This window comes from Ictidomys tridecemlineatus, chromosome 1 (assembly GCF_052094955.1).
Source record: "Ictidomys tridecemlineatus isolate mIctTri1 chromosome 1, mIctTri1.hap1, whole genome shotgun sequence".
Classification (NCBI taxonomy): domain Eukaryota; kingdom Metazoa; phylum Chordata; class Mammalia; order Rodentia; family Sciuridae; genus Ictidomys; species Ictidomys tridecemlineatus.
The window spans coordinates 94,968,715-95,112,893 of NC_135477.1; the positions used below are offsets into that span (position 1 = coordinate 94,968,715).

At 33.0% G+C, this 144,179-nt stretch overlaps 1 long non-coding RNA gene across 1 annotated transcript; it reads left to right on the plus strand.

The window, feature by feature from the left end:
- The first annotated feature begins 38,571 nt into the window (after positions 1–38,571).
- On the plus strand, positions 38,572–95,691 carry LOC144366358 (uncharacterized). The gene is made up of 3 exons (XR_013425430.1): positions 38,572–38,627; positions 62,158–62,248; positions 95,598–95,691. It is a non-coding gene; the product is annotated as an uncharacterized LOC144366358 (long non-coding RNA).
- Positions 95,692–144,179: the final 48,488 nt, after the last annotated feature.

Here is a 144,179-nt window from a genome sequence, read left to right on the forward strand (position 1 = left end):
TGAGAGAAAGCCAACTTGGTGTTGCTTCAAGTTTTGCCCAAGATGAAGGAATTCTCAAGAGGAATACTTATGTGGAGTGGCAGGCAGTGTCAGAACTTGAAGCTGAGGAGGGAGTAATACCACCAGAATATCTCAGTTCCAACTGAGGTCCTAGTGGAAAGTATGTATATGAGGGAATCAGTACAGAGGCAAATCCAGGTAAGATTATGCGTTCTTCTGTAATCATCACTTATCCAGCGACTGACCATCTCAGGAAGCTTCAGCATTTGAATTACTAAGTAGAAAAGAAATGCACAGTGGGAAACAGAAGTATAAAATTCCGTGCCACCTTCTAAGCGAGCAGCCACAGTGCAGTGTGCCTCAGACACAGAGATTTCATCTAGGGGAACTATTTGGGGAGCCTTTGTATTTACAGTTTTTAACTTTTTAGTTAAAGTTGCAATTCTGAAATTAACACATTCACAGTTTAGCCTTGTATCTAAGTGTCAACCATGGAATATGAAGGTTTTTTTTTTTTTTCAAGATTTTGTCCATGTAGGGCAACTACCACTATGGAACACATTTTAAAGCAATAGAAGGAAATAAAAATAAACCTGCGTTATGACACATCATTTTCATTGTACTTGTTCAAAGTACAAGTGTTTTTGTTCAGGGAGCTGTTGCCTTGCTTTATGAATTTGCTTTGAGTGTGAATTTTGTATTGGAAAACTCAGGGATTTGGGTATATATCTAACATCTTTATTAAGAACCCTGAGAAATAAAAATTATAAAGTCACATATTCTTTGACTCAAAAAATCAGAAACTATTGCCATTAATACCATACTGCAAAAGTAGATAAAATAGTTCTACACATGGAGTCAGTAAATTATTTGCTTTTATTATAAAGCTTCTTCCCTCACCCGGCAGTTGAATGTATTGTTGCACGCTGATTTCAGTATTTCTAAACACCAAGAGCCCTAGGGAGTTTACTCTGTAATGTTATCCAATAGTTCAACAAAGGCAATCTTGTGAGTGCTTTATTGCCTTGTGAGATATCAATTTCTGGCCTTTCTCAAAGCAGAATTTTTTCTGCTTTGAAAATCAGTAACCAATTTAACATAAATTTAGGACACCTTGCGGTTCAAGGTGTGACTTTTAGAAAATCTAGCTCAGCACATTATGCTTTTAATTTTCTGTTGTGAACAATTTTCTATAATGGAACAACATTTATAAAGGTAACAGTTGCAGCATCATGATATTAATGATAGATGAAATTAGTGAGAGATTTTAATATCATATTACAAATATGTAGATAAGACGCTGTACAAATTCTTCATAATTATCTCAAATTATTTCATTTCTTATTAAGCAATAAATGCCATTACAAAATAGACACTGAGAAGGATCATTTTATAATTCAATGTGAACCTCTGATTATGTCATTCTTATCTTTAATAATTAATGTCATAGTAATTAAATATTATTCTTAGTTCCTCCAAGAATTGATTAGTGACATATGTTAAGTTAATTTTCATTTATAATAATCTTAGCAGTTAGAATCTACACCTTTTATATTGGAACTGGGTTTAAATTTTTAGACATCTGAGATGATATTTTATGCCCTTAAGCATAAAATGGTAGTTTTACCATGTCCTTTTACCATGTATGATAGTGAAATTCTCTATTCCTTTACATATTTAAAATAGGCTTTTTTTGAGTAAGATTAAGTTTATAGAAAAATTATATGGAAAAGATAACAAGTTCTAATGCCCCCTCACTTCTCTGGTTTTCCCTATTATTAATCTTACTTTTGTGTGATGTTTCATGTAATTAATAAGTCAATATTAATACATTTTATCAACTACAATCCATATATTAGGATTCAATTTTTGTGTTGTACATTACATGGATTTTGACAAATAAATAATAGCATATATTTACCATTGCAATATCAACAAATACTTTCATTGTCCTAAAATTACCCTTCATGTGACTTAATTTTTGTTTGCTTGTTCTTTTTTAGTTATACATGACAGTAGAATCTATTTTGATATATTTATACAATCATGGAATATATATTATTAGGGTCCCAGTCTTTTACATGTATATGATGATGAAATTTACTCTAGTGTATCAATATATGTAAAGTTATGTCAGATTCATCTGACTTTATATAGTTTTGACACCCAGAATGATATATAGCTGTAATTATATACATGTTGCCTTTCCAGATTGTCTTCTTTCACTTAGCAATAGGCATTTGAGTTTCTTATCTTTTTATATGACCTAAAAACTAATTTATGTTTATCACTAAATAATATTTCATTGTATAGATGTACAACAGTTTGCATATGCATTCATCTATGCCTAAGTTGCTTTTCATTCATTAGATTCCTTTGATGGAAAAAACTATTGATACACCATCTGTCCTCTTTCTTCATATATGCATTTACTGTCATCAATTTCCTTATAAACACTATTTTCATGACAATCTGAAAAGATTTTAAATTTTTTTTCAATTTCAATCAACTTCCTTAATAAGACCCCTAGAGCACAAGAATTGACATCAAGAATCAATAAACAGGATGGATTCAAACTCAAAAATGTCTTCTCAGCAAAAGAAAATCAGTGAGGTGAACAGAGAGCCTACATTTTGGGAGCAAATTTTTACCACATGCATGTCAGATAGAGCACTAATCTATAAGATATATAAAGAACTCAATAATTTAAATGCCAAAAAAAAAAATAACCATATCAATAAATGGGCCAAGGAACTAAACAGACACTTCTCAGAAGATGATATATAATCAATCAACAAATATATGAAAAAATGTTCGACAACTTTAGCAATTAGAGAAATGCAAATCAACAATTCATTATTTAAAGAGAGAGACAGAATTTTTAATATTTATATTTTAGTTTTTGGCGGACACAACATCTTTATTTGTATGCGGTGCTGATGATCGAACCCGGGCCGCACACATGCCAGGCGAGCACGCTACCACTTGAGCCACATCCCCAGCCCATAACACTTCATTTTTTAAAAATTACTCTTGGGGATTATTTTTTTCACCCAGGTATTGTTTATAAATTGTTGTATGACCTCCAAATGTGTGGGGACTTTCCCATCTGTCTTTCTGTTATTGGTTTTTGTTTTAATTGTATTAATAAAACATTTTGTATGGGTTTGTCTTTAATTTATTAAGATGTTATTTTATAGCCCAGAATTCAGTCTATTGTGATGACCATCGCATGTGAACCTAAAGAAATGTGTATTTTTTTAAACAAATATTCTGTAAAGTCAGTAATATAAGGCTAGGTATACAGCTCAGTGGTAGAATGCTTCCCTAGCATGCATGAGACCCGGAGTTTAATCCCTAGAAAAGAAGATTTTTAAAAAGTAGATAGGTTAAAGTTTGGTACTGCTCTTCGGGTTGATTTACGGATTTTCTTCCTTAATCAGATCATTGCTAATAAAGAAAACAACTAAAATAGTTATATTAGTTCTCAAAAGGAAGTGAAGAATTGATATCTATCATTCTATCATTATGTAATACTGGCTTCGTCCATGATAATTTTTCTTGTTCTTACATGTGATTTTTATGAGTTTACCCCAGGTTTCTGACTAGTGTTGCTGTGGAATAACTTTCTCTATCATTTTACACTTTTCTAAAAAGCTTTATTCAAATGTAAGTCACTACACCTTTGTGTGTGGTGGTGGTAGCAGGGTTGGCAGCATGGGGGGAGGCTTATGTTATGTGCTGGGGATCTAACCCAAGGCCTCCCACTTGTTAGGAATGTGCTCTATGACTGAACAATATTCCACCCCTTTAAAATTTTATTTTATTTTATTTTTTATTTTTGATGCTGGGGATTAGAACACAGGGCCTTCTGCATGTAAGGCAAGTACTCTACTAACTGAACTATATCCCTAACCACCTGCCTCTTTTTTTTTTTTTTTTTTTTTTGGTGCTGGGAATTGAACCAAGGGCCTTATGCATGTGAGGCAAGCCCTTTACCAACTGAGATATATCCCCCAGCCCTTCATACTTTTAATTTTAAACCTGAATCATTATATTTAAAATAGGTTTATTTTAACAACCTAAAGGTGGGTGTTTTTTAAAATTAACTCTCCAATTCTTTAATTGGTGGACTTGAACATTCACAGTTAAGATGAGTGTTGGTTTACTTGGACTGCTATCTAAAATGTTTGTACTGGGTTCTGGTTTACTGCATTTACTATTTTATTTCTTTTTCCTCTTTTCTGTTTTTTTTTTGGGGGGGTTTGAATTGATCATTTTGTGAGTCAATTTCATTCCCTTTATCATTACATAAGCTAAATTTCCACTTTAGTTGTTTCATTTATTTTGCGCTCAATTATTCATTTTTACCTAATCTACATGCACCTTCAAATAACACTACACTACATATTTGTAATGTAGGAATTTTATAGCAGAGTGTTTCTAATTCTTCCTCCCCATTCCTCTTAGCATTACCATATATTTTTTATAGTTTATCTATATCTACAGCCACCTAAATGATTACTGAATGTTTACAGATAACATGAAAAAATGATAATAATTTACTTGATTACTTCATTAAATTAAATATTAACCTTGCATTGTACAGCAACTTAGTGGAAATACACAAAACATTTTCTGAAGTCAGGCAGTTTTGCCATATTTTATTTTTTATAGCAAAGGGTTTTAGCCTTTTTAAGTGTTTAGTTTTTTATAGGTCTTCTTGAAAACACTTAACTTGCCCTCCTGGTTTATCTTCCTGGTGTGAATTTTTCATTCTTTTTTTTTTTTTTTTTTTACCCCTTCTGCTATTTCTTTTAAATCTAATTGACTTTGCTCTTGAAGCCCTGCTGAGAAAATAAAGGAATCTTCAGGCAATGTGTTCTTGGTGCAAAGTTTAAAGGAAAAAAAAAAATCTAGTAGCTGCAATTTTCCCTATCAATTGTCAAGAAATCACTGCAAAGAAGATAGCTAAAAGTCTATCTAGGTTAAACATGGGATTTCAGAAGTTTTGCAGCTGTGTTAAATATGAGAGTTTTATGATTTCTCTGAGTCAATACACCTTTTCCAGTGGGAAAACATTTGACATCTGTGATCATATAATAGAATTCAACATGAAAATATATTTGATTCAAACTTCTATGAATTCTGTTTCTACAAAAAGTACAGTAAATTGGTGTAAACTCAAGGAAAGCTATACACCTCTGCCTTTATGTTATTAATATTTGTTGCTAGTATATTATTTATCCTACAGTGAGGTCCAAGATTACAATAAATTGAATGAATCAGGGGGAGTACTTATGTAGTGTTCAGATTTTTCAGCTCTGTTAGTAATTTTCTTCACTTTTTAATCTACTGACTTATCTTATTTGGTTGTTACAGTCACATACATAAATATATATATCTTATAAATAATTTTACACTTATATAAAGTAGAATATAAATATGTTCTGGATGTTTTTTAAAGAACTATAGTAAAAGGAATTGTAATAATAGTAAAAGTTAATATTTACTGATTGCTTACATTGTCCTCAAAACTAGCCATATTACTTAATAAATATTTTATTTAAACCCTTCCACAAATATATATTGTGGTTATCATTACAATCTCCATTTACAGTTGAGGAAAATGAGGATCAGAGAGGTTAGATAAGCTTCTGAAGAGTTCTCAGAGTTCACTTGAAGTAAATAATCTTTAATGCAGGCATCAGTATAAATCCACTTGGGTTTCTTCATTGAAAAATAACCATTTACTTTCTCATAGGAAGGTATTAGGAATTTTCCATCATAAAAATGAGAGAGAGAGAAGAGATATCAAAGAATTTGTTTTCAAGTTCAATTTGCATTGTATGAATTAAATGGGCCAGAAAAATTCTTTCTAGTCAATCTGCTGCATAATTTTATGTCTTTCTTCACATTTAAGTATGCCTTGGCAAACTAGTATAGTTTGTTTCTTTAAAAATAGTTATCAAATAATTTGTTCTAAAATAAATATTTAATTATTTTTGATTTTTCGGAAAATGTATTTTAATTATTACTAATATTTTAAAAGATATGCACATATATCCAAATGTGATGCTTCTTAAAATGTGTCTGGATTACAAATACATATTTGAAGTAAAATTATATAATAGTATTTAATAATGGCAATTTTTCACATAGTATGATGGTGCATACCTATAATCCCAGCAGCTTGGGAGGCTTTTGCAGGAGGATTACAAAATCAAGGCCAACCTCAACAGTTTAGAGATGTCTTAAGAAATTTTGTGAGACCTGATCTCAAAATTTGTATATATATAGGCTTGGGTGACCAGGCACAGTGGGGCACACCTGTTATCTCAGCAGCTCCTGAGGCTGAGACAGGAGGATCTCTAGTTCAAAGCCAGCCTCAGCAAAAAAAGCGAGGTGCTAAGCAACTCAGTGAGACCTTGTCTCTAAATAAAATACAAAACAGGGCTGGAGATGTGGCTCAGTGGTCTAGTGCCTCTAGTTTGATTCCTAGTACCCCCTACCCAAAAGAAAGTGCTTAGGTGTGGCTCATTAGTGAATTACCCATGGGATCAGACCCCATTGCAAAAAATAATAATAAGATGAAGAAGAATGATAACAATAGTAATTTTTCTTAGGCAAGCATCTAAATACATTTTCTGCAGAATATTTAATTGGAAACATGTCAGTAGTGTTCATACAATTTTTCTTTTCAAAATGAGATCAGTTAACATTTAATTGAATGATAGTTATCTTTTTACTTTAATCTTTCATTTAAAATATTCTAATGTTTGTATTATAATAGTTGTCTCGTTTTTTTGCAAAAGATATGTGGTTAAAAAAGAACTAAAAAATTAAACATCACCCCCATAGAATACATTAGGAAAATTAAGTCTGATACATAAAAATTTAGAGTACAAAGTTTTCACATGTTTTCATCTTTCTTTTTTCATATTGATTTTAAGGAATTTCTGTTCATCTGCACCGATTCTTTTCTAGGGGATTTCACAGCAGAGTTAGCAGGACCAAGCAAAGAGGATAGACTTAAAAATAAATAAATAAACAAACATCTCTCTACTTGTTCTGGTGATGTTTCCATTTGTTCTTGTGAAGTCAAAATCTCCCATGGAGGGGGGGGGGATATCCTGGTCATGTGGTCATGTGCAAGTAATTCCTAATCAACATTTGCATTTAAGTTTTCATCATGTCAATAGACATATTTAAAAATTGCATAAGAAAAGCCAATCTGGTTGCCTAACTTAATGAAATCTCCCTTCAGTTACAATCACCCCTCGGGTAAGGTTGTGCCTCTCAGATCTCCAGTGCAAGGGAGCATATTTACTAAGGATCCCAATTCCTGCATTCCTAAATCCATTGTTGTTTCACTTCCCATAGGCTGCTGCCTTTCAAGGGTTGTGTGTCCTTGGGATAGCAGGAAAGACTTCTTCCTGGGAGATGTGGGATTCCTATAGGACACATAGCTCTGAGGATTACCTGATGATGTTACTGAACTCTCCATAGAAACACACTGTAGTTTAAACACATCTAAGTAACATTCCTTCCTTTGTCCTCCTTTCTACCTTTCCTCTTTCCTTCACTCAGGAAAGACTTCCATCATAGTCTATAAGGCTGTCTTCCTGTTCCCTCCTCTTTTCATCTCTCTCTGTGATACCTCCCACAGGACCTAGAATAACATAATTCAAAACAAAACAAAAGAAACTCCTTTTGGTACTTACTCTAGTTGGTACTTATTCCATTTTCCCCATCGCAGCCAATACTTCAAATCATATGTGTTCTGGTCACTCCTTACTAACCTAACTGGTGAAGAAGGGAGAGAGCTCATACAATACTTGACACTGAACAAATGAGATTGGCAGTAGCTTATCAGTTGCATATACTCACCTGCAGAGAAGGTAGCACTACAGAGTACAGTGAACCAGTAGAGGTTCTGGGAGACAGACTGTGTAGAAAGAGGGGAAAAGATGCCCTCTGATACCCATGGAAAACATGCCTCATTTGTGGGAATAATTTTGTGGGATGTGAGAGAACTGAAACTTGTCAGGTTGAGGACCAGGTATCTGACAGGGAAAACAGCTGGAATGGGAATCTTTCCATTTGGATAGGAGAACATATGTACCAACAACAGGAGAATTTACAGTTAAGCAAGCCATTGAGACCTTATGAAGTTCCAATTTGTCAAAGCAACACTTGAAATTTTACACCTCCTAATGCAAATCAGGCTTCTTTCACTTCCCCTAATGCTTTTGAGGTTCATTTTTGCTATTTGTTCATAGTACTAGAAGAGCAATCTGTTACTTTTTAATACTTAATAGTATTCCATTTTATATATTTAATACATTTTGTTAATCTGCTTACCTGTGGGAAGATTTTTTGGTTGTTTCCACCTTTTGTTGGTAAGCCATAAAGCTATGAAAAATTCTAAGGGAGGTTCTTTTTGTTGTGCACATAAGTTTTCAATTCACTAGGGAAATATCCAGGAGTGAAATTCTTAGATCCTTGGTCAATTTTATGTTTTACTTTATAGAAACTACCAAACTGTGTTAAAAAACAGCCATATGATTCCACATTCCCACCAGCAATGTTTGAGGATTTCAATTTCTCTGCTTCCTCACCAAAGTGTTATATTGCAAATTTTTAGTATAGCCATTCTAGAGGATGTATAGTTTGTTCATTGTGGTTTTAATTTGCCTTTCCCTAATGCAATAAAAAGAATAAAATTGGAATAAGTGTATAAATGGAACAAAAACAGTTCGACAATGAAGGGTATATGTGTCTCCCTTTAACAAAAAGGGAAAATAACGTTTTTTCAAATCCTAGTCATTTATACATGGGCAAAAAAAAAAAAGTGCTGGAAACTTATGTTTCAATGGTGAAAACACAATGTGTAATATAACTTAAACATCTGAGGAAATTTTAGAGAACAATGATTTTTAGTCGAACCTTAATATCCAAAGTAAAAGAATCCTTTGGCAGATTGTTAACACTTTTGTTAGAATTGTTTACATTCTCATAATAGCATACATCTTGTTAATTTGTTTTTGGCTTTAGAATAATCCTCATAACAAAACATTTAGGACTTAGTTATAGTTATAAAACCAAGTGGAAATCTTATCAACATTATCTGTGGATGAATTGAAGCACTGTTTCTTTTATTCCAAAACAATTTGAAAGTATTTGATTGGGTATTTGATAGAAATGAAGCACAATAAAATAAAAATAAAGGAAGATGAATATTTAATACTGATTTGGATATACTTATAATTTGTAATGTTTTCATTTAATATAACAATACAATTTTCAAATTACAGCCTGTTCTTTGGCAGGGACCAACCTTTTCCTTTTCTCTGGTCTGTAGGCTCTCCCTCCCTGATGTGAGGTAAGAAGGAAGAGAATTATAATTTCCTGAGGGGTTGCCCACTATAAGGAGGCATTGTATTATAGTCTCCAAATATCTTACTTCTTTAATCCTCATAGTAAACATGATAAAAAGAGATTTATATCTATATAGTAGACCATACCAATTTTGAGATTATCAGCTATGAAACTAATCCAGGCTCTCCCTAAAGAAATTCTCAAAAAGAAAGTCATCTTTTTTCATTTAAGTATTAATATTCAGAAAAATTATTTATATCTAAATAATTTATTTTACACAGAGGACAAGACTTATTTTCCTCAGTTACCTCACTAATTTAAAGAAATACTATATAATATCCAAGTGGTCAATAATTTGCATATTAAAATAATACATTTTATTATCTGCATAAAATATGGCTTATTCAACAAAGCATTCAGTGTCTTCTGTTTCCTATATCCTCTACAAACTGCAACATCAAAATTAACACAAATGCATACAAAATTCAGTTATGTGAAAGCACACATCTTTATATTTCCCTTCATAAAATTAAATAACCAATAGACAAAAGACTGCTTTCTATGACTTGACTGTTCTCAAATTTAGGTTTATTATGTCTAATTATTATAATCAAAAAGTTCTATGCCCTAAATCAGGAATTGTCAAACTTAGGTCAGGATTGTGGCTCAAGTTTTGTTGAAATTAAGCTGTGTTCTTTTTTGCATAATATTTGTGGTTGTTTTCATGCTACAACAACGAAGTTGAGTATTTCTGACAGAATCCATTTGACCACAGACTAAAATATTTGTCATTTGGTCTTTAATTGAAAATATTTGCCAATCCCTACTATAATATACTCTTTTCTTTAATTTTTCCAAACAGAATTTTGAGTTTCACTCTTCCATGAAATCATTATGATTTAATTGCTTTCCTTTTATTTGCTGTACAATATTAGTGGCTAAGTAGGTGTCTAATCCACATATATTGTTGTATTATACAATTTCTGTGAATATATAGACTTAGTTCAGACAGGCATATATCCTGCATCAACAAATTAGCTAATGACATTTACTCATAAGGACAAAGATTATACATACTGCTCCTGCTGAATTCTTTCAAGTAAAAGCAGACATGGTAATTGACAAATACACTTGGTTCCTGAAAAAAGGTTTTAATTTGACTCAAACCAAGACCTTATGAATTTTTATTTTTATGTCAAAATAGTAAATTAAACAAAAAAGTTAAGACTACTTAATGATAGCTTTCTTTTTAAAAAAATTTTAACTTATTCTTTGTATTTCAGGTTTGGGTGGAGAAAATTAGTTCAGCAATAATGTTTGGACTCCTAGATTTATAAAACAGTCTAGAAAGAAATAATAAAGAAATTAGAATCTATCAACGTCTAAGTTTGTAATTTGCAAGAGTGCAAAGAAAATTGAGATAGGCAATATATTAGCAATTAAAGACCCATGATAGGAAACTAAATACAAAGAAAGGATGATTTACTGTGTATTTACTATAGTAGGAAAGAAGATTTCTGCCCATATAAAAGAACATCTTTTCTTTGGTTCAAATGACTTAGTGGACTTCATTCATATCCATGTCTCTCCCCATCTGTTTGCTGAAACTTTAGCTGAATTGCAAGAACATACAAATTTATAAAATGTGTATTAAACAACAAAGATAGATTTTTCTCAAAAAATTTTAACCTTACCACATTTATCTAATAAAACCCAGGGATATTCCATTTTAAAAAAGGAAAAACAATAGGAAATTTAGGAATAATTAGTAGCTTATATGTAGCTTACATATTTAATGTAAGTAGAAAAATGTTTCATTATATATACTGATACAAATTTGGCAAATTGCATATTTCTCAAGCAGAAATTGAATTGTGTCTTAATACATCCTGAACTGGCATTTATTTAATGACCCAAGAACAAGTATACTCAAGTTATTACTTAACATATAATTAATCCTTGACATCTAATTAGCTATACTTCTCTTAAGTTGTATATGTCAAAAGTTATTTAAAAAGAACACTGACAGAGCATGGTAAGATTTATTAATGAATTTAAGAGTGTATATTTTTAGAAAATATGAGTGTTTTATACTAAAAAACCATGTACTGTTTCAAGAAATATGAAGCTTAATTTTTTCAAATTCATTATTTATTTAGGAATCATGCAAAAATTAAAAAAAAAGAATGAAAATCTGTAGGATAAAACCCTTTTCAACAAACATTGTTTTTGTTGATCAACAATAATTATTTATTAAGCAAGGAAAACATGTCCTTCCTTAAAAGAAAATAAATCATACTATCTGAATATAATCAAGAATTAAGTATTAACACTGCTGTTTTCATTCTTGAATAGAATATTTTAACTTAGTTCAATTTAATGGGTAGAAAATACATCTTATATATTAATATTCCGGATTGTTTAAAGTCTTCGTAAGTGTTGATATCTCATTTTTTAGATCATTTTATATAATGGATGTAACTTAGTATTCTTGAACCTGCCTTATTTTTTGCAGAGTAGTTGGATTTGGCCACATTGCTTTGGATAGGATGTATATTTGGTAATAGTTTTGTAATTTATGTCTAGTGTTTTCTCATAGAAATAATTAGTTCCAAATATCTATTACATTTTAATATTAGTTCTAATTATTTTTATAAGGCATAACTATTTATACATTAGTTACTTATAATTATTGTCTTAGCATTTGTGTCTTCAAATTATCTCCTATTGTGTGACTAAGACTAAAATCAAGATAAAAGTAATACGACTTTCTTCTGTTCCATTGTGCCTGGGGAGAATAAATCAAGGACATTTCTTGTCAAATAATGACTTTTCAATTGTGTATTGTGCATTCATGGTATCTACAAAACACAAAAATGCACTATATTTCACCTAATTTAAGTTTGCTGGAAGGTTCTTTCACCTTTTGGTTTTTTACTTTATACTCTGTGACATTTGCTGTCATCAGGAATGTTACAAATTAAATGAAAACAAAAAACTAGGTATATGTGTCTCAAAAACATTGAGCATGAACTAAAACCAGGTTTTCTAAAATCAAACACTTGCTTGACATGGTAGAAAGGATACAGGGTAACCAAAGGAAGTGCAAATTAAATAGTCCCTTTTCCTCATCTAAGCTTTTAAAGTTCCTCTTGTGTCCCTTCTTTGTGTAGTCTAGCAAGGAGCTAAGCAAAGCAGAAATGCTTCCATCTGTGAAGAAAAGTAGGATGTGGGATGATAGGTTTAAAGTTGAAAAAAGATTGATAAGCATTCAGTCCACATCTCTGACTGATCAACTTCCATATGTTCATTTCAGCACAAACTCAAATATTTTGAAATTATCTCAAACCTAGAGAAAATTGCTAATAAAATAAAATCATTCCCCTTGAATTAATTATACACAATAACATAATAAACTCACAGCACAGTGCTCCCTAAACTCTGAATAGTTTGTAGAACATATTTTTCTACAAACAGTGTAATTCTTAGAATCAGAATATTGCCGTTAATACAGTATTGGAATTTAATTCATTTTCCATATTCAGCTTTCAAGTGTCGTCCCAAATTTGCTTTATAGCAAAAGAATACAGTTCATAAAGAATTACATGCTGCCTCTAAGTGTCCTGTGTCTCTTTCCTTCAGTTTAACATGGTTTCTGAGAATGTTTTTACTCTCGTGACCTGGATACTTTCTAGAATTTAGGAGCCATTTGTTTTTACAGAATGTTTGTCAGTTTGGCTTTGGGTTTGCTTTCCTCAGATTTTCCCATGGTTAGATTCTAATGATGCCCCTTTGGCAGTATATAACAAAGGTGCAACTGTATTCTGACTGCATCCTGTCCATGGTTTTTGATTTTGGTACATCTGGTTACTGCTGATGCTTGCTTTTGACCTCTTGGTTAAGTCTATATCTGCCACCACTTCGATGTATAGTTAACTTTTTTCCTTTGTAATTAGCAAATACTTGTGGAGAAGATACCATGAAACTATAAATTCACAATGCTCATTACACATTTTTTCTGATTATTCATATAGTATAAGCTCATGAATTTTTATCTTATTTAATGCTATAGAATCTATTATAATCATGATTTAATTTTAATGCTCAAATGCCTCAGCATTAAAACAGGTAACTGCTTTATTTTAACATGTATCCATCATTCTTTGAGAACTTCCCTAGTTTCTGACACATCAAGATATTCTGGGCCCAATTTGTAGTTTTTCTATCCATCAATGAAATGTCTAAAAAATATCAATTGAAAGTGCCAGAAATAAAACTCATGATATCAAGGAGAATAATCTCTACATTAGATTCAAGAAAATACTCAAATTAAATAGCGGGAGGAAAAGAATACAAGAATATATCTAAGCTGCAGAAAAATATCTGTCTAATATATATGTCATCAGATTCCCAGAAAGAGAAGATAGACATAAAGATAGAAAGATGTCTTTAACATTGAGGAGAAAGAAAATATTTTAGGAAGAAAAAAATTACAATCTCATTTTACTTTATAACTTTAAGATAACCTTTAGAAAAAACTACAGACAAGGTTAGCATGAGAAGGAAAAGAATCAGTGAAAAAACACAGCAAACAGATGTAAAAATTCTTAAGCAAGCCAGGCTCAGTGACACGTCTGTCTGTAGTCCCTGTCTGACTCTAGAGGCTAAGATAGGAGAATGGCAAATTCAAGACTAGATGCAGAAATTTAGTGAGACATTAAGGAATTTAGTGAAAATTTGCTCAAAATAAAAAATAAAATGAGCTGGGGGTATAGTTCAAGTGCCACTGGGTTCAATCTCCATTACCAAAAAAAAAAAAAACCCCAAAAATCAAAGCATAATTAATATAAGGAAATCAAACATATAGGATACATATAGATGCTACTAAACATCAGACTGTCTGCCTATCTTTATATTCATGTATCTAGATGTAAATATATTCCACCATGACTTATAAGAATATATCCAGAAACGAAAAATGTGTTTGACTCTAGAAAATTAAATAGTATAATTACTCATATTGCCAGACTAAAAGGAAACACTCATATGATTATATTTATAAGAAAAAAAACATTTGATAATGATTAGTATTTATTCATGATAAACTATTTTAGCAAAATATCATGTTGATATTACTTATAATTAAAAATTTGTATTAAATATATTTAAAGATGGAAGAGGACAGCTTTTCTTTTCAATGAGGAAAGATACAAAAGTAAATGATAATTATCCCCAATGTTATGCAACCTTGTAATGATTTAATTGTCCAATAGGGGAAAGTGAGATAAAACTTAAGATTTTTAAAGGAAGAAAACTAGAGCCATTGTATTCTTTAGTAAAAGAGAAAAAAATAAAAACTGAAAGAACTTAAGAGATAAATTTAGAAATACAAAAATCAATGTTTAAAATCACTTGCATTTCACATAAAAAGAGCAATCAGGAAAGCATTTTTTAAGAAAACAAAACTGGTATTAAACTATACAGTACTGAAAATGAATAGGAAACAATAAAACTTTTCTGAGATGCATAAAGAGGAGCTAAATAGAAGGGAATATATATTTTCATTAATTAAAATATGAAGTTTCTAATTCTTTTCAAGTCATACTTTAGATTATATGTATTGTAGTCTGTGTTCTTATGGTATATATGAAATTTGTTCCCTGTTCTATGCACTGACAATACTCATTACAATAATCACAATATCTCAGTGATTAATACAATGATTTGGAAACAAAGCTAGACAAATATACAGATGTACTTACTGGAAGTCTCAGAGAGACATAAGCTTATGTAAACAATTCCAACAGGTTTAACATGGCTAATAAGAGAGGAGAGGGCCATCATTTTTATTGTAGTAGGAAATTGGTTATTCCCAGGGAAAATGGGAGAGGTACTTTAAATGCATACTTACTCCTACATAAAACACAACTATAACTGGATTATCAGCAATAGGCAAAATATTAGAAAATATAGGAGAATATCTTTATAGGCTCAGTGGAAGAAAAACTTTTAAAACAAAAATTTAGACTCTAGGAACAGAGAATGTGTTAAAACTCACTAATGTAAAACATTTCTTCATGAAAGGCCTCCATGAAAAACATATAAGAGGTAATAAAGGAGAAGATGGTGATTTCTTTGTTTGTTTGGTTTTTTTTTACTTTTTTAAAATTTTTTTTATTGGGGCTGGGGATGTGGCTCAAGAGGTAGCGCGCTCGCCTGGCATGCATGCGACCCGGGTTCGATCCTCAGCACCACATACCAACAAAGATGTTGTGTCTGCCGAGAACAAGAAAATTAATATTAAAAATTCTCTCTCTCTCTCTCTCCTCTCTCACTCTCTCTTTAAAAAAAAAAATTTATTGTTGGTCGTTCAAAACATTACATAGTTCTTAATATATCGTATTTCACAGTTTGATTAAAGTGGGTTATGAACTCCCATTTTTACCCCGTATACAGATTGCTGTATCACATCAGTTACACTTCCATTGATTTACATATTGCCATTCTAGTGTCTGATGTATTCTGCTGTCTATCCTATTCTCTACTGTCCTCCCTCCCCTCCCCTCCCCTTTCCTCCCCTCCCCTCCCCTCTTCTCTCTCTACCCCTTCTACTGTGAATCATTTAGAAGATGGTGATTTTAGTACATTTATCAAAGAAAAAAAAGGTTCAGTCCAAAATACTTCATGAAAATTTCAGCTAATTTAGAGTTAGAAAATATTCTGGAATATAGCAATATTCTAAAAGAGATGTTTCACAGAGAGAAAATACAGTTGACAAGTACACATTTATCTTGTCATAATCCAAACACATGATATACTTGGTACTATAATATTTCATCAAAGATGTAGAGTAAATTGACCTCTCAAATAGTGCTGCCAGTTGGTAGGAATAAATAATTATATTGTACAATTGTTTGTATTTTCCCAGAAGAGTTGAAGATATGCAGTTCATAGGACATCATGAATCTATTTCTAGAATTCTACAGAAAACTATGATTGTTTTTCCTACCAGAAGACATGTTCAAAAATGTTTATAGAAATACTCTTCCTAAATGCCAGCATAAGAGGCAATTCAAATATTCATAAATAATAAGGAGTAGTAAATCGTATTATATTCATAAAATAAAATTTTTTTTCACAGAAATCCAACACTATCCTCATATTGCTTTAATCTCAAAAACATAAAATGTACACTATATTAGAACATATAGTATGTCATTCCATTTATTCATAAATAGACCACATAAAAAATAACGTTTTTGGCAGTATATTTAAGCGACAAAATTTTAAATCAAAACAACTGTTTGATGCAAAATTCAGGGCGCCACTACTTCTAGCAAGGGCCTGAGGCTTTCCTTTACAAAGGAAAAATGGTACATATGGGTATTAACTTTCTAGTTTTTGATCTGCATGTTTGCTTACAACTGTTACTCAAACAATATGCAAATATTTTTTGCTGTTTTGTGAATGTGTTACATTTCACAAGTAAGATGAAATATACAGATCTTAATTTCCATTTCAACCCATGAAGACATGATAAAGTGGGATTCAATGATCACTACTTATTTTTAAATATTGCAGAAGTTTTAAATTAATAATTTGCATTCATTTTTTCCCTCCAACTAGTTCTTGATGTATTCAAATTATTTTTAGGAGCAGAATATCTATTTCAAAGATGCAAGAAAGGTATTGGTGAGTCATTAAAACTGACTTGGTGTCATACACACATTGCTATTTTTTAAAGTATTCTCTGACTTTATAGTCCTAAGAGAGGAAAAATGTTTCAAAAATAGATGCAACTTACTTCGGTAGTGATATGTTTTATATGTGACTATATTTTTCATATTGATTAGGTGGTTAGGTATTTGTCACTGTTTCAAAACTCCAAGAAATACTCTGAATACAGCAATGTAGTTTATTTTTTTCTAAATAGACTATTTGTTCCTTAACTTTTTTATTGGTTACTACATATTTTATTTATATTATAGAATGCTGTTGATAAATTGGTAATAAAAAGCACATCCATGGCTTCTCAAAGTGTTTAAAATTTAGATTACTGAATTGAAAAGTATAGAATTTTTAGTCAATGGTACTTTCAGATATAATAGTAGTGAAAGTTTTATACTCAAATGATAGGTTCAGGTATATGAGTCAATGAATCATAGTTAAATTATCATTGAAAGTTTTATATACAAATGATAGGTTAAGGTATATGAACCAATGAATCATGGTTAAATTATAATTAATATAAAATAATGTAAAATCAAATCTCACTGTGGTTGAGATTATGGAATGTTTTTAAAAAATATTTAGAAAAATACAGTCAAGTTGATACCATGTGAAAGTGTTGTTTAACGTTTTCAAGAAAGTATGGAAGAGGTCTGTAGATGTCTATTGTGTGTATTCACGTTGCACTATTTTTTTTTAAATTAAAAGCAACATACTGCAAGATAGCTAGAAAGCACAATTTAATGTAATATTGTAATAATGATGGCCATCCTAAAACATGACATTTTTATTTATGCATAAAATTTGTTATTAAGAGTCCTAAAATGTGATAATATGTTTCATTAAACATAAGGTATCTCTGAAGGAGATAATTTGACAGAGATTTGTTACACCAGATTTTGGGGGAGAATATCTATCTACACAGAGTAGATGATTCATCAATACTGTTGAATGGATTACTTAATAGCAGGTAGGTTCAATTTTATTGCAAAATATATTAATTATTCATTTGTTAAAAAGACTTGTGTCCTTTCATATATTAACATTAAATATTAAGTGATCAACTGGTGGTCAAAGGTTAGCATACACAATATACTGCTAGTAATAATAGACTAACTACATATCATTCTAAAATTCACTTTTTGTACTCCTACCCCTCCATTTTAGTCCTTCATATTCATTCCAAAACCCTAAGTTGTCTTCTACATATAAAGAGAAAATTTGTACTTAAGTTTTTTCAAACTTATCAAATAGGATTCTTTCTGTTAAAGATACTTGAAATCATGGCTGAATGCAACAATTATGAGAATTTTAAGAAATAAATAAATTCCTTAATCTTAGGCAGGTGCCTTGCGAGTTTTATCACCTTAAAAGCCAATGCCTATAGGCTCAATACCATTCTATTTCATTTCAATTACATATTTGTAAAAACAAAATTTTAGAAGTGGACAAAATATCAATTTCCAGGAATCACAGGTGGGTCCCAGTGAGTCCCAGGTGGCAGGTGAAGTTGAAGGTCCATGGAAATTTTTTGTGTTTCTGAAAGGGGATATGAGGGATCCATGTGGTATTGCAGTTGTTCACTATCTTACTTGCAATGATGAATATGAGATTATACAGAATATAAGTAAAACTTGGACTCTGAATAAGGTTGTCAGATTATATCCGCATCAGTACTACTCACCTAAGCACTTGGCATATATATACATATACATATATAAATATATATACAGAGAGAGAGAGAGAGAGAGAGAGAGAGAGAGAGAGAGAGAGAGAAAGAGAGAGAGAAAGAGAGAGAGAGAAAGAGTTTTAAAATGTATGTACCTTCTTCCTTCATATTGCTTTATCTGTAGGTGTAACCACATATCTGTGGGGAAAAAAGGCCATGCAGTAAGATTTCACAACACGTATCATCAATGGGTAAGAATGTAGTGAACTTTCATTTCTCTATATTTGCTGTACTACTTTATTTATCTAAATAGCTATGAATTATTTCTATAAAATAATAAAATATATCAAGGATTTGATTCATCTGTAATGAGGGTGGATCTGTTTTCCCTTTTTAGCAATTAAATTTCTTCAGTTGCATTCAACAGATGGCTATAATTCTTGAATATGTACAGACTAAAAACAAAAAAAAATTGGTTCTATGAACTTATCCTAATTATAAATTTAGAAAATAATTAGATCTTAAAAAAGAGCAAAAAGGATATATGTTCATCAGGGGCTTCATACATACTGTAGATTTGCTAAGGCGTGTCCAAGGCATTATCCCAACCTGACATATTGGCAGCTGGATATTTTGTTCCATGGCTTGATTGTTAGAAGTTACTTTCCTGATTTCTTCAGACTTATTCAATAGAAAGTCTCAAAATTTCCTTTCTGCAGTCAAGAAATATCTAATTGTGCCTAGACTGTTGCATTATAGCATCACCAGTGTACCAGATACAAACTGCAAAGCTTCTGAATCAAGTGTCCCAAAGGAAACCCTTTAGCAGTAAAAACCTGTTTCATTAATTTCTTCCACAGAATAAGTTCCATAGCAGGAAGTGGAGAGAAGGGCAGATTTCATCCCCCTTAACTTTCACAGACATAGATAATATTCTTTATCTTTAATTTACTAAAATAGAATTTGGAAAGATTTGGAAAATGAAGATCCAAACAATACAATGTTTTGGTTTTTAGGACCCCAAAAATAAAATAAAATAAAGAATATTTTCTCATTTAAAGGTTTGAGGTTGAGCACTGTGACACATATCTGTAATCCTGGTGATTTGGGAGACTGAGACAGGAGGATCATAAATTTGAGGCCAGCTAGACAGCTTAGTAAGAAGTCATTTCAAAATTAAAAGTAGAAAGGGTTGGGGATATTTCTCAGTGGCAGACCATGCCTGGTTTATGTGTATCTAGTACTACAAAAATAATTAAATGCATACATATATGCAAACATAAAAAGTAAATTTTGAGTATATAGCCATTATTTTACTAGAATAAGCATCAGAAATTTTTACTTGGGCATGTGATAAGAAAGATACGATTAAATTAGCAGTTAGAAATTAGTAATGCATGCCTGGAAAAACTATGAAGCAACTAACACAAATTAATAATACACAGTGCAAAATTTTGTGTGAAAGAATGACCTACTCTAACATTAATAACAATTTTTATATGGAAGAATAATCCTGCAATGATTACGTGGAATAAATGAATCACGTGATTTTACATTTGTTATATTAACTTTACCTGTACATGTGTTTTACGCTATCTCAGTGCTGGCTGTGCTATGAACAAATCCTGATTCTATCTGCCTTCATCATGCTTCAGGTCAATCTTCTCCCTTGTAAGGTGCCCTGTCATCTGTAGATTCTTCCCAAAGACCATTCCTTCTTCCATTTCCCTTCAATATTACCTTCTGTAAAAAGTTTCCTGATTTTTTGAAACCCCTCCGCACATCAGAAATAATTTATTCTTCCTCTGTACATCATTGCAGTGTATATTACTACACTCTTTACTGATTATAATATTTTAATATCTTATTTATTTATTTATTACTTGTACTAAATTGTTAAATTTTGGGGGGCAAGAACTATGTCCACCTAGCATTAAACAGAAAACATTACACACATAAGTTTCATAAATGAATTAACTAAAATGCATTTCATCGAAGGAAGAATACTATAAAGATACACAATGTACTTTTTTTTCTAGTATTGACTGTCCTTTTAATGTTTGAACAGTGCACTTAGACTAAATTTTTGGCTGTCCAACTTAATTTGAATACTCTTAATACGTTTATTTAATTTTCTAAAACAGGAGTCAGAATCTCCCCCTCCTAATGTTTATGTTATGTTTAATTATAGAATACTTGAAGGGCAATGTCTCATCTTGAGAATCACAAATTAGCAGAAGTGGGACAGTATTCATAACTATAGTAAGTATTTTTGTTCAGTAAATGGAACTCTTCAGTCTGCTATTTGAAATGATATATCAGCTTTCAATTTTACTCTAATTTTCAGTCTTTGAAAACTTGGATTCTGCTGTGACAATGTGGTGACTAATTGTATCACTACTATCTCCGGCCTGGTACTAAAATTCAGTTATGTGAGATGATGAGACACATCTTAAGGCACAGCAGAAATAAATTTGACTTTTCAATAGAATGGGAATTGTATACGTTCATATCCAAGTCATAATATTTATATTCAAAGAAATAATGAAAATGTATATTGAAAATATTCAGAAAACAATCATAATTTACCACTGCTTATCTGTTCACAAAGTATTCAAATGTAAAAATCAGTCACAGAATAAATTTAGTGCAGATAAAAGTTATATTTATTATTTTTTTCTGAAAGCCTTGAAATTATATTGTCCTCAGAGTTTTATGAAAATGGTAACAGATTCTTGATACTAGTAGTGAATAAAATATAAATACATAATAAATATAAAACTAGGGGCTGGGACTGTGGTTCAGTGGTAGAGCGCTTGCCTGGCACATGTGAGGTGCTGGGTTGGATCCTCAGCACAAGAAAGAAAGGAAGGAAGGAAGGAAGGAAGGAAGGAAGGAAGGAAGGAAGGAAGGAAGGAAGGAAGGAAGGAAGGAAGGAAGGAAAAAATTTAAAAAATATAAAACTAAATCATAAATAAGAATTGTGTTATGTACTACACATTAAGTGGGTATTTGTTTTTCCAATGCAATAATTCCAGCAAGTGTTAGTTAACTTGGAAGTCATATAGATTCTTTACTCTTTACTCTTCCATAATGTCAAATATTTGAAGAAAATAGCAAAAAAAAAAAAAGAGTGATGTGATAATTCAATAATTCAGTGCAAGTCTATTTAAGAACCAAAGAAGCCAAAAAAAAATAACTAATCAAACTGGAACCTCAAATAGTATCATGCGGATGATAATGATTAATATACTAAGACATTAAAGCAGTAAAATTATATATTAATATTTATGAAAGCTTTTTTAGTTTAAATACTCTAAAATATAAATTTAGAGTATTATCCACAAATTGGACACACTGTATTACTTTCAAAGTTCCTGTATATAATAACTTATTTATTGGATTTATATACAAGTTAAACAAAACTTATATTTGTAGGAGTTTTTTTCTGTCTCAGCCTCTCTGTGTGGCTAAACATAGAAATTGTCAAACAAATTTTCTATTCAATAGCTTCACAAGTGACACGAATCCATATGAATAAATATTCTCTAGTAGAGAACAATAAGCAGAAATATGTCTTTATTTATCTGTATTAATGTTTCTTAAAGTTTGTTTTAACAATAATTCATGTAATTATGTTACTAAGATGAATGAACAGATTCTGGGGCCAGAAATAGGTATATTTGAAGACTTTGTAACCAGTTATTACACAAAATATGTCCTAAGAATGGAGTAATATTATGGATAGCATTTGTACACAAATAGCTGGGCCAGATATTTTAGTAAAATTCAGCAGAGACTTCAGGATAAATAGGTGTGATGCTAATGATCAATTATCATTTCAGTGGTAAAATTATTGCTTTTATCCCCCTTATAAAATAGAGATTATGTTCCCAAAATGTAAAAAAAAAGAGATCCACTAAAAATTGAGATATCTATATTTTATCCCACAGACAAATTGCTACAGAAAAAATAGAACTATATAGTAAATGAAAATATACCTATAAATAAAATTTAACAAGTAAAAATGGAATGAATACAAAATATCTATGGCATTGTAAAAGTTAAAAGGAGAGTTTTTACATATGAATTTTCAGAGTAGATATTTAAAATAATGTGTTTTTATTTGTTTTGTTTTGTTTGTACCCGGGATGGAACTCAGGGGCACTTAGCCACTGAGCCATATCCCTAGCCCTATTTTGTATTTTATTTAGAGACAGGGTCTCACTGAGTAGCCAAGCACCTCGCCATTGCTGACACTGTCCTTAAACTCGCCATCCTCCTGTTCTCAGCTTCTGAAGCTGCTGGTATTACAGGCCTGTGCCACCCCTCCTCGCCTAAAATAATGTTTTAGTTGGTTACATATTTGATACAAGTAACTGAACCACTCAACCTCCTGTGGCTTCAATCTTCATCTTTAAAATCAGGCTAGGGATTTTCTGAGACTGTATCTAAAACTATTCTGTGAAAGAACAAATCCTTAGATTTTTCTCCTCTCTTCCCAAAAATCTCTATCAACAAACTAGAAATTTCCTATCGGGGTGGTCAGCTAACCCTAGGGTAATTTTTCCTGCTCATGAGGGGATAAGCCATCTGAGAAAATAAAATTCTGAAATGGTGAAGAATAAAGAGTCAGACCTAGAAAATAATTTTAAAAGGGAAATGGAGCACCCGATAGTTTCTTCTGGTCCACATAGGAGCTGGAACAGAGCAAACTAGAAAATGTCTCTGGTCCTTTATTTCAGGGAGTACAACAAAGGCGGGTGTAAGATTTCAGAAGTCTTGCTTCTTGGTGTGGCAGGGGACTTGTCACAAACAGTTTGATTGGCAACTTGGCAGGCCACACCCATCTTTGAGAGGCTGTGTGTCTGGCTCAGGAGGTCACCTCAACTCCAGTGCAGTGAGGAACCTGGCCAAGCTAGGTAGGAATTTTACATATAGTGGAGGATCTCACCAGCAGGAACGCCACTGTGAGTTCCCAAATGTCAGACTTCCCCACCTAATGGCTTCCATGCTTATTTTAGTTCATGCAAAGTTCATGGGTGGCTTTCAACAATTTCCCTGCTTTGAGTAGCTAGTTTTTTTTTTGTTGTTTGTTTGTTTTTGTTTTTTTTTTTTAGCTTTTCATATTAAGGGGAGCATTTGATTTGGTATCACTGCCATCTCTCCTCCCTTAGAAATGTTCAGACAACGCTTGGAGATGGCCAATGCTCTTGACCCCTCTATAGACTGCATACATTTATGGTAACACAGATGAAAATGTGTCAATAATTTTATATATATATAAATTTAAGTCCAGACATTTAATCAGTCATTTTTCATTCTAGGATATTATTTATATCTATTGCCTATGTTAGGGCATAAGACTTCAAAAAGCATGCTTTAAAACTAAAGGGAAACCTTAGGATTTAGAAATTTTTTAAAAAATCCTTATTTTTAACAACAGTACTTTTTTTGTGCTTGTGATTGATTATTCTTCTTTTCCTTCAGAGGCCAAATGGTAGTTTTAGTATTTTGTTAAAGGCATCTTCCAAAATTTTTACTCAAGGGAATTCACACTGTTTAGAAATGCCCATTTGGAAAATATCTAAGACCATGCCCCAAGAGAAAGCCAAGGAACTTGACAGTCCAAATGAGGCTTGGGGAATAAAATAAGCACAGCAACAAGTCCACTTAGATATAGAATTATCATTTTTCTTCTAAAAGTTTTAACCAATTCCACCAGAACTTGAATACTTACCAGATTTTTGCATTTTATAAGTTGTACAGACAGACTAATTAGTTGTCAAAACAAGTATAATTAAGGACACATTTTATAAATGATATGTACATTTGAGTAATAAATAGTCTTAAAACCAATCTAGGCTATTGTTTTTTTTTTTAAAAAAAAGATAAACTAAGTTTATATGAAATCTGACATGTGAAATTATAGAAACTACACAAAGTGTAAATAAATATAAATGTAGGCTCAATAACATGCAAGTGTGTATAGGACCTATCATTGCCATTTGCATTATAATCCATCTATATTGTATATCAATGTGTAGCTAAAAGTATTTTTGACACCTAAACAGGGAATTGCATTTTTATAAGAAATGGGTTTGAATTGCAATGGTATTTGATTTTCTGAATTTTCATATGGAAACATTGTACATAAGATAATGCATAAAAATGTGATATGTTGGATAACTTCACAGCCTAGCAACGAGACAATAGAAAATGATTAAAATATTGCAAAGATATCTGAACTCATTAGCTGCTTATGATCCTCTAATACCCACAGAGAGTTGTTAGCCTGGGAAGTAGATTTGAGCAAATGCATTTCACAAACTGTCTTACTAGTACAAAATTTTCCTTATAGATCATTTTTAGGTTTTTATTTGATATTATCTGAGCTGGCATGATATTGTTTTTCTTTGTATGTTATTTAACTTTTTTTTTTGAGGCAGGGTCTAATTTGCTAAGACTGGCCTTAAACTTGCAATTCTCCTAGACTTCCCAAGTCTCTTAGATTATAGGCAAGCTCCACTGCTACAGGCCACCACTTGCCTATTAGCAATATAAAACCAATTATATTGATCAATAAAAATAGAGAAGTGTAAGTATTTTCCTTGATCATCAAATTAATATGATTCTACATTTCCAGGTAAAGACAAGAACCAGCTGGGGTTTTAGTTCAGGGGTAGAGCACTTGCACCTAGTATGCATGAAGCCTGAGGTTCAATCCCTAGTACTACAAATGAAACAAACAAACAAAACAACAAAAAAGCAAGAATGAAAAGTGTTCTAAAGTCAGAGGAAAAATTCCAGGAGAACTTTGTTTCTGGGAGTCCTTTGGATGGCAGTCAGTAGTTGAGTACAAAGTATCAGATAACATCAAAAAGTAGTAGAATTTTGTGCTAGGGTTGTGGCTAAGAGGTAGAGCACTCACTTAGTATGTGTGAGGCACTGGGCTCAATCCTCAGCACCACATAAAAATGAAATAAAGATACTGTGTTCACCTATAACTAAAAATTAAATATTTTTTAAAGTAGTAGAATTTCAAAATCTCTTGTTAAATCCCTAAGTCCCTAACATTATTGTAAGAATAAAGATTTAAAATAATAAAAATTAGAAATTTCCATGTGTAGACAAATTACCGTGCATTACTACAGATATGTCTTCCTAGTACAAGTCTTTTTCCCTATGGCCAAAAGTGGTCCCTCTTAAGTACAGGTATTCATTTATTAAGTCTTTTCTATATTCACTCATAAAATATATGTGCTAATGTAATATATGTATTGACATTATATGTAGATATACCTATCATATGTAGATATATTTTAAATATAAATGACATTGTTTCCTCTGTATCATTATATAACTTATTTTTTTTGTTCTTGTTAAAATATGTAGATGATGTGTTAAGCAAATGTTGTGTGTAGATTATAAAGAAAACAAAGATTTACTTTTTAGCTCATTATTTCCTTAAACTTAATTTTGTGCAGTAAATCTCCTACAACTCTTGAAGATCTAAAAAAGCCAAATGACAGGATATAGTCACTCACAGTTAGTGAAATTTACTTTGTTCAATTTTAATCATTAAAAAAAAAACCTCAAATTTGAATTTAACATACCCAAACCTGTAGGTTAATAAAATGTTGCAATGTTTAGCCTTTAAGTCATTTTAACTAAACCATTTGATATTGATCCAAGGTGAAGTTACAGGGAAAAGAGAGCAGGGATGTTTTTAATTCCTTAATATAAATTGAAGATGTCCTAGCTCATTACCTTCCCCAATGGCCAGCTGCACATTTAGCCAGAGTCATTCATCAAATATTATAGAAAGGGAGAAGAAATGAAATTCAACAGTTCTTACTTGGTTCTGTAGTTTGAGCTCTCTGAGACTGACAAACATTAAATGTGACCTGCTTTCTGAAGGCACTTTCAAGTCTCCCAGCTGGATCCCTGTCTTTCAGTTCCCTTGACTAATATGAGGCATCTTCTCTTTGAGTCATTTATTTTAGTTTTCCCTTACTCCTGGGCATTTAATTGTCTTTTTCAATCTCTGTTTACTGAAGTCACTACTCAGGCAGTGCTGTTAGACAAGATTCAAGATGAAGCTGTATCAGTGCTCTATTACACACATCTTAGAGGGACTCTGAAGACAAAATTCAAAGTGAAGCCTGCACCAAAATGCACCCCTGTGATCAGCCCATATGATGGCAAAAGGGCACAAGAGCAATGCCAGAACCCCACAAATAGGAAGCCAGGGGACAGAGGCCACAGTGACAGTATGTTGGATGGTCATATGCATGGTTATCATTTCTTTAATCTGGCAAAAAATTTGGAAAAATCTATTTTTTTTAAATCAAGAGATTATATGAGACTAGCAAAAGAGTTTCTTAACTATGGTGAATTTGGGATGGGAATATGTGAGTTGGAATGCTCATACAGAATATATGCTTAACAGGTGGATGTTTCTCACTTAACTGATGCTTAAAAAATATTTTCTTCAAATTTGCATGCTGACTGACAATATGAAGACAAGGCCTGTATGCTTTCCTTGTGTGCAATTAGATTAAGAAATAATAATAAGAACATACTATAAACAAAGACAATTTAAGGATTATGTGTCCATTTCCCTTAAAAGTAGTTTAAATACAGCATCTATAATCTTCATTCATTTCCTAAACTCCATTTACTGATTGATATTGAATGTCCTTACTTCATATATTATTCTTTCAAATATATTTAAAAAGTACACCATACATATATTACAAGCATATGGATTGACAAAAGAAATAAATCAAGGAAACTCTCAAATCTAATCTGGGAATATAATATTGCTTTATATCATTAAAAACATTCAAAGGCCAAAAATAATATTATTGTACTCCCAGTGAATTCCATACTGTCTAAGCGGATTAAACTCTGTATAATAGGTTGAAAGTAAAACAGTCATTCATTAAATCTTTCTGAACTACTTGAATTCACTTTGCATTGCAAGGCTATCACCATACATAGAAGTGCTATTTTATTTTCTTAGCACAATAGTTGAGATCTGTTTTACCAGAGGAAAGAAAAAACCATTTTGATTACTTTTCACAGTACAAATTTGATAGAGGAAAAGTGATGTGTAGCTTTTAAAAGTTGCCCAGGTATTTATGTGCTTCGATAACCACAAAAGTACTTTTGTTTAAGATCTCCTACATGAAATGCAAATGGTCTTTATAACCAATGCTTGATTTGCCTTATTTTAAATTAAATTCCTATGACTTTTTTTCAGTCTATTGAGTAGGAACATGAAGTCTGACATATTGAATCAGTCCATTGCTCCATCAAGTAGACTATTTTGCTTCCAATAATAGTCTATGAAATGGGACTTTGGAGAAAAATAAAGTATATTGCACACTTCACAGTGTGTGAAGGATCTTACCTAATGTTCCTGGTTCAGTCCCTTGTAGACATTTTACTGTGAACTGTAAGGTCAGAGAAATACCAAATTTTCACATTTCCTTTACTGTGGTAGTAATTTATGTACACTTCTTTTTTCCAATAGCAGTTTATATGGTAGTTAAAGATTTTGTGGGTGTGTGTGTGGGTGTGTGTGCAAAAGCGCTTGCTCGCTATTGGATTGTATTTTTATTGTAAGTTTTTAAATGGAATCATTTTCCCCTATTGAATTTATGTATTCTGTAAAAGCTTACTTTCAATTGTTTTATTGTAACTATTTTCTGGAAGTGTCTTTATTGCTCTTGGTAGCATCGAATAATCTAAATTTCAAAAGGTTAGCTGTTACTTCAACATAATCAAAGAACATATACCTATCTTAGTTAAATGAAAACCTTATAATGAATGTGGAGAACTACGAAATATATGTTTAGAACAAATGAGTGTTGGAAACACTAAATGTCAGGCTCAGCACAGTGCTTGATACTGGGTTGTTATTGTGAATCAATATAGTTACTGTGAATCGGTGAATGAAAAGTACTGAGACAGTGGGTGTGGGAAAAGGAAAGAAGTAACATGATACTTTGATAGATGCAGTTATTTGTCTGTTTATTGACTAGGTGGGGGGAAATCTCTTAAATATTCTATTAAAACAGATTTCTTCTTTTTCTCAGACAAGTACAGGGCAGCAATTTAAGGGAAGTAAGTCGCTTGTGCTAGTCACATTCCCTTGAATTGACTGTCCAAAATTCCACACTACCATGCTAATGGTGATGGTGCTGGAGTGAATGTGAAGCATCTTTAAATCTGTGTGGTCTCATATTGAAGGTATGTTGTCAAATAGTTGCATACATGTTAATTTTTGCCTTCTATTTTTCTGATTCCCTTATCCACTTACTAAGTACTATGTATCCAAATGAAGTAGAGAAGGGAGAATGATTTTCTGAAGACACTCAACACAACATTTAGAAGCTGAATTGCAATGTGACTTTCCACAATACTGCTGTTAAAGATTGAGATATTTGTTAAATGGCATTTAATTTTCAAATAATAAATTACTGTTGTAAAGGAAATAACAGAAAAAAAGAAGCTTTGAAATCTTCATTTAAAAATTGTAACAGTTGCTCTGAAAGCAAACATCAGAGAAGCAATTAACTGTGTTGGAAGAAACCTACAGAAATAATGTACTGTTCCTACATATAAAATAAGAAAATTAAAATAAATTATAATAACTTCATGGTCCTAGAAAGCTGGTTAAATTTTATTTTGAAATAAATGCACTGTATCTACTTCTAAATAATTTTCTATGATTAGAAGTTATTTTTTAAAAAACTTAGAAAAATTTAAGACCATTGTTAGATGTTGTATATTGCATAGCAGCTACTGAACTAGTCATACCGTATATGATTGTTTTCAAGATTTTAATAGATAAAGATTTTTAACAGACTACCAGTGAGGATAGAAAGTAGAATTATCTTCTAAGAATGTTCCAGATATTAAACTATTTTTTTGCCAACTCAACATATAAATAGAAATAAACTTAGACAAAAATATTCATGAACTGCTTTAAATCCTTAGAGCAGGACAGGAATGGATAGCTATGAAGCACATTTCCTATTGACTAGCTACTTAAGAAAGTACAGTCCTGTTTTGTTTGTACACTCAGGACAAACTTTGAAAGTTGAAACTGCTTACCATAAAGTATGACTAAAAAATCCTCCAGCAGAACATCATGAAACAAATCTCATGGCAAAGATCTCTTGTAAATAAGTGTTTCACATTGGATAGTGTTCCCTGGACAGCCAAAATTGACTTGACTTTTCATTATTATTATTCAGTAGGGAAGAAAATGGTCATATGACCATTTTGAAAGATTCAGAAAAAGCATTTGACAAACTTCAAAGCACATTAACACTGTTGCTAGTGCTAGTGCCCCTATAGCCACTGAAGCTACTAGTAATAATAATATAACTTTCCAGGAAAGTGGAAACAGGAAGAAAAACAATTTCTCAATTTTATAAGGTACATTTATCCACTCAAAAAACTAACTAAAGCACACAATGCAGAAACATCCAATTATTTTCACCTAAAATTGTAGGCAAGGTACCTAATTCTCTACATAAGTACTCTAAAAAGACTCTACATAAGAATGCTACAATAAGACTTTTAAGATCATAATAAAGCAGATTTACAATTTAAATATATCTGAATCAATAGAGAAATATGCCACTGGGAAAAATCAACATTGCTAAATTGTCTATTATTCCTAATGACTATATACTTAACACAATCCCAATGAAATTATAAGTACTTATTTTATGACAAGATAATTTTATGATTCTTATGACAATGTGAAGGGGTGGGTGGTGGGGAGAGAACTTTAACAAGAAGAATAAACATGATGGAAATAATTTAATTCACTTAAGGCTTCCTGCCAAGGTTACCAGCACCCCGTAGAGCAAATTCCTATTTGGAAGTGTGAACCAGCTGAAAAATAAAAAGTCTGAAAATAATCAAAAAGGAACAGAGACAATAGACAGAAAATAGTTCAAAAAATGTGGCACCTGGTGGATCTTCGAGCCCTGATAGGAACTGGAACTGAACAAGAGAAAAAGAACCAAATCCTTTATTTAAGGGGAAATATATCAAAAGGTTTCAGTGTGGAGGCTTCTTAGGAAAACAGGATAAGAATGGAGGAAACAAGTTGTTTGGACTTTGACAGGTTAAGCCTATCTCCTGATGGCTGCATTTGAACCTAGGGTTGTGAGCTAAGGTAGGGTGCCAGCATAACTGGCTTTTTCCAATGGGGAGTTTCACCAAAGAGTTCCTAGAGAACTAGCCTCCCTGCCTTATGATAGCTCAAACAAACCCATAATTTAAAAACAGCTTCCAATAGCTTACTACAAGTCTCCAGAAATCAAAAAGTGGTCTTGACAAAAGAAAAGGTAAATGGAACAAGGGAGAGGTCAAGTCTAGAAAGATAAGTGCATAGATGGATATTAAATTATGTCATGTTGCCCAGTCAACTTAGTGAAGAAATTAAACCAATTAAATTGATGAAATATCATATGCATATATGAATGTTTCAGTGAAACATACTATACTTTGTAATTATTTTACACCACAACAACCAATAGTGAAAAGGAAGGTAGAAGGGATGAGAATAGGAAAGACAGTAGAATAAATAAGACTTTACTTTCCTATGTTCATATATGAGTACATGACCAGTGAAACTCTGCATCATGTAGAACTGCAAGAATGGGATCTAGTTAGGATAAATCGTACTCCATGGGTGTATAATATGCCAAAATATACTCTTTCATGTATATCTACAAAGAACAAATAAAATAATAATGAGAGAAAATTTTGATATTTATAAAGAGAGAAAAAAAAAACACTTAAGTCCTTACACCACAATGTTAATTGGATCGTAGATCTAAATATATAAGGTAAAATTATAATGATTCTAGAAGAAAAAACAAAACATTTATAATCTTTGAATTGTCAAAGATTTCATTTATCAGACTCATAATTGCTGTTATCAATAAAGAAAATGATATAAATTGATTCATCAAAATTAATAATATCAAATCACCACAAAATTAATAGGTAAACTCTCAATATATCCATGTAGACGATTTATTTTTTTAAATTACAGATTATTTAAAAAGCCACAGTTGAAGAAAAGGAGAAAATTTCTGAAGAAATACTTCATAAATGAAATATATGGATGGACATTAAACACATCAAAAGTTACTTTCATAATATCATGTAACAAATGTAAATGAGAAACAAATATCATACCCACTAGTGTTGATAAAAATCAAAAAGACTGGCAAAATCAGTTATTGAGGAGGATAAAGAAGTACTGAAATTCTGATAAATTTATGACAGTATAAAGTGATAAACTTATTTTTGGAAAAAATATTTGACAATATATTTTAAAGTTAAGTATTTGCTTATTTTATGAATAAACTATTTTATTACTGGGTATTTCCTGAAGATAAACACAAACTTATGTCCTCAACAGATGTTTATAAAATGTTTCATGGAAAATTTAAAATACAAATCTGGAAAAAACACAAATGTCCATTAGGGGGAGAGAGAATAAATAATTTCTTGTTTGTCTATACAATGGAATACTACTCAACTTACTAATGAAAACGGAACCGGTGCCTCAAAACAGATGCCTGGCTTGAATCATGTTAATTGACAGAAGTGCAAGCCAGAAGATTGTATGCCATGGGATGCCATTTATACAGAGTTAAAGAACAGAAACAACTTGCATATTGTATTAGAAAGTGGTTACCAGGTTAGCAAGGAATTGAACAGAAAGATTGTTTTATACATTCTATGCAATGTTTCATGGCATTTTACAATGATCAGTACTCTTCACATTTACCATTTAATTATGAATAAATTATATACCCACCCTAAAGCATAATAAATGTACAGAATTTATCCGAATTTCTATGAAGAAACTATAATGAAAAATGGAAGAAAATGTTATTTTATATACACTATTTTATGTAATAAGTGTTGAAATAATTTATTTATACATATTTACTTATATTTAATAAAGCAATCTGGAGGATTATAAAAAAACAATTAAAAGTGGCTACATTTGGAAGGATAGATGAGTTGGGTGATAACACAAATGGGGGAAAAATACTGACAATAATGTTTATTTTAAAATATTTACTGTACCAAATTTTCATTGTCATGTCTTTGAAGCCATGTGAATGTATCATGTAATCAAAAAAGAGGGAATAATTCAATAAAATTTTGGGAGATATTTCTTCACATTAATTTTTTTAAAATTTATTTTGTATTTTCTTGGTTCTATTACTCTGATATTGCTCAAGGAAGTATGTTTCATAAAAGAATGTAAGAATAGAAAGATCACATTATCACCTTAAGAAAATGCAGATTCATTTATCTGTAAGAGGCAAGATATATGATAAAAAAGGACTGATATTCAGTAATAAGCCTGCAAACTTTGGATAAATATGAATAAAACATGGCATTTTTCAGTCTCCATTTTTTTCATTTTACTTTAATCAATAGTATGTGAGCAGATTGTTTATATTTCAGCATTCTAATTAGTATTCTGTGGAATGTTGGAGAAAAAAATTCTAATACTACAGAAACTAATTTACACTGATTATAGTTTCAAGAAGATATCATAAAAGAAAAAAAAATTATTCAAAAGCATTTGAAAGTTCTCCTACTATTATCCTTTTATCATCATTAAGCAATAAAGCACAAACAATGGAAAAATTGACATCTGTATTGGTAGCAGCAATTCAATTAGATCATGAATATTTGTCACATAATTGTGAAAATACTTTTATTTTTTCACCATTTCTATATATCTCTATGTTTTATTAAAGTTTGACAGAGTATATTTAATATTTAATCAAAGTTTTGTGCTGTGAAATCTGTGAGCAGGATTCAATTAAAATATATTTTTAATATATAATTAAAATATATTGTAAATCACATTTCCAATATACAGCCACAAAAGAATTTTACCACTATTCTATATTAGTTTGACTACACTGTCGTTCCTCACATTAGTCAATTATGTTATTCAGTCTTTCATCTTGTCATATTACTTTGAAAAAGTTTATGTGGGATTGTCTTCTGTTCTTTGTAAGTAATTCATCACAAAACATACTAGCCACATCTTTAGGCCACGTTTGTCAATATAATTTTGAGAGAAATTAAGATTTGTTCTTATTTAATATTTTCTATATATACAAAATAATGTTCAGTCATCTAAAAGTTTTTAACCTCCTAAACCTTTGCCTTTTTTTTTTTTTTTTTTTTTTTTGGTACCAAGGATTGATCCCAGGGGTGCTTAACCACTGAGCCACATCCCCTTTTTATGTTTTATTTAAAGACAGGATCTCTCTGAGTTGCTAAATGCCTTGCTAAATTTCTGAAGCTGGCTTTGAACTCACAATACTCCTGTCTCAGCCTCCAGAGCCCCTGGGATCACAGGCAATGTGCCACTGTGCCCAACTATCTTTGCCAATTTTTGAAAATATTTGAAAGTCATTCAGTCTTGGTAGTCAGCTTGTTTTCCATTTCAAGTTCTTACTTTCCATGTTGTACCCTCTTTCAGCTTTTAGTCTTCTTTTAACTGTTTGTTGTTGTATTTAATTTTTCCCATTTTATCAAATTTCATAAGTAGGAAAGTACTAAGGTAAATTTTCCAGGGTTTAAGTTTAGAGAAGTCTAATATAAATAGTAATCAATACTTTTTATATACTTCTTCTTATATATCCTTTCTTAGTACTGATTTCATCTCTTTCTTTTTAATAATTATTTTTTTTAGTTGTAGTTGGACACAATACCTTTATTTTGCTTATTTATTTATTTATTTTATGTGATGCTGAGTATCAAACCTAGGGTCTCACATTCGAGGCGAGCCCTCTACTGCTGAACCACAACCCCAGCCCTTGGTTTTACTTCTTTATGTTGAAAAAGCAATGAATTAAGACTCTTTTTATATTTTATTATTCATTATGATCCTTCCTATTCATTATTCATCATAATCTTATTTTTTGTTTGTTTAGGTAAACATGATTATCTCTTTTTCAATACATAGTTTTCTCATTGTGTCTTTACCTCCCTGTCTCCTCCTTTACCTTCTGTCTCCTCCTTATCTTCATCTTCTCAATGATGAAAAACTGTACCTAGATTAGACAGAAAATATGGCCTTAAGAATTTGCATGAAACTACAGGAAAAGCTTAATTCTTTTAGAGATTGTTATATTAGTAAGACAAGCTTAAAACCACTGGTTTTCCTGAAATAATTTCTACATGAGAACAAAACACAATTAAATCCAACTCAGATGAAAAGCTGTGTGCATGTGTGTGTGTGTGTGTGTGTGTGTGTGTGTGTGTACACACACCTACACATATTTTTACTCAGGTTGTAAGGAACAAGAAAGTTTAAGAAAAATAGCCTAATACACACTACTTTATGATACACAATAGCTCTAAAACTTGAACACTGTGTCCTGATCCCATTCTCTAGTTTCACCCTGTAATTTGTGCACACTTTTAATCAGAGGGAAAGGCATTAATTTTTGTATTGATTTGGGTTTCATTCTCTTTAATGAATTATGGTTCTTCTGATTCTACCTGAGTTAGAAATCTAGAATGTCCATTTAATTATTAATTTAGGATTATTATGATAGATGTAATTTTTGCTATGTGTTTGCTTAAATGTCTATATCAACACTTAATGACCTCAGTAATTGTTGGGTAAAGTTTCAATGTTGTTTTTATATACTAAGCTTATTTAGTTAGGTTCTTACTTTAGGGATTCAGTTTTTTTCTGCTGTGTCTCCTGAAATATTTATAAGTCCCTATATTTTTTTCATTCCAGAGAGATAAGGGAGATATTAAAACATTTTACCACCCCCATTTAACATCCCCAGACACTCCTTCTCATTCATGCAGTACTGGAAATTATTCTAAATATTGTAATCAAATATCCCCCACTGGATAATTTAGGTCTGGATCTTCTTTGGACAAAATTTACTTAATCTGTCTATACCAAAACCAATGACAGCTTGCAGTATCAACATACAGAATATTGAATGATCTAGGATAACTGGATTCCTTCTTCCTTGCATCTGTGAATTCACTGGCAAGAGACAGAGTCTCATTTACTCTGTAATGATTTGTCCAAGTGTGAGGACTTAATTAATTATCCAAGAAAAAAATAAGACCCTGTTAATGTGAAATTATTAAATGTGATACTGATGAGATGATAGTTTTCATTTCTATTTACTTAGGCTTTCCCTCAAAGGAAGAGAACCAAAATTTGAAGAGAATCGGACAAAATTCTAGAGGATGAGCAAGGAGCTGGAACAGTTCTAAGGCATTCATTTCTCCTGAAGTCAGCAGGATGTAGTTGAAACAAAGATGACAATAAATGAGAGCTATTGTGTAATGCCTTATGTACAAATGAAATAAAGGTCAGCTTTAAAATATTAGGTCTCAAGGATGAGGTTCAGAGAATGGATGGACATGTTGATGAGACAAGGGGAAATGGTAACCTTTGTCAGAATAGTTGGTAGACCAAAACTCCACATGGCATTGTACAAACCTCATCCTTAGCAAGCTCACGACTACTCAGGCTTTGCCAGTAGGTCCTTGCTTTGTCATTCCTCCAGTCATCAAGAGTACCAGTGTAGAATGATGGTCCTCTCTTTGATGTAACCTAGAATTTCCTATTTGCATATATTATTTATATGTGTACTTTTCTTCTCTATTTGTTAGAGTTCATTTTTAATAATTCATTGAAATATGTCTTTAATTTCATCCTTTCATTCTTCTCTCTTCAGTTTTAGCACTATTTCATTAAAATATCATTCTATGTTTTGTGCATTTTATCACATCACCAAGTAAAATACTGGAACTACACAAGAATATAAGGATGAGTCACATATACAACTCAACATTTTAAAGTGTTTATTTCAATGCTTTTTTGGTATAATCACTTGTGTGGGTCACTGTCAATATGATCTAATTTCAGAACATTTTTCTTCTCACAAAATTCCACATCATACCCAATAGCACAAACTCCCTGTACTATTATGCCATCCTAGTAGGCATGAACTGAAGTCTCAGTGCAATTTTGAATTGCATTTCCCTGAAATCTAATATTGACCATATTTTCATGTAGTTATTAGGCATTTCTTATTTTTAAAAAATTTCTGTTTAAGTCCTTTGCCAAGGCCAATGTCTCGGCTTGGCACCAGAATCAGGAGCCACCACACACACCTTTGTAGGTTCAAACAGCAATTTTTTATTCCAGCTCTCACACCGCCTCCACACAGGTCCAGGGGCAAACGCGTTCTGCCATCTCCCGCACAATTCACCTACTCCACGAGGCTATCTCCAAATCCCATTTTAATCTCACGAGAACTCAACGGGAACAAGCAGCAGGAACACCCTAATCCCAGCAGTAATCTTCAACCTCTAACTTCCCTAAAACCCATTATCTTAAACTGGCAACGCCTTAAACTCAAGGAGCTGGTTACTTCCTCAAACCTGATCAGCTCTAAACCCGGATCCCCCTTGGTCCTTGAGCAAGGTCACCTTATTAAAGCATGCATGCAATGTCCCATCGAATGTCCTCTAAGCAGCATGGGGTACGCTTGGCAAGGAAATTTCGATGCGTCATTCCTACTTGGTAATGGCCCTCAGCAGTCCTTGCCGTATTTTAAATTGAATAGTGTTTTATTATTAAATTATAAGAGATATTTATACATTCTTATCTATCAGAACCCTGCTAGATATATTAGCAAATGTTTTATACTCTTTTGTGTATTCTTTTTATTTTCTTGATAATGTCCTTTGAAGCACAAAACTTTAAGATTTTGAATATACAAATTTATCTGGTTTACTCTGGTTGCTTGTGATTTGGATGAAATTACCAAAAAACTAATGTAAAGAAACAGACTTAATACTTTTTTTTAAGTTTTAGAGTCATATTTTATGGTTAGATATCTGATTTATTTAGAACTTACGTTTTAACATGGTGTGACATAATAACCAAACCTCATTCTTTTTTGAGTGGATATTTAGTATTCTCAACATATTTGTTGAAGAAACCCTTTTCCTGTTGAATAGTTATGGTATCCTTGTTGCAAATTCATTGTCCATGAATCTATGGAAGTGTTTCTGTGTTGAAAATTGTGTTCCCTTGATCTACATGTCTATCTTTTTGATAGTACCATAATATCTTGTTTATTGTAGCTAAGTATGAGGTTTGGAATTCAGGAAATGTGAGTTGTCCAAATTGTTCTTTATTTTTCAAAACGGTTTTGCCTATTTTGTGTTCCTTGAAATGCCAGTAAATTTTAGGATGAGCTTGTCTATCTGTATAAAAATATTTAAAAGGAAGTTGAAATTTTGATCAGGATTTCATTTAATCTACATATAAATTTGTAGAGTATTGTCAATTTAACTATTGGAACCTTTCCAATATATGAATATAAGATGTCTTTTATTCAGATCCTTTAAAATTTCTTTCAGCAGTGTTTTCTAGTTTGAGAGTACAAACAGCAATGATGGTGAAATTCATTTCTAAGCATTTTGTTATTTTCATAATTTTTAAGTGAAATTATTTTCTTAATTTTATTTTTGAGTTGTTTATTTCTAGACCATAGAAAGACCTTGCTGGATCTGTCTACTATCTCTTTTATTCTTTTGTGTGTGTGAGAGTGGCACGCACTGGTCATCCTCACCCCTCCCCCCCGCCCTCTCTCTCTCTCTCTCTCTCTGTATGTGTGTCTCTTATATAAGGATTCTGACCTCTCTCTGTCTCTTATGTAAGGATTCTGACCATGGAAATATACAGGAAAACATTCCGCTGGTGAGCAAACTCCTGGTGAGTAAGAGGTATCCTGTTTCCCATGCTTAGAATGTTCTGCAGTTTCTCCTAGGAACTAGTAAGATAACTAATACATGTGCACTGTCTTGCTGCAGTGGCAATGAGGAGGCTCTGTGCTAGAATATTTTCAGCCTCAACCTTGATCTCAGGCACAAAGCTTCTGGGAATAAAAGAACTTGCTTGCCAGATAACTACAATGTTTCACAAAGCCCCTGTGCTCCTGGACTTGCCAACCTAATGGTAACTTCAGACTATCGATTTTTTTGAGAACTGCACCTAAGTTTGCATACTGTAACTGTAGAATGTAAGTGCGGAATCATCAACCTTACTGATACAATAAATAATAACGTAATTATGGCACTAATGACCTCTTGGTATAAATAAATGTGGTCATTTAGACAGGAAGTCATTTCTTCTGCCTCTGCATCTTGTCTCTGTGCCTCCTTTTTATTTTCCTTACACTCTTACTCTTTATTTTTTCTTTCAGTAGTAGAGATTGAAATCAGAGGCAGTATAACACTGAGCTACAACCTCAGTTCTATTTCTTTTTATTTTGAAACAAGATCTCACTAGGTTACCCCAAACTTGTCACCCCCCTGCCTTAGACTTCTAATGAGCTGGATTTAAATGCATGCACCACCATACCGGTTATTCTTTTTAGAATTTTCTGTATGTAAAATTAGAACAAATGCAAATAGTTTTACATTGTTCTAATATGGTTGCCTTCTTGCTCAAATGCTCTGTCTATAGAACACACTACAAAACTGAGAAATAGCAAGACCAAACATCCCTGTCTTGCTCCATATCTTTAAGGGAAAACTTTTAGTCTTTCACTATTATGATGCTACTTCTTTGTTTATTTGCTTATTTTTGTAAATTCCTTAAGCAGATGGTAGTAGTTCCCTTTTGGTACTAGGTTGTGGAGTGTTTTAATCAAGAAAGGTAATTAGGTTTTGTCAGACATTTTTTGTTGTTGTTATTGTTGTTTTAACTGTTAATATTAGAATGTGTTTTGGGTGTTTGTATGCATATCTTTTTTATTCATTAATGTGCTTTGTAACATTAAAAGATTTTCTTATGCTGAATAAAACTTGAATTCCAGACCTAAATCCTACTTGTCATTAGTGTACATTTTCTAGACATTGTATATATTTCTAGACATTATTGAATATTTTTGTTCCATATTCACAAAGGAAAATTGACTGAAATTTATTTTTTCTGATACCTAAGTTTTGGGAAATACTGACCTCATTGACTTAAGAAACATTTCCTCAGACTTCTATTTTAGAGATGGTTTATGAAGGAATTTTCTTAGTTTCTTCTTAAAACCATGATATTCTGAGATTTTCTGTGTGGTAAGATTTTTTAGTACTAAATCTTTTACTTATGTTCAAACATACTTAGATTTTATCTCTTATTAAGTTAATTTCATTAGCTATTGATTTTCTAGGAATTTTTCTACACTATGTAAGTAATAATACCATTTTTCATATTACTCCTTAATCATGCATTTTTGTTTCTATAATACAGAAGTAATATCCTCTTTATCATTTCTGATTTTGGTCACTTGGATTTTTTTATTGATAAATCTGGCCAAAAGTTTTGAAATTTTGTTGATTTCTCACAAGAAACAAAGTTCTAATTTTATGATTGCCACTAGTGTTTTTTAAAATTATTATTATGAATTTTATTAATTTTCACTTATCTTTATTTCTTTCCTTGTTTTAATGTTAATTTGTTCTTCTTAAGTGAAAAAAAAAAGCTTAGATTTTATTTATAAATGTGAACCCTAGAGTCTGAGGAATATGTCAGTGCTTTTGGGATCTACTATGGGCATCAGCTTTTTCTCATCACCTTTTGTTTTTATGACTTACGGTGAGTTTATTGTTTGTCCTAACTACTATCCATCGGCTCAGGCAGCTATGATATTAAGACATTTGACAAATGGGCAATCCTTCCCCAGAAACTTTTAGCAGTAGGTCAAATAAATACAAACTTTTCAAATGGGGTCTGTCAGTGAATGGCAGCCAGTTTAAATGATGAATTTTCTTTGGGAATGAATGTTTGAAAAAACTCAAGTCTTGTTTTCCTGCTTCTAGTACCAGGAATATGGGCTATTAATTTTCAAGGCTGCAGTAGATTTGAGATCCAGAAGCAGGAGTAGGGTAAATTATAATGCCACCATTTCAGTGTTCATGCTGAGATTTAGTTGTTTTTCTTGGTTAAATGCTCCTGGGTTGATGCAAACCCCTAGTTAATTTTCAGAGTTAAAGGTTTTTTGGTCTGACAATTTTTACCATGTTCTTGATGTTACTATGGTGGATGAAATTTACAGAGGTCTTCTGAAATTTTCATTATGTTACCCCATTACCTTGAGATATGAATTGAGAATTCATTGGCTATAGGCTTAATATGTTCTTCCAAAACACAGACATGTAGTGTTACCTCAATAAGTTTCATTCACAAAATGTGTTTGGTTAATATGTTTGATTAATATTATGTACTTCAACTACCCTTTTGGACCAAATGTTGATTTTATGGAGGACTATGCTAAACATATTTTGTGTCAGATCTAAATAGTATACCCTTGACACACTTGGTGAAAACTCTGTCCTTTTAAATCATATCAGGTTGATTGTGATTTTCCAGAAAGTCAGTAATTTTGATGAACTGTGTCTGTATCTATGTCATTCTGCATTTCTTTGAGAAAAATATTGTGGAATAAAAGGTAGGTACTTCATTTTAGTTTTCTTACTTCTCTCAACTGATGTATGAACTCTTTTTCTGAATGGCTAGGCCTTTCTATTAAGCATGACATCTCACAGAGTTGTCTGGTTTCTATTTTCTGAAAAAGAGTTGGAGTGTGAACAGGTGCTGACCTGATTTCATTTGTCTTTGATTTTACTGGAGTGGTAACATTCTTTATTTCACAAGAGACAGAAACTTTGTGATGAGTGAGATTGTACTGACAAGGAGAAATCCAATTTGTGATTTCTCTAATAATTAAACAAAATCATTTCAAAACTAGAAAATAGTAATAAATAGTGTTTTTTCCCAAGACTTTACATAATTTCTATGTATTCTGATAAGAAATGCAATCTCTTTTCTATCTTTTCTTAAAATGAACAAGGAAACATAAAATGTTCCTATAATTTCTAGTTATTTTATGAGAGGAGTCAAAGGTTGCCCAGCTCATATGTTTTTAAAAAATAAATAATTAACAAAATAAATACCAATAATCATAAAATTTTGCTGGGCATATTCTTCCAAAGTTTAATTGACTGATTATAATTTGCATGTTTAAGAATATGCATTTAACGTTATGTTACTGCTATCAAGGCCCACAGCCTCACTTGTCCTCTTAATTTTCACACACAGACATCTTTTCTTGTTCCAAGCACTGTTGACTAAAGATGAATAGGCTATGCACTTTGAATTCAAGAAAAAGATGGAAGGAAAGTACAGTCTATCATAGAGATCTTAATAACAACATTGTCAACTTTGAATATTCTCTGTCTCTCAGGTTTCTCTCAATTGCCTTATAGAAAGTAACTTCACATTCATTAACATCATAAATATATCAATGCTTCCATTAAGTGTTCTTTCCTCTCTAAACTCAAATTTAATTTATTTTAAATAATATTTATTGAGATCTTATACTATGGCACACACTGAAATAAGACAGTTAAGGACCTTATTTTATTTAATTTTCAAAAACACCCATGAAGATGCATGCATTATACAGCCATTAGTTGACAAACAACCAAGCCTTAAGGAAGTTCAGTAATGCATAAGTGATAAATATGTTTAGCTTAAAGCAACAGAGAACCTAAGTAGCCTTGATTGAGACATATTTTTCTTAATAAGAACATGTCTAGAGATAAGTATTTACGGAATTATTTTAGCAGTTCAATTTCATTGTGGTTAGAGTTCATGCTGTTATCCCAGCCCTTTCCTCAGTTTTAAGATAGTTGTCCTGATCACTTATCAACTCTCAGACTGAAGGGTAAAAGAGGATTTAGTAGCAATGTCATTCATTTTATCATGAAAATACAACTGTCTCAGAAAATCCTCTATAGAGAACACTTTACCAGATCTGGGTCACGTGGCTACCCTTAACTTTATTCATGTTTAGGAAAGAACACATAGAGCCATAGAGGAGTTTAGAAAAGAGGAAGAGGCATGTGAATGGATGGTTCATCAGTCAAGTCAGCACCATTTGCTCTGAGTTACCCACAAGTGGGTACTTACATACTAGAAAAAAAAATGGAGGCCCAACATTTCAACATATCAGCTCAGGGACTGACTTCCTTAACAATACTCCTAAGGTGCAAGGAATAAAATCAATAATCAATAACTGAGATGGTATCAACCTAAGAAAAATATTCACAGCAAAGGAAATAATCAAGAACGGAAAAAGAAAGCTTACCAAATAGGAGGAAATCTTTGCCACCTGTACCTCAGATAAAGCATTAATCTCCAGGATATATAAAGAACTAAAAAAAATTTAACACCAAAAACAAAACAAAACAAAACCACAAATAGTTTAACTAATAAATGAGCAAAGGAACCAAAGAATTATTTCTCAGAAGAAGAAATATGAATGATTAACAAATATATGAAAAATATGTTCAATATCTCTAGCAATTAGAGAAATTCAAATTAAAACTACACTGAGATTCCAACTCATTCTAGTTCAAAAGGCAATTATCAAGAATATAAGTAACGATAAAAGTTTGCTAGGATGTGGGTTAAAAAGGTACACTGGTACATTGCTGGTGGGACTGATGCAAATTGCTGCAACCACTACAGAAAGCAGTACCGAGATTCTTAAGAAAACTTAGAATGGGACCACAATTTGATCCAGCTATCCCACTCCTCAGTATTTATCCAAAGGAATTGAAATCAGTACAGTACAGTGATGCAGCTGGAACAATGTTTATAGCAGCCCAATTCACAATAGTTAAACTATGGAACCAACTTAGGTGCCCTTCAACAGATGAATGGATAAAAAAAATTACAGTTCATATACACAATGGAATATTTCTCAGCCTTAAAGAAGAATGCAATTATGGCATTTGCTGGTAAATGAATGGAACTGGAGACTATCATGCTAAGTGAAATAAGCCCATCCATGGAAGTAAAGGTCAAATGGATTCTCTGATATCTAAAAGCTAAACCACAAGGTGAATGAGGGGAAGAATAGAAATTAAGTAGATTAGACAATGGGAAATGGAAGGGAGGAGGGATAGAGAAAGGAAAGACAGTAAAATGAATCTAACATAATTTTCCTATATATACATGTGGAAACCTTACAGTAAATCCCACCATTATGTACATCTATAAGAATGGACTCCTGGACTGGGGTTGTAGTTCAGTGGTAGAGCACTTGCCTAGCACATATGAGACACTGAGTTGGTCCTCAGCACCACATAAAAATAAATAAATAAAAATAAAGATATGATGCTCATCTACAACTTAAAAAAAGGGGATCCTAACTAGAATAAAATATATTAAATGCTTGTATAATTATATTAAAATGTATTCTGCTGTCATGTACAACTGAAAAGAACCAATTTTTTTTTAAGTGGGTACTTAGCTAGAAAGCTCTGTTCACTTCCACTCACTGAGGTGCAACCACAACTCAATATCTTCTCATGATGCTTGCAAAACATTTAATGAGAGTAATTATTCTTAGCTATATACAATATTTTGTGTATTACAAACAATATCTGTGTATTCCAAATAATATTTTGTGTATTCAAATTTTACAACTCAGTATTACACAACAGATGATCTGTAACTTGCTTTGTTCTCCTCTATATATTTTTAAAATACATTTCATCTGATAATTGTAGCATTAGTTAATTCAGTTTTGTAGTTAAATCATATTTTATCATTTAAATATAACAAAGAAGATCAACTTGATCCATACAAAACTTCTCTTTGTGTAAGTTAAAAAACAAATCTTATCTATTATCCATTTTAAATGACTTAATCTGATAAGTATTCACTCTCCTTTTGATGGGTATTTACATTGCGTTATGGTTTAGATAAGAGATGTACAGGAAAAACTCCTGTGTGAGGCAATGCAAGAATGCTCAGAGGTTAAAGGATTAGATGATGAGAACCATAATTACTGTGTTAATCCACTGCTGTGGTTTAAGTGGGTGGTAACTGTAGGCAAGTAGGGTGTGGCTGGAAGCAATAGGTCACTGGAGTGTACTTATGTGGTTTATATTTTGTCTCTGGTAAATAGAACTCTCTCTCTGGTCCTGGATGCTGTGTCCTGAGCTGAGTTCTCCTTCCATGAAGTTCTGTCTCATCTTGGACTTAGAGCTGTGGAGTAGACTCTCCAAAAACTGAACTTCTGAATCCATGAGCCAAAATAAACTTTTTCTCTTCTAAGTTGTTTGGTCAGGTATTTTGGTCACAGTGACATAGAACTGACCAAAACACATAGTTTCCAAATAAGTTAACTATGCTTATGTTTTCCTACAAAAATGGAACTTTCACATTAGGAATTACTAATCAAATATCAATTCTTAGTGTGCACATACAAAACACTATCATTGAAATACTGGATGAGGATAATCTGAGAACCTGAGGAAAGGTGTTAGTCACTGTCCCAGGACCCCAGCCACCACACATGGTAACTTTTCTGACTTATCAGTATGCTATTAGCCATAAACCTGTTCAGAATTTATGTTCCATAGTGTATATGTCTTTTACAATGTTATTATTCTGTATATCTCTTGGTCTTATGTTATTTCATTTCTAGTCTTAAAATATTTTTTTAAATAAGCATTTGTATATTGTTGATTTTGTCTTGACCACTTATTAAACAATTTCTGTCTATATATTCATGTAGTCTTCATAACGGCATCATGAATTTATCTCCATTAGAGAAAGGGTACTTAAACATACTGAGGTTAAGGAAATACCAACTTAACTCAGATAGAAGAGTGCACAATCTAGATTTAGACTAAGGAAGTCTAGCTTCCAACTCTTGTTACTTAACAATTATCCATTATAATCCTTTAGTATAGTTTACCCTCCTCTCTGATTTAGTGGCATTTATGGGTGTCACATCCCCAGATTATACACCAGAGTGAATGTACAGCATCAACAGTTCTAATTTCCTAAGATGGTTGTGTTGCACACTGATATCAACCTTTCTTCTTTCCTTTGTTAAGATTTTGAGTAAAAGACAATCAGACAATGACAGCTGGAAGCTAGCCTGGTACTCAGAGTTAGATTGTGGCGCCCTCCTATTGAAAAATCCATTTCACCGAACACCAACATCAGAGAAGTCCACAGAATGAATATGATGGAGTAAGACGGCTTTGTAACCATTTCTGAACACAGATGCCTTATGACCAATGTCCCAGCCACAGAAAGGACAAATGCCCTGTCCTCACTGATGTAAGAGCCACCACTGCTTTACCGGTCAAACTTTAGCCTCTCTTCCTTCCTCTTACCTTCCAGATAGAATTATCAATATGACAAAGGACTTTCTTTGCATCCTAAGAGCATCCCAGCTACAGCAGAGCTCTGCTACTGTGAACTCTCTCCCAGAGATCTAGCACCTCCAAATCCTATTACAAGTCCCTCCCCCTATCCTCTTTGAGACCTTCCAAGACTCTCTGTTATCATTGCAGAAAGTCAATAAAGGCACCTACAGATGAATTCCTCATCATTATAGCTAGATAGTTGAGAAAAAAAAAAAAAAGCTATAGATTAAAGTTTAAATATTGCTTATCAACTTACTTTTGTCTTTTTTTTTTTTTAACCAGGGATCAAACTCAGGGCACTAGACCACTGAGGCATATCCTCAGCCTTTATAAATTTACTTTAAAAACAAAATATTTTGATTATAGCTTGATCTCAATTTTTAAATTTTTTGTAGAATTTTTCATTCAACCTTTTAGGCTATATGTTCTAAATCCATTTCTTATAAAGAACATACCATTCTTTTTAATTTACTCTAATAACCTGCTTTTAATTTGTGAAAATTGTGGATTTAACTTAGTTGCTGCAATTTTAATGCCAAGCTAATGTAAATATCACTTTTATAAGTTTTCTTCCTGCTCTCTCACATCTCTACATTCATTTCTCCTTTGTTTCCTCTTCTTTCTCTTTTTCCTCATCCCTCAACTCCATAGTTTAATATAAATTTCTTTCAGATCATGTTTTTATTTTATCTTTATTTTAGGGAATTTTTTAACAGCTTTGTTTCATTGACTATGTACCTCTTTGAGATTCCTGGGTCGTATTCAGTGGTTTTTCCAACTGCCACCTATTCAGGCCAAGAGTATTTTTTATTTTTTAAACTTCTTCTGGTCATTAAATTCCAAGCCAGTAGGTGGTGGAGGTTGGCAGATGACCTGTAAGTGAATGTGTCTTAATTAATTTGATTTGCTATTTTCTTTATTCTTGAAACTTAAAGATCATGCTAATTTTTTTTACATTTAGCTACACATTAAAAAGAATATTTCTGCTTTGAGGAGAAAACAACAAAACCTTTCAAGATCTGGAATCTGCCACAAGTCCCCCAAAAGAAATCTTGTGTACTTTTAAGATACATACAATGCTGCATTGTTTATTTCATTTTATCTACTTTTCCTTCCAAAAAATTTAAGTGTTTTATTTTACCATCCTGGCACAGGTTGTAATAACCTCAGTCCTACTTAGTCTATCCACCATTTTTTTTCTCTCTTCCTAAACAATCAGCATAAAATTTCAAAGAATATTCCTGAGAATAATCTTCATTATTTATCTGTACATGAACAATATTCCTTTCAATAGCTGCTGAATACATAGTTATGGCCACACATTCTGATTTTTAACAGTGTTCCTCTAACTGGAAACTATGTTCCAAACCAAGTCAAGGACACACAAAAATAATAGTCTACTTCTGCAGGTTCTTTAGAATATCTTTTACTGTTAGTATATGGCTGGAGATCTACTGGGCACCTGACAGTAAGTCCTCATCCATTTACTATTTTGTGGCTCAATTGATTTCTTCAATTTTAAATGAAGATGGGAAAGGTGTCATAGTTTTAAAGTTACCAATATTGAGACTTAATAAAAATGCAAATACATTCTAATGGCCTTTAGACAATGTATAACCTTGATCAACCCTTCCTCCCTCAAAATGTGGAACATTTCTGTCTCTTCAGAGTGTTTCCACACATGGTCATTCTTGACATCACTGCCACTCTTAGCAACCACTGATAAGAGTTTCTCTCTCCTCCCTTATTATCCCCCTCTCTCTTTTCATGTATACCCACAAACATTCCAAAATTTAAAAGTTATTCAGGTTATAATGTTTATTAATTTCAATCCAGAAGTGTAAATGTTCATAAAATCACTATATTATTCTATATTATTCTTTAACATTCCAGTTAAAAACACTACATATATACCAATATATGTTAACATGTACATTGTTTTAATGTCTGTTTTTTAAATAGATTGACATGTTTAATATTTTTCAGAATAATTTAATATCACTTCAGAATTATATTAGTATATAAGTATTTTTATATCAAATAACTTTTTTTATTACTATGAGAAATAATATATGGTCTGTTCCTAATGGTGGGAGTAAGTCATGTAACTACTAAAATATAGCCTCAAAGAACTCTACCAAGTATAACTTTGAAAGAAATATAAAATTTCCCTGCACAGAAAATGTATTTCTGACTGTTGTGAATGGTAGCAAAATTATTGCTTTTCTGAGATATAGTGAACTTATAATAGTCATTTAAAATAGGCATTACAAAGCTTGTCTTTCTCAGTTCATTTACGACTAGATGGATTACTCTAGTGACTTTTGAAGTTTAAAGTTAGCAATACTAAAGCTGAACTTCATGATGGAGATAAAATCTTGCCTACCTACAGCTCCATGAGGAAAAAAGACATCAACTATCATTTTTATTCAAGAAAATTCTGAAAACCACTGCATTAAAAATATAAAGGAAACACAGTAGAGGCAAAGATATAAATGTTCAGTGTTACAGTTACCTATTGTTAATTTGAAATGGAAATATTAATATGAATCATATCTATTTTAACAGAAACATAACATCCCTTAATTGTGTATATATAATTTTATGTTTAATTTATTCTAAATTCATTTTGGAAAAATCTGAAGCCTACAGAAAATTTAGAGATTAATGCCATGAAAATTTACATAGCTTTCAGCTATATTATTAATGTGTTGTCACATTTGACTTTCTCTCAAAGAGAAAGTACACATATATTTGTCAGTCTTTTATTGTTGTGACCAAAATGCCTGATAAGAACAACTTGGAGGGCTGGGGATACTGCTCGGTTGGTAGAGTGCTTGCCTTGCATGCTCAAGGTCCGTTCACTCTCTAGCACCACAAAAATAAATAAATAACCTAGAATAAAAGAGTTTAGGCTCATTGTTTCAGAGTCTCAGTCCATAGACAGTGTTTGAGCCAACTTTTTCATGCTATGACTAAAACATCTGATCAGAACTATTTTAAAGCCAGAAAAGTTTATCTGAGCACTCACAGTTTCAGAGGTTTTAGTTCCTAGAAGGCCAACCCTATTACTCGGGACTCGAAGTGAGGGAGAACATCATGGCAGAAGAATGTGGCAGAGGGAAGTATCTCACATGGTGATCAGAAGCAGAGAGAGGTCTCCATGTACCAGATACAAATATATACACCCAAGCCCTAATTCCTAACTCCTCCAGCCACACCCTACCTCTTCAGTTATCACTCAGTTAATCCCTATCAGGGCATTATTTCACTGATTGTGTTAACACTTTTACAACCCAATCATTTCTCCGCTGAACCTTCTTGCATTGTCTCACACATGATCGTTGGGGACATTCAAACCATAATACACAGTATGCTCCAAGGCAAAAACATCGTTGGGAAGGGTGAGACAGAGGAAAATGGCTTCAGTAATGGCTATCAGGAAGCAGAGGGAGAAAAATTGAAGGGTTCAGAGACAGTTGTACTCATCCACAGCATTCCTCTCAATGATCTACTTCCTCCAAATGGGTCTCACTGACCTACAGTACATGCAGCCATCAATGGATTATCCCACTGATGAGATCAATGCTCTCATGATAGAGTCACTCCTAAAATCCCCACTTCTAAACATCTGCATTGGAGATTTTGCTTCATACTTGGGATTTGGGGTACATTCCATATGCAGATTACAATAACCTTACTTTTTACTGACTAAGAATATTCCCTAAATACTCTGAAAATGGTAAAAATAATGGGTTTTAGAAACATAATTTTATGGAAAAGTATTCTAAGACTGGTTTTACTAGGTCATGTGTAATCATTGCCAACATGATAATAGACACACATTTATATGAATATTTACTGAAGAAAACTGCATCTATTACTTTAATCAATACTTAAACATAAAACTTTGCATTTAGAATTAATGTTTATTTTAATGCATGCATAATACATATAATTCAGGTAACAGATTTCACCAGGAAAAGACTGTCTAGTCGGTCAGTTACTTGAGAAAATAAAACAAAGTTAAATAACAGAATGTACTATTTCTTTGTTAAAGGCTATTTGAAGAAATATGCTAAAAATGTATTTGAACTGAGCCAAGCGCAGTGGCACACACCTGAAATCCCAGAGGTTCAGGAGGCTGAGGCAGAAGGACTGAACATTCAAAGCCAGCCTCAGCAACTTAGAAAGACCCTAAGCAAGTTAACAAGACCCTATCTCAAAATAAAATTAAAAATTAAAATTAAAAAGGGCTTGAAAAATTGCTCAGTGATTAAGCTACCCTGGGTTCATTCTTTGGTTTAAAAAAAATAGTATTTGCTCAATTTTGCTCGGTTTTTTATTATCTACATTAAATACCAATAGAAATTACTTTAGCAACTTAAAATATTAATTTTGCTTAACAAGTCATATGAAACATTGTTGAGAGCCGTCCATGGGCTGTGTGTGGACCACATTTCGTATCACAGCCTAGTGAATAGGATAATCTGGTGTCTGGGAATTTCCAGTGGACATTTCCTCTGGTTGACTGCCCAGACACATTGTGAACTCTATTCTGCTCTGCCTGGTCCTACACAGCACCAGAGATGGGGTGATCAGCTACAACCACTTAAACACCCAGCCCCTCTGTGATGAGTGTGACCTGCCAAGATGCCAATCACCCTGCTGTCTGCAAGACATCAAGAAGCAAGAGAAGCAAGACTCCACCCTTGAAACCTTACCCCTGCCTTTGATGCACTCCCTTAAATAAACCAGGGGAGCCCTTTTCTAATGGTCTACCCCTTGCTCTATGTGGAATATATCAGGCGCTCCATCCTTTAAACCTAATTTCCGACTTTGTCTTTTGTTCTTCACTAATTTTTCTGGACTTAAATTTCTTAGGTGGCTTATATCCTCCTTGGCAGGAAGAAGAACCCCTTAGGGAGGAATTGGCTGCCTCCCCATAAAACATGAGTCTAATAAAGTCTAATCTGAAGACTGAAATTCATGCATAAACACTCACATCCAAGGTAGAAATTCCTATCTATCATCTCAAATGTTCACAAAATTTTTCACCCCTTTTCTCTACTACAGGGACACAGCCACATCAATGTTTACAGCAGCACATTTCACAATAACTAAACTGTTCAGCCAACCTAGATGCCCTTCAATAGAATGCATAAATGGATTCTAAACATGTTTTCTGATGCCCCATTAATCTACTTAAATGCTTGGTAAGTCTCTCCTTTTCCTCCCTCCCACCCTCTATTTTACCTTCTTCTTGGCTTCTTACTTCTTTCTCCCCTTTCTCCTCTTACATCCCTCATCCTTTCCCCTTTCTTTCTTCCCTCTTGCCTTTCCCCTCTCCTTTGCTTCTTCCTCTCTCTTCCCCTCCCCCCTCGCCTTTCTGCTGTTGTCTCTTGCACACCCTATTCACATTCTCAGTTTTTTCTTGTCCTGCCTACACCTATTGTTGACCTTCTCCCTACCACCACAGTGGTGTTCTGTTCTCCCCAAGTCCCCTAGGAGAAACATGCCTGATTAATCAAAATTATCATGAACTATTCAAATGATTGCTAATCTCTTTATGTATCACAGAAACACATCTTTTTTCCTAATTTAATTAATTGAATATTAATTTAAATGGACTACTCTATTATTTTAACCCAGTGTTGCAAAAAAATTATATCTAGTATCATTTGAAACAGAATTAAGAGTGGTGTTTTTAAAAATGTAGATTTCAGATTTCAGAAATGCCCCACTCCATTGGAAAATGTAATATTGGGATCTAACTTAGAGTCTCACTAAATTGCTGAGGCTGGCTTTGAACTTCAACCTTCTGCCTTAGCCTTTCAAACCAATGGGATTACAGGCATTCTCCACTGTTCCCAGTTTACTTGATGCTTTTAAAACAATTTCCCTACACGATTTTAATGTGCACTGTATTTTGAAAGTCATTGGTCACTTCTGTATGACACTGGTAGAAGTCAATATTTCATAAAGAGTATAAAATTGATATTACTTGTTTAAACATGGCACATACCTGGTAAGATTGTAATATGCACTTTGTAACTTTTCAAGATAAATCTGGCCACAGAAAGCTAAGTAAAAAACATTGCAGGGCTGAGGTTGTTGCTCAGTGGCAGACTGCTTGCCTGGCATATCCTCAGCACCACAAAAAAATAAATAAACAAAATAATGATTTTTTTTTTTTAAAAAAAGAACACTGCAAACACTGATAATTGATAGTTTCATATAATTCACATAAGATTTAAATATAAATCTACTTTAATGGGAGGGGCTATAATGTTACATAGGCACATATATAAAAATAGGTAAATATCTGGCAGATATATGGTAAATATAATGAATGTAAATATATGGCAGATAGATCTTTTAACATCTGAGCTAAAAGATCTATCTGCCATATAATAAAATGTGAGATTAGCACATATTTTTGGTAACAGACCTATACCTATGAAATTCTGCCATTCTTGTGCAGAAGTGGCCATAGACTATACAAATTCTGAATGGTATGGTAGTGTTCTACTGTAAGGGTCCAGCGGAGCGTTGGAGAAAGAGACCACACAAGAGACTGGCTCCATGCAATTGGCAAAAGGGGATTTATTGGGGATCGATTCCAGCGCTGGGGCCCTGTGCTCACTCAAGAAGGGAGAGCAACCCGGAGCCCAGAGCTGAGGTCAAGCAGAGCTTAAGTACACTTTCTGGAGAGGGCGGGGGCTTTGACTACATCAGAACAAATCAGCATGAGGAGTGGGAAAGTTGAACAACAACTTTCATACATGATTAGCACATTCATTGGTGGGAACAGGTCGGGCGGGGGTGATTGGTCACTCCTAAGCGGGGTACACATTGGTTCGGGCCCTGTATGCTTACATGACAAACTGCACAGGGCCCTAGGCTAAATGGCCAGTAGGGCGTTGTCTTAACTATCTCAGGAATTTCAGGTTCTGGGTGTAGCAGAGGAACTTTAGGATGCCCGGTCTTTTACATTTTAATTCAGGATTTGCAGCTTAGAAACTACCCTTTCACTACTAAAATTTTAATTACCAAAGACAATTAAAGAGCAATGTGCTAGATTTGCCTACAGATATTAGTTTGCTGACACCTACAAACAATGATCCAAGGAAAATTTTCTTGTATGAAAGAAGAAAGATAAAATTGAATACTAAATAAATATCAAACAATTGTGAAGAAAGCAAAAATTTCCATGTAACTGTTACCGCTGTTAGCTGGTGACAAGTCCTTGCTTCCCCAATGTTGAAGAATAACACCAAAGAAGCACGCTGAGGCAAGGTCAGAGTAGAAATTAGAAGTTTATTAAAGGACAACAGAAAAGACTTCTCCCAGAGGAAGAAGGGGACCCAAGAGGTGGAATCCATGGAAGTGCAGTTGTCTCCCCTTTTTATAGTTTTGGTGATGGAATGTAGGTTGGAAAGCCTGAGGGGTGGGACACAGGTGGGCCAAAGAAGTAATCTGAGCAGGAAGAACTTCCTTAACACTTCTTTGTGATGGGCTATCTTCAAGTTTCCTGGGTTTCATTAACATTTCTTTGGGATGGACTTTGGCCTAGGGCCTTTTAGAGACTTCATTAACATTCCATGAGTTGTCCTGCATTTCCCCCGGAATCATTCTCAGCATAGCCTCCATTTTAGATTTCACTCGGTATTAGATCTAATTTACCTAACTACACTGACTACCTAACTTTAAATCTGGCTTCATAACATACATGGCAAAAATTGGCCATGGATTTTATATATTCATACCTCTTTCTGTTCCAAAGATGAGACATAGGTTTGGACAGTTAAAAGACATGAAAACATTATTCAGAAAACCTAAGCAAAGGACTGGCAGTGAGATTTGATCCTTGTTAATAACTGCACTCAGTCAAAAACAAAGATGTGACTAAGCCGGATCTGAATAAATGAATGAACCAAATAAAATCAAAAGTGAAGGGAGTTAAGGGAGGTGGTAGAATCAATACATAAAGATTTTGAAATGGAAGAATTAATTAGCATTTAAGGATTAAAAAAATATATAGCAAAATATAACTAATTAAAGAACATAAGGTAAACACTTAGAAATATAAACTTCCAGAGTAAAATGTAGAGCTAAAGAAGAAGTAGAGAGTTTAGAAAAGGAATATATGTTAACTAAAGGATAAGAAGATAATTCACAAGATAAGCACTAAACAAATATGTAACCATGTTTAAACATGTGTCAAGGAAATTATGCTCTATTCAAGGAAATTTAATATGTGCTAACACCTTGATTTTTAGCTCACTGAGATTAATTTTGTACTGATGACTTCCAGAATTGTATTTTTAAAAATTGTGTTGTTTTAAGCCAGTAAGGTTGTAGCAAATTTTTCTATGAGTAACAGGAAGTTAAAACAAAGTCCAAATAAATTTATCATTGAACAATACAAATGACTTCAATTTTCCCCTTAAAAGAAAAACAAGTTCATATTCTGTTTCAAAGGCAAAACAATGCTCTTCTCTTTGCAAGAGACGTACCAAAATCTTATCATTTTGAATAATTAGAGATGAAAAATTAGAAAAATTATTTCATCAAATGCAAATGGAGGCAGAAATTTCAAGGCAAGATTTAGGTCTAAAAGCAATAAAATGAGGCTATTCATGAACTTTTTAGTGCTGAATGTCATATTTCACAATGACAATATAATTATATAATTATAAATGCACAAAGTGGCAGAAATTGTCATAAAGCAGAACTTAGAAATTGAAACACATTAACTTTAAGACAATTAAATCTCAATCTGTTTTATTCAGGGTACAGAAAAAGAAATAACATGAAAATCTCTGTGCTATAGTTTTCCATCAATGCAACAAAATACATAAGAAAAATCTGTATCATCACTCATTTCAATACTAACTAAATGAGAAGATAAATTGAAAGGGTAAAGTTTCTAAGCTGCAAAGCCTGAATTAAAATGTAAAAGACCAGGCATCCTAAAGTTCCTCTGCTACACCCAGAACCTGAAATTCCTGAGATAGTTAAGACAACACCCTACTGGCCATTTAGCCTAGGGCCCTGTGCAGTTTGTCACATAAGCATACAGGGCCCGAACCAATCAGTTTGAATGTGTACCCGGCTTAGGAGTGACCAATCACCCCCGCCCGACCTGTTCCCACCAATGAATGTGCTAATCATGTATGAAAGTTGTTGTTCAACTTTCCCACTCCTCATGCTGATTTGTTCTGATGTAGTCAAAGCCCCCGCCCTCCCCAAAAAGTGTACTTAAGCACTGCTTAGCCTCTGCTCTGGGCTCTGGGCTGCTCTCCCATCTTGAGTGATCCTAGAGCCTCAGCGCCCTGAATTCGATCCTCAATAAATCCCCTTCTGCATTTGCATAAGTCAGTCTCTTGGTGGTCTCTTTCTCCGACTTTTCGCCAGACCCTTACAAAATGATATACAGTTCAAAGCATTATAAGCAGAAAAACAGAATGAACTAAGGACATCAATAAGAAGAAATCAAACTATAAAATAAATACAGTAGAAATAATAATCTAATATATTTTTTCATTCTTTATAAAAGGCAACTACAATAGATAAAAACTGTGCATCTAATTAATGAAGAGGAGAAATAAACAGACTCACAAAGAAAGTAAATAAGAAAGCAGATCACCCAGGCCTGGGAATGAACCCAGCACAAAGCAAAAATTCATGACAAAAAAAGAGTAAAGCAAAAAATGAAGTAGGAAAAAAAAAAAAAAAGGAGACCATGTTAAGGAGTGCTAGTCTCTAGGTATCAGCACTGCTTTGCATCTTGTGAGAACTCCTGGGAAGTCATTCTAACTACTTCCTTTCAGGGAAGCCTATTGGGGAAGAAGAGAGGATGTTCACTCATTAGCTCAGAGTAGATCCTCCTGTTTCAAGACTGGGCAACAGGAAAACCCTGTTATGGGACGTGGAGGGCTATAGGTATGAAGCAAGTCACTTCTACCTGAGAAAAACAAGTGATCCAGGGTCCTGGACATAGATAAGCTAAAAGGAAGAGTGTCATTTTCTCTGATTCACAGAAAAAAAAATATTTTTTAAAGTACAAAAATGGTTAACTGATTCATTGCTGGTGAAGCCAGATTTAAAGTTAGGTAGTCAGTGTAGTTAGGTAAATCAGGTCTAATATTGAGTGAAATCTAAAATGGAGGCCATGCTGAGAATGACTCAGGGAAAACGGGACAACTTATGGAATGTTTATGAAGTCCTGAAAAGGCCCTAGGCCAAAGTCCACCTCAAAGAAGTGTTAACCAACAGCCCCAACAGATTTGGAGATAGCCCATTCCAGAGAAGTGATAAGCCCATCTCAAAAGTCCTTCCTGCTCAGACTACTTCTTTGGCCCACCTGTGTCCCACCCCTCAGGCCTTCCAACCTACATTCCATCACTGAAAGAACTATAAAAAGGGGAGACAACTGCACTTCCACGGATTCCACCTTCTGGGTCCCCTTCTTCCTCCGGGAGAAGTCTTTTCTTCTGTCCTTTAATAAATTTCTAATTTCTACTCTGACCTTGCCTCGTCGTGCTTCTTTGGTGTTATTCTTCAACATCGGGGAGCAAGAACTCGTCACTGGTCAACAGCGGTAACACTGGTGGGATTGTAAAATGGTGCAACCGCTTTGGAAAGCAGTATGGAGATTCCTTTGAAAACTTGAAATGGAACCACCATTTGACCCAGCTATCCCACTCCCTGGTCTATACCCAAAGGAATTAAAATCAGCATGCTATAGTGATACAACCACCTCAATGCTATAGCAGCTCAAATAATAATAGCTTAGCTGTGGAAACAGCCCAGATGCCCTTCAATGGATGAATGGATAAAAAACTGTGCTGTATATATACACAATGGGATATTATTCAGCCTTAAAGAAGAGTAAAATTATGGCTAAATGCCATACATTACGGATAAATCGATGGAGTTGGAGAATATCATGCTAAGCAAAATAAGCCAGACTTCCAAAACTCAAATGCCAAATGTTTTCTCTGATAAGAGGAGGCTGATCCATAAGGGGTGAAGGGTGTCAAGGAAAGAATGGAGGAACTTTAGATTGAGCAGAAGGGAGAGAGGAGAAGAGAGGGTGTGTGTGTTCGGGGGTGGGGGGAATATGGTAGAATGAGATGGACATTATTACCCCTATGTATGAGTGTGATTGCACAAATGGTATAACTCTACATCATGTACAGAGAAATGAAAAGTTGTGCTCCATTTGTGTAAAAAAAATAATTAATTACCAAAAAAAGTACAAAAATGGCTAACATAATCAGACCACATTTCTCAACTCTGCATGTCAACTTTGTTTAAAAATGGGAAGAAATACTATTTACTAAAATCTGAGAAAACTGTGAATATCTGCTTTAAATTGATAAAGTTTAAAGGAAGTTCTGTAAAGGTAAAAATTCTAAGCTGATTCCAAGCTGCAAGAGCTTGAGTTAAAGTGTAAGAGACTAGGGCATTGTAAAGCTTCTAGATTACAAGGCCTGGGCTAAAAAGTAAAAGACAATTGTTACAATCATACAAGTCTATTGTTACAATTCCTCTGCTATCCCCGGAACTTGTAATCCCTGTAAAGTTGTTAGAACAATGAGGGAACTGCCTAGTAAATGTCTCCATTGATTCCCTGGTTGATTAATAGCTAAGGGCTCTAGGTAGCATGACACGTACGCATCTAGGCCCCAGAACCAATCAGTTTAAATGTGTACCCCACTTAGAAATGACCAATCATCTCTGCCTAAATTGTTCCCGCCAATGTATGTACTAATCATGTTTCAGAATTGTTGTTCAATTTTCCCGGGCCTTATGATGATTTGTTCTGATGCATGCAAAGCCCCCCACCCTCTCCAAAAAGTGTACTTAAGCTCCACCTGACCTCCGCTCTGGGCTCTGAGCCGCTCTCCCTTCTTGAGTGGGCACAGAGTCCCAGCGCGCTGGAACAGGATCCTCAATAAACTTCCCCCCTGCGATTGCATGAAGTGAGTCTCTTGTGTGGTTTCTCCTCTCCGTCGCTCCGCTGCACCCCAACAGTTCAAATTGTCTAATGCTACCTGTCTCCTCCCAAATATTTATTCGTTCTTTCTTTTCTATCTGTCATTGTGAATTTGCTTTTGAGTACTGTTTATTTGCTTTCTTTTTGTTTTAAAAAAGTGGGATTTTTTTGTTTTTGTTTGTTTGTTTTCTAGTTTTAGGTGGACACAATATCTTTATTTTATTTTTATGTGGTGCTGAGGTTTGAACCCAGTGCCTCACTCATTCTAGGGGAGCACTCTACCTCTGAGCCACAACCCCAGCCCCTGTTTATTTTCTATTTCTGGCAGGTATTCAGGTTAGATAATAAATTATCTGGTCAGGAAGATGGAAATGGAATGCTTACACCTCCAGACCACTTACCCCCTCTCAACCAGTTAACAGCACCTCCCAACACAAGGAGTTGCTAATGAGTACCTCCTGGGCAGCTCTTTTTGAGCCTTCTGGCTACATAGGCAAGAAAGAAAGAGAAGGTAGGGGTGTCCATAAAAAAGTAATAACACCCCCCACCCCCACACTGGGGCACCAGCTGTAGGGTCCTGGCTGGAGGAGTGTACTGTCTCAATTCTGTCCTTTAAGTAAAACTTTTTTCTATGCTTGCCTTGGCATTACTTGAATGTTTAATCTTCAACACAGTGGAAACAAGGACCCAGTCCTGACTTCCATTTTCATCTCTATAATTCTTTTTGAATTATCTGAGAACAAGTGAAGTCACTTGAAAACACTCTGATATTTTTGGCTGTAGCTTTTAAGAATTTTTTTAGGAAGAATCAACACAACTTTTATTCTCTAGCTAATGACTTTCCACTACAGAGGTAAGACATTCTTGGGTACCTATTGCCCCTTAAATTATGAGTTTGGGTCTAGATGATTTTAGCTTTTCAAATTTGTATGAAATGGGAACTCTCTGGTGAAGGATGTGGTTACATACCTGTCTTCTCAGTCCTCCCTAAATGATTCCAAAACTCCTCCCATGAACTGATCCTGCCCCCTACCCACAAAAAGGGCCCACCAAAAGTAACTGCCTCCTCCCATGGCCTGCCTCTGCTAAGGCTGTGTCTAAAGCCTGAACCTCTTGGCCAGCAGCCACATCAGGTGTCTGATTGACACTGCCACTGAATAGGGAGAAGCTTGCTAGTCCAAGATCTCCTTCCCACCTCAGGTACATGTTCTCATCACGAATCTGAGTACTTTTCCATGCTTACAGCCATTCTGTATTTTTTTTTTCTGTGAAAAGTCAATTCAAGTTTTGAACCTTTTTAAATGAATTTACCTATTTTAATTTTAGATATGTAAGAGAACGTCATGTTTTCCAGAAATGATTTCTTCATCAGACATGCCCTCTGGAAACACTTTGCCCAGTCTATTATTTGCCTATTCATATTTTAATTGAGTCTTAGAAAAATCAGCATTTTTAAAATAAAATGTGATTTTTCAATGTTTTGCTTTGATTTGTTATTTGGGGAAACTTGTTTGATGTATCCCCCTCTACCTAAGACCATAAAATTGTTCTCCTATTTTTTTTTTTTTGGTTCCCTATGCTTCATTTTTAAATTCTTATAAATTCTACAATGCTTCTAATAATATTTCCTTTACTATTTAATATTTCCTTTCCTTTCCTTTACTATTCAGAATGTAGGAATTCAATTTCTGATCTATCTCTAGAAGGTTGTACAAAATATAACATTATATATTTGTTTACTAACATAATCTCTAGTTTTATACATAAACAGTTTTCTTGATGTTTTCTAACTTTCTTCAGTCTAAATGCTAGTACTTCAATGTTATGGGATAGTTTAAAATATATTAAGCCACAAAAAGCTATTCAGATAGGATATATGGTGATAAATAGTCACTTTGGTATTAATCAGTATGATTCTATAAATTTGATTCTCAAATTAGCACCATAGGGCACTTTTTGGAAAAGTTGGAAAATGTTGCATGATATATTGGTTTAGGGATATATTTGTGCTTTATATGTGTTTCTGTTTGCATCATCTAACACAGAAGATAATTAATAATGTGATTGTAATGTTTTACTATGTGGCTTGATATTGACTGGCATTTGGATAGCACTTAGAGAAATATGGTTATTATTGTATATGTGTTTCATGGAATTAATTATATATATATATTACCTGCTTAAATTTAATTTATACTTAAAATCATAAATGTAAAATATATCAGAAAAATGGCTCTTTCAAATTCTCTTAACCTTGAATAAAACAGATTCTATTGAATTTGCTGCCTTGGGAGTTTAATTAGGTCTTACTAAATGGGACTATTCATTTTTTCTCACCTCTCTATGATCCAGAACTAATTAACACTTGAAGAGAAAGCTAATATGGAAATTTTTTAAAGTGATAAATGAAATTGCTTGAATGCCTCTGGGAATAATACTTATATTATCCTCAGTCATTTATATTCACATACATATAATGGTGGAATCAAATGTTACATTTATTTTCTCAATTTGAGTCAATATTAGAAAATAGGCTGTAATTTTGGTGGGTTTTTAAAAGTGTCCAATAAAAACTACAGACATGCAGTACTAGTATCATTTATAATTTTGTATTTCAAAAAATTATAGCCTTGGAAAAGTTCTCTTTATTTTCTCTTTTTATTGTAACAATTGATGTGTCAGTTCAATGGGCTGCAAATATATTAGCTTGTTTATAACTCTTATGGGATGAATAAATATGCTATTTTCATTAATACATCAAAAACTGAGCACCTACTATCTGCCTGGTATTGATTAGGAAACATGGTATGCCATCAAGGATCTAACTCTTAATTAGGAAAAAAGAAAATAAGAGTAACAAAATGTGTTAAAGAAAATGCAATCAAGGGTGGAATAAATTCTGGTTTGGTTCTTTCCAAACTTCACAAAGAAGAAAACATTTTTATCTGAATCTCAGAAGATGATAAAGATTTTTTGAGATGCAGAAGTGGAAAAATATGGATGGAATTAGAGATGTGCACATCTGTCCTCAGCTCAATTTTGTTATACAGCTTTCATGTTTGGAGAGGGTGGATTTTAAGACACTATGAAGGGGCTGGGGAGATAGCTTAGTGGTAAAACAATTGCCTAACATGCATAAGGCCCTGAGTTCAGTCCCCAGCACCATGTAAAAAAAAAAAAAAAAAAAAAAAGAACAAAAGTGGGAGTTGTAGCTCAATGGCAGAGCACTTGCCTAGCACATGTGAGGCACTGGGTTCCATCCTCAACATTATATAAAAATAAATAAATAAAGTAAAGGTATTTAAAAAAAGGCAACAAGAAATGAAAAATAAATAAATAAAACAAGGTTCTATGAAGGCAGGCTAGGAGGCAACAAGCTTGGTAAAAAAGCCAGCCTCAGAGTTCAGCCAAGAAAAATTAGTATTTGAAGCAGGAAAACTTCCTGAGATTGTAAAAGAAGTATGCAATATGGAGACAGGAAGAACTGGACTTGGTGACTAGTGGGCATGTGGAGTGAGTAGACACTTAAGATCTAATTTTGACTAAAGTCACAACCAGGTAGCAAGAAACCCAACATAGTAAAGAAATAGTAGAACTAAAAGTTTTCTTTCAAGTTGCTGGAAAGTGAGGGAAAGATGGAATAAACATTTGTGTAGTTAAATGATTAAAAAAATTAGATTTTAATTGTATCTGAGTTTGTATGTCTTTTCCAGTTAGCATTTTAAAGTTTGTGTCCTGTGCAATGGGAATATCTCATGAGAAGGAATGTATTCTATTACTTAAACCTGATATCAAGATTAGTATCAATATTTCAACACTACACAAACCATATTTTTTAGAGTGAATGATGCTATTTTTTTCTTAACTGTTTTTCAAATAATTGTCTCATGTTATCAATTGTCAGCCAGTATGTGCTAGCAGATTAATTTTTAAAAAATTCAATAAAAGAAAAAACTGAAAAAAATGGCAAGTGCTAAATTGTTATCTTTTAATTTGTTTACTTTAGGTGCTGGGGATTAGATTCAGGATATTCTACCATTGAGCTACATCAAACTTGGGATCCTCCTGCCTCAAATCCACAGTAGCTGAGATTGCAGGTATGTACCAACACACATGGTGTTATATTCTTTAAGGACTACTCCCCATCCCATTTACTGTTGTTTTGCACCAGGGATTGAACTGAAGGGTGTTTAATCACTGAAGTACATCCTCAGCCCTTTTTTTATATTCTATTTTGAGACAGGGTCTCCCTGAGTTGCTTTTTGCTGAGGCTGGTTTTTAACTCGTGATTCTCCAGACTCAGCCTCCCAAGCCACTGAGTTTATAGGTGTGTGCCACTGCAACTAGCTGCTCATTTTTCTTTTTTCTTTTTCTTTTTTTTAATATATTTTTTAGTTGATGATGGACTTTTATTTTATTTATTTATATATGGTGCTGACAGTCAACGCCAGTGCCTCACTGGTGCTAGCAGGTACTCTACCACTGAGCTGTAACCCCAGCCCTCATTTTTCTTTAATTAATACATTTTTGGGGGGATTGAAGAATAAAATTAAAATAGCAATCAAATTATAATGAGCTCTAAATACATTATGATTTTCAGAAATTCTGTTATTCAAACAGAACAAATGGAATTGGAGCAAGAATAGTTAAAGAGCACATGGGTTTGAAAAATGAATAATGAAATCAAGAAAATAATGGTGTCATATCAAACACTTCAAGGCATGACAGTGCCTGTGACAGGCTGAGATCATGGGAATGTCTAGAGAATGGGAAAATATATATCCCCTAATTTTTTAGTTCCTGAAAAATTATGCCAAATTCCATCAGGACAAGAGAGGAAGGAGAAAAAAATGAGCTTCTGAATTTAGGGGTCTCCTTAGCATCTAACTTACTCTACTATTAAGCCGCTCTCTTTTTCTTTACTACTCTAAGAGCTATTTGTCATTGCCTATTTTCAGTACCATTCTTGCCCTTTCAATATAAGATAAGAGGTTGACTGGATAAGGATAAATGCGTGATACCTACCAAGTGATGTAAGATGATCATCTTCTGTTGGTATTTCTCATCCCCATATTGTCATTTCATTGTCAGCTAAATAGATTCTTTAATGCTTAACCTCTCTGTGTGAATCAGCTTCTTTATGTTTCAAATAGGTATAATAATACCTATCCATCTCACAAGGGTGTTTTAAAGATTAATTAGCTAAGTGCTTGGAAGATAGCAAGGTTATATAATGCTAAATATTCATATTCATTATGAGTCTGTCTTAAAATAATAAAATCAGAGTAATTCATATTAAAGGAAAAAGTATGGGCAAACGCTCTTTTCTTTATGGTACAAGATGACCTTGAGCTAAAACCTTTATATTTTCTCCTTATTGTATTCACATTCTTTCCCTCTGTTCTTCCAACATTCAAAGACATGAGTAAATAGCAGATCTATAATTCTTACTCTAAGCTTCATCTAAGAGTCTTTGCTCTGCAGGTGTAAATCATATAATTAATGTTACCTTAAGGTACTTAACTTAGCCAAATGGTGTCATATCAAACACTTCAAGAAACTTAGAAAAAAGGTTCATATTACATCAAGTATAATTGTAAGTGATTAAGTTATCTGTTGCTAATAGCAAATCACAGCAGCATTATGTGAAACTATGTCAAGGGCAGTGGGAATTATAAAGGTAGAGATTTTTTTAATATACTGGGGCACTGAAATTAAGTACTGTGCAAAATAATAAAATAATGGGTGAAAACCAAAAAATGACTCATTGTCAGAGTCTTAAAATAACTAATAAAGACTACAAAAATCAAGTCATATTTTATTTAGAGTGGATTTTATAGAATTCTGATAAAACACGATCTGACAAACTTAAGCAATTACTAGGATTTGTTGTATCATAGCATTTTAATAGTCTGCCACAAAAATAATAGGATTTGAATTGCATTTTCAAAATTGAGAAACCTCTGGTATCCTGTCTAAATCAATTTAGTCTTGTTGAAGCTCTATAAATGAAACACAGATTTTTGATGGAGTAAAAGAGAGAGGACAAAGCAGTTATCAAACAGATTGATGCCTCAAATTACACATGAAAATTAACTTGCACATTGGCAATATTATATCTCTTTCTCAAGATAACTTTTTAAACTTTTTGTTATGAAAACTGTGATCAAATGTAGCCTAGCAAGAAAGCATTTTACACATTTACATATAGTATATGACAATTGTTTTCTTAAAACTCATCCTCAGTACTTTGGATTTGATTCTTCATGTTATATGAGAATCAAATGAAGCTGGGTGTCATGGTGCATGCCTATAATCCCAGGGGCTAGGAAGGCTGAGGCAGGAGGATCGCAAGTTCAAAGCCAGTCTCGGCAAAAGTGAGGCACTAAGCAACTCAGTGAGACCCTATCTCTAAATAGGACTGGGGATGTGGCTCAGTGGTCGAGTACCCATGAGTTCAATCCCTGGTTACACCCCACCCACCCCCCAAAATAATAAAATGGTAATTAATATTTCAGAAGTCAGCAAAAGATATATCTATATATCTCTATCTATATATCTATGTGTGTGTGTGTGTGTGTGTGTGTGTGTGTGTGTGTGTGTGTATACTCGTGTGTGAATGAATGATAGATCTCCATTTTACCCTAGGGTTAAGTTACAAAATATGCATCTACAGTTTTGTGTATGCATTTCTAATTTCTTTGAGAGTCTCATGTGTATATTTGGAGAAAGTGCTAGATTTAATAAGCATTTATAATTTCTTGGACTAATGAAAGAATAGCAAGAGAATGGAGTTTTTTGAAATTGAATAATTATAATGAAGAAATGTGAAATTCAAGACAGAAGATAGAAAACAGAGTAGAATAGGAGTTTTAAGCAGGGTATAAGTGTTATTGTGGCTTTGGTGTTGTGAAGTAAGTACAGATACCAGAAAACTATAAAAATACAGAAAAATTGAAGATGCCAATCGTAAGCTTGAAATTAAGATTTTCTAGGTTTTTAATGGAAACAATATCTATCAAGAGCTTCAATGTCTAATGAAACTTTTAATGATGAAGGAAATATTTTATATCTATACCGTACAGTTCAACTTGCTTTTGAGCATAGAAATATTGCCCTGTGAGTATTTTTGAAACTCCTTTTATAAAACAGATTTATGGAAGTATAATTGATATTCAACACACTGAAGATCTTTAAAATCAGTGATTTAGTAAGTTTGTATATGTGCATTCAGCCTTAAGCCATGATGTTCATAATTATGATAATAAGCATATATCTCAGCACCAAAAATTTCTACTTTCTAAGGTCTCCTTGCACCACCCATCCTAGAAAAAATCATTGATTTTCTTTCTCTCATTCAAGTTTTAATAATTTGAATTCTTTACAAATGGAATTTTGTAGTATGTTCTCTTTATTATTGTTATACTGGCTTCTTTCAATTAGCCAAGTATTTTGAGCTTTGTACATGTTGCAGGCATAACAAGATTATTTCTTTGAGTAGATAAATAGCAATATATAATTAGACCACTTAAAAAATATATCATTGATGAATATGTGGTTTGTACCCTGGATGTGGCTATATGGTTTTAAGACCAAGCTTGGGTAAAATATTTTTATAGATAAATGTTCATGTCTTTTGGATAAATAATCATTCTTGGAACAACTGTATCAAATAGAAGGTGTGAAAGTGTAAAGGTGTACATTTAATTTTAAAGAAACTGTAAAACTTCAAAGTTGCCTTCCCATTTTGTATTCTCTCAGTTGTATGAGAATTTTGTTTGCTCCACATCGTTGCAAATATTTGATGTGGCAGGTTATTTTAAGCATTAAAATTGGCTTTATGTGGTGATTCATTGAGTTTTTGCCTTTCTATAAAAACTAATGTTACTGAGGTATGTTGCATACGTTTATTTACCATGACTAATCCTAACATAAATGTTTATATAATCTCCTATAGTCCTCCTAAACTTTTTATGTTTTTTTTCCTATTGGATTTAGGACTGTGACTTGAAGGTAATTTTATTCATTTTATAAATACTTTGTTGTTGGTTTCTGTATTCTTTGTTGAAATGTTAACCCTTTTCTTATGGAATTGCCCTTGCACATTTGTTAATAATTTAGTCATCTAAGTGTGAGTTTTTTTCTGTTCATTAAGCTCTTTGTTTATATTGTCTGTGATGTTATCTTTGTTAATGTACAGTACAGAAATCTTGAAATCAAGTAGTGTCTTTTAAATTTGCCTTTGTGACCATTTAAATAATAATATGGTGCATGCCTATAATAATAATTAATAATAATAAAAAATTATTATTATTATCATTATTGGTGCTGGGTATTAAATTCAATGCCTCTTGCATGCCAGATTAGTCCTCTAAAACTGAGGAACAGTCTCAGCTATTTCCAATGTAACAGATAATTTTTATTTCAATGTAAATTTTTTAAAAATTTGGCAAAGTTTCTACTAAAAAGAATACTTGGATTTTTATTGAAATTGCTTTGAATCTTTATATCATTTCGTGAAGGAATTATGATATGGTTCAGTACTGAATTTTGAATCTATAATTAATGTATAGTTCTAAATATAGAGCTTTATTTTTTCTCACCAATGATTTGTAGTGTTCAGTGTACATGCAGTACACATTGTTTACTAGGCTTATTAAAATATCATATTTAATTCTATTGTTGATGTATTTTTAGTTTTAATGTTAACTTCTAATCTTTAATTGGCAGTATATAAAAATACAATTAATTTTTTTCTGAAATTTTCTAAGATAATTCTGAAAGTTATAAAACTGTGTGTTGTAAAATCTCCACATATCTGATTAATATTGCCTTTACATAAAAGCATTTTTTTTAATCTGAAATTACTCTTTCTTTTCTGTGTAACTCCGAATATCTAAGACACTTTGATATAAAACAATGAGTAAAGCATCATAAAGTGGTTTCAGATATTGAAGGAAAATGGAATTTTACTTTCACAAAGAAAGTTAAAGAAAAAAAGGCTCTGTTTAATTATAGATGTTTAATAAATTTTGATTTTTCACATCTGTTGAATGTGTTAATATGTCGAATTACATCATTGATATCTTCCCTTATATATTTCTTTAGTTGACAAATTTTATATATATATATATATATATATATATATATATATATATAGAGAGAGAGAGAGAGAGAGAGAGAGAGAGAGAGAGAGAATGTATATATAGAATATATATATATATATATAGAACAATTTATTTCTTTGTGCATTTCAATTTCACAAAGTGGTGAGCTTCATTGTAGCATGTTTTCACACACATATAAAAACACAATTTTACTCCCCAACACTCCCTGAACCCTCTACTCTTTCCTCTCTCTACTTTGCTGGTCATCTTTCTACTTTCATGGCATCTCTTTTTCCCTCTCTGTCTTCGACATATCAGGGAAAACATAAAATAGCGCTCTCTCTCTGAGCCTGGTTTATTTTGCTCACAATTCAGGTCTTCAGCTCCATCTATTTTCCTGTAAATGATATAACTTTATTTTTCTTTATGGCTGAATAAATCTCCACTGTGTATGTGGACCATGTTTTCTTTTTCTATTCATTTGTTGACTGACACCTAGGCTGCTTCCCTAACTTGGCTATTGTGAATTGTAATAAACATGGGTATGTATATATCTCTCAAATCTATTGACTTTAATTGTTTTGTATAAATGCCAAGGAGTGGTATGCTAGATCACATGGTAGCCCTGATTTTAGGTTTTTGTGAAGCCTCCATACTGACTTCGGTTGATTTTTGAATATTTAAACAAACTTGTATGCTTGAGGGGAAAAATCTACTAGATTATTATATATAATCTATTTATAAATTGTTGGTTAGCATATTTTTAAATGCATCAATGTACCTGACATGTTTAATTTTTAGTTTTTTTTTTTTTTTTTTAAAAATCATGTGCTTCTGGGGACTGCAGTTGTGGCTCAGTGGTAGAGCCTAGCATGTGTGAGTCACTAGGTTCCATCCTCAGCACCACATAAAAATAAATAAATAAAATAAAGGTATTGTGTCCATCTACTACATGCGTGTGTGTGTGTGTGTATATATATATATATGTGTGTGTGTGTGTGTGTGTGTGTATGTATATATATATATATATATATGTATATATATATATATATATTGCAAATTTTATTTTGGTATCGGTAGTATATAGTCTTATAACATTAAAGAGAAAGCATCCTCTATTCCTCACTTTTTTGCATGATTTTTTAAAAAGTGGTACTATTTATTCCTCAGATATTTTAGCAAAATGTATTAATAAGGAACTGGGGTTGTATCTTAGTGGTGGAGTGCTTGCCTAGCAGGTTTGAGGCACTGGATTGGAACCATAGCATTGCATAAAAATAAATAAGATAAAGGTATTTTTTAAAGTATTATTCAGAAGCTATTTGTTTAAAAACAATTTACTACTAAATCTCCATGGGACTGAAATCTTCTTTGTGGAAATTTTTCTTACTAAAAGAGAAATCAATTAATGTAATAAAAATATCCAGGCAATTTCTAAGTAAGATTTGGTAGTTGTATCTTTCAAGAAAATTATAAATTTTATATAATTTGGCTAATCTGTTTCATTATCTATTTCACATCATGTCCAATTATTTTTGCTAATATGAATCAGACTAAGTTAACATGTCTTGTATGTCAACACTTGTGTGCCTATATATCTATTTCCTTTGAGAAATTTCATTTTCAATTAATTGATTCAAAGAAAAAGGATAATTTTTAGGTCAACTTGCCTTACACCAAGATTTTACATACCCATCTTGAGAGCAAGGGTACCAATTTCCCACACACATTCACCAGCACAGGATATTGTTCAATTCTACTAGAAAGTCTCAAAATTATTTTGCTAAGTGTAAAAGTTTACTAATGTCATTTTTTATTAAAAAATATTTTTAGTTGTAGATGGATACAATGCCTTTATTTTGTTTATTTATGTTTATGGGGTGCTGAGGGTCAAACCCAGTTCTTCACATGTGCTTGGAAAAGTCTCTACCACTGAGCCACAAGCTCAGTCCTCTAATCTTAATTTTAATGAAACTGTTCTGATCAAAGTGATTAAAACATCCTAATGATCTCTAATTTCAATACTGTCTTTTTCTTCATGATCAGTTTTTCTAGACTTTTCACCAAATTTCTGATGTGCTTAAAGTCCTAGATTTAGTTTGATTCATCTTCACTATTCTTGTCTGTTTTCTAGTTCTTTGATTTCAATGATTTTCCCTGTTATCTTTATTATTTCTTTTCTCTCATTTTCTTCATATTTATTTCTCATCTTTCCCTCTATTCTCAACTTGAAAAATGGGATAACCGATTTGTCAATTTTCTTCTAATATAGTTATATAGTACTATATTTCCTCTAAGCTTTGTTTTAGTACTGGATCTCATAACTTCTAAAATCTTGTGTTTTATTTTTGCTTGGTTAAATATCCTTTCTCTTTTAGCCATATGTGGTGGTGCACACCTGTAATCCCAGCAGTTTGGGAGGGTGAGGCAGGAGGATCATGAGTTCAAAGCCAGCCTCAACAAAAAAACGAGGAACTAAGTAACTCAGGAAGACCCTGTCTCTAAATAAAATACAAAAAAGGGCTGGGTATTTGGCTGATTGGTTGAGTGCCCCCAAGTTCAATCCCCAGTAACTGCCCCCTGCAAAAAAAAAAAAAAAAAATCATTTCTCCTTTAACGTTTTGTGTCTTAAATACAACACATGGGATTTTGGATTATTCAAAAAAAATTTTAATTTTATTTCCAAGAATGTCAACTTTCCAGATATATTTGTTATATATAAAATTCAATTCAATTATACATGATAGAGAACATGTTTTATATTATTTAAATCTTTTTAGTTCACCAAGACTTGTTTTAAAATACAGAACAAGATTGGATCATTGTATATTCTACAGCAGTATGACTTAAATTTTGCTGTCCTCCAAAAGAGAAAGGATATTTAACCAAGCAAGCTCATGTGGAATAATGCAAGAAAGTTTAGAGGTGAAATGATTGGGTTATGAAAGCCTTAACCTAATTGGTGTGCATTAATTTATTGATAGGGAATAATTGTATGGGAACTGGATAGAGTAGGATGTGTCTGGAGGAGGTGGGTTGCTGGGATCATGCCTTTGGGTATATATTTTTTCCTTGGTGCGAAAAGTCTCTTTGCTTCCTAGTTGTCAGGTCCTGAGTCACTTTCTACCACCAAATTCTTCTTCCATAATGTTCTGCCTCAGGCCTAGAGCAATGGAGGCGGTCAGCTATGGATTGAGATCTCTGAAACTGTGAGACCCAAATAAACAATTCCAGAATTCTTCTTGTCAGGTCTTTTAGTCACGGCAGTGAAAAAGCTGACAAAAACATATGGATGCCCGAAAATCATGTACATTCTGCTGTTATAAGATGAACTGTCATTTAATGACAATTAGATTGATTTCTTAATAGGTATGTTCAATATTTATATATACTCATTGATTTTACATATAGTTGACTAAGTATGAAATAAGGAATATTGAAATTTCCAAATATAATTTGTTGTTTTTTTTAAATTTCTCCTTGTAATTTTACCTTCACATATCTTGAAGTTCTGTTACCTGTGCATAAAATGGTTAATATGGTTACAGATAACTTATGATTGCCATGGTATATTGATAAATTTCTTTATCATGCCAAATTGACATTCAATCCCTGATAATGTCATTTACTCTGAAATATACTTTGATATTTATGTTATGACTTAACTTTTCTTTGGAACAGCATTATAACAATATATGATTTTATATCTTTTTATTTAAACCTAGTTGTTTTTATATTTAAGTGAATTTATTTTTACAGGGTATAATAAAGTACTGCTTTTTATTTTTTAAGTGTCTTTACTTTTTTTAACAAGGTCTTATATCATTTGTATTAAAATTAATTATTAATGATTTTAAAATTAAATATAATATCTTGATTATCATTTTCCTTTGGACTAACATTTGTTCTTGTTTTTCTGTTTTATTTTATGTTGATCTACCATTTCAATAACTAATTTTATCTCCTCATTTACTTATTCATTATAACTCTTGATTGTGTGCATGTGTTTATTATTTTTAAGGGTCCATTCTGCATTTTAGCTTATCACAATGTATCTTCAATATTGTTTTTGTGCTCTAATATTCCTTTAGGTATAATATTTTTGTTTTCAAATATATTCTCATCTCATATCACTTGGAATTGTTTTTGAGTCTTTTTCTCAAATTACTTTGTTATACAAAAGTGGAAGAAATTCTTATTTTTTAAATATTGTATTTTATTACATATGAGTATGTTACCTATCTTTCTCATGCCTTGATTGCTCTGTTCCTTTCTTTTATCTATGCTAAAATATATTCACTTTTATGTTATCCATTTCTACCTTCCAAAGACTTAAATGAATAATGGGTTACCTCCCAGGTATGTTTAAATCCTATTTCATGAAGCCAGAAAACCTATCACCTTATATGACAAGAGGATGTTGAAATAGGATTTAGTTTAAGAATCTTCATTTGGAAAATTGTTCTGGATTGTCTGGGTAAAGCCAATGTACATATAATTGTCCTTATAAGACAAATAGAGGAGGGTCAGAGGAAGTGAGATTCTAAGGCAAGTGTTATTCTAAGGCATAAAGTTGAAGTAATTTGTTATAGCAGCATTAGGAAACAGATACTTTTTAAAAAAAAAAACCTTTTTTTATGGACCCAATATTTGTTTTTTTTTTGTTTTTTTTTTTCGTTATAAAGCACAACTCTATGTTCAGATTTGGTATTGGTCCAGAGTTTGAGTTTATCTTAGCTTTTTAAAATATATACAATACTTAATTTCATTCAATGTAATAATAAAAGTGTCTCTTTTGTTCTAACTTTTAGAATCTCACAGGATTTTTATTCTTTGTTTTATTATTAAAGGAAAAAAAAGTCAGCATTTAATTGTAACTAACCAATCTATGTCGAGTCATGTCTCTGAAAAACTGAACAAAAGTCAAAAATATATTATGTACTGAGAGGGGGTAAAAAAAAAAACAAATTTTTTTTTTTTCCCCTTCCCTGCCCAGTGTTTCTGAGGCAAAGACTGACTGAGTCCTAAGGAGGGCTGTGTTCCCAGGCATGTTTCTCTTTCTGAAAAGAGAGTTTTGAATGAGCAAGGGACCTATGCCTCTGCCCCTCCTTCTGGGTGCTCTTAAAAGGTCACAGGTAGAGTGAACTTCCTTTCCTCCCAAGATAAATGGAGGCTGCTGAGAACCATCCAGAAAGGCAGAGAGGCTGAGGTATCTCACTATGCTCCGGATCTTTCAGTCAGTGTTCCACTCCAGTCCAATGGCTGGTTCTTCCCAGTCTCCAAGGTGGGAATTAAATGCCCACCTGAACTCTTACCAAAAATAATGGCGATCTTGTAAAATGCCACCCAATTTCTTCTGTCTGTCCTGAAGGAGTAGCGTACTTGGATGGCATAAACCTCTAAAATTTTAGGATACCTCAGAACAGACTTCCTCTTGTCTCCCTATTCCCTCCCTCCACCCTGGTGCTCTCACCACATTCTTGTTGTGGGTTATTCTGGCTGAATGCTGGAAGCAAGAAATGCAGAGAAAGACAAGGGCATTACAGTTTTACTCTCCAAGTCAGGGGAAGGGGGAGAGTTGTCTTTTCTTGTTGATAGTGGCCTGTACTCCCTAATTCCCACAACATAGAGTTAGTGCAATCACTAATTGTTTATATCAGAAAATTTATGGTATTCATGAAATGAAGTGATGATCAGGTTAATTTTTACTTAATGTCACTTCATTTTCATTTGATGAAGTAATATGTCTACCTTCATAGTTATTTAATTTGGGAGGGAATGGAGTACCTAGGCTTGAACTCAGGAACACTCACCTACTAAGCCATATCCCCAACTCTATTTGTATTTTATTTAGAGACAGAGTCTTACTGAATTGCTTAGTGCCTGGCTTTTGCTGGGGTTGGCTATGAACTCTCAACCCTACTGCCTAAGCCTCCTGAGCCAATGGGATTACAGATGTGAACCACAGTGTCTGGCTACTATTTAATTTTTAACACCATTTACAAACCATCTCCAAACAAACAGATCCAACTTGTAGAATCATCAGCATTGGAAAGGTCTCTGTAGAGCTGATGAAATCCTATCGTTTTCACAGAGATGTGACTTTATCTAATCCAGGGAGATAACTACTATATTCATTTTGAGTTCATTTTTAATTGCATCTCATAAACTATAACATCATGTCATGTGCATATGCAGTTTTTTTTTTCCTACAGCACATGGAGTAAGATAAGTAGAATATATACATTTTCTGTGTCTAGGTTGCAGTTTCCTCATTTGTAAAATAAGAAAGTTAAAAAAAAAGTCTTGTAATTTCAAAATACTATTGTCTTAATTTAGAAAGAAAAAGCTTCAACACCATTCTTTATCTTAAAAAGAACAAGAAAACTCATCTATTATTTTAAATTTATTAAGACCAATAAATATTTTTAATACTGTGGTATGTACATTATTTTCATGTTAGTTAAATCCTTTTAAGGTATGTTTTAATATTCGATATATCACTTAGGAATAGACCTCTCCATAAATTGAATTCTTCTTGTGGGCCTCACTAGAAAAAAAATGAAAGAAAAATTAATAGTTTATAATATTATTAATACTTATGCATCATTTATGGCAGAGGGCCAAAGTGGGTTGCTTTTACTTACAAAATGTCTCATTAATAGATAAACATCAAAATATAGTTTATAAAATTATTAACATACTGAACCTTCAATCCAAAGGGAAAAAGTTTAATTAGTTATCACTGCTAAGGTATGAAAAATTTCTACCATAATGAAACATACTCATCAATTATGAAGTCCTATTCTTTAAATATAATCAGTTTATTAATGCAACAGAGAACTGCTCTCTCATGAGGTCAGAGCTGAAACAAGGCTAAAAAGAAAGTGTTAGCAAGTCTGCAGAGTCTGAGTTTCCAGGGAGAACCCATTTCTTGCCTGTCCTAATTTACGGTGATTGCAGGTATTCTTATTCTATCTAAAGTGAGCCTCTCTGATCACACTGCATTTTCTTTTGTCCCAAATGTAGAATCCAGAAAAAGAGTACAATATATAGAAAATCCTAGAACACTGCATACTAGAAAAGTAGAGAGAATGGAAAGGATAGATGTAGGTCAACTGTACAAAGGTGTGATTATATAGAATGAATAATTCTAGAGAGAAAATATACAACATAAGGACCATACTTGATAATATTGCATGATATACTGGAAGGTAGCTAAGAGTATAGGAGTTAGGGACTCATACCAGACACTCAGAAAGTGACTACATAAAATGTTGGATATGTTAATTGGCTTAGCTGTAATATACTATGGATATTTATATAAAAACATGATGTTGTTCCCCTTAATCACATGGCTCTCTTTAAAAGTACACCTTGAATAATTTAGGGCTCACTTGGATAATGCAGAACAAAATTAAATCTATAATATTTTCCAACTTATATCAAATATCATTCACAGTCTCTAGGTATTATGACCTGGATAACCTTTTTTGGGGGGAGAAGGGATGAATTTCAGTCTAGCACATTGATCTTCATCAAAACTAGAATTTATTTAAATCAAACACAATACAAATTCATAATTGCTATTGACCTTCCAAATAATAATCCATTAGTACTTACAGGTCTAAGCTTCTTACAAATTGAGTTTTGACAGTTTACCATTTTATGTCACTGTATTTTATGTAGTATACATCTCTTATATAATGTTTTGAGCTTAGTTCTCCCTTATGGCTTAAGAAGTTGTTTTAGATCATAAGCTGCTAATGGGAAGAAACACAGAATATAGTCATTTTCTGAGAGTGAATACTTCAGTATGAGTGAGGTACAGTGTGACATGCCATAAATATATTTTATTATGATTTTATGGATAATGAACCACTCATGCCTCTTTGCAAATAAATAGGTGTAATATACAACATGGCTGTCAGATCAGGAACTGCTCATCCACACTGCTGTAAATTGCTTGGAGGGTAACTGCTTTCAGATTCCAACACAGTAAAAACTGACAGGGAAGATCTCAATTGAGTATGGAGAAAACAAATAAGAAATGTGAGATTTTAAAATGATACAGTGATTAATTAATTTTTAAAATTTTCATCTGGTTGTTTAATAATAATGGAACAATAAAGTTTTTACCAATCCATGGTTCAGAGCAAGGTGGAACCACACCTAGGAATACATTTTAATAGAACTAATATTAATAATACTCTAGTAGAACTTGCTCTGAAATATCAGGAAAGGGGGAAAGAGGAAAAGGGAGCAGAGGAGAGAAAAGGACAGGGAGAGGACAGGACAGAGGGAAGAGAAAGCAGAACAGAGTTTCATCTGTCCCAGGTTTATTCACTTCCAGTAAGTTCCAGTAAGGCTACTGGCCATGCAGTATCTGTCCCTGCCAATATTTTCAGAAGTGGGATATCTGAATAAAATCCAGAAAGTTAAAAATGAGTTTCTTCCATGAGGTTTCTTTTTAGAGACAATTTAGTTATCTAACCACCTTATCAAAATTTCCAACCTCATTCCTCAATATTTTAAGTATACTTTTTCTGTTTTATTTTTCATTCATAGTAACTATAATTACCATGTAACATTCAAATATATAAATATTTATTGTTCTTTTCTGCAATATAATGTTCACTCAATAAGCAGAGTGTTATTACTCTGATTTGTTCCGTACATATGACATTCTCACTTCCAGGAACAATGCCCTGCCAAAAATGTAGAATGACAAAATTTTAAATGAATAAACAGATTGATTATTCAGTTATTAATGATTCCATGAAGAATTTGTTTTCCAATTAACTAGTGGAATTTGTTCTTCTCTTTCAAGATTATTTGGCTATTATGAGTCCTTTGAATATTCATTTGAATTTTTGTATCAGCTTTTCAATTTTTCAAAAAAAAATGTCAATTGCTATTCTTATAGATATTGTATCTATTAGAGATTATTAACACCTGATCAATTTTAAGTTTTTCCACCAAAGATTATTCCTTTAGCATTTATTTTTCAGTTTTATAATACAAGTTTCATATTTGTATTACTTGTATTACTCTCACATTTTGCACTATATATGTTGTGTTTCCTCCCATTGGGAGACATTATAATCTAATATTATTCTTAAAATAGGACTTGCCATGTGTTTAAGTAATATAGTACTTAGTAAAGTATTTTAGCTATTTAAAATAATTTAAAAAATTAATTTTGGTTTCTGAAATTGACTTAAATAAAGTAAAAGCTAAAAACAACAAAAAACTATACCACATATAAATGAAACAAAGAGTCAGGTTTTTGAACTCAAAAGAGACAAATCTTTGGCTATACTAAGAATAAAAACTCAAATAAAATCAGTGATAAAAGGAAGACTTTCAACTGATAACAAAGAAACACAAAAGATTATTATATTATACACAATTATACACCAACACATTTGATAACCTAGAAGTAATGGACATATTCCTAGACACATCCACTTTATCCAGACTGAATCATGAAGAAAGATAAAAATCCAACCAGACCAATAATAAGTAATGCAATTGAATCAGTAACAAAAAGTCTCCAATCCAAGAAAAACCCAGGAATGATGGCTTCTTTGCTGGGTTCTGCCAAACATTTAAAGAAGAAATAATACCAGTCATTCTTATGTTGTTTTAAAAGAAGGAGGAGGACGAAGAAGAAAAGAAGACATTGTTCCAAATACATTCTACAAAGCCAGGATTACTCTGATATGGAAATTGGGTAAGGACTCACCAAAAAAAGAAAACTATTTATTGACCAATATCTTTGAAAACATATATGCAGAAGTCCTGAACAAAATATTATCATACCTAACTCAATTGCTTGTTATAAAGATTACATTGAGTTCATCTAAGTGATACAAGGATTATTCAATAAATGCAAGTCAATAGATATGATAATCACATCAGCAGAATGAAGGACAAAAAAAATATGATCATCTCAACAAGTGTAAAAAAAAGGTCATCTGATAAAACATCTCTTCTTGAAAAATATACTAAAGAAATTAGGAATTTTGTTCAACATAATAAAGGCCATATATCATAAGCAAATTATTAACATTTTACTGAATGGAAAAAAGCTGAGCTTTCTTAAGATCTGGAACATGATAAAGATTCCTACTTTAAAGATTTTTATTTAACATAGAGTTGGAAGTCTTAGCCAGAATAATTAGACAAGATTAAAAAAATAAAGAGCATTCAGATTGTCACTGTTTGCAGATTACACATTTTCATACATAGAACCTGAAAGATTACACCAAAAAACTACTAGGACTAATAAATGAATTCAGCAAAGATACAAAATACAAAATCAATATACAAAAATAAAGAGTATGGCCATGGGCCAATGGTGCATTTTCTGCATGTATGGGAATAAATTTACTCAAGAAGGTAAAAAGTATCCATAATGACAATTATAAACCACTCATTAAAGAAATGGAAGAGGATACACAGAAAAAGATGGGAGGCCATACTGTGTCATGGATTGAAAGAATCAATATTTTGATATATCTACACTACCCAAAGCAATCTAAAGATTCAATGCAATCCCCATAAAAATGCCAATGATATTTCTTATAAAACTAGAAAAATAATCCTAAAATTAACATTAAAAAATAAAAAATCCAAATACCTCAAACCATCTGGAACAAAAGAATAAATCAAGAGGTGCCACATTATCAGACATCAAAATGTATTACACAATTACAATAATCCAAACAGCATAATGTTTGCATAAAAATAGATGCACAGACCAAAGGAACAGAAGAGAAAATCTAGAAGTAAATGCACTCAGGACACTCAATAAATGAAGTTTCGATAAATGTAGATTATAAATGAAGTTAGAAACAAATGAAGTTTTTCAACAAATGAGGTTATGAAAGTTGAATACTCACATGCAGAAGAACAAAACTGGATCCCTATCTCTGACCAGTTGCAAAAAAAAAAAAAATCAACTCAAAATGGATTAAAAACTTAAATATAAAAGTGGAGAATATAAAACTTTTAGATGAAGACATATTGGAAATACTCAGAATATTGAAATGAGCAAGAAGATTGTGGACAAGACCCTAAAAAGCAAAGAAACAAAAGCACAAATAAGAAAATGGGCCTACATCAAACAAAGCAGTTTTTCCACCACAAACTAAACAACAAGCAAAGTGAAAAGATAACCTGAAAATGGGAGAAAATATTTACAAACTGTATATCTGATAAGGGGTGGTATCCAAATATGTGTGGAATTGCTAAAGTACAATTTCAAAAATTCAAGAAGTCCAATGAAAGATTGAAGAGTGAACCTTCATAGACATTTCATAAGTGGGGGCATACAGATGGCAGTGAGCATATGAAAAGATGTTCCTTGTAGGTATCTGACCATGCAAATAGGGAAGAGTTCCCTGTGAGCAAACTCCTGGGGAAGGTGGGTAGCTGGCACCCCGATTCCCGCGATTGGAATGCCCAGCCAGTCCCTGCTGAGGCTATTAAGATAACTACGTGAATGCACTACCTGGTTTCCATAGTGACAACCTTTGAAGGAGAGAGGCTCTGCATCTGCATTACCCTGGACCTTATCTCAGTTAGCTAGCACTTAGGGTTAAAGGAACACTGACCAAAGTGTAGTCACTGGTGGTAGGTAATATGTAGCTTTTTGGATTTTAAAGATGACGGTAGAGAGGGTTAGGCATCCCTTTTGTCTGCTGTCCTTCTGTCTGTCTGCACCTTCCCTGTGTGTCGGTGTCTGTCCTTTGTGTGCCTCCTCCAAAAGTCTCCCTACACAGGTGTTCCTTTACAGTTCCTCATCTCTGATCATCAGGGGGGTCAGTTGAGAGCCACACTGAGATATTATCTCACATCTGTGAGAGTGGGAGCAGTGCTGGCAAGGATGTGTAGTAAAGGAAACACTTGCAGGAATATAAGTCATTGCAGTCAGGATAGATAAGTGTGTGGATATTCCTCAGAATAAGTAAAAATAAAACTACCATAACATCCAACTCTGAGTATCTGTCCAAAGGTAACGAAATCAGCATGTTGAAGAGACATCTGCACTCTCACATCTCTCATAGCATCACTCACAACACCAAGAAGCAGAAACAATCTAAGTATCTATAAAATGATGAATGGATAAAGAAAGGAGGTACATGGAGTACTATACAACCATAAAAGAATGAAATCCTGTCATTTGTCACAACATGAATTAAACTGGAAATTGTTATGTTAAATAAAATAAGCCATGCACATATAAACAAACAGTACATGATTTCATTCACATGTGGACTCTAAAAAGGTTCTCCTTTGTATGACATGCTGTGCTGTTCCTGTGAGGTATATACTACTTCAATGCTGTGGGTCAATAAGATTGATTTGATATGCTATAAATTTGTCCTTCTGGTCTTAAGTGAACTAAGGCACAATATATATATATATATATTTCTGCTTGTCTTAAAAAGGCATATTTGTATCACATTTGGAAAACAGCATAATTTCAATCAGTGTTATTCATCAACTGAATTTCCATGTGAAAAAAAAAATGAATCTGGACATTACTACACATCTTAAAAAATGAATCCCATGTGGAATAGAACCAAATGACAAATGTAAAACAGTAAGCATCTAAAGAAAAACTAGAATACTTTGAGCCATAATAAGTAAAGATTCCATAGGCAAGGGAAGACAAGTAAGAAACTATTGAATGATATATTAATAATTGGAGACTCATGCAAATTGAGAACTCCATTAATCAAAATACAATATTTAAGTTTTTAAAGCACCAGATATAATATACTAGAAAAAATTTTAATGAAATTAACCAAAAATATATACTTAACTCTACAAATAATTCTACAGATACATTTTTAAAAGAAAATAAAAATGACTAATGGTGTAATTGGAAAATTCATACAATAAGATTTCCAAATGAACAAAAAGCAGGATAAATTTTTCTCAAACTTAATATTCATCATAAGTTTTCAAATGAAAGCATTAATGAGACCTACCCTTGAGAAAATCATGCCACAGCAGCTGCAGTGCACTTCAACTCCAGTGTGCAAATCAAGTTAGGTACAAATGAGTGGGCCACATGCTTTTGTTTGGGTCATAAATGTCTACTTTTTCCTAACCATTCTATGCACTGTCACAGGGTTCCTGTATTTGTAAACTGGGTGCCAAGGTGGATTTGATTTAATCATGATCACTCCTTCCTCCAGATGGGTTAAAAGTCATTGGCAGACCATCTTCATTCTGAAAGTAGTGGTTCTGAATTCTTTAATTTGCTGGTTCCCTATTACATTGGCAGGATGATTTAGAAAACACAGAATCTCAGATGATATATGTCTGTCAGTAGTTGCTTTGCAACATTTTAAGTTGAAATCCAATCCTTTACAATATCATTGTGAAAAATTACAGAGGCACTGGCAGAAACACAGTGGGCTACATGAAACAGCTGCTAACATGAAAACATTGGTATAACCAGCAGGGCTAATCAAAGCCCAAAGCCCGGTGTGCTCCCAGTCTTGGCACTTAGGGAAACCATCAGGTGTATGGAAAATGGCAATGCAGAGAACTCACAGCATTAAGAAGATTGGAAAGAGTGGCTAAATTTTTGCAAATTTGTTTAATACAACAAACAGTATTTTAACCAAAATGCATAATGATGAAACTGATCTTTCTTTTCCTGATTTTTTTTCTTCTTCTTCTTTTTTCCCTTGTGGTGCTGAGGATTGTAGCTGGGATCTTGTGTATGATAGGGAAGCTCTCCACCATGGAGCTACACTTCTAGCTGAAACCAATCCTTCTATGTCCTTCCTATGTATTCCATGAAGAGGATGTTCATCACCACATGTTAGTCATCAAGAGTGAAAAAAAAATACTCTTGGAAAGTAATTTTAGTTATTTAAAATTTCCCATCATTACTCACTTTTATAGTCAGTATATGATGCATAGATAGGCTTCCATCCAATTTGTTTACCTCTGACATTATGGAAATTTTTTTCGTATTGATTGGAAGGGATTATAGTATAAGATCTACAAGCACAATTAGATACATAGCTAACAGAACATCTACAGTTAAAGAAAAATAAAACTAAAAATATTATTGTTGGCTAGCACATAGGGTTACTAGATTTTTCAAAAATTGATAACGGGTACTGTTTGGTATTACCCCTTGTCACTTTCATTAATTGGCTGAAAGTCCATTCCTCTTCTAGCAGAGAAGAATAGCTAACAGAGCATAAACCTATTTAATAGAGGATGTGAACAAGATAGTAAACAAATGCAGTTTGTTATAGCCAAATGTTGGAAATAATCCAATTTCTTTTTATAAACTCTAAATTGTTAAATAAGATTTACCCATTTAATGGGTACCTCAGTAGCAGAAATCCTCATTTATTTTTTTCTTTAACGGGTCAGATAGTAATATTTTTGGACCTAAGGTTGAAGATGTTCAGTGCACTGCAACCACAAATATGCTGCTCCTGGTATATTGACTATGTGAGTTAATTTTTTTTAAAAATATAGAAGCAAGAAGATCACTTTAACTTTCATCTTTTTTAAAGCAGGATTTGAAGTTGCCATGTGAGAGATGTTTTTCATGTATAAAAAAGAAATAGGTTGGTGGAGCACTAGAAGATTTGGTATAGAGCTTGTTAAAATAATTCTCATTGTCCAGTCTTCCCAAATAATTTGGTTGCTTTTTCACAACTTGTTATTCTCTGTAAAATTTGGTATGCAGTGCTTAACAAAGTCATTGGGACTTCATTTGCTTTTGCAGTTTCCCGTGTCATGCAAAATTTAGATTAAGTACAACTATAGGCTTTTCTCTTATAAATATCTCTCTCTTTTTTTTTTTCAATTGAATTCTTAGGCCCAGGTAACTAAAATGAGGATCTTAAAAGGAAAGTGGTTAAAAGTGTGCCCTCCCACACTATCTGTTGCAACTGTTCAACTCTGCCGATGTAGGATAAAGTAGTGGAGACCAGATGTGAACACACAATATGATTATATTCAATAAATAAAGTAGTGCACTAGATTTGGTGAAGGAGATGTGTTTTTTTCTTGGCCTTTGTTCTACAGCAGTGAAAAATTAATAACTTTTATGCATAACAACATGAAAGAATGTTTGGGAGAAAAGCCAGACATAAAACAGTACATATTAGAGTTTGGGTTGTAGCTCAGTGGTAGAGCGATTGCCTAGCATGTGTGAGGCACTGGGTTTGATTCTCAGCACCTCATATAAATAAATAAAATAAAGGTCAATCAAATATATATATATATATATATATATATATTTAAAATGCATATATATATATATTTTTTTTTAAAAAAAAGAGTACATAAATGACTCGGTTTATGTAAATTTCAAAAAGCAGACAAAAGTTTTATGGGAGTAAGTGTCGGAATGCTAGTTCAATTTGAGTGGCAATAATAGAAAGGAAACCCAGGGAAAGCCTAATTTTAAAAATATTAATATTTTGAGCTTGAATTGGCTGGGTAGTAAATGTTAATGTTTTTGACATAGTTTTGCTAGGTTTTAAATTGTGTGTAATTTAATTAAACTCCTATATAGTTATAATCTTGTAATCTTATTTATATATGATATATTTCAAAAAAAGTTTGCAAAAATACTGAAATACTGGAATATTTGTACCTATTTATAGAAATATTCTGGTTTTCCTTTGAGATTTATAATCTTGACAAATTTTTTCTTCTGAATTTTACATTTGGTGCTGTAATTATGAGTGGGTGTTTTTCATATATTGTTTGGGGGATGTGTATGTCTGTATGCGCATGTGTGTGCACTTGCACTTAGGAGTATGTTTTAGAGGAATTTTTAGCTTTTAAAATATAGGTTTCATAGAACAAATTACTGAACTTTCTTTTGATTTTTTTGGGGGGAGAATAGGGGTTTTGTTTATTTAGTTTGATTTGTTATTTATCTTTTGTTTGATTCCATCTGTCTCCTGAAAATTTGGTATAAGATCTTTTATTATTCTTAATTCTATAAAGATTTTAAAAGTGCCCTACCTTTATGATTATTAGAGTGAAAGTTAGGTATTCTTTGTGCTCACCTTGCACTACTCTATAACAAAACATCCCATATTCTATTGGCTTAAAATAATGCTTTACATCAGCTAACACTTCATTAGGTCTGGAATAGGAGCAGAGTTCAGATGACTTGTTCTTCCATTCTGCATAGCAATGACCAATGTCACCTAGGGACTAGAGGACAATGGCTGAGATGCTCTATAGGATACAAGACCATTTCACTTAAATGTTTGGTGTACTGATGTAGATGGCAAGAATGATGGATTTAGATGAATTTTCTCTGGGATCTTCCAGAGCATTTCTACATGGTTACAAAGCAGAATAGCTCTGCTTCTTTCACAGTGGCTTAGTGCTTTTAAAAAGCAATGTGAAAATTGCCAGCCTTTTGTTGTGCAGCTTCACTTCCACCATACTCAAAGAACATATGGACCAGCCCAAAAATTCAAGGTGAAGTGATTAATGAAAGAAATGCTCAAAACTTTGCAACCATTTTTTTCAATCAGAACTGTTCATTCCTTATGTATTATCTACATTTTCCTCACATGATAAAACACATCTTCTGTTTCTTAATACCCTTGTGATTTCATACCATCATAGCATTAATTAGAAGTCCAGGCTTGCATTATCCAAATGAGTCTCATGAGCAAGTGCATTCCTGGAATGTACAGCCTGTAAATTTTCTCTCAATCTTAGAACACCAGAGATAAAAAGAGAAATCTATTACCCACACATGCCACATATAATGATGAAACAAACACAACCCAGATTCATGATTCTGATTCTAAAAGTACCATGTAATTTTGATGCAATCCATTTCAATGCATACCACCAGTGCATTTATTAGGACTCAGTTTGACTTTCTGGAAGTGCTTCTCTATGATCCTGTATTCTTTCTCATGAGTTCTTGATACCTCCTGCATCCTTTCTTTTCCATGGGTACTGATTGTTCAATGTTTGCTACAGAGCTGCCTATAGTGTCTTGGACATATTTTAAGAAGCAACAACAACAAAATGTTTCTTTCAGAGATAATTTTACTGGAAAATGTGGGAATGCAAAAGATTTTAGTTTTGTAACTAGCAACTACTGACTCATTTAATTTTCTCTAAATTCTTGGCCTGCTTCTTACCCATAAAAGCTTTAGAGTCTTGGGCTGGGGTTGTGGCTCAAGCGGTAGCCATATGGCATACGTGTGGCCCAGGATTCGATCCTCAGCACCACATACAAAAAAAAAAAGATGTTGTGTCCGTCAAACAACTAAATAATAAATATAGAAAAACTCTCTCTCTCTCTCTCTCTCTCTCTTCCTCTCTCTCTCTTTAAAAAAAAAAAAAAGCTTTAGAGTGTAAAGACTTCTTTTCATTGCTTTATTTTCCATGATTTAGCTAAAATTGATGGTGCTTATATCAATATACTTATTTCAATAGTGTGAGTTGTAAGTGTTCTGTGTTTGGGATTGGGGTCCCTGATGACTCCATGGCTGTGGCATGTTTGGTGCCTGGGAAAGTTTCTGTGCAAATACATAGGATGCCCGGTTTCTATGGTAATACCCTGCATGCTAGAGTCTTGATCATTTTCGACCTTAATCTTAAGGCACAAGACTCCTGAAAATAAAGGAACTTGCTTGTTTGATAACTACAATGTTTCACCAAGCTCCAGTGCTCCTGGAGCTGCCCACCTAACAGTAATTTCAGACAATGGACCTTCTTGAGAAATGCACAAAGCTCCTAACATTGCATGTTGTAACTGTGAAACGTAACTGCAGAATAAGCAACCTTACTGATACTTTAAACAATAATGTGGTTAGGGTACTAATGACCTAATGTAACCTATTGTTATAAATAAACGTGGCCACTTGGACAAAGAGCCTATCTGCCACCTTCCCTGCCTCTGCCCCTTGTCTCTGTCTACTCTTTATTATTATTCTTTACAGTGAGTTTCTTGTGTGTTATAGTATAGTTTACTACTTAGGTAAAAGCTACAAATCTCTTCAAGAGCACCCTTCTCTATCTTAGGTGTTTGGTGAGATTCCTATTCAAATATTGTTAAGCTCCTTGGAAACTCTAATACCTACTGGAGAGGATATGAAGCACACACATTTGAAATATCTTATTATTTATTTATTTTCCAGCTTTAGAGTAGGTAAACTTTTCCTGAAAGGGTCAGCAGTGGATATTTTAAGCTCAGATTTCATGACTTCTTTTAACTCCAGTGTTGCAGCAGGCAGAGGTAATATGTAGACTGGTAGATATAACTATAGCACATTTAAATTATTTATAAAATGTATGATGCAGCCCTGGATCAGTTTTACAAACCCATGGATGAGAGACAGCTCCTATAAACATTTAGATGTCCTACAATGAATGTTTCTCCAAGGGATTATTTTACTAAGCAAGAATGTTGTTTATGAAAATTTTATTTTTAAGCCTATGATTAGTTAATTTATATTTTATCTTAATATGTTTCAAAATAATAGTCTAATCAGTGCCTAATTTTCACAAGATGTAAAACAGACCGAGGCATCTCAGTTGCCAACATGGGATATTACCTGTGAAATAGATGATGAAAGAGGATCAAGAACTCAAATGGAAAGGGTAAGGTCATAGACAAGAACTCACAGTTATCTTTCTTTAGTTTATCTCTTTCCTCTTCATTTAGCAAGGGCAACAGTAAGAAATCAGTTGCAACATTATGCATTTCCCTTCGAAACCCCCAAGACAAGCAGATGAGATTAAGTACTTTCTCTTTGTTAAACACTCCAGATGACAGCAGCACTGCATATATTGGGCCCAGTTATGTGTAACTACTAATAACATTTTTCTCACTGCCCATTGAACCCTCTTCAACAATCACATGTAAGCTTCTTTCATTTTTGCTGACACTCTACTTAAGGTTTTCCAGAATTTATAGATTCCTTTAGAAGGTTCCTTGAGAATCTCCCATATTTATCCTATCTCACCCTAAAGATGGTGTCCAACATTGAGTTTTCATTTCACTTTTGTTAGCAGATTATCTGCTAGATATTAATTAACTACTCCAAAGCCTAGTGCCTTAAAACAATGAAGCATTTTTTATATAGCTATTGATTTTTGCTAAGTCAGAAAATGGGACAGAGCTCTGCTGAGTGATTCCTCAATTCTGTCTTTTGTCAACTGCTGTCACCAGGTGCTATTTAGCTGGCAGCCAGACCACTCTGGATAACACAGAGAAGCTTTGCTTTCATGTCTGGCAACATGGCAGGGGTGCCTGGGAGGCTAAACTTAATTAAAACACTTTCTCTTTCTCTATTTAGTCTTAGGAATTCTACATGGCCTTTTGGCAGGGTATTCAGTCTTCTTACTTAAGATTTGGAACTACCCATGACAGAAATTGAAACTAATATTCTTTGTAAATCAGGGATTTGAATCTAGCTTAGTGTCTCTCACACTATTTTTTATTTGTCAAGGTAATCATATGTCATTCCAAATTCAAGGCAGAAGGAATAGAGACTCCTGTCAATGGATAGGTCTTGAAACAACTTGTAGTCATTTAAACTACAATATATGTATTATATAAACATATATATATATATATATATATATGTTCAAATATATATATATTCAAAATATTCAGATTGTTCTTAGGAAAGTTGCATGCCACTTTAAAATATCCACCACCCATCTTTTAATGTGAGGAACTCTAGTATCAGATAAACCATTGTAATACTTATTTCATGTAACATAGAGAAAATATTCATAAACTATTTTCACTATAGTCACTAGCTATGTGTTAGGGATCTTAATGGAAGTGGCAGCTTAAATTAGATGTTCTGAAATCAAATCCATATTCATTGCTATTTTTATTGTAAATTCTAGAAAGGAAAGAGACAAATAATATGGTATTAAAATCTATTATTCTTTATATACCTCCCTATTAGAGACCTGGAGGACATGGTCTATTTTCCAGTCTACTGCATTAATGAATCAGTGAACATGCAAATATAGGCCTGAGGGAAATGAGTGTTGAAAGAGAAATAATTTTATAGAGTAGAATGGATATTATTGAATATCTGCAGGAAGTATCTATTTGTGGTCTATGAAATATGGAATGGAAGAGTCTAGGGAGATGGATCTTAACTATTTTATGAAATGCCCAGGGACTTCCAATAATAGTTATCTATAATTTTGAATATTTAATTTATTCTTATTTTGATACTGTAAATTATTTTAACTAAAAGTCTTCCCAAGTCTTCCAGTAAAATATGCTATAGTATATTTACATGCTAACCAGAACTATTAGAACATCCTTTTCAGGTTCAAGTTTTATCTTTCTTTTTTACCTCTTAGGCAAACCTATTTTCCTTGTTTAAATTTACCTCACGACCTAATTAGTTTAAAAGTTTCTTGCAATTAATTTGTTTAAAAAAACAATTTTTGCAACTTTTAGTCAATGAAATATATTGAGAAATTATTTAGTGATATTTTTGTTCATATATAAACAAATATCAAGTCTAATAAAACTTGCTGCTTTTAAAAACATGGGATTTTCAGTTAAGAGTGAGATGGCTAAAAATCCAATAATCAATTTATTCCATGAGATTTCATTTTAAATTAACACAAACACCATATCTTTATCTCTGTCCAAACTGATGTGCTGTGATTTGTAAGGAGGCGATGTTTGGTGCCCAAGATTCAAAATTCATCATTTCATTTGCTTTACATAATGCAGGAAATAGACATTTTTAGAACAGGCTTAGCCATTTGTCACTTCATGGAGGTTCAGCAAAAGCTTGGTGATTAATACATCTGTAGAGTAGTCAATAGGTGGCCTGGGATGAATCTGATTATTACCATATCAAATAAATGGCTCATTTATCAGCCTTTGTATACCCTGGCTGTGTCTGTGTGCATGTTAGAGAAAGATAATCCCACATGTTTGGAACAAGCAAACTGGTTCATTTTTGTTGGTTTTGTAACTAGGGAAATAAAAAACAACCTTGTAAGGCAGATCAAAGGTTCTAAGCTAAAAGGAACTTTATTCTCAATTCCAGTAAAAAAGCCCAGAAATAGTCTGTAAAACTTTATTGCTACATTCCTTTGGAAACCGACAAGAAGATAGATAACAAGCTTTTATATATTTTAAAATTAAATCACACAAAACTGTTAAGATTTAATTCTGGATTATTTTTACTTCATTTAGTGAATGTATTTGTAACTTAAAAATATTTTATTTCTCCTGACAGAAAATACAAATTAAAATGTTGTAAAGAAACATACCATTTCAAAACCATCTATTTTATAAACTGATGGATTCTAAATTTGAACAAATTACTAAAAAATGTGTATTGATCTATATCTGTACTTTTTCTTCTACTTGTGATTAAAAAGAGCTATTAAAACAAATACTCAGTAATTTTTACCATTACTTAAATTTGTGATAGAACAATATTTTGTGCTAAATATTTCTGAAATAATTATGAGAATATATAGTATACATATATCACATATATAGAGTACCACATGTATTCTTACAAATAATGATTAAATATTGAATGACAGTGCTTTGAATCTGTCAGAATTGATGGCTTCCAAATTTGAAATTTAACTTCTCTACCCATTTCCCTTGAAAAGCTCTTGTCCAGTGTTTTTTCTGATCAAAGAAAGAAAACTATTAAAGAGGTGTTATAGGGATAACATCAGATATTGAGATAACTGAATTAAAAATATAAAATTTAACCAAAGATGACAAATTCCACATTTCCCAGTGAAAAGTACAATATAAAGAATTGAACTTAATAATATATATTTACACCTGCCCTTTTCAGGTAACCTTTTACATTCAAAATGGTGACATCCAAATTGCTAATGCATGCTGCACAAAGCTTAAAATGATGAATGTGCAAGCATAATTTAATCACTTTATCACAATGGCTTCTATTTAATAATGAAAATTTGCCTTAATTTTAGAGGGGTGTGCAAATTTTCTGCCTATCAATTTACATTGAACTTTTAAATCATCCTTTATTTAAATCACTTTTATACATCTACTCCTTTAAAATAAACACTCTCCATGGGTTAATATCTCGTTCAGGATTTTTGCAAGCCTTTATTAGTACTCATTTTTATCTCAGCCAAGCTTATATCTAGACGTCAGTGCATTCTACCAGGAATGTTTTTATATCTATAAGCATGTATGTTTAGCAATGTCATGAAATATCAAATTGTCTGTAATCACTAGTATGATTGTGAATCAAAATGCATCAGGTTTTTTAATGAGAAAGCATATATCATTTTGCTTTTATTTCACTTAAGTTCTTTTAAAACAAATGTTCTATGTGCATAAATTTTTACAAATGTATTTAAGTATCTAGATACAGTAACAAAACTGTGGTTAAAACTGATGTCAAAGGTCTCTTGTCTGACTCAAAGTGCAATTTTTAAGGTTTGTCCTATATATTTTGTTTTTGTACAAATCTTGTATTATAAATGCATTACATACTCAATTCAGTAAATTCTAAGTGTATTTGTATGTCCAATTTTCTTATACAGCCTTTTACATGGGAAAAATGTTTTGCCATCACTGCAATGTTTGAATTGAATCTAGTCTTTATTTTATTCCTATGATTGACATATTCCCCTGTTTCAGATATTTTGATACTTTAACAATAATACCTTTTGCATATCTAAATTGTGTTATTTGTATTCTATAAATTCCCAGTAGTCCTTTGCCTTGTTCTGCCACTGATCATTTTAAAGAGCCTGTAAGATTTAATATTACATTTCTTTTAGAAGGGGCTTATTGCTTTTTTTTTGTTCAAGTCAGTAATCTTATTATAAATACTAATTACAAAAAAGCTAGCTTCTTAGGGCTTTCTACAAAATATTCTTATCATGGATTTTTTTCTGGCTTAATAAATACTTATACAAATTATTTTGTAAATTTATTTCAGCTGTATGGAACTATGTATTAAATTATTCTTCTTTAAAATACAACATGTCAAATAACCTTGAAGAATACTTATGCTGATGCAAAGAGATTTCTAGAGCACTCATAGCTCTGTAACTGATGGAAGATATTTAGATCTTTCAATAACTAAAATTACACTAATAATTGTTTCAGCATATCATTTCCTTGCTATGTTATTATAGATTTCAAAAATCCAAAGTCCTTTAAGTAGGATTGGTATAGTAACTGCCTCACACTGCACTGATTTTCCAGTTTTATAATGAGAAAGCATACATCATGACTAAAACTAGTACTTGTACATTCTTTAATTACTGCTACTTTTTAAGAAATTTTAAGAAATTTCTTTATGTGTTTCATCATAATCTACATTAATGCATTTCTAATTAAGAGTCATAATTTCAATACATGGTTTTGAGACAAAGATGCAATTAGTTGTGATGAAATGAAGGGCCTAGAAGAGAAATGAAGGGCTCTAATAACATGTTTTAAAATAAACATGTATAGGTACTTATGATTGTGCATATACGTGTACATCTGTCTTGGCTTCTGTATGTGAATGTAAATGTATTGTTATTATTTTCATTCAGATCATACTTAGTATCAAGAGTCATCAAGAGAATAATTAATACATTGAACAGTAGAGAGATGAGCAAAAGTGATAATGGCACTGGGGTCAGTATAACCACATATGAGAGTGAATGCTGGGATTCTGAGAGCAATTTAGACTGCTTAATGCAGTCACAAATACAAGTTTCCAATATATTTTAAATAAGTAGTTTTAAAACATTCTACCATTAGGATTTTCAGAAATGTAAAATTAAGGTAATTAAGTGAAAAAAGGAGAGGTAATATTACCACAACACAAGAGGTGAAAATATTTTAAGTCAGGCAATATCTGTTATATTTCATGACCCAAAATTTTATGCCTTAAACTTGATATTTGAAATCAGAAGGGTGAAATTTGTCAAAAGTAGAACACGCTCCCTGTCGTCAAGACATAATAGTCTAATATGATTTTCAATTTTTTGCTTATTTTACTCCGAATATAACTTTGAAAACGACCTGCCACTCTCATATATTATTCAATAGAATGTATTTTTATGCAACAAACTTTTAAAGGTACAACTGAGTGAGTTTCACCACCTGTATATGCCTGTGAAGACAATAAAACAAAACAGAACTTTTGGGTCACTGCCATTGCTTCCTCATGCTCCTTTGCACCCCATTCTGCCTTTGGCTTCAGAAGTTCTTTTGTTCACTATAGGTTAGTTTTTGTCTCCTCAAATTTTACAAAAATGTAATCATACAGTGTGCACTGTTTGGTGTTTGGCTTCTTTCATTCTAATAACAATTTGAAGATTTATACACACTACATGTATTAACAGTTAATTCCTATTTATTGCTGAGGGTAATGTTCCATGTATAGATAAGCCACATGTTCCTCCTCCTGCTGATTAACAGTTAGCTTACTTACCAATTTTAGATACCATGACTAAAACTGGTACTTGTACATTCTTTAATTATTGCTAAATTAAACACAGGGGAAGTTTGATTTCAGATGTTTGCCAGTACTGAGAAGAAGAATGCAACTAGTGAATGATAAACTTCTGCAAGCTGAGTTTTCAATTTTTTAAAAATGAAGAACAATTCAGATTATATAAAAATTAATACAATCTAATAATGAACAGACAAAAAATTAAATGGACATAAGATTTTCAAAAATGTATGTAGCAAGTATGTTTTTCTTTTCAGGGAAAGGGTAAAAAGATTGATCTTTTCCAGTTAGTGTGTGCAATGAAGCTCAATAATTTTTGTATTCTCATCTGAATTGTTCTAGATTTCATGCCCTTGCTGATATTTAGTATCGACAGACTTTTTTATTCTAAACTTTCAGTAGATATTCAGCTGCATCATTTTTGAGGTTTAATTAGCATTTCCCTGGGAAATAATGAGGTGAGTACCTCTTTGTGTGTTTATTATCCATTTTTATACCGTCTCTTGTTACTTTTTTCACTATATGTTTGTTAGCTCTAATTACAATTTTATTACTGTTTCAAATAATTAATTTAGATGCCTCTTCTCTACATGAGGTAGAGCCTATTTCCCCTCTGCTTGAGTGTGAGTTGGGTTTAATAATTCACTTTAAAAAGTAGTGTATAGAAATAGAAAACATACTTAAAAAACTTTACAGTTGAAAAGCCTAGCAAGCACTACCTTAAACAAGTGATTGAGGTTAATTTAATCTGCTATAATCAGTGTTGTTGTGATGAAATTTCATGATACAGCTAATTAATATGATAATAGTACATAATGTGAGAACACTTCTCTGATATTCTTCTCAAAAGTTCATAACACCAGTTTGGTTATGAGAAAACATGAGACAAATTCAAATTAAAAAGCATTCTAAAAAATACTATAGTTGTTACTGTTATGGTTTGGATATGAATTCTCCCCCAAAAAGCTCACACGTGAAACTATGCAAGAAGGTTTGGAAGAAAAATGATTGGGTTATAGCCTTAACTTAATCAGAGAATTGATCCCTGATAGTATTAATAAGTGGTAAGTAGAGGCAAGTGGTATGTGGCTGGAGGAAGTGGTTCATTAGGAGTCTGGCTATAGGATATATATTTTGTATGTAGAGAATGGAGTCAGTCTCTCTCTCTCTCTCTCTCTCTCTCTCTCTCTCTCTCTCTCCCTCCCTCCCTCCCTCCCTCCCTCTCCCTCTCCTTTTCCCTCTCCCTCTCCCTCTCCCTCTCTCTCTCTCCTTGCTGATGATCATGTGAGCCACTTCCTTCCACTTCACTCTTTTTCCATGATGTTCTGCCTCACTCTGAGCACTGAGGAATGGGGCAAACCTTCTTTGGACTAAGACTTCTGAAACTGAGCTTTCAAATAAACTTTTCCTCCTTTACAGTTGTTCTGGTTTGGGTCTTAGTCATAGCAGCAAAAAAATCTGACTAAAACAGTTACTAATCAAAAATACCAAGTTTACTAAAAACAAGGAAAGTATAAACTGTCAAAATTGAAAGAGACTGAATAGTCAAGGCAATTAAATGCAATGTGGTTTAGTTGGTTGTATCCTATATAAGAAATAATGACTTTTATAAAAAATCTGCTGAAGTGCAAATAATGTCTATACTTAATAGTTTTATATCAATATTAATTTTATTTTGATAAATATGTCACTGTTATATAAGATATTAATGTTAGGGAAGCTAGGAAAAGATGTATAGGAACTGAGCCAGGCACTGTGATGCATGCCTGTAATCTCAGAGTCTCAGGAGGCTGAGGCAGAAGGATTGCGAGTTCAAAGTCAGCCTTAGCAAAAGTGAGGCGCTAAGCAACTCACTGAGACTCTGTCTCTGAATAAAATATAAAATAGGACTGGTAGAGTGCCCCAGAGTTCAATCCCCAATAATCCCTCTAAGAAAGAGAGATATATTGGAACTTTCTAAGTTCTATAAGTCTAAAATAATTTTAAATTAAGAGTTTGAAAATCTTATATTCATTTTTTTGTCTGTTTATTATTAAGTTCTACTTGTTCTTTATATATTATGAACTGATCTTCATTTAAAAAAATAAAAACTCAGCTTGCAAAAGTTTATAATTTACTAGTTGCTTTCTTTTTCTCAATAATGATGTTTCTCAAAACATGTCTGAAATCAAACTCGCCCTGTGTTTAATTTAACAGTGATTAAATTAACACACCATGGTAAAATTCAGGGTTGTGTTATGCCTCTATTTGAATTACAGTGAAGGAGAGAAGTAGAAAAAAAAGCATAATGCCTGGATTTCAGGTCAGTTCAGTAAATATATTTCAGAAATGTAAATATCAGAAGCTGAAAATCCAAAAATGGATTCATATTCTAAACTTACATATATCCAAGTTTCCCTGGAAGTTTTCTAAGACAATTATTCTAAAATAAACTAGACCAGGGAAAAAAGTATTTCTGATTTGGTGATATATCCTTCATTATCTTTTTCTAGGCGTTATACTTTTTGAAAGCTTTAGTTGTTTGATATTTGCCCTCTCATTTCAGGTCTTTTCTTACAGCTTCCTCTTGCCCTTTGAATATAATTGAAACTCTCCTTGCATTCTCCCATTCACATATTTTGTATACCAGTTGGACATTTGCTATTTTATAAAAAGTGATTAGCATTTTTATTAATAAAACATAATCTCTAAAAAGAAAAAAACAAGCTACTAAGCAAATAATATATATAAGATATACCACTATGCACTCCTTACTGTAAACTTACCAGTACAATGTAAGGCAGCATGCAAAATATCATTATGTTCTCATAAAAAACTTATGAGTATTATTACACATAATTTAACGATGAGAAAACAATGGCCCATTAAGTTACTTGATTCATTTTACAAGGTAAAGGTATTTTTCAATGATAGTTTGTTATATCATCAAAGGCAATTTGTCATCATTATATTAGACTTTGTCTCTTTGAAAACTTCAATTTATTTGGGAGTAGCTAAAATGTTAAATGTTTTAATATTAAGTAACAGATTTCTTTTGAGGTTTAATATGCCTCACTATTAATAATTTAATTGCCTATTTTTATTTTTTGTATTTAAAAATAAAACAATACTATCCAAGAATCTAGATGAAATTGTGTTCTTTCATATTGCAATCTCCTATACTAACTATGGATTGATTTCCTTAGACTATCCATGAGTAGACATGTATGCAAGGGACAGAGAAAAAACATTATAAGCCTGAATTTGAACTGCAGTAATTTAACTGGATGGGATCAGTAGAATTTCTCTTTAGACGTATAATATTTCACACTAATATCTACTAAAGCTGGAGGTTACTGGTGTTTCCCTGGTGTACATATGGTTAGAAAAAGTGATTTTCAAGATGAATTTAGAAAATCTGGGAAGAAACAAAATTTAATTTAAAGAAATAACCAAAGTCATAATTATAAGATATAATAAAATAAAATTCACATAAATATGTGTATATAAAATAAAAACTAAATTTCATCAATATTTGCCAAAATTTTCTTCTTTCTCTCTCTTTTTTTTAACTGATCCCTGACACCTTTTAAAAAAAAGTTGTAAAAATTCTCTTATGACTTGAATAACACTGAAAAGCAACTTTTGGAGCTGTATGAATCAGTACCTTGTTTTAAACTGATTTGTGCCTTTCCTCCAATTCATATATTAAAGCCCTATCCCCTAATATGACTATCTGGAAACAGTGCCTTTTGAGGAAATGATTCGTTGAGATCAGATGGGTGAGCCTTAATGCCTTAAGACTCTTGTCTTAATAATAATAAAATTTATTCAAGATCTCTCTCTCTCTCTTTCTCTCTACATGCACACAGAGAAGAGGCCACGTGAGGACAGAGAGAAAATGTGATTCATCTGCAGCCACGAAGAGAAACTTCACAGAAATTAGATTCTTGATCTGGGATTTCTGCCTGCAGTATTTAGAGAAAATAAAGTTTCGTTCCTTAAACTACCTAGTCTTTGCTACTTCATAATTTATGGCAGCCTAAGCTGATTAATACATTCCTACATGGAGAATAGCAGGGACAGAATTTATTCTATACTGCACAGTCAACCAGTATATCCTCCTACAGAATCTAGATTGTGTTGCTGAAATAATCACCTCAAATCTATTTTTTAAGGGAAAAAAATTACTTTCCAGTCTATACAGATTATGTGCTGCTGGACTCATTAAATCATATATCTGAAAGCAAAAGCTTAGGTTTAATTGGCACATAGGCCATTAAGCTGCTTTCTCAAGTATGGACATTAACTCCCCTAAAGTCTAAAGTAGTTTATGATACATATGCCACTGGTCATGAAGAAAAAACAATAATGTGTTCATTAATCCAAGTAATCATTTCCTAATATCCAATAACTTATAAGGCACTAAGGAGATAATAAAGGCTTATTCTGCAAAGTTTGATATATGATTAATAGGAAGGTTCAAAGATAATAAAGAGTAAAGCAAGGAGGATCATAAAAGTATTTGTATAAAAATAGAAATTCTGATTTCTTCTACTGATGAACAGACCTTGATGTTATTTTTTTGTGTGATTTTTAAGGAGTATTTTTAGTGGTTTTAATGATCTTTTTAAAAGCATTTTAAACACTTTGAGTACCTTTCCCACTTAAATAGGAAATGATGCCTCTCTGTGACTTTGTTAGAAGCATTTATTAGGTCTAAAAATGTTGTCCTTACCTTTTATGGTTTGGTTATGAGTTGTCCCCTCAAAGCTCCTGTACTTTGTAGAAATGTTCAGAAAGTAAGTTGAGAGCTAAAAGGACCCAACCAGAATGACTGTAAAGGAGAAAAAGTTTATTTGAGGGCTCATGGTTTCAGAGATATCAATCCATAGATAGCAATCTCCATTCCTTGGGGCTCAAGGTGAGGCAGAACATCATGGTGGGAAAGTGTGGCAGAAGGAAGCAGCTCACATATGATCAGAAAGTAGAGAGTGAGAGCTCCACTTGCCAGACCAAATATTTATCTCAATGCCACGCTTCCTCTAGCCACAACCCACCTACGTTCAGCCATTCAATTAAGTCCATCAGGAGATTAATTCACTGTTGGTTAAGGTTCTCACAACCCATTCATTTCCCCTCTGAACCCTGTTGCATTGTCTCACATGTGAGCTTTGGGGTACCCCTCACTTGTAAATCATAACAGAGCTTTAACCTAATCATTCCATCATAGTTTAAATGGACTGGGTGGTAACTCTTGGCAACTGGGGCATGCCTGGAGGAGGTGGGTCACTGGCATCATGCTCTGAAAGATTCATCCTCCTGTGTCCTCTTCTCCTCTTCCCTCTCTATGTCTTGGTTGCCATGAATGGGACAGTGCTCCTCCACCATTCTATTCTGCCATGATGTTCTGACTCACCCTGGGCCCAGAGTAATGGATTTGACAGACTATGGGCTAAACCCCTAGAGCCATAAAGCCAAGTAAATATTCCTTCCTCTAAGTTGTTCTTGTCAAGTATATTGTTCACAGTGAAGCAAAGTACCTAACCCACTACCCAACATGAAAGATATTGTTGAGAAGTTTTTTTTATTCTTGTAAGGAAAAATAGATTGTTTTCCGATGAACACAATCTTGATTTATCTTTATTTAATACTTCTAATGTTTTCATGTTGCTAAAAGAAATGAGCCTTTATGAGAGAAAGCATACAGTCTTATTTCATTTGTAAATTGAATTTCTCTCTTGGATATATAAAAATCTATTTTTCTATTTTTATTTATTCAAATCTTAGATATTTATATTATTGTCCTATATAATTGTAATTTCTAATAGGTGTAATTCTGTGACCATTGAAAATATGTCTGCTTAATATCTTTTCAGTTGGCAGCAATAATGTAAGTCAATTTAAGAATCAAAGAATAAAAATTTTTCATTATAACCTGGGCTTATTATCTTAACCCCCATTTTATGCTTATCTACTATTTTAATCAGCTTTTCACTGATATGACCACAAGACCCAACAATTATAATTTTAAGGAGAAAATGTTTATTTTGGGGCTTATGATTTCAAAGGCTTATGATTTCCTTGGGGACTGAGGTGAGGCAGTACATCTTTTTTTTTTTTTATTGTTGGTTGTTCAAAACATTACATAGTTCTTGATATATCATATTTCACACTTTGATTCAAGTGGGTTATGAACTCCCATTTTTACCCCGTATAGAGATTGCAGAATCACATCAGTTACACTTCCATTGATTTACATATTGCCATACTAGTGTCTGTTGTATTCTGCTGCCTTTCCTATCCTCTACTATCCCCCCTCCCCTCCTCTCCCCTCCCCTCTTCTCTCTCTACCCCCTCTACTGTAATTCATTTCTCCCCCTTGTATTATTTTTCCCTTTCCCCTCACTTCCTCTTGTATGTAATTTTGTATAACCCTGAGGGTCTCCTTCCATTTCCATGCAATTTCCCTTCTCTCTCCCTTTCCCTCCCACCTCTCATCCCTGTTTAATGTTAATCTCTTCTCATGCTCTTCCTCCCTACTCTGTTCTTAGTTGCTCTCATTATATCAAAGAAGACATTTGGCATTTGTTTTTTAGGGATTGGCTAGCTTCACTTAGCATAATCTGCTCTAATGCCATCCATTTCCCTCCAAATTCTATGATTTTGTCATTTTTTAATGCAGAATAATACTACATTGTGTATAAATGTCACATTTTTTTTTTATCCATTCATCTTTGGAAAGCAGTATGGAGATTTCTTGGAAACCTGGGAATGGAACCACCATTTGACCCAGCTATTCCCCTTCTCGGTCTATTCCCTAAAGACCTAATAAGAGCATACTACAGGGACACTGCTACATCGATGTTCATAGCAGCACAATTCACAATAGCAAGACTGTGGAGGCAGTACATCTTGACAGAAAGGTGTGGTGGAGGAAAGAAGCTGGAAATATGGCACTAGGAAGCAGAGAGGGCCTAAGCTTAACTCACAAAATATATACCCCAAAGTTATGCCCCCATGGAACTATCTCCTCCAGTCACACCCCCCCCCCCATGGAACTCTCTCCTCCAGTCACACTCCACATTCCCACAGTTGTCACTCAGTTAATTCCATTTAGGAGATTAATTCACTGATTGAGTGTGTTTCTCAGAACCCAATGATTTCACCTGTAAACTTCCTTCCATTTTCTCACACAGGAGTTTTAGGGAGATACCTAATACCTAAACCATAACAACTGTATCACTTAACTTTGTGGGAAAAGAGAAAAAAATCTAAATTTTATATTTTCTAACTTATATTAGGTTGTGATGATATCAAGATGGTATACAATTTCTATTTTGCTAGTTGATTTTGTAAGGAAAGAACTGAATGAAAGAAATAGAGAGGCCAGGCAGCTCTACAGTAACACAGGCTTATTCAGAAAAAAAGCTGTGGAAGGGGCCCAGTGGAGACTGAGCCAGTCTTCCATTTTAAGCCTGGGGTAGATGTGGGGGGGGGGTGGATTTTTGTGTTTAGGTTTGTTGCTAGGGGGTTGTCAGGGAAGAGTCCTTGTGGTGTCACCTTCTTAAGAAACCAAATGTTTTATTTTCCAAAATTGCAGTCCCATATAACAATTTACTGTCTTATTATGATAAAGTACTTGGGGTTTCTTTGCATGGTGATGGAGTTTAGATCAGACTGAGTCAGAGTAACCATGAGATGACATTTGTTCTAAGATGGAGGATTTGTTTCAAAATGGTGTTGCCTGTGTCGAGTTTTTTCTAACAAATTTATGACCATAGCCAAAAAATAAATAATAATAATTCATAAAAATTTTGAGTCAAAACTATATTCAGGATACTAGTATCCATATATTTTTTTAAATTAATAAAACACAATTGACCTTTAATTTAGTGGATTTTACATACTTCATTTCAAAGCAAATATTTCTCAGATTAACTTGAAAGTGTCTAAGTAAGAACTGTACAGATATGAAGCTAGGGTTTGAAAAACCAGCCTCTACCTCAGAGCAAAGCCTGTCCAAGGAAGGGACATGACCTTTGTCCTTGAAAAGACCCACAGAGCACTCCTAGGCACATTCCCACTCTGCTAAGTTGTTTATCTACAAATAACAGGAGAGATCTGTGCCAGGTGTCCCTGACTCAGCTAGGTGGGGACCTTAGTTAGCATAGCAGCCACCAATCAGCATGAGACAGGGAAATTCCTGGGATGCCAGATGACTCTCCCAGTAGTTTATGGTAGTTGATAAAGTGTTGGGAAACCATGTAGTTCAGCATGAACACCCCTCTTGGCTTAAACCAATCAGTTCAAATGAATCCCCCTCTTGTAGTAACTAATCACCCCTACCCAACTTGTTCCCACCAGTGAATGTGCTAAACATGTTTTAGAGTTGTTATTTGATTTTCCCGAAGTGTGTGATGATTTGCTAAGAGACATGCTATGATGTATGTGGGAGGTCCCTGCCTTCTCCAAAGAATGTATAAAACTGCTGCAAACCCTGGGCTTGGGGCCTCTCAGTGTCACCAGTTGATGTGTGTGCACAGGCGCGGGGAGGACCTAGCTAGCTCGCAATAAACACCTCTTTGCTGTTTACATCTATCTTGGTCTCTGGTGGTCTTTTGGGGGTCCCAAATTTGAGCATAACAGGTTGATTAAAACTGAACCTTACTTTTAAGATAATTTAACTATCATGATCTTAATTTTAGAGAGAAAAATCAGAGCTATTAAAACTAAAGAAATTACCTCTTGCCAACCACCAAGTGAACAAATATCCTCCCAATAAGAAGTTTAAAAATATCAACAAAGCAAACTAAAAAGAAGAGGAAGTCTGTAAGCATTGTAGACTTTGATATGCATTAGCTATTTACTGCTTCACAAAGTGAACACTGGAGCTCAAAGTAAGAATAAAACAGATATGATTTCAAAGAATGAAATGTTTCAGAAGCACAAAATGGTGGGATCTCACCTATTTCCCAAAATCAAGGTAGAAATCTGCATGGAAAGAAGGAAATGTGTGGGTGTTTCTAGAAAAAGCACAAGTAAATTCCCGGAGGCAAAAATAAGGCCACCATGGAGAAGAATTAAATAATAGAAACATAGAAATGTAGAGGACATAAAGCTAGTAGTAAAACTGTGGGAACAAGTGGAGAAAGGCTCTGCAATTTCTGTGGTAAACTTTGGATTTTATCCTAAGGGTAAGAAAGTATCATGGAATTATTGAAGGTATGTAAGTATACATTCCAGTTTAAATTTACATTTAGGGCACTGGCTGTGATGGTAGGTGTGATATAAGATTGTGTTAGAGAAAGACTAGAAATAAGGTGAAGATAGAGGAAGCTCCTAAAGAAAGTTTTAATAGTGATGTTTGCCTAACACAGTATAAAATGGAAAGAGGCACCAGGTTTGAGAGACTTTAATGTTGTTAGCTCACAGAGATTTGGAGAAAGTAAAATCAAGCACTTCCTGAATTTTTGGATTGCACACCTTGATAAATAGGATGCTCCTTACCAGGAAAAAAAATTATGAAAAGTAAAATAAGATTCAGAATTTGGAGAGGAGGGTAAAGGAGTATATATGTTGACTTTTATCTATGGGTGACCTAGAATCATGGTTCATTTATGCAGAAGCAGGAAGTGTACACATTTAAATGAAGTCTAAATGAGGCAGAGAGAGACTGGAGTTTTAGAATCAGACTTTCCTCTGTTTAATCAAAAATTGGCTGTTTTCTACCTGCTTTCTCTAAGTTAATTATATATGTTCCTGTATAATTTAGACTTTCCTCTTTATAAAAAAATCAGTAAATTTCCTCTTTGAGAAAATAACTGATGAAGGATGATCTGGTAAGGAAGGTCAGGTGAGTGTCCACTCAGTCCTTGGCTTTGGAGTAGGGCTGGAGTCATCTGTGCTGTCTGCCTTGGGTGGAAGCAATGGTAAGAACCAGGTGTGGCTTATAGTAATCAAGGTGGACTACCTGGTCAAGGACATAAAGAGAAAATTCTTAAAAGAATTCAGTGTCTTCTTTGCCCTCCAAAGGTTTGAGGTCATTTAATTTTTCCTGGATGAGGATGAAATTTTGAAGACCACACCCTGCAAAAGCAGATTGTGGCTGATAGCAGACTAGGTTCTGGGCATTTGTTGCTATGAGGCAATACAATGGCTATACTGAAGTTGTAGGGTGTGTATGGAGGAGGGAGGACAGTCAGTGTGGATAATGAGGTAATAAATGATTGGCTCAGGAAGATGGGGGCTGATTCAAAGGAAATAAAATGCTAATCCATCCAGGGCAATTCCCTCTCCTCCAACTTGTTGCCCAGGTTACTGGCCTCTAGGGAATTTTTGCACCCTACAAGGAGTTGTTAATGAATGCCCCTTGGGCTGATCACTTCCTGTTTGTTCCCCAGGAAGGCTCCTTTCCCACTTTTGGCCAAGTAGGAGAGGAGGGGTGCCTAAGAACAAAAGAAATCAGAAACCTACGAACAGGGCAGAATGCCCCCACTCCTTTGGGCACCAACTTGAAACCCCTCATCTGCAGAGGAGCCTCTCTCAGTCTTTCTCTCTGTTCTATCCTTCATATAAAACTTTTTGCTCTTGCCTCAGGGTTTCTCCAGTGTGCAAACTTCAACACTGGGGAACAGAACTTGGACTTGATTCTCAACACCAGTATCATACTGGTTCATGGAGTCAACACACTGGTCGTGGTGTTTTCTATCATCTTCATTTGGTAAGACAACTGGAGAAACGAGATTGGCAGGCCTCCCACCATTCCTTACAAGCTGACTCGTTGCTACTAATCTGTTCTGCTGTATCCAATCAAGTCCCCTGAGGCACTGGCATCTTTTCAGAGTCTGTATCTTGGAATCTGTTAATGAAGATTGCCTTGAACTAATATGACACCTCTGTCAAGAGCTGAACTTCCATCTGAGGCATTTTTGCCAAAGCTACCATTAATGTTGTCCTTAAGACAAACAGCTATCTCACATTCAAACTTTGAAGAAAGATCATATTCACGAAGTTTTTCTATGAGGAATTACTGAAAATATTGTAAAGACTCACAGGAGAATTCCTCTGAGAGACAATTCAGACTTCAGCTGTAGACACCAAGTAGTACTTTTGAAGAAAAATAAAACAAATTAGCTAAAAATTAAATAAATGAAATGGTAAAATCATAAGAAATGATCACTCTCTATTAGTCATTTGTATAAGTATTTTTGAGCTCTGCGATGAAATTTTAAAGCTGGAAGTACATTTTTTTTTGTTTTTTTGTTTTTTTTTATTGGTTGTTCAAAACATTACAAAGCTCTTGACATATCATATTTCATACATTAGATTCAAGTGGGTTATGAACTCCCATTTTTACCCTAAATACAGATTGCAGAATCACATCGGTTACACATCCACATTTTTACATAATGCCATATTAGTGACTGTTGTATTCTGCTACCTTTCCTATCCTCTACTATCCCCCCTCCCCTCCCCTCCCATCTTCTCTCTCTACCCCATCTACTGTAATTCATTTCTCTCCTTGTTTTTTTTTATTATTATTAGCAAAATGGCATTATTTAAGGAATGGATATGAGATAAATCCCATAAAAAGGAGAAGAATGAAATTTGTAAGAAGATCGTCTAGAACTGTGAGAAATACTATTTAAATAAAAAGTACATGAGCTTGATTCAGTTAATTCCAAGGGGAACCTGAGGAGAAGCAGTAAAAACAGTAGTGATATTCTTAGAAGAGTGTGAAAACATGGAATCCAAGAAAATATATGTTTTAAAAATAAAATAATCATGTGGGACCACATGCTGATGAAATTAATTACAATAATCAAGGATTGTTCTTTTTATTAAATAATGAGTGGAGGTAAAGGAGGAGAAAGTGTGTAAGTAAACAACTCTATGAGCAAGTTTGTCTATGACAGAAAAATTAAAAATGGCTTTCAGGGAAGGTAAAGGAAAGCACGGTGCAAGCTGATTTTATTAATTTAGAATTTATAATATCAGTTTAATTCATCTTGAATTTTTAATGATTTCCTTAGATATTAATTTGTAAATTATGCAAAGGAACAGAGAATTATTCTATTCATTTTCATTGTCAAACATAATTCATTAATTTAGGCAAAGAGTTTCTCAATTGAGATTCTGCACAACATTTCAAGATTAATTTGATGACAGAATGTTTATATAATATAGATTACAATAAAGAGGGCACTTTGGGACATTTTGTCTAGGCAATTCAGAATTTTAAAAACCCCATTTTCTTTGAATTTCATTAATATAGCATTCACTTAAGATTCTACCCTGTGATTTTCCTTTTCCTAATGTTAGACCAAATTTTAAATTATTTTTTTTCTTAATGACCTCTGGATATTTTGTTTATATTCCTGACACTCTTCTTTTATAATCAAAAATGGAATTTTTTTCATTCTGTGGCTTAATTTTTGAATGTTTCATTTTGCTTTTGTAACACATGGCATTTTATTCTTACAAACTTTGATTTTATAATTTTTCTTTATTTCTAGCACCTTCCTCTGCCTTTCAAAAACATTTTTCTGATAGAAAGTGTCTCAATTACCAATTATCTACTACAATCTTTCGGACCTAAGAAACCATGAAAACAATGTTTTTGACTTCAATAAGAATTATCTAAAATGTTGGAATTTTAAATAGTTAACAGTGAAGATTCTAGCTTTTCCTTTTTTATATAAGTTCTCAATTTCCTTTACTCAGTAATCTGTTTAATTGGTTTCTTCCTCATCTTCTTTTTCTGTGCTCTGACTTCTCATCCCCAACATTTAAGACAATTATCTTTCAGTTTCAAGGTTAATTTTTGTAAACTACCTTTGTTATTTCTTTGGGTCTTTGTAAATAAGAATATGATCAACTACTTGATTTCATTTATAGACATTGCTTCAATTTGGAACCTCACATGAGTCCTGTCTTTGGAATCTACTTCTTCCACTAAAATTAGGAGCACATCCCCAAATCTGCTAGGCTCTGGTGCCTATTCCCTATCCTAGTTACTCCATTTTGGTATTTGGAAATTTTGTGTGTACATTTTCACTGGCAGGCATATAAGAATAGGGACACATGCAGCTTTTTTACAAGCAAATGTTTATTAAAATCTAATTGATGATATACAAAATCCTGAGTTAGATATTCTTTTCAAGCAATATATTGGGATAAAGGACAGATAGACACCGTTCCTCTGACACTGATTCCTTGATTGATTAGTTTCAGGACCAATACCCCAAACTGAGGATGCTCAAGTTCATTAGAAAAATGGCATAGTTTTTACATATAACTCATGTATATTCTCCCATATATCATATCCAAATTACATGTAATGTCTAATACAACGAATGCTATGTAAATAGCTTTTACACTTTATTGTTTAGGTAATAATGATGAGGAAAATAAGCTTATGCTTGTTGAATATAGACACAATTCTTTTTCTGATATTTTTGATCTATGGTTGACTGAATTGACAGATTTGAAATCCATGCATACATAGCATTGATTATTAATGAATTCCTGAAATCCATACATTTTCATAAATTATATAGTTTGGAGATACAAGACATATGCAAGAATAGCTACAACACAAGCCATGCTGGGAACAATGTTATAGAAATATATATATGTGTTTTCTATCAAAGACCAAAGTGGGTCAGTCTAAAGGAGAGGAAGGAGAGAAAATGTTTTAAGAAAGCACTGAAGCACGGCTCCAAACAAATGGAAAATAGCAGCACCAGACAGACTAGTCTGACAAACAGCTGCAAGGGCAAAAGCTTTAGGCTGACTCTAAATCTAAGAAAACAGCAAAACAACAGTTTCTGAAAATAGTGACTGCACTTTTGTGTTGAAAAAAATCTCATGCCTTTAAAGAGCAGCAAAGTATGTTTTATTTATTTCTGTCACAGAGAATTAGTCATTAATCTCTCTAAATAATTGGATTTTTAAATATGGACAGTATACCCAACTGTGGATACTCATACATATATCTATTCTTAAGAGCAATATATATATATATATATATATATATATATATATATATATATATATATATATATAAAGATAGCATATGTGATTTAAAAATATATTTAAAAAATCAGTCTTTCAGTGTGATCTCTTAACTTAGTATTTTAGAGAATTTGAGTTCTAGCTTAATTAGATCAGCAAATCAATAAATCATCTTTGGATAGTACCATGATTCATCTCTTAAATCTTATCAGTGAGACAACATGAAAAATGTCTGTTGACCTTGATTCTTAACTAATTTCCAACATTGTTATTTATTTTGAAGAAAAATTCACTATTGATCTGGACTGAGAAAATGACTAAGAATGAATAAACATAAATTATATAGGACTAGAGATGTCTCCAAATTTCTATTAATTCTCTGTGTGTCCTGTATTATATTGCCTGTAATTAGTTATATAGCAATATTCTTGTCTAAGCTGAGAAAATTTTATCTTAATAAAACTAAGGTAGAAAAGCGATAACCCTGAAAATGACAATGATATTATGTTATATAAAAATAATTGCTATTATGATTAATTAAATTTGTTGGGATAAATACTGTGCAGTTGTTTTACCAGCAACCATTTATTGAATCTTGATAATGGCTCTATAAAGAAGGTATTATTATTACTATAACACTGTTTAGTAAGTGCTGCAATGAAGTCTTAGAATCAGAACTCATCCCTAAGTTCTCACTGCTTGTTACAATGGGCATGAGTCTTATCTTTAGAGTTTCCGTTCTCTATGGTAAAATGACTGAAAACAAGGAAGCCCAAAAGAGACCTGGTGGGGAATACTAAACCCTCACTCCAAGATTAAGGTCTTGTAGGTTCTATCATCTGCATGTGGCAGGGAAGCTTCTGGGCTTCTCAGTACCTGTTCCATAACAAAGCCTTGGCAGAGTGTCTGATCCGCCTCCAGTAGTAGTCACCAAACTCCATGTCTCCCCAAATTCCACTTGACAGCTTGACTAAGAGATTTGATTACTTGCAGCATCAGCAACATCAAAGTTCCAGCTAGTGGAACTTCACAACTGGATCACTTTCAGGATGTCTGATTCCCAAGCAAAGCAGCAAGAGCAGCAGTGAAACCTTTGGCTATTCTGGTCTTTTTTTTTTCCACAACAAGGAATGGGGGAGAGAGCCAAGGAAGTAGAGAGTAGTATTTCATAACCTAAGTTACAGGTACAATGATAGAAAAGTTCTACATCTCTTTAATGTTCATCCATTGGCTTGAGGCATCCTGGGTCCAGTGGCTTCTGCCCCAACTAATACAAGAAGGGCATCTAGCAACAGAAGATATCCCAAGGAAGCAACTTCTGTCTTCACAGATGGCAACGGCAGCTACCAAATGTATGAAGCTCACTAGAATATGATTCTAAGGGCAAAGAAAACAAATTGTGTTTGGAGCCAAAGCCCCCCAAATAGGTCTGAGACTATAAGTTAACCCTAAAAAAGAGAATTGCCAAATAGAGATTTAGCTAGATTTAAGATTTAGATACAATCAAGATAACTACCCATAACTGCAAGAATGTTCAAAATATAGTTTAAAATCATCTGCTCACACCAAGAACCATGCAAGCTATAACAATATCAGATAAATCAAATGTTGGAATTATCTAGTGAAAATTTTCTGTAGTTACTATTAAAATGCTTCAAGAATCAATTACATATTCTCTTTTTTTATTCTCTTAAAACAAGTTTATAAAACCAAAATCTCAACAAAGTGAAATTATATATAAAAGATAACTAAATGCCTTGTTGGAACAAACTAGGCACAAATAATACTGGGAAACTCATTTACATGGAATCTATAAAAGTAGAACTCACAGAAATAAAAAGAGTAGAAAATTGGTTACTAGAGGCAAGGGGGATGGAGAATGATGATACATTCTTGGTCAAAGGGTACAAAACATCAGTTGGATAGAGAACCCTGTTTTTGAAACCTATTGTACAAAAATAAATAAGTATGTGAAGCAATAGATATCTAAATTATCTGGACTTATTTATTTTACAAAGCATACATACATAAAGACATCACATTACACCCATCAATATATACCATCTCTAATTTTTGGATTAAAAATAAATTTTAAAAATACGTAAAAATGAAAGAACTGAATTCCATAACTGAATTTAAATATTCACTATACAAATATACAAGTTTGGTATTGTCACGGAATATAAGGTAAACACACAAAAATCAATTACATTTTAATACAATGAAAATATTAAAAATTAGAAACTATGATATCTCTTATAATTGATATGAAGAAAAGAAAATATTATACACAAGTTCAGCAAAAAAAATGGATTTTATTTGTATGATGACAATTACAAAGAGCAATGAACAGCATCAGTGAGGATCCACATAAATAAAGACATATACCATGTTTGTTGACTGGGAGGACCAGTAAAATAAAGAAACCATTTCTCCCCAAATGTGAATAGGTTAGTGTAATTTATAAAAGTATCTCAAAGATTTTTTTTGTAGATATATACAAGTCTATTCTATAATTTATATAAAAGGCAAAAACAGTCTTGAAAGAGATGCATAAAATGGGAACATTCACACTTCCCACTGTTATAGCTTTCTAGATATCCACATAATTAGGACAATATGGTATTCTCACATATACATAGATCAATGAAACAGACTAGACAGCCCAAAAATAAAAGCACACAAGTATCCTGAATTAAATTTTGCAGGCAACCCAATAGAGAAAGTATGTATTTTTCAAATAAGTGGCGTTTAAGTAATTAGATGCAAATAATAAAAATTAAAATACTATATAACCACATATGTAATAAAAATGATAGCTCATAATATATATTTAAATTATATGTAAAATACAAATATAGAAAAAATCTAGAAAATATTTTTCATTGATGGTTAGTCATCTTTCCATTGGTGAGGACTAACTATCCCATAAAAAGAACTTAGAGAAGGAAATAAATTATTTTGCCTCATGGTTTCAAAGGTTCAATGCATGGTTGACCAACTCCACAGCTCTGGACTTGAAGTAGTGCAGAACTCCATGGAAAAAGGGCATGGCTGAGCAAGCAGCTTGGGGAATGGCAACACGAAGCAGAGAGAGTGCCACTCACCAGGAACAAAATATAAACCCAAAGGTCCACCTACTTCCTAAAAACCACATCAAGCCTGTTGGCAGTTACCACCCAATTAATCTGTATCAGTGGATTAGGTTACTGATTAGATTATACCTCTATTAACCTAATTATTTTAACTCTGCATATTCTGGCATTCCCATAGACATGAATTTAGGGGGAATATCTCTTATTTAAACCATACCAAATTAGGATTATGCTAACCCCCTCTAGAATTGACAGAAAAATACAGCTCATAAAAGGAAAAATTAATCATTTAGAGCTCATCAAAATTTAAAACTTCTTTCTAAAAAAGACTCTGTGGAAAGGATAAAAAGATAATTTAAAGATTAGAAGAGAATATTTGCAACCCTCATATCTGACAAAGTATTTGTTCCTGGAATATATAAAGAATCCAAGTCTCAACAATAAAAGTGAACAGTCCAATAGAAAAAAGGGCCAAAAAACCCATGTGCATTTCAGCAAAAGCGATATACAGTTGACAAATATGCATAGAAATAGATTCAACATCATTCCCTATTAGGGAAATGTAAATTAAAACTATAATGATAAATTACAGTACCCCGGTCCGTATGACTAAGAAAAATAAAATTAAAGATGGTGAGAGAATGTGGAAAAATCCTATCACTAATTCATTGCTTCTTGGAAAGTAAAATGTAAAGCTACTCTGACATTTATTTAAACTACAATTGGCTTGCCATACCTATTACTCAAGATTCTCTGCAGAAACAGAACTAACAGTATATATTGGAAGGAGCTGATGTTGTGATCTTGAGAAAGAATTTATCTCTACTACCCCTGTTTTTGGATTTAAGGCCTTCAACGGATTTGATAAGACATCCTATATTTATTGAGGGCAGCCTTCTTTACTTAAAATTAACTGAATGTAGATGTTAGCCACATCTCCCAGCCATACCTAAATTAGGGTACAGTTAAATAGTTAGGTATTAAAGTTAACCAAACTCATACATAAAAGTATAACATATGATCCAGCAATTACATTCTTAAACAAACACGACAAAGAAATGAAAAATGTATTTTTACCCAGAAAGCTGGACTCTAATCTTTGTCATAGACAAAATTTGAAAATTATCCAAATATCCCTCCATAGATAACATCATTAAACAAAATGTAGAACATCCTTACAATGAAAGAATATTCATAAAGAAAATGAGAAAAGTAATAATATAACAATCATTTGGATAAACCTAAAGGGAAGAATGCTGACCAAGAAAAAAATTCCTAAGTTTAAAAAGATACACATTGTATGCCTTTATTTGTAGAAAACACACAAAGTCATTTATTCATAGAGATGAAGAACAGATTTTTGGTTTCTAGGGGTTAGAAGTGAGGAATGATGAGTGTGCTTATAACAGGAGAAACTCAAATGTGTTTATGGTAATAGACATTTAAGTACCTTGACAGAGATTGTGAAGACATGAAGTCACACGTGAAAAAGTTGTACATACACACACACACACACACACACACACACACACACATACACACACACGTTCATGTATAACTAGTGAAATCGACATGAGTTATGTGAATTGTACCCATGTAGATTTCTGGATCAGAATATTTCACTATAGCACAATAGTTATGTAGGGTATTAACCTTGAGGGAGCCTGGATAAAGAATGCATATGACCTATTTCTATTTCTTTGAACCTTCCTGTAAATCTATAACTATTTCAACTTAATGACATTTTTTTGAAAGTGAAGACCAAGCATTAAGTATTAAATGAACATGCACCATGGTTCTATGGACTCTTCTTTGCCAGGTTACTTCATGCTTGTTGTTTTCTTGTATAAGACAATCTTTCAATACTTTTTTATTTAAGTAAGAAATTTAGCATTCTGTTGTATATATGATAATTCTCTTTCAAGAAAAGATTCCATACTCACAACCAGAGAGTGAGATTAGTACTCAGCTTCCGACTGAGTTTTTCAGGGTAGGCATCATATCCAAAATATTACTTTGTCTGGTGTCTGACTGCTCCCACTGAAGTCTTCATCCATTGGTTGGCGGAGAGGCAGAGAACTGAAAACAGACCATTAAAAGTATAACTCTCCCCACAGCTTCTGGTTGTTGGATGAAGATCTACATCAAGAGTCAACATCTCCCTCTGCTTAGATCTGATACCTTCTCCTTTTTGCATATTTTGATCTTTTATAAAAAATTTGTCTTCCCTTTCCCAAACAAGTAACTCATATGTGAGCACTAGAATATTGGGCACTTAAATTCGGGAAAATACACCTGATAGAAAACAATGCAACCATATAATGTTAGGCTTTTGAAAAAAGTTCTTATTACTTGACTAATATTTATTTTATAAGCTAAATAAAATATTTTAGACATTGAATTTGTAAAATGATTACTTTTATGTTAGGATAAAACACTAGAAAGTAAGTATACAAACATGTAAATAGAACCTACCTCTGGGTAGCAATGTTATGTATTGTTGCGTTCTAGTTACTATGCTTAATGAAATTTTGTTCATTTAAAATAACCATGGGCTGTTCTTATAATTAGAAAAAAATATAAAATTACTGCATAATCAATAAACATATAGTAATGCTAAACTAAGGTGATAAAGTTAATTTTCATTCAAAATAAAACAATTTGAATTTAAATTTAATCTATGAACTGGGTTGATTTAATTTTATTTTTATTCTCTATGTGTTAAATCTTAAGAGAAAAATCTTCATAGACACATTTAATTGTTGTTCTCATGATTAGTCGAAACTAACTTGGATAATGATCACATCTAAAAGTTAAGATTATCTCAATGCTAGGGCTGCAATTTGCCACTTTTGAAACAGAAATATTTCATCCATGATTGCTTTAAGAATAAAGAGATATTATAAGTATCAATTTCATAAAAATTTAGAAGGTAACTATTGGGTCAACTATTCTAAATTATAAATTGTCACCTTTAATATAGCTTACAATGAAATTCAATGGTAATTGTAACACATGTTTGCCTAATTTGAATTCACTGTGAAATTTTAAATTAAATCTGATTATACAATGCAATCTCTTTCCTGGACCATTTAACTCTATACCTTTTTCTAACTTTTCATTTCAGAATTTCTTAAATGACAAGGAAAAATTAAAAGCATTCATGTACATAGTGGTAATATAATTAAAAATTTCCTATTTCTACAAATGAATAATATCCATAGAGCCCTTCACTATGTCATGAAATAAAAGAATTAAGATACATGAAAAAACAGAAATAAGTGGAAATGATAATTATAAATACATATTATTAAATTATTAAATTTTACCCTTGAATTACAGTAATAAGAATGTGAGAATATCTGATTTTCTACCAAGTTGACTATGTGATTCTAAAGGATATAACATGTTTGAAAATTTTTGCCTTCCCTGTTTTATTCTTTACTCTTTTGAAAATACATATAATAATTTAAATCTGGATACATAATCTGAAACAGTTAAAATATACATCTCTTATTGTATAATGCACATTAACTTTTTAATGAATGAACACTAATACATTTAGAGATATGCATTTGATGTGAAATTTCATAGATAGGTAAGAACTACCTAAAGTTTAAATCGAGGAGGAAGAAAACTCTAGGATGTTATAACAAATTAACCTGTTCTACAGGTAGATCATAGATAAAAGGACACAGTAATTTTGAAATACTTGAAATAGCCTATAATTTAGTTGCTTAAAACTCAAGCCACTAATAAGCTAAAAACAAAAAGGCACAGGATGGTGATTAGTAACCAGACATACTGAATATATTATATAAAATATCCAATTAAAATAAAAAATTAGGAATAAATAAATAGGAACAGAAATAATAACTAAAAAGTGTAATCTGAATAAATCTGTTGATTATATATGCTCTTCTTTCTTCTGTTGGATTCTTTTAAGATATAAATTATATGCAATTGTACATTTAACATTGTACTGTTGACTTGTAACTTGTATAAATGCAATATGTATGATAACAGTAGCCAAAAAAAAAAAAGTTAAAGAAAATAAAGCTAAAGAGCAGAAAAACATCTATCTGACTTAAATTTAGTTAGTAAAAATAGAAAATCAATTCTAATGTTAAAATGTATAAGTAGGACTGTGGCTATGGCTCAGTGGTAGAGCACTTATCTGGCAAGGGTGAGGCACTGGGTTCCAACCTCAGCACCACATACAAATAAAATAATAATATTGTGTACAACTAAAAAATACATATTTAAAAAATAAAGAACTTTGCTTATTTAAAAATGTATATAATAAATTTGAAAGCAAGTACTAAGAAGTTAATTAAAATACAGAAATTCTTATGAAAGATATTAAAACATTACACTGGAAAATATTAAGTCAGTGCAAAAATATAGAGTATAAAGGAAGAGTATAAGTAAAAAAAATAGACATGAGACTTATACAAAACAAAATATAAATGGATAAATCCAATTACATAAATAACAGCATTAAATATAAGAGGATTAACAAGCCAATCAATACACAAAGATTATTAGAATACAATTTTAGAAACCCAACTACATGTAATATATAGGAGACATACTGTATATTTAAATATATCAATAAGAAAAATCTTAAGGATGGAAATTTTTAATTTTATTCTTCTTCATTTTTTTATTTCTTCTTTTGAGATACACATGACAGTAGAGTGTATTTTGATATATGTACATGGAGTATAACTAATTTTAATTAGGATCTCATTCTTGTGGTTGGTTGTACATGATGTGGAGTTTCACTGGTGATGTATTCATATATGAACATAGGAAAGTTATGTCTGATTCATTATTCTGTCTTTCCTAATCCCATTCCCCTTTCTTTCCCTTTATTCTCCTTTGTCTGATCTACTGAACTTCTATTATTCCCTCCCTGACACCCATTGTGTGTTAGCATCTGCATATCAGAGAGAACATTTGATCTCTGGTTGTTTGAGATTGACTTATTTCACTTAGTATGATAGTCTCCAGATCCATCCATTTACCAACAAAAGTCATAAAGTCATTCTTTTTATGGCTGATGATATTTCATTCTCTATATATTTTCCACATTTTCTCTAAAGGATGGAAATTATATATCATGCAAAGAGTAAAGTAGATGAATTAAAATAGAACAGATAATAATAGAACATCAGAAGTAAAGACAAGGTACATTTGCAATTATTGAAGGGTTGCTATTATCTGTTTTGAGTGTACATGCACTTCACAACAAGACTCAAAATATGGGAAGCAAAACACTGATGTAATTGAAAAGGAAAGATCACTTTTATTCAACATTGCACTAAAGTTTCTAGCCAGTGAGTTTAGACAAGAAAATGGAAAAAAAAATGTGTGAATTGGAAAGAAATAAAACAATGTCTCTTTGTCTTATGTGTAAAAAATTCTCAGGAACATGCTAAAAAAACTATTGCAATTAACATAAGAGTTCAGCAAAATATTAGAATATGAGATTTATACACAGAAATTATTTTTTTTTGTATTTCAGAAATTAAGTGAAACGTTGAAAAGTATCTCATTTATAATTTTGTGAAGAATGAAATACCTCAGAATATATGTATTTAAACAAGTTCAATTGTGTACACTAAAAACTACAAAATATTTTGGATTAAAATAAGGCCTAACTAAATAAAAAAAGATGCCAAGCATTCATAAATTCCTAATATTATGAATGTAACACTCCAAATCGATCTGCAGATACATTTTAATATCAAGCAAAATCCCAGTTGCTTTTCTTTCAGATTCTAAGACAAACATTAAATAAATATGAAAATAGGAGGGACCTAGTATAACCAAAACAATTTTTAAATAATGGACTAAATTTAAGAGGACATTTTTTTTTCCAGTTGGTAGAGTGCTTGCCTCTCATTCATAAGGCTCTGGGTTTAATTCCCAGCACTACACACACACAAAAAAAAATATTGCTAAAAGCTGCATTGATAAAGCCACTATATGATGGGTGTGGTGATACACACCAGTTGTAATACAGCTACTCAGAAGGCAGAGGCAGCAGAATCACAAGTTCCAAGACAGTGTCCACACTTAGACAGAACCTGTTTCAATAAAACAACAGCAACAACCACAAACAAAGAAAGAAACAAAAACAACTGAGATGTAGCTTAATGATAGAGCACTTGCTTCTTCTCTAGCTTAGGGAGGCCCTGGGTTCAACCCCCAATACTGCAAACAGAACAAAACAAAAACATACAGTCAGATGGCAATTATGAATAATACAATTAACAAAATGTTGGTGAGGATGTGGGAAAAGAGGCCCCCTCATGCATTATTTGTGGGACTGCAAATTGGTGCAACCACTCTGGAAAGCAGTATGGTTATTCCTCAAAAAATTTGGAATGGAACCACCATTTGGCCCAGTTATTACACTCCTTGGTTATACCCTAAGGACTTAAAAAGAGCAGGATATTATATTGATAAGGCCACATCAATATTTATAGCAATTCAATTCACAATAGCATAGCTGTGGAAACAAGCTAGATGTGCTTCAACAGATGAAAATGGAAAAAGAAAATGTGATACACCCCCCCACACACACACACACATACACACACACATAATGGAATATTACTCATCCACAAAGAATGAAATTATGGCAAGTGCCAGTAGATAGATGGAACCGGAGACCATCATGCTAAGTGATATAAGCTAGCCCTAAAAAACTAAAGGCCGAATATTCTCTCTCATATGTGGATACTAACACACAATAGGGAGGGGTTAAGAATACAAGTTCAATGGATTAGCCAAAGGAGAATGAAAAGAAGGGAAGGGGAATGGGAATTGGAAAGACAGTAGAATGAAACAGATTTAACTTTCCTATGTTCATATATGAATACACCACCATTAAAACTCCACATGGTGTTCAACCACATGAATGGGATCCCAATTAGAATAAGTTTACTCCACGTATGCATATCAAAATACACTGTACTGTCATGTATATCTAAAAAGAAAGAAATTTAAAAAGATTAAAGCAAATATGGACACACACACACCACACAAGGAACACTATTATGTTGCTATGAGAACAAACACACTAGAAATAAATGTTCACACTGATATTTGACTACAGCCTCAAAACAATTGAATGGGAAAAGGACAGTCTTTTCAACAGATTTTACCAGAACAAGAGGATATTTATTATAATAATAAACTCATACTAAACATTAGAAAATCCTCAAATAACATTTATATTATTATGGTTATATACAGTTATTATTATAAATAATTCTCATTAACAGTGAATTATTTTGCTGGGATAGCATTCATTTCTTTTTAAAATCCCATATGGTGACCTCTCTATAATCGGTAACAAAAAAAATAATTTTTACTAAAATAGAATTACCTTTTTCTTATAGTAATCAATTTCTTAATATTTTCTAATATTGTAACATAACTTATTTTTTGTTTGTTTGTTTGTTTTGGTACAGGGGATTGATCTCAGGGGCACTTGGCCACATCCGCAGCACTATGTTGTATTTTATTTAGAGACAGGGTCTCACTGCTTAGCACCTTGCTTTTGCTGAGGCTGGTTTTGAACTCGAGATCCTCCAGCCTCAGCCTGAGGAGCTGCTGGGGTTACAGGCATGTGCTAATGCACGAAGCTACATAACTCCTTTTGAATGACATTTTTTTCCTTCTCATACATTTTCCCACTGTTTATTTACCTTTTTTACCCTTAATTGAGAAGATTTATTTTCTTCCAATCATGTTATCCATAGTATCTATCATTTTTTTGTCATTTAATCGTTAACTTCAAAGTATTTCATTCACCTTAAGATTTACTGGAATGCTCACTTTCCTGTAGTTGTTCAAAATTATTCTTTTTTATGTAGGCATATTAATGTTTTCCAGGTTAATGATCTGCTAGGTTAGTTTCATAATATTGTTTTTCTCAATATATTTCTTACTATTATTTTCTTTAATATTTATTTATAGGAATTCCTACTCAACTTTTTCAGAAAGCCTTGAAGACTTTAAATATCTATATTTTTCATATGTGGTGAAATTTTGGTTCTATTCTCTCAACTGGTACTTATTTTATCATAGTTCAGAAATTTGTGTTAGTTTTGTATTGCTGTGATCAAAATACTAGACAAGAACAAGTAAAGTAAGCAATGATTTATTTTGGCACACAGTTTAAGAGGATTCAGTCTATTGCTGGCTAGCTTGAAGGCAGAAATATCATGGTGGAAGGACATGGTGGAAGAAAACTACTTATCTCAGGGCACTGGGAGGCAAAGAGAGAAAACAAAGGAAAGGGTCAAGAAACAGATATAATTCCCAAGGTCATAATCCTGGTGACCTTTCTCATTAACATCCCAAATGCCTATACTTACCACCCAGTAAGTAATCCATTGAAATTATTAATATATCAAATGGATTAATCCACTGACAAGATTACAACCCTCAATCCAATCGGAACCCTCAATCCAATCGGTTTTGACTGAATATTGCTGAATTGCCTAACACATGAGCTTTCAGGGAAACAATCCAGATCCAAATCATAACAAAATTGAAACTGTTTTCATTAAAATATTTAAAGTCTATAATTCCATAGGCATTTCTCATTCTTTCTTTTTGTTAACTTGAAAATGTAGTGAGACATCACTCTTATTTATATGTATATATGCTGGGAGGTATCTTGATCCCTTAAGAGATGTATATTATATCCATGTATGTTGTGCTTTAGACCTATGCTCAGTCAATCTGATACCCCTATCTCAGACTTTGAAACTTGAGAAAATAATGTATAAATTCATAAATAAAGTAGTAGATAATAAGTCCTCAATGGTGTTACTAGTGTGTAGGGATTCTTGATGGTGTCAGAGAGCTTTCAAAGAGAATGGCCACTCAACAAAGGAGATGCAAGTAAGAGACCACTGATCTAACAAAAATGGTGCTGTGTTTTCTGAGACTTCTCTTCTATTACTGTACATTATCTGAATCTGTTATTCACAATTTTTCATCAAAGCAGTCAGGTATTATATATCCTTTAAAATTGACCCAAAATAACGAAGGCACATATCATGTAGAAAAGTAATACTGTATAATATATATAAGTTCTTATATTTATATATGATATACTTACATATATCATATATATTTCATATATATATGATTATTTATTTGTTTATTTATTTGTTCATATATTTATTTATTTTTTAGTTTTAAGATATGTTGTTGGGCTGGGGATGTGGCTCAAGTGGTAGCGCGCTCGCCTGGCATGCGTGCGGCCCGGGTTCGATCCTCAGCACCACATACCAACAAAGATGTTGTGTCCGCCGAGAACTAAAAAATAAATATTAAAAAAATTCTCTCTCTCCTCTCTCTCTCCTCTCTCACTCTCTCTTTAAAAAAAAAAAAAGATGTTGTTTTTCCATGTCCATGTTTATTTATCTATGTTTTCCCATGATTCTGCTCTAGGAATTGGCTAATATATTAAAAAGTAAATTTCATGCTCAATGCCATATTTAAAAAATAAGGATACAGATACATACATTATTGTCATAGTAAAAAGAAGAGAAAAGTTAAAATTGAAGATTCATAATTTTGTGCAGAGTAGAATAAATGTAAATCTTATGAGTAATTTATTAAATATTTTCTTTCCTTTTCTTTTGTACTTGGAATTGAACATAGGAGTACTGAACCACTGAACTACATTCTCAGCACATTTTGTTTTTTATTTTTACATAGAGTCTCACTGTGTTGCTTAGGACCTTGCTAATTTGCTCAGGCTGGTCTTGAATTTGTGATCTGCCTTAATCTCCCAAGTTATGGGTATTACAGGCATGAACCTCTGCACCCTGCTTCTTAATTTTCTAAGCAAGAACATGTATGATATTTGTAAGGCATAAATGTATTTTATCAAAATTACAGAGTTATTACATAACTATTTTTTTAGAAATGGTCACTTCATGATAATTATTTTTGCAAGTATTTGTATTTGCATGTGTTTTTACATGATGTAGGAAACACATTTTTTAAATTAATTATGTCAATGCTCCAAAAGTCTTAAAAACTGCTAAGTTGTGTGTGTTTTGACAATTTGCTTTCATAATAGAAATCAAGGGGATTCAAGTGAGGTTTTAGTCCCTACTCTTCTTCAGACTTATACAGAGTATATTGTGTAAAAAACAATGTCATTTCAATTGGTATGATATTGTCAAACACAGTGAAAGCATAAAATAAATAGAAACAGATAGAAATTTTATCCAGCCAGCAGCTGTTAAGAAACTCAATTCCTTACAAGTTCTTAGTGAGATTATAAAGAATTCCACTGAAATAAAAATGAAAGTAGTTTCACTGAACTGGGATACTTACTCTGCTACTGTTTATCCAATGTTCAAATAAATGCCATCATCAGATTGTGTAGCAAATATTACCAATTAAAAGCAGAATAAATCAAAATAAGCAGTTGTCACTAAAAGAGGTTTTGTGAGGGAATTATTTGTGTGTGTGTGTGTATGTGTGTGTGTGTGTGTGTGTGTGTGTGTGTGTAGCAAGGGCAAAATCCTGTTAACTAATATTTGAATAGATCTAATGGCTCACTGAATGTTAGAAACACTGAATTTTAGAGAAATAAAAATCCATTTTGAGCACACTCTAGTTTCTATGCAACTATTATGCTCTGACTTGACTGTAGAGTTTTGTTGTTGTTGTTTTGCATGTATGAGCTGGTGTGATCACAGTTTGTGAAGCTTCATAATGAACAATGAATAAAATAATGAGGAACCCCTTCTTGTTTTAGTTAGCTTTTTCACTGCTGTAATTAAATGACCCAATCGGAACAACTGTAGAGGAGGAAAAGTTTATTTGGGGGCTCAAGGTTTCAGAAGTCTCAGTACATGAACTGCTGGCTCCATTCCTGGGGCTCAAGGTGAGGCTGAATATTATAGCAGAAGAGTGTGGCAGAGGGAAACAGCTCACAGGATGATCAGGAAACAGAGATATTCCAGTTGCCAGATACAAAATATATACCCCAAATCATGTTCCCAGTGCCTACCTCCTCCAGCCACAGGGAACCGCCTTCAGTTACCACTCAGTGGATCCCTGTCAAGGTATTAATTCATAGATTGTGTTAAGATTCTCACAATCCAATAATTTCTCCTCTGAACCTTCTTGCATTGTCTCACACATAAGCTTTTGGGGACACTTGACATCTAAACCATGACACCCTTCTTCTCACTATGTGCATTGTTTTGTATTTGCTTTATATGACCTGACTTCAAAGGAACTAAATCAGTTTTAATGAAGAAAGAATCTGCATGTGTGTCAATACCTCAACCTGGAACATATCCTGTTGTCAACTTTAACCATTTGTGAGTTAGGTTTATAGAATTAAATAAAGTGAGGATTAGAAAAGAACCTGGATAATGGTGAGCTGTATAAAACTCTCCATCAGCTGTACACAAATAATGAAAGAGTTCCTACCTTGGGAAGCTCTTCTGAGTAATCAAAGGTAGGTTTTGCTTGAAAATATTAGCAATGAGTTAATGATCTATTTATGCAACTTCTGAAACATTTGGATATTTCTGATAAATATCAGCAGATGCAAGTCATTATGTGTTCAGGCTGGGGTCAAATTAGTGACTGATTTCCCACACAAGAAAGACAGACCCAGAAGAACAGAATGCATGTAATTGTTAGAAATTTGCATGTTTTTGTACTTATAGCATTTAGAGACACATTTAGACAGTGCTTCTACTTCACATTCCACACAGCATGTAGAACACCAAGAATCCCAGGGCAAAGTGCAAATCAAATAATTTGATCAATTCTCTCTCTCTCTCTCTCTCTCTCTCTCTCTCTCTCTCTCTCTCTCTCTCTCTCTCTCTCAATAATCTCTGCTCAGTTCATCCATATAAATAAGAGGCACTTCTTACAACTGAGTAAGGAAACATTAGCTTTGAGAACAAGGTTAGGGAAGACATGCAGAAGTATTTAAAAAGTGTTTTTTTCTTGGACACACAGAAGTTGGTTTGACAGACTCATTGTTATTGTTAAAGGGAATAGTAACAAATCTTGATCAGAATCATGCGCCAGGATATGACAAATTCAGTAGCCATTTAAATTTAAATTGGTATATAAACACACATACACACACATACACATATAGTTGTAGATGAACATGATACATTTATTTATTTATTTTTATGTGGTGCTGAGGATCAAACCCAGTGCTTCATACATGCTAGGCAAGTGCTCTACCACTGAGCCACAACCCCAGCCCTAAGGTGCTTTCAATAATTTGTGAAAGCATCAATGATAGATTTTCCTTTGAAAAAGACAGCAAGGATATTTCTGAAAAGCAAAGTTCATTAATGACCCTCTTTCTTCTTCCCAGAATCTAAACTAGAAGCATTTTTCTTACTTTGTTATTTTCAAAAAATTGTGGCACACTGGTCCAATAACTGCAGTTTCCTTCTTTAATCCCAATCATTCTATAATATGACCCAGACTTTTTATTGGAAGATCATATGCAAGAGGGACAAGGGCATTTTGATAAATAATTTTATTAATTACTTACTAAAGTTGCTAATTTGATCCACGTACTGGGGTCATAGTAAGGCTGAAAACAAATGCAAGTAACATAACATTCGATTTTTCTTACTGAACAGAAAGACTATGCCCATTATCTGTTCTGCATAGATGGAAATAAGCTTAAACAGTCACAGAAGCACATCAGGAAACACTGGGCTCCAACAATGAAGTGAAATTCTACGAGTAATGAACTCCACTGAACCGGTTACTTGCTTTCATATGGCACACAGAAAAGGGCAATTTTTCCTGAGTAAAAGAGACGCTACTTTTTCCATATAACCTCCGAAATAATGCTGATGTCATGATAGCCACATTCTTGAACATCATCACCACTTCTGGTGGCCTCCTCAGAATGATAGCACTAATTTTCAGCTTATGGTAATTCACCAGTAAGTACTGAGAAAGACTTTCACAATAAATGTCTGGTGATTGTAGGTCTTTTTAAATAAGGCAAAAGCCAACTCCCATTAAAAAGTGCTTCTGGGAGTATTTAAATATTGCAATAAATAAAATTCCTATGAATTATAAAAACAATTCATAAGACATTAGACATTTTTACTTATTTTACGAATACAGATTTCTTCTTACAAATCAATACAAAACAGTAAACAAGAAAAAATCAGAAGACAAAGAAGTAGAAAAATCTAATACACATTTCAAAATATCTGTAACTCACTAACAATAGAGTGAGAGCAAGTAAAAATTGGGATAAATTGATAGATATTCATTGTTTTACAATATAATGAAATTGTGCAGCCAGAAATATTTGTAGTAGGAGTATGAATGAATTTATTTGAGAGAGTTCAATTTCACAATATGATTTTAAATTTTAGTGACAGCAATATGTTCATATAATTTATCTTTGAAGAGTTATTCCATGTTGAAGTCATTTGGCTAAATATGTATGTAAGAGAAATTTGATCAAAACCTTTAAAATAGGGTACAGCAAAGAATAACATAAATATCCATCCAAAGGGATTTTATGTTCATTATAGTATAGCTATACATTGGAGCATTTTTAACAGCGAAGAAACACTGTATATCTTAAAATTAATATAGAACTCATGAATTTTACAGAAGAATATAAGCATAAATGTTCAGCACATGAAAAATGTGGTTATAATGTAACATGGATAGGAGCTTAGGAGGAGGGATAAGAGTACCCTTTGTATTATCCTCCTTGAAACTCGACATCCAGAAAATAATAAAGCCATTTCTTTGTATTTTCATTTTCTCCTGCATATATATAGATAGATAAATAGATATATAGAGGTACTTCGGTATCTTCATAATTTCTTAGGGATGATTAGTTATGATATGGATATTGTTCAGGATTACTTGGAAAACTTGAAACTATTTGCAATAATTCAAAATCATGAATTCATTTATTTATCTATGATATGTGTAATTACAAATCACTACTAATTAATGACAGTGGGGTTATTTAAATTTTGTATGCGTTTTTGAAATTATTAATGTTGGACATATAGGTTATACATTTTAAAAAAGCATTTTCTAAAAATATTTTTTTATAATTCAGTTACTTGGCTTCAATATTTCTATAGTTCAGTGGTTCCCCAATCATTGTCTTCATTATTAGATAGAACAGATAAAATTGTACATTGATGGATGTGCACATATAAATCTATATATTAACAAATATTTTCATACAACACTGTACTTTGGGTAGAGCTCTAACACAGATTATGATTATCCCAAAGGAATTCAACTCATTATTTCTCTCCTGGAAAATTCTACAAGCTAAGAGGGAATTCTAGGCAATTATGCATATTCTCATAACTAATATTGAACAGTGGTAATCACAGAAAGTATAATACAGGAATTGTAGTATGCAACATAAGTGCACTTTAATTCCTTGTTTCTTCATTTTTGGAATACTCTCAGTTACAGCTTATAACCAGCTTTCTGCTCTTCCTTTGACCCACTTCTGAATGTAGCTTCCTACCTTCTATCTTCTTCATATTATTTTTCTCTCTCACTCCCTCTTTCTCTCATGTCCCTCCTGTCATTGTTATTCTCTTTCTCCCTCTCTCTCTTCCAAGCTACTATGACCTCTATCTTTGATTACTGTCCATATCATATATTTTTCTTATAAAATGTTCATTGGTACAAGCTGCCTAGTTCTTTTTAAAAACTCTTTACTATCTTTTCCCTTCTCTGAGGACCAATTATTTCCGTATCTTCAAGATTGGTCCTAACCCTTACATTCTGGGTAGAATTAGATATACTGTTTCAAACTGGAGTGTGGTTTAGTGTTGGAAAGCAAAATTGATGAAGGTGCAATGAATGATTTAAACTTTGTCAAATCTGAAATATGGAGTGGTTGACATCCTTCAAATAGAATTGCTTTTTTTAATGTCATTCTTATTGTTGACATTATCATGTATGAAATAATTACTTTTGTATTTCAGAGGATTTATGATACTTTCTTACTACCTATTACTAGTAAGTGTTGGTAATATGATTCAAATTGATATCTTTTTCATGCCATTTCATGATTCAATTCAGTGATTTTTTTAACATTATTGATTCTTTTTAGTTATATGTGACAGTAGAGTCTGTTTTGATATAATTGTACAAGCTTGGAATATATTTTATTCTAATTAACACTCTGATGTGTTTAATATCAAAATTATGAAGAAAGGACATTAAAAGCTATTTGTTTCTAAACAATACTGGTTTTATGAGTAGATCTCCCACATAAACCATCAAAATCTTGTATATCCATGGTGAATAGTTTCATCTAAATAATACAATAGTCTTTCATAGATTATCTATAAATTTTTTATCTTGAAACAGGAGGTATAATATTGCTACATGCATACTAGGTTTAAATGATGCTTGCTCATAAACGGTCTTTTATTTTAATGAGCTTCAACTTATCTTGATAAATCAAGTGTAGATTTTTGAAAAACTGCTTTTGAAGTGATGTGTTCGTCTATTGAAAAAAACATTGAGTATGGAGTTCTACATTTCCTCTACAGGAATTCTACTAGAAGAAATGTTAGAATGTAGCATTATCTATTTTGTCAAGAAGCAAGAGGCAGTACTTGTTGCTTGAGTAAAATTTAGCTTCCTCATAGTGGGCTTAAAACTTGCTATTAGTGCTTCACATTATACTACCTTTCTGTACAGAAATAGAAATAATAGACATGTGGTGAAATGTCTGTATTTGCCATGGGGGAGGCAGTGGTACTGGTTCATAGAATAAACCAATTATATACATTGAGTACAAGTCAAAACTAATGGAGGAATCCACACCTAAATATATGTGTTGAACATGAAAAACACTGAGATTAATGAGATACAATTGAAGATCTAGATCAATTCATGAGAAGATATTTTCAGTGCTAAATTGCTAAATTGAGTTGTCAATAGAACAAAATCAATTAAAAAGTGAACATAGAAATTGAGCATGGGTAAAAAGTATATGGAACATATGTTGAGTGATAGGCTTAGGTAGGTAAATGCTAATATTTCTACTCTGTTTATGGGGTTGAAAAATGATATGTGAATATATTGAACACACTAGTTATAATAAATAAGTATTGGAAATAAAATTCACAGAAAATATGAATTACTAAAGTTTACATTTTTATGATGGTACTTTTGTGAATAGAATTAGTTAAAACAACATTTCCTCATAAAATAATATGTGTTAATTAAAAAGTAATCAAAATTTTGAGAATAACATGCCTCATTTATTTTCTCATTTAATGATATTACTTAATGAGTGTACCTTTTGATATTTGATACTTTTTCTTGTTTTAATTCTTTTCCATCCTTAACACCTTAAATATAAAACCACATGTGTTAGGATATGGTGGAGTGTTGTACTACACAGTGGCACTTACAACTGTATTTCTGATGCTTAAATGGTCAGAGAGCTCAACTTAGTTGGATGGAAAGGGCAGAAAGATGCACAGCAGGAGAGCAATAGAGGGTGGACTAGAGGGGATCTTAAAGGACAGCTTTCTTGGGGTTAAAAGAAAGTGAATAAGTTTTGTTTAATTTATTCTTACTATTAAAATAACATGCATTTTACATGAAAAACTACAATTTTCCCTGCTTATATTATTTTACAGAAATGTTTAATTATTTTTTTAACTTGATCTACATAAGAATATAAATGTATAAATTCATTCTCATTGAAATCAACTATTTTAATATTTTTCATGTTATTCTATAAATTTGTGCACTTGTAAAACAAGAACAATTTATCATATCAAAGACATAATCTATATCAAATAATTTTTTATGTAAGTATTCTGATTCAGAGACTGGAGTCTCAGAAATACATTAAGATGAAACAATTTTCACAAAATTGCATTTCTATTTTATCTCAAAATTTGTATTCTTCTCTCAGTTTTGCGTTTTCCAAATCTCTATCCTCCTTAACCTTACCTATTTGGGCTATAACTTACCTTGAGAATGAACTATCATTTTACATCACCATGTATTAAGTGATTTTATTCCTCTGCTATTGTGAAAACCATATGAATTTGTGGTTGATTCTTTCATTTCATGCCTGTATCAGGACCTACAACTGTAACTTTCCTTTCCAGTAGGCTGTTATTGCTGCATATCAGATAACAAAAGAATTAATGGAAGACTAAAATATGTAAAATCCTAGATGTATTTCTGATGCTTAAATTAAATATATATATATATATGCTTTAATTTAATTTAATTTAATTCAGATTCTGCTAAATACACATAGAAGTATGTATATTATACCAAAGATAAAATTAATGTGAATATATTTTTAAAGCAGACCTCTTTCAAAACGAAAATACTTTTTGTTATAAAGTGAATAAAAACATGACTAACAAAATGAGAAAGACATGGCATTATATTATATTACATAATATTCAGTTTATGAATATTAAAATTGTATGTTTCTAAAATGGATGAAACATGGTATTTACTTATTTATTTATCATTTAATATGCAATGTTCTGTTGAAATCTGCTTATCCAGAAACCAAACTAAATTAAGCATTTGGTACATCTGAGCTGAAAAATGAAAAAGCGATGAAACAATTTGATGTGAACCTTAGACATGTTGCTGAAACATTTCATGTAATGTTTCCCAAATATATTGAAAACAAGTAATTATGTCCTTTGATCTCATTGTCTTCAAAATGATGGAAGAATGAATATGTATTTTTAACTTTTTTGAAAAAAAAAATATATATATATTTGGCAGTAAAGAAAGGGAAGTGTTTTAACTTTGAAATGTCTTATTGCCTTGTGTCTTTTGCCCAAAGCATCAACAGATGGAATAATCCATGGCCTCAAAATTAATTACATATCCTCATTTTTGTCACAGGCTCTATGTAGTGAATTAATTAATTATATATCTTCAGTTTTGTCAGAGGCTCCATGTAGTGAATTGAGATGAGGAGGTTAACAAACTGTTAATTTGTTTCAAAGATTTCTTTCTTTCTTTCCTATATGACAAGCATAATATTGATCTGGGAGGGAAAAGACATTAAGATCATATTAGTAGGTACTTGAAAAGCAATTAGAAAAAAGATTTTGAGAAAGGATTGCAAATAATATTTCTACTAGTGTTTATGATAATTTAATTTATTCATCTATAAAGAAAATTATTATCAGTAGTTAAAAAAGAAATTAGGACATTATGCTGATTTACTTCATAAAAATATCCCTTGTTAATAATGTCTTTAGTAAACAGTATACCATTTCTACAGCATAAAATGAGTTCTATGATACTTGAAAGAAAATAAAAAATAACAAAATTCTGCTGCCCAATAACTTCCTTAAAAATAGATCTAAGGTATTTTTTTTGCATTAGCTCACTTTTCTTTGCATTAGGATTTTGTTTTGATTACTTTTAATGTATGTGTTCATAAATCATTCCAATTTCCATGATCAAAAAAGTAAAGGGAACATATACATAGTCACAAATTATTTATATTATATTAAAAAAGATACAAAGATCTTTGATTCACTATTCATATAAAGAAAAATCTTGAGTATGTGTTTTTATATTTTTGCTTTCTGATTTTTTTCCCTTCACAAATAACATCAGTAACAACATCATTTCAATCATACAATTAATCTGGCTGGTGTCTCTAACTCTGAGTAATGTTACTATTTTCACTTATTTTAATATATATTTTTTAGTAATATGTGTGTATTTTTTCAAGTTCATTCCAGCATCAAACTTATTTTGTGAGAGAAAATAAATATTTATTCATCAACATTACTTTACTCAATTATTGTACAAATCACACTTTCTTAGGCAGCAAATAAAATGAGAAAAAAGTGTTATATATAATAAAGAATGTTAACTTATTAAAAATGAGAAATCTCCTTTCATGATCTACTTTTTATGATTAGTGAAGTTGAAAATTTTATGTATCTCTTTAAACTGTTTAATGTTTATTATTTTGTAAATTTTCTGTTTTTTTAGTTGCTGTATTGTGACACTAATATAGTTTGTATACATTTGCACTGCCCTTTTTCAATGCTATTTTACGTAAGTCAACTATCTAACTTTGAAGTTTTAGATTCATAGTTTTTAGTGTACATATTAACTTCTATATTTAACAAATATCTTAACATCATGTATATATTCTAATTCAGAATTTTTATTTTAGCCGGGTGTGCTGGCTCATATCTGTAATCCCAGAGGCTGAGGTGGCTGAAACAGTTGGATCACTAGTTCAAAGCCAGCCTCAGCAAAAGCTAGGCACTAAGCAACTCAGTGAGACCCTGTCACTAAGTAAAATACAAAATAGGGCTGGGGATGTGGCTCAGTGGTGGAGTGCCCCTGAGTTTAATCCCTGGTACTTTAAAACAAAACAAAAGAAAACAAAAACATGAGTTTTATTTTAACAATAAATGTATAAATCAACTGATACTTTCCTCTAGATACTCATTTAACCATTATTAGAGTTTATTAACTCATAAATGTAGAAATGTAGGCACAACATTCAATGGAACATATTTTTAATGCTCAGTAATTTTTAAGCTCATCATATTCCCATTTCCATAAAACTTACAGAAAATATTTTTCCTCTAAATGTCAATTTTATCAAAACATCGGTAAAGCCAGTAAAACTCAGATTTAGATTTATTTCACAAGTGTAAAAATACTTGAGAAAATTGTTGTCTCATTTAACATTTATCAATTAACTTATGATTTTGTACATTTGTCTTTTCAATGATTATTAAAATTATCAAAATTAACACTCACTTCTTATCACAAAATAAGTAAGATATTCTTTCCTTTCTCATGGTGTAATGAATAATATAGAAGCAAATACAGACTATTTTAATGTTACATGAAATGTTATAATAAAAGTATAATTTGTTCTGGGTCATCTAATATAAAAAATGTGACATTCATGTATGCCATTTTACATTAATGCTATATTTTAAATAGTTCCAATTTAAAACTTAAAAAACAATAGGCTTATAGTCTTTAATATTATGTTACTTTAATCATGATGCTTATTAATTTTGTCAAATAAGTTTAGAGAAGAATATTCAGTTTCTGTAAAATGATTCACTTTCCCAATAATATTTGATTGCATATAAATATATTTAAATTAATATTTGATATGATTTATAATATTAAATAATTTGATTCACAGACAGTATATTCTTTCACACTTAAGTAATTAATTAGACTTTACAGTATAGGTTCCATGAGGATTTAAAGGTCCCTCCATTTTCATTTTAAGGTCATTTTGAAGTGTTTTTGTTTCTATTGGTATGGTTGATGCTGCTTCTTTTATTATTAACAAATGTTTTTTCCAAGAAGGAATTATTGATAATCAGAACATGATAATTCTGTATTCTGCCACATTTATAAACATTGTAAGGAATTAATTATTCAGAAAAGTATATGTGGTAGAATAAAATTTAACCTCTGTCTCTGACTCTACACAAAACTGAACTCGAAGTGGATCAAGACTAGGTACTAGACTAGGAACCTTGCAACTGCTAGAAGAAAATGTAGGCCCAACATTCCAATGGATTAGCTTGGAACTGACTGCTTCACAAGACTCCTAAAATGCAAAATGTAAAATGAAAAATCAATAAGTGGGATGGTGTTGGGAGCTGGCGACCGCACCCTGAAAATGGCGCTGGTTTCTTGCTTCTGCTTCTTTAGCAGTTAGAGTTGTTAGAGGTAAACAACTCCTTGTAAGGCTGTGGGGCTGGGCTCTGGCCTGCTTCCGCTGCGCTGTACCTATTAGACTTTTCCATGTGGTGCTGGTTCATTGGCGGGGGCTGGGTACTTAAGCTAGGGCAAACCGACCGCTCGGGCTCTTTCCTGTTTTCTCATCATGCTTCAAGAGTCCTGAATAAACTGCTGAAAGAAGAATCCTGTGTCGTGTTTCCCTTGCTGGCGAGGGGTCGCGACAATTGGTGGCTCGTACGGGGAGGAATATTCCTGGAACCTGGGATTCAGAACTTTCAGCAGCCAGGGTGGTGCACTGGTAAAGTTTCCCAGGTAATTGGGAATCCGCAAGCAAATAGTGGGGCGCTCCTCTGTAGATAAAGAGAGAGCGGGGCTTTTGTACTTTCACTTTCTTTATAGCTTTGAAAACATTATGGGCGCTACTTCTTCAAGCCCAATTTTGTTGGCCCTGGATGGGTTGCTACGTTCAAAAGAACTTAAGGTAAAGCAGAGCACTTTGCAGATGTTTTTAAGAGAAGCTGATATAGCGGCTCCTTGGTTTGCTTTTTCAGGGAGTCTTACAATTCCTAGCTGGGACAAATTAGGGAGAGATCTGGATTTCGCTTATGAGCAAGGTACTTTAGAGGGTGGCGTTATACCACTTTGGAAGTTGGTTAGAGGATGTATGGCAGAGGTAAATGCCAGGAAGCTGTGGGCGAGGGTCAGGCCGTTCTTGAACAACTACATGAGGAAAAATCTGAGGGGTCACATAGTGAAGTGGCAGAGAGTATTAAGAGTAAGAGTAGTGAAAAGGCAAAAGAGCCTGAAAATAAAAATAGGAGAAGACTCTATCCAGACTTGACCGAACTAAAAACACCCGAGGACACAAGCGGCTCAGAGAGTTCTGAGGACCTTGATATATTGTTACAGCAACTACGTAAGATAAAAATGAAAAGGAAAAAAAAGGAGACACAAAGCATGAAAGCCTACCGTGAGAAGGGGGATAAATCTAATTTTGATAAATCTAATCTTGAAGAGGAGGTTGAGAATTTAGAAGAAGATGCAGTGCCTGTTGCACCACCCCATATGTGGGGGGAGTCCAAAGCTCCGGGAGAACTTTTCATACACAAGTTTGGAGAACAGTTAGTACAGACAGGAGACTCTATTGATTATCTTGGTGCTAGTATCTCTTGTGAAACTATTGCACCCCAAAAGGTAACTCTTAGGACTGATAATTTACATACGTTAAATGATTTTCAAAAATTATTGGGTGACATAAATTGGATTAGGGGCTACTTGCATATTCCCAATGTTGAATTAAAACCCTTGTATGAAATTCTTAAAGGTGATTCAGATCTTACTTCCCCTCGACATCTTACTGAGGAAGCCAGATCAGCGTTGCTTAAAGTGGAAGAGGCTATACAACATGCTAGCCTTTGCAGGCTTCAAGAGGATAAGCCTCTTCAATTATGTGTGCTCGCCACTGTACGGCAACCTACTGGAGTTTTGTGGCAAGATGGTCCTTTGTTGTGGATACATCCACATATATCCCCTGGAAAATCCCTGAGTATTATCCTGATGCAGTTGCTTCTTTAGCTAAGTTAGGGATACAACAAAGTATACAATTTTTCAGTTTTCCTCCTACGTCTGTGATTGTCCCTTATACGTGTCAACAAATTCAAGTTTTGTGTGCTAACCTGAATAATTGGGCTATATTACGATGCTCTTTTCTAGGAGAAATAGATAATCACTATCCTTCACACCCTCTTATTACATTTGTTAAAGAACATCCTATCATTTTCCCTAAAATCACTTCTTCTACGCCTATCCCAGGAGCTGCAAATATCTTTACAGATGGATCTAAAACTGGTATTGGAGCCTATGTGGTAAATGATCAACCTCCTATCCAACATCAGTTTGCTCCTAGCAATCCACAATGGGTGGAGCTGCAAATTGTCATAAAAGTATTTGAACAATGTCCGTTTCCTTTTAATTTAATCTCAGATTCTGTTTATGTAGTTCAAGCTTTAAAGGTGTTGGAAGCAGTGGGTCCAATACACACATCAGGAGTACTGTCTTCCCTTTTTCTCCATCTTCAAACATTGATTTGGAATCGCTCCGCCTGTTTTTACCCCTTGCATATTCGAGCCCACACAGGTTTACCAGGTGCTCTTTCTGCTGGCATTGCCCAAGCTGATCTTGCTACTCATCCTTCTTGGATGTTTCCTGTTTCCTCCTTAGATCAAGCTAGAAACTTTCATAGTAAATTTCATATTAATGCATGAGCACTTCAGAAGCGCTTTACTATCTCCCGTGCTGATGCTCGGCAGATTGTATTGGATTGTCCTAATTGTATCATTTTACATCATCCCCCTTCTGTGGGCGTAAATCCTCATGGTTTGCGGCCTTTAACTATATGGCAAATAGATGTCACTCATGTTCCCGACTTTGGCAAACTTAAATATGTCCATGTGTCTGTAGATACTTGTTCTGGCATTATCCATGCTTCTGCTTTGTCTGGTGAAAAGGCTGGAAATGTTATCACACATTGCTTGGAAGCCTGGGCAGCCTGTGGATTACCACAGACCATTAAGACGGACAATGGTCCAGCATATACTGGACGACAATTTTCTTCCTTTTGCAACCAGATGGGTATCCAGCTTGTCCATAGTTTACCCTACAATCCACAAGGTCAGGGTATTGTAGAGCGCGCTCATAAGACTCTAAAAGAGATGTTAGTAAAACAAAAAGGGGGAATTGGCTTAGGCCACACCCCGAAAGAGCGCCTCTCCCTGGCTCTATTCACTATTAATTTTTTGAATCTGGACATCCAAGGGCGCTCTGCTGCGACTAGGCACTGTTCGCCCCCTGCCCCGAACTTTGGGCATGTTAAGTGGAAAGATGTACTTTCTGGACAATGGTATGGGCCTGATCCCGTGCTGGCATGGGCACGAGGTTCTGTTTGTGTTTTCCCACAGGACCAAACGGAACCGTTGTGGGTGCCAGAGTGCCTCGTGTGGAAAGTTCCTCAAGCTCCGTCAGGAAGGAAGAATGAAGATGAACAAGATGAAGTGCTTGATGCTTCTCCTGATAGTGATCGGACATGAGGTCGTCTGGACTGCAGAACGACTCCTCTGGGCGGTGGTAAAGACATGGCCATATCCATTGCCCGTTACTTCTCAGGCTGGTGTACTTCCATCTTTCTTCACTACTAATGGCTCTGCTACCATGGATTGGCCGATCTTGCCTATGGATAATGTAGCAGCTATTGATAACTTTTCTACTGTTTCATTATTTGACACATTGTGTTTCTCTGTACATGTTAATTACTCTGATTCCATACCTTGTATTATGTTAACCAATCAAATCTTTGGGCTGGTTTGATAGTGATGGTTCCCGGGGCTCAAATGGTAATGCTACTGTAATCAATGGTGTTTTTCCTGCTAAAGTATTGAGAGCCAATACTTCTATTCCTCAACAACCGGCATTGTTGCCCCGTTGTAAAGCCATAAAAACTAGTGCACCAGCTTGGACTGGATGTCAGGGCTCATTGACCCCTCAGTTTATTAATTCTAACAAAACCTTTACCTTTCCTTTAACAACCACCTACAAGAATGCTACTTTTCTAGGGTTCAATTTCACTTATAATAATCCTACTCAAGCTGCTTTCTCGAATCCTTTTGACTCCTGGGTATTATGCACTCGTTTGGGCGCCTGCTCACAACTTAATGCCCTCGGATTTATTGATAGAGGTAGTGTTCAAAATGTAACTACACTTACAATACTTCTGTTGGCAGTTTCGAAGAGCAAGTGAAAGTCAATTGCAGTGACCTATTTAGGTTTGCACCAATACCTGTGTGTGTATGGCCCCCATTCATGTTATTGATGTTCAATTATTCATCTCCTTTACTCAATTGTTCTAACCAGACGTGTAGACTTGTACAATGCTGGAATGCCTCTTTGGAGGACTCTGTTGTGGTAGTACGTGTGCCCTCCTACTTGCCTTTACCTGTGTCTATTGATGATGATAATTTGCCTGTATTATTGCAAAGAAACAAACGAGACCTTGGTATAAATGCAGCCATTGTGGCGGCCATTGCAGCTTCTGCTGTTGCAGCCGCCACTGCCGCCACGGCTCTTGCTACTGCTGTGCTTACTGCAGATGCTGTGAACAAGCTTGTGGGTACTGCTGCAACAGCCATGGAGACTCAGACTATGATGAATCAACATCTACATCGTGGCATTGTGCTTCTAAACCAGCGGGTAGATCTACTACAAGACCAAGTGGACATTTTGAATCAAGTGCTCACTCATGGGTGTTTACTGCCCATGGATGGACAATGCATTACTCCCTTAGCTTTCAATAACTTGACTAGGACCGCTAATTTGTCTAGACAACTGGGAGCTATGCTTACAGGGGTCTGGTCAGCAGAGTTTGATAACCTGACTATGCTGTTGAGACAATAAATTGTTAGAGTGAATAATACGCGTGTACACATCACTACCATGAAAGATGTAATCTCATGGTTATCTAAATTTTTTAGTTTTTCAAAACAATGGGCAGGCATGGGTGCACTGGCTGTGGTCCTGGTACTTGCCATTGTATTGTGCCTGTGGTGTCTGGTTCGTTTGCGCAGGCGGCAGCGGGTGCGGAATCTTATGCTCATACAAGCCTTTGCTGCTTTGGAAGCAGGACAATCCCCTCAAGCATGGCTCACCATGCTCAAGTGATCGACACAGCACAGGGTGCGAGGCAAGGCACTGCACTTGGGAGCTCTAGGTTTGAGTCCCAAGAAAAGCATGTCCTATTGCATGTGGGTTTGATGTTGACGCCCCACCTCCATGAAAAAGGCATCGGTCGGAATGGTGACTCGCCTGGGGAGGCGCCCCTCAGGAGTGTGCCATTATTTACGGCCACTTTTGCACAATGGAGATAGGACCTCTACTTTTACCTGTTGCTTGTAATTAGAAAAGGGGGAACTGTTGGGAGCTGGCGACCATACCCTGAAAATGGCGCTGGTTTCCTGCTTCTGCTTCTTTAGCAGTTAGAGTTGTTAGAGGTAAACAACTCCTTGTAAGGCTGTGGGGCTGGGCTCTGGCCTGCTTCCGCTGCGCTGTACCTATTAGACTTCTCCACGTGGTGCTAGTTCATTGGCGGGGCTGAGTACTTAAGCTAGGGCAGACCGACCGCTCGGGCTCTTTCCTGTTTTCTCATCATGCTTCAAGGGTTCTGAATAAACTGCTGAAAGAAGAATCCTGTGTCGTGTTTCCCTTGCTGGCGAGACAGGATGGCATCAAATTAAAAAGGTTCTCCTAGCACAGGAAATAGTTAAGAGCCTGAAGAGAGAGCCTATAAAAGGGAGAAAATCTTTGCCATCTGCTGCTCAGGGCATTAATATTCAGAATATACAAAGAACTAAAAAATCTTAACACCAAAAAAATAAATAACCCAATCAATAAATGGGCATATGAACTAAACAAACACTTCTCAAAAGAAGAAATAAAAATGGTCAACGAATACATGAAAAAAAAAAGTTCAATGTGTCTATCAATTAGGAAAATAAAAATTAAAACAACATTGAGATTTCATCTCACTCCAGTCAGAATGGCAATTATCAAGAATACAAATAATAATAAATATTGGTGACACTGTGAGGAAATATTGTATACTCAGTCACTGTTGATGGGATTTGTAAATTGGTACAACCATTCTGGCAAGTAGTATGGAGATTACTCAAAAAAAAAAAAACAGTAATTAAACCATCATATGATCCAGCTATCCCCCTTCTTGGTATACATCCAATAGATCTAAAATTTGCATACTACAGTTTGGCAGCTATATCAATGTTGATAGCAGCACAATTGAATATAGCAAATAAAATTTTTAAAAAAATGATATAATAGGTCTTTTAGGCACTTTCCAGTTACACTTGTTGCATTTTTGTTTGTTAGTTTGTTTTTTCTTTTCTGGTGATTTAAAAACATTATTCAGGCCAGGGACAGTGGGGGCCACCCCTGTAATCCCAGCAACTTCAGAGGCTGAGAATTGTAAACTTGAGAACAACCTGGGTGATTTAATGAGATTCTGTCTCCAAGAAGAAAAAAATAAATAAATAAGGCTAGGGATGTATCTCAGTTATCAAGCTCCTGCTGGGTTCAATCCCCAGTACTGAACAAATAAATGTAAAATAAAAGTAAATTAAAAAATAAATAAAGAACGTTGTTTAAACTCATAAGTTAGATTATAAAATTCCTGGAATGAAATATCTAAGTTAGTAATTAATTTTTTTTAAAGAGAGATGAGAGAGAGAGAGAGAGAGAGAGAGTTTTTAAAAATATTTATTTATTTTAGTTCTCAGCAGACACAAAATCTTTGTTTTGTATGTGGTGCTGAGGATTGAACCGGAGCCAGCCGAGGGCGCTACTACTTGAGCCACATCCCCAGCCCAGTAATTAAGAATAGGAAATAAAGTGGATACTAAATAGAGAACCATGACAGAGAAAGCACTGGGAATCCCATGAAGGAGAATGCAATGATAAGGCACTGTCACCACTGTAAAAGGTGATTCCCTCAAATACCAGTTCAGAACTGTCTTCCAGAACATCAGCATAACTGTTTAGGAAAGTGATATTAAAATACATTCAACATTCTTAGAATAACTAGGGAGAAAATTATTTCCTAAAAATAATAAAAACTTATTTTCCACAAGGAAATTTTTATGTTAAAGTTTTAACCAATTAGCAGCAACATTCTTTTGTTGAGAATGATGCTTAATTTCTCTGCAAAAATTTCTCACCCTTTTCATATGTTAACCTTCTGTTCTTTCTATATGTAATTATACATATTTTTTGTCTTCTTCCTCATTTTAAGTTGAATATTACTTCATGGTAAATTTAGTGTAAATTATATTCAAGCTATTTCAAAACATGGTGATAAATCATAGTTTCCGGCAAATTTTAGAAGTATGTAGAAAACATCTCAAATATGACCAATCACGTTTGATTGGAAATTTCCTCCGAAAAAATTTAAAAATTTAACTTCATTTGTACCCATAAAATATTTGAAAGAATGTAGTTTTACATTAACTTTTCAAGGATCTGAATTTCAGACTACTGAAATGGATTTTCAGAAACAATAGTTTACTTACCAGCAGATCTGAAATTAGTATCAGTTGTCACACACAACCCTAGATCCTGAGTTCTTAAAAAAAAAAATATACACATACACACACACACACACATACACATATATTTAGTTGATGATGGACACAATATCTTTATTTTATTTATTTTTATGTGGTGCTGAGGATCGAACCCAGTGCCTCACGCTTTTGAGGCAAGTGCTCCACCACTGAGCCACAGCCCCAGCTCCCTGAATAATTTTTCAGTATACTTTATGTATATTCAATCTGAGCATTTATTATTATTTATTGGGAAGAATAAAGATGAAATTACTGGAAAAAATATGAGTTAGATTTATTTGAGTAATTTTAATTATATTTTATCAATCTATTTCTAAGAGAAATCTAGAAAAAAAACCTTAAAAGGTAAAATTTGCAATTTTGTAATCTATATTCATTTAGCACCCAGGCCACATAAATAATCTATGCATAAATTTCCTGGAAAATATTTTTACATATAAAATGAATATAATTCAAACTTTGATTTAAATGTTTAAAAATATTGTATAAACTATTCATATTTCCCTAGGTTAAATTTGCTCTGCCTGTAGGGGTAAGAGACTAGTAATTTAATCAGAAAGAATATGAGAGATTTTTCCTTCTTAATTGGCTTCCACATATAATTAAAAAAAAATCAATAATAAAATGCATTTGAAATGAATTAAAAAGGATCAACATTGAAATAAAGAATTGCTACTAGCATTCATAAAATAAATTTTGCATAAATGTTTATTCAAACATTTATTTTTTTTCTTATAGATGTCAGATTTAATTAATGCCCATAACTAAAAAATGTAATAATTTTTACTAAAGTATATGTTAAGTTGCCAAATATTTAAGGAACTCTAATGAAATGTATTATTCATTTTTTGATGACAGAAAATTATATACTGTTTGTAAATATAGCCTCTATTGATAATTTGTATAAAATCTAGTTTCATAAAACAATGCTACTTGTTTTTGTATATATAGTTAGAAAATTGTAAAAATCAAGAAACATGCTAAGTGAATCATAAAATTTGATACTCTGAATATTTCCATTAAGTATAAAGCTAGTTAAGCATTCTTAGTGGTCTCATATTATAAATATTCTCCTGTGTCTACGTGTGTACACATGTCCATATATATGCAAATTCTTGCTTTGCTTACAAAAACAAGAGCATAAACAATTTAAAGGTCCTATTTATTCTAATTTAATAATTTAATTTATTGAGTAAAATTTTAGGTCAGAAAGTATAGCTTTACCTATTAAAACACTTGTCAATTAAACATCACTATCCCTACAAAGTCTACTGATAAATGGATACACAATAATCAACTTTATCACTAAAAATGTTCAAATAAGTTGTTTTCATGTTTGAGGTACTACCCACTGTCTAGAGAGGAATTCAAGATACTATCCATCTCTTGAATGTGCAACTAAAGTTTGGTGTATGGAAAAAATCTTGTATGAGAAATGTCCCTTCCCCACTGAAATTTGAAGGAAAACACATATTGGTAGCAATACATAAATGCATTTCTAATAAGGTCATATATAAAACAGCTTGCTGGGTTCGAGGAGCATTAGAACCTAGTAGCAAAATCTGAAAGTCAAGTTGCAACCAAAAGTTCATGCCTGTATTAGTGACATTCAAATGGTATTCTTATATGAAACCTGAAAACTAGTGTAAAATATTTTTCTTAATTAAAGTTCAGTACTAAAAATGCTTTCACATCAAGAAAATATAATCATTTTTTCAAAAGTGTGAAGAGCAAATGAATAGTTTATGGTGAAACACCTATTAATTAATATTCATCCTGGAGTGTCATAGCAAAGAGGAAGATATATGATTTCTGGAGTTATTTTTAAATTAAATCATTTCAGGCTCTGGGTGTATGTATTGGGGGGTGGTCATTTAGAGATGACAGTCATAGAGAGAAATAGAAATTCTGTCTTTGAACTAGTATAACATGAATTTTACCATTAATTCTATATTACACATGAAGTCTCATATTGTATAAGTGGAATATATTCACACAAGAACTGGGGTTTACATTATATATCAACAGGTGAAAAGGGAGAGTTTTTTTTAACTGGTTAAACTGAGACATCTTGAAAGACAGAAGATAATAAACGATTCTTGGTTGAAGAGGAAGAGAGTGTGTTGGGTTTGGAAGAGTTCATATTTTTGTTTTTCCTTTGTGCTCTTTAAACTGAGGGGATGATGAAGAGCATAAAGTATATAGAAGAAATGGAAACAGAAATTATCACATTATGGTAATTAAACAATTCTACATCATGGGAATTTGAAAGCTGGAAACCCCACTAAGACATCTAGGAAATAGAACAATTTTCAGTAGTCTCTGTGGCTTTAAAACTGCTGTTAGACATATACAAATGTATACTTTGCCTAGAAATCTCAGTTTTAGACAAATGTTCTTAACATACACATATGATAAAATTATTAATAATTTTCCCTGACTTCTCATTCATATTACTTCTACAGAGAATTCTTATTGGTTCCACTAACTTATCACTCCTCCCAGTTACTCAAAGGAGGGTCTTCCATTTCTTGGCCAGTACTTGAACATTTTTGATGTCAATAAAGTAGAGAAAAAGTTGATTTGAGCAGTAAATGTGGAATTAAGAGTAAAGTTTGGTTAGAATTGATTATGAGAACCATTTAGAGAGAGCTGTAAGTATGAAAAACTAGACAAGAGAGAAATTATTGTGTCTATGTATGTTACCTCCTCAGAACCTAAACAAATAAAGTGCACATTTTTTTTTTCTAAATTTAAAAAAATTTTTGTTTTGGGGTACCAGAGATTAAACTCAGGCGCACTCAAACACTGATCCACATCCTTAGCCCTGTTTTGTATTTTATTAGAGATAGGGTCTCACTGAGTTACCTAGCGCCTTGCTAAATTGCTAAGGCTGGCTTTGAACTGTGGAACCTCCTGACTCAGCCTCCCAAGACTCTGAATTACAGTAGGCATGGGCCACCACGCTTGGCTTATCCTATTTTCAATAGTATATGTATGAACATTTGTCTTGTATATTCTTCTTATATTAGTATTTATCTATTTCTCTGTATGTATATGTATATATGTTTATGTGTGCATGTCTGTACACATACACTCTCTCTCTCTCTCTCTCTCTCTCTCTCTCTCTCTCACACACACACACACATAAAACTTCAACTTCATTTTGAAAGTGGTTAAAAGTAGTTCAGGTTTAGCTGATTGAGTTGGAATTAAAAATAGCATTTCAAGTATGAAAAAATGTTCGACATCTCTAGTAGTTAAAGAAATGCAAATTAAAATACACTGAGATTTCCTAGAACTCCAGTCAGAATGGCAATTATCAAGAGCAAAAGTAACAACAAATGTTGGTGAGGATGTGGGAAAAATCATACACTCATACATTGCTGGTGGGACTGCAAATTGATGCAGTATGGAAAGCAGTATGGAGTTTCCTTAGAAAACTTGGAATGGCATCATCATTTGACCCAGTTATCTCACTCCTTGGTTTATACCCAAAGGAATTAAAATCAGCATACTAGAATGGTGCAGCCACATTGATGTTTTATAGCAGCTCAACTCACAATAACCAGCCTAGACACCCTTCAATAGATACTGAGTAAAGAAACGTGTGGTATATATACACAATGGAATACTACTCAATCATAAAGAGAAATTAAATTATGGCATTTATGGTAAATTGATGTAACTGGAGACTATCATGCTAAGTGAATTAAACCAATCCCCCCAAACCAAAGGCCAATGTTCTCTCTGATATGCAAATGAGTGCTAACTCCCAGTAAATGGGGGATACGGAAGAATAGAAGTACTTTGGGTTAGCCAAGCAGAATGAAAGGAAAGAAGGGGGTTAGGAATAGAAAAGATAGAAGAATGAATTGTCCATTACTTTCTTATGTGCATATATGAATACACGATAGATGTAATTCCACATCTTGTACAACCAGAATAATGGGAAGTTATGCTCCATATGTGTACAATATGTCAAAATACATTCTACCGTCATGTATAACTAGTAAGAACAAATTAAAACTTTTATAAAATAAAATAATTTAAAAAGAGTATTTCCATGTTTGCAAAATGATAATAATAGCTAAAAACATCATTCATGTGTCACTTTTCCAATCTAAGACAAATAGCAAGTATCTGAATGAGGATTTGAAATAATGTGTTTTCTGTTCTAAAATTGTACATTATATTTCTTTGAGAAATATAGAATATTACTAACATATCATTTTTAAAAATTATGGGGCTGGGATTGTGGCTCAGTAGTAGAGCGCTCACCTAGCACATGTGGGGCCCTGGGTTCAATCCTCAGCACCACATAAAAATAAATAAATAAAACAATGGTATTGTGTCTGACTATGACTAAAAAAATAAATATTTTTTTAAAAAGATTATGACTTTTGTGAGTAGAATAAATATTAATCTTATGTTCCAAAGTAAAATGCCATTTTCTTTGGTTAAGATAATGAATTAAATAGATTTTTGTTCTAGACAGTATTTTTTGAAAGAAAAAATCTGATGAGCAATTTACTAGATCATTAACTATTAAAATTCCTAAGAAACATCCTGTTTCAGCTTGATCATTTTGTAACCATACCACTTGATCATTTTGTAACCATACCATTTGTAACCATATCTCTTTATTATTCAGAACTTCTGAACTCATAGCCAACACAATTTTGAATCATCTTTTTGAGATGATAGATTGAAAACTTCTGATATATTGTTTGTGTACTTTTAAAATAAATTCCTACTGCTACTCTTTTTCTTTGCAAAAATCTTTGATTCGTAAAATGTAAGTCAAACAAAATCCTCACTTATTTGTTGCTCTGAAAACTAACTAAAAAGATAGAATTTTGACCTTTTAAAATATCAAATCACACCAATGTATTTATTCTAACCTTTCAAAAATCGAATTTGTCACGCTGAACTTGAGAAATAGCATTGAACTATAATTTCAGTTACATTTATTTTACATTCTGAATCTCATTTCAAGGGGAAATTAACTAATGTGGGAATAAACACTGCCTACTATCACCCTAGCTTTAACCTCTTGATATATTCATCAATCTGTTAATTAATATTCATCCCAGTTTCCACATGATTAGAGAAGAAAAAAATAGGGCCAGAGAACCCCTGATAACAGCAATAGAGAAAATAGCAGTACTATCACCAGCTGCTAGTATCTCGCTAAATTGATATTTATGATTCTGAAAATAACAGAAACTTATTAAAACGCACAGAGATGAAAAGGTGCTGCCTTTTTTTATTTTAGGAAAGTATTTTTGGTTTTTAAAAACAAAGGTTTTGCTTAGATGGATAAAGTAGAGAAAGGAAAAGAACAAGATTTAAGGCAAGCCAATTTTATCTTAACGTAAAGAACTTTAGTAGGTTTGTTTACCTCTCATAGTATATGACTATATTCTAATGACATCAAGTAATAAATACTATTACATTCTAAGAATTATTACATGTTAAGCACTCTTGGTTGGGGTTATTATTCATGAAACAGCTTGATCATTTTGATGCTCATTTTAAAGCTTTTTAATAGCACATCTAGAGAAGTCTTTGGAGCTAGTTTGACCCTAGCATGACTGGCACTCTAGGGAGAAACTGATAAATGCCCTGGAGTTAATATTTCTCCACTCTAGGTGGTAGATAGAAAGCATTCACAGCCCTGAGGATGGATGCTCAGGGAAGATTCCAACTCACAGCTTCTTAACAATGACCCTGTCCATGTTGTTGCTCTTTGCCTGACCTCCTTCGGTTCCACCTGGTGCATGCACAGGTTGATAGTAAGTTCCAAATACAGGAAGGACTGTTTCCTCAGATCAATAGGGTTCTTTCCCCACATAGATGATTTTCTTCAGTGCTCTGTCCCACACATTCCAGCTACCATATCTTTCCTTAAATAAAATTCAAGTATTTTTCCTTCACCAAGATTATTGGACTCTCTTTGGGTTCTTTTCCCCTTGCTATGACTAAGGAGTTAGTTATCTCCCTGAGAAAGCCACAGGGTTGGCAGAGCTTTTTTCACAATTTTCCTCCTCTTAAGAGATCAATTCTACCCTATCTGTTGTCAAATATCTGAAAGCAATGATTTAACACATTTTTCCCTGTTTTTCTGATTAATTTGGGAAATGCTCCTTCAGAAATGAAAATTATTTAAAATTTTGTCCCCACATCATCAAAAGTAGCAACTATCAATTGTTCTTTGTGTGTGAGTGTGTGTGTGTGTGTGTGTGTGTGTGTGTGTACATATTAATATACAGGATAGTGGGGTTCATTGTAGCATATTTGTACATAAATACAATTTGATCAATTTCAAATTCCAGTACGTCTTCCTGGTCATTCCTTTTGCTCCCCCTAATTCCCTTCCTCTAATCTAATGATTGCCCTTTTATTTTCAAGGGATCCATTCCATTTTTTTCTCTCTAGTTTCCACATGTTACACCAAATATATGGCACTTGTCTATGAGTGTGACTTATTTCATTTAACATAATACTCTTCTGTTCCATTCATTATGGTGAAAATTAGGTGTTTTTTTAACTCTTAAAGAAATTTTTATTTTAAAGGTTATATATTAAATTGTCTAGTGAATTCAAAAATATGAACTTGGATGAAATGTAAATAGTAGATTTTGGAAAATGGAATTTTTTAATCAAAATCTTTCATATACATAAATGGCCTTTAGAATAGGCCATATTAAGTTCATTTTATGTTTTAAAACTTCATACACAGCAACATTGAATTTTGGGGTGTAAAGTTTGGGGAAGTTTTTTTTCTTCATACATTACAATTTATGCATAATATTGAGGTTCAGTTTGACATAATAATACAAACATGGAATATATTATCAGTCCTCAGTACTTCTCCTTCCCCTCCTGTCCTCCTTTTCCCTGTTCTGTTTCTTCTCTTGTACTGTTTTTCTTTATAGCCAAATAAAGCTCCATTGTATCTATCTACCACATTTTTTTTTAACCATTTAGCGGTTGGTGAACATCTAGGATGGTTTCACAATTTGGTTATTATGAATTGTTCTACTGTAAATATGGGAATGCATATGTATATAAAGTATGTTTTATTCTTTTGAATAGGTGCAGCTAGATTATAAGGTAGGTACAGATTTTTCATGAGAAATTTAACCATGGACTTAGTTCCCAAATATTCATAAGGAGTTGTGTGGTTTTTTTATTCTTAGAAGTTGCTCTTTATCAACTTAGAGTCCCAAAGTTCCAACCTTGTGTCAGAACATTAAATTGACCTGTTCACAGAGAATAAAAACTCTTGGCCAGGCATGATGTTGTATGCCTATAATTCAGTGGCTTGGAAGGCTGAGGCACGAGGATTAACAGT